We start from the raw sequence: 144,179 nt of genomic DNA, 5'->3' as shown, positions 1-144,179 counted from the left end.
ATAACAGAAACAAAAGATGGATCAATGCACAATTATGAATGAAATCCTTGCAGGAAAAACTGTTCTTGAGAACATTAAATTATGAACAGTTTCAATATCATTCGTGTACATACGGCGTATATAGATGCTATAGTTTAGTAAATCTTGTTTTGGCAACAAACATACCGGGATTCTTTTTTGCATTCCGCATACTGTGCGAAATGGGCGCTACACCATTTCATTCACTCTTTAAGAATTTTAAGACAAATGCAAAATAGTATACACATATTATATGCAAACAAAGATGCACACGTATTGAATACTGATTATATGAAACATGTTCATACCCAATGTTGCAACAAAGTTAAAAGAAACATAAATACAAATTGCAGACGAGTCAACTTAAACGGTCATTTTTGTCTTTGATGTGTAACACTAGTTGGAACAAAATGCTTATCATTGTCCTCTGTAGTCCTGAAATGATGTTCCTTCGTGTCCTTCTAAACCTCGTAACAAGTGATTGCCGAAATGATACAAGAACTCCCTGGTCTCCTGGTAAACAACTTTAACCAGCGTGTTGATTCTGTAAACGGTTCAGGTATGCGCTAATATTTGATTTCTCAGTAACACTTGATGAACTTCTATCAGCTAACGCACGAGCCTTTCGAATATATTTAACAGCGTCACTTATGTTCCCATCTATGTCGTGAAGTTTCCCCATACAGACATACAACTTAAGTTCTCTGTGTTTTGGAAGTGACTTCAATTTACGCACTGCAGCCAAAATATGTCTTGCTTTCTCTACATTTTCAATGTCTATATATTTGTTATCATCACACACTTTCGAAAAGAATTTAATGCCAAGCAACGCCGATGCCATTATCAACAACGTTCCACTTTTCCAAACTATATGTTCTTCTTGTGACGCTTCCTTAACAAGTTGAGAGACATATTCGTAGTCCATTAAAGCCCTTTTCAGATAGTCTTCAGATCTGTCACACAAATAAACCTCAGTATGTGTGATATGAGCGCCAATCATAGCAACATATACCGGAAGACACGGCGAGCAAGAAAAACTGTCTTCTCTTGTGATAGCTGCATGCTTTAATGCTGTTGTGATATTACCTTTCATCGCCCAACTAACGGCCATATTCGAATGATATACAGAATTGAACATGGTCCTGTCTACTCCATGGGGCATGGAGTCATGAAGACGTCTCAAAATATTCATTCGTTCATTAAAGTCGGCGCACAGCTGAGCTAATAGAAAATAAAGAACTACACGCTTATCTAATAAGAACTGGATTCGTCTTGGATTCTCACAGGAACTTAACATCGTATCGAGATTAGAGATCATTTGTTCAAGAAATTTTCGAGTTCCATTTGTTAATCTATTACTTAAAGAATTATTATCTACCCGTAATTTCAAATCTAAATAAAACCTATTCAAATGTTCAGCATGTGGAAGTCGATATCTTGATATTGGTCTCGGTATTTCATTTTGACTATATCGTGTAGGTTCATGACAATATGTAAAAGCTTCGTTAAAATAGCTGGTAGTCGGATGATACACAATAACCTCAGTATGCATGTTTTGAGCTCCCATTCTCGTCATTTGATCTTGCTTAGGCTTTATTTCCAGTTTGGAATTCTCTCTCACTGATAGTAATCTGTTTGTGACATTTTGATATCCAGAATCATGAAAGACTGTTAAAAGTTGTTCGAAAGAAAGAAAATCACTTATTTCCCAAAGGAATCTGTTGAATCGTACAAGTGCTTTTCCTTCTGACATATCCGTCATTGTGTAATGATCCCTGAATAATTTAAGTACCCAGTCGTCGATAAAGTTCAGTTTTCTTAAAGTTATAATTATCTCATTAATATTTATACGTAATCTCAATTCTACTTTCATATCAGCAAAAACCCTTTCTACTGCTCTGACGTCTTTAACGTCCATAATAACATTTGAATAAACAGCTGCCATATTTAAAGTTATGAACACGATGAAAAAGAATCAATATTTACGAATTAATCTTCAAATCATAATAACGGCACTACTACGTCTCAATCTATATTTAACGTAAATTTTTCCGTCGTAGGTCGATTTGAAATGTATATATTCTAGAATTTTCCAAGGTTCCTCTTCTTATATAGGCACTGTAAGTAGTTATTCAATTTAAAATCCTTACTGATAAATCAACTGTCACATGCTGTTTTTCCATTTTATCATAACGCGGTCAATTTTCTTTAGCAGATATCTTTGAGGATCGAGTACTCTATTTACTATCTTTTCATTTAACAGACACATGTGTTGAATATGTTTCAGAAATAATAAATATGCATGTATTACTTGTTTATTTCCTTTTCATATACTCCCATTTACAGGTTTCTTTACAGAAACTCATCATACTGTGTCTGAATTGCCTATTGTTCGTAATGAAACAATGCAAATTACCACCCTCAATCCTACATGACTCATAAGTAGATGTTTATTTGTGTCGCACTTTCAAGAGTGTGATATGTATACACATATGCATCTGATTATCCTAGCTATGACTTTAAGTATTCGGGAAATTACGTATTATCATTTTTGTGCTGTAGAATGGCAAAAATAGAAACTGAAATGCATTTACTATTTTGTAACAGTGTAAAGTTTATACAACCGATGATCCAGGAAATGCAATATGCGAGTTAATGTGACACGTTTTATGATGAACGGCTGTACCGTAAATAGTGTTGAAATATTCAATTAAGTATGAAACGTGTTTGAGACCTATTCAGTTGAAAAGTATTTTGGAATAGACCTAATATTGACTTCAGTCGATTGAATTAAGTTTGATAATAATTAAATCTTTATCAAAGAATGTACATATACAAGCAGAAAGATTAATAATTTTACGAAAACCAAATTGGCATTTCATTTTATTTATATGATTAAAGTATATAATCTTCTTCATTTGTATACTTTATATCAATATTATTCTGTTGCGAGTACTTTGTTAATTACCTCATATATACATTGCTGATCTAATCAAAAGAGATAGCCTAATAGCTTATATTTAATGCAACTTTTCACTTTCAATGTATCATCATAGACTTTATGAATCACCTGAAGCTAAACAATCCAGATCCCATGAATAACACAGTAACACAATCCCATTTTCCCAATAAATAAAACATCAACTCAACTCTGTCTATTACAAGTTGTGATAAGTTTTCGTTACCAATTGAAATACTTTTGAAAATGTTCCTAGACCAAAAATACAAATAAATCTGAATGTGTATATTGTAAGCGCCAATCAAAAAAAAACATACGCTGGAAGGCATTGCAAGCAAAACGATTGTCATTATCAACGTTTTTCATATGGTATACACTTCTTTCCTTTTCTCTCCAATCAAAAGCGGAATGTGGCCATGCCCATCATCATACTGCTGAGCTAGACGGAATTAAAGTGGGCATGTTTTTATTCGGTCAACAACTGCCTCTTACTTTAATAATCAGATGAACTTATAATCATCGTGTTATGAATAAGAAATAATGAGTTATTGCTGAAACAATTATCATTTGGTAAAGCGTACGTATTTGTCTACTCATACTAATACGTACTGCAGCAGACGAAATTTTGACACGCGTGTAGGAATTTCCTCTATTTTGTGTCTGAATTTCCGTCTAAGAGACACGATTTTCAAGCCGAATAAAAAGCTGTCCACACAGCTGTTAAACAACAACATTTCCTTAATATATTCGATATTGTTGACAAATACACATGTTGTTCGATTTAACAACTGTTATGAATTATTCTGAGGGCAAGTTATATTGGCATAAGTAACAAGGTTAATTCTACGGGTCTTGCGAAAATTGTCCTTTCATAAAAAAATCACTATACTGGGTTTATCAATTTTTTGCATTAAATAGATACAACAGTATTGAGAGGCAACACAAAATAAAAATATGCTCCTTAGGTATTAAACAAAGTAAACTTGTTCTTTTTAAATGATCGTAAGGCTTTTATATGGATAATATCTTCCGTTGTTACAGTTTTATTTTCAGTGTCCCTCATCAGACAAATTAATGCCCTGTCTTTGTTTGGCACTCTGAAATGAAAGTTGCAATAAATGTTATTTAGCAAATAATCAAGGCCTTCGAGTTGTTTATCGTCTGATTTACCACGGTTCAGCGTTCAGATGCGTAGGAATTGAACCACGAGGGCGTTAGCCCGAGTGGTTAAATACTGAAGCATCTGAACGATGAACCGTGGTAAATTAGACGATAAATAACAAGAAGGCCTTGATTGTTTTCATTCTGACATGCTCATTGATAAAATTCAATAGATATTATACTGGACTTCGTTTACGCGAGGAGTAATGTATCGAACGTCATGCAGCGATATGACGTCATAATTGACGTCATAATGGTCTCTTACCTGTCCGCGCGTCAACCGTTGTTTATCGATCCGCAGCAATTGCTATATAAACCTAGCGAAATCGCGTATACATGAATCTACGATAAAATATGGTTGTCTGTTACATTTCACCCCCTACGACTGTGACATAAGAGATTCTACTTCTCTTCCATTACATACGAATTATTTCAGGGCCAAATGGTTGAAAACAACATTTCAAAATCATAATTATGATAAAAAGTCATATTGACTTATGTGTAGGACCGTAAAACACGTTTTGATCTCTAAGAGCGAATTCAATTAGCCCAATTATGATTCAGTGGTGACGTCATAAATGTATGACATAAATTATGACGTCATAATGATGTGACGTCATATAAAAGTTAAGCTTGTAACTCGTAATATAGGGTCAACTAACCTTATTTGATTATTCTGTTCATAAATAATTTGCAAGCTGTTAGATAACTAGTTTATAAATACTTCTCAAAATTCTAATAAAAAATGAACAAATATCTATACGTTCCATTGGCTATGCAACACTTCCTAACCATGGGAGTAAATTGTAACTGCATATGATCCGAATGACGCATTACGCTGAACATGTAGTACTGTAAAATGCGAATTATTTGCGTTGTTAGAATCGAAATAATAAATATGTTCCAATAATTTTATCAGTTAATAAAATATGAGCAGTCGTTCGGATGCCGATAATTAAAGCACTCGTGCTACGCACACATGATTTAATTATTACGCATCCAAACTCCTGCCCATATTTTATTAACTGATAAAATATAGGTACAGATTTAAATATTATTTCTTAAATATATAGAGTTTGATTTTCTTCTTTGTTTAACTGGAATCAAATCGAGACATATTAGAATTGTATTTATTATGCCTTCTAACACGGCTTGATTTGATTTCCAGTTAAACAAAGAAGGAAATCAAGCTCTGTATATTCTGCGATAAACAACGGTTGAGGCGCGGACCGAAAAGAGAGCATTATGGCGTCAATTATTCATGGCGTAAAATTGCCGCATGACATCCGATACATAACTCCTCGTAATTCGTGTAAATGAAGTCCAGCATAATATTTATTAAGATATGCCAATAAGCATGTCAGAATGAAAACAATCCAGGCCTTCTTGTGATTTATCGTCTAATTTACAACGCCCTCGTGGTTCAATTCCTACGCATCTGAACTATGAATCGTGGTAAATTAGACGATAAACCACTCGAAAGCCTGAGCCCGAGTGGTTAAATACTGAAGCAACTGAACGATGAACCGTGGTAAACTAGACGAAAAACACACTCGAAAGCCTCGATTATTTGTTAATTGAAGTTTATCCCTAGTACAAAGTCCTTTCCTTTGATTTGTCGTTTGACTGTGATGTACATATTTTGTAACATTCTGAAAATGAAACACAAAGAAAATACATCTATCCTAAAATGAACTGTTCATATGTCGCCTTTTTATCATCTGTGTCTTTTTCATAATTGAAATTGTCTGGGACGATGTTGTCCATGAGAAAGTAAAACAATTTTTCATGTAACCAACCCGTTGGTTAATATATGAATCCTCTTATCTTAACGTAAGAGTAATTTATCCGATCTCAGTAGAAGTTAGAGATACCAAGCTTGGATGATATTATGAAAATAAAAGCGAAACCTGCCCTGAAACAAGACCACATTACTTTTTTAATCTTTTATTTTTGTCTGGCCTCTCAGTAATGTTGTTTCTGTGTAATGATTCCATTTTCATAAGCTCTGTAGAGTGGTTATTTTTTCCAAAAGGAGAGCACTTGCAAAATCCTTGAAATTAAATGCGTAAGTTATGTAGTTACCAATATACCCTTTTGCCCGTAACAAAACTGTAAAACTGAACAAACATGGATATCTGTGAATAAGAAAATGTGAAGATCTAGTTTTCCCTGAAACGTTTGAAATCATCTAACGCAATAAAGCATTAAAACGCACATATTTTTTATTGAAATCATAAACTTCTAGAACTATATTTACTCCAGTTTCGGACAGTAACAAACAATACCATGTATTGAATGAGCTTATAAATATCATTGGTGGAGACCATATAAACATATAAACTTTCCATTAAAATGTGTTCAACCATCAAACAGAAAACAAAATTATAGCAGAAGTACTACTGAGCAGACAAAATTTAACTGGTATCATTGACGTTAATATATATTTGCTTAATGTGTATGATTTAAATCAAGTTAACCCTGTGCGAATTGTTTATCTTTATTTTACATAAAAGGATAATATACTTCCTCATTCCATATTGATTTTAACGTGACTACGGTGGTGAACAAGTTATTGAAATATAAAATGGCTGACGTGCGAGAAGAAAATGATCAGGTTCCTGGACGAGTTAGGGAAGAGTTATGTTTGCCGTGTACACGAAAGGATAAACAGACAGTTGCTTCAGTGTTTTGTTATGATTGTGACAATTTTCAATGTAAACAATGCGCGGACGTTCATAATATGTTTGATGTTATGAAAGATCACAAGATGGCGAAGGCAAGTGAAATCACGACAAAGCCTGTAGCATTCGAAATGAAAGGATTAGACCAGTGTTACACACACGGAAAGCTATTCGAATTTATATGTAAAAATCATAATAAGCTTTGTTGCAGTACATGTGCCATAATTAATCACCGGGCATGTGACAGTGTAGTAGAAATACACAACGTCGCAGATGTTTCCGAAGAAACGAGTATGGAAATACGATCACGTCTCGTTGTTGCGAAAGAGTTATGCGATTCTGCTGTAATGCATTGGACATCGACCGAGATATCGTTACGTGATAGTGTTAAAAATCTACCAGAAAAAATCAACAATATAAGGGCTCGGATGAACAAAAGATTCGATGACCTTTTGCAAGACGTCGTTAAAGATAGCGCTACATTCGAGAAGTTTCAGCTAGAAAAAGGAAGAGAGAATATTTCCAAATGTGACGGCTTAGTGAAACGGTTCCAGGCATCCTTGAAGTTTCTAGATGAAGTTAGTCTTCATGGTACAGCTGTACAAAAATTCATAGCTGAGCATGAAATAAATGAGCAGGTAAAACTCGCACAGAAAGAAGTCGAGCGTGAATGTAGTCAGCTTGAAACTGCTGATATATCATTCAACCTGAATGAAACCTCGACACTAAAATACATCATAGAAGGCAAGGATCGACTTGGAACTCTGAAAACAGAGACCAACAAAGTAACAATAGATCATGTTCGAGGACATAAACCTGTGAAGCTCGAACTTATAAAAACCAAAACCATTACGAAGTCTGAAAATAATGAAGATAATCCTCATTTAAATGGGATTGGTTTCCTTCCTTGCGGACGATTGATCGCGATAGATAACATGAACGATGAATTACTGGTTTTTAACGATTCGTTGGAGAAAAATGGTTCTTTCTTGTTGTCTTACCATCCACTAAGTGTTGTTGCCTTATCTGAAGATACAATAGGTGTTACATCTGTCACAGGTGGGAACCATCAGATAGAATTTCTACATGTCAGTAAATCTAGTGAAATAACTAACATGAAAACGTACAAAGTAAATGGAAGTTACAATTCAGTATGCTTAAAAGACGACGATCACCTTGTTGTTGGAACTTTCAATGACATCAAATTAGCACGTATTCTGTCACTGTCAGGAGAAGAGAAAGACTTTAGTGTAAATTTTCATCCAAAAGCTTATCACCATGACGCAGTAGCATGCACTTATATTAAGGAATGTGATAAAGTGATAATCAGTGACCAGGACGAGAATTTGGTTTACATATATGACGTCGCAACCAACTCAAGAGTTATCGTCAGGGACAGCAGAATTGACAAACCTACAGGTGTTGCTGTCGGTCCAATGAACTGTGTATTTGTCTGCTGTCAAAACACTGATTCTGTCGTACAGATTTCTCCGACGGGTGTGATCCTATCATCCCATACGTTAGATATGAGGCACCCATTTCGGGTTTGTGTTTCGAAAGACAAAACCAAACTTGCTGTATCAAATAGGCGCACAGGGAAGAAAACATTACAGGTTTTTAAGATAAACTAGTTGCTTTTGACGTAATTTACAAACAAAACTAATTTCAGGTGCAGCTAAGACTTTCAAAAAAGAAATACATCCGTAATCCACCTGATTTAATAAAACATGTAATTTGAATATATCAACTGAAAACAAATACCTCTCAAAATGGAAATATATTGAATTAGTTATTTGCATGCACGTACTGATTACAAGCTTTACCTAAGACCTGTAGAAGCTCATATAAAGATGGTACATCGTCGGATATCGACAAAGATGACCTAATGCTAACCTAATGCTAACAGTGCTTCTGTAAGAAATCTACGAAACGGTTTAAAGGAGATTTTTATTTGAATGATTGGTTGTCTGATGCACATCTCGAGCCTTATAATATTTATTTTTGTATCTACTAACATGAATTGGACAATGAATACTTGTAACCTGTTTTTAGATTAATTGTCTTGAAATATAGATATTGATTATGTGTAAGTCTGAATTAGCCATGAATTTTATTTTAAATAAACATAGATAATTTTGTTATGAACACATATCTTACCAATAATTATATTTATCTGAGTAAAAGACTTGTATTTAGTACATGAACTGCTGAAATAGGGATGTAGATATGTTACTGCATATGTTTTCATTTGGTTCATGTACTACTGAAAAGGGATAAAGATATACTATTGCATATAGATATATTTGCATTCAGTACATATAATGTTTTAGAAATATTAACTTAACTGCTGTCACGACGTCTGGAGGAGATATATTGTAAAGTAGAAAAAGAAAAAGTGTAAAGTCTGGTTTCCATTCGGATAGGTAGAGACCTGAATATAAACAACAAGAGGGTTATGATGACCCTGGATCGCTCACCTGAGTAATATGAGCTACATGTTTCAAAGATCAAACTGATGATAAAATATTAAGAAAGTCAGTAGGTCATATTCATGGTCAATGATATTCAGTTTTACGATTGGTGTGCAAAACTGTGTATGTCAAAAAAATTTCAAGGCTGTATCTTAAACAAAAGGGCCATGAAGGCCCTGTATTGCTCACATGACCCATTGACCTAAAGATCATCAAGATAGTTTCATTAAGATATGGTCATAAATGTGGCCTCTAAAGTGTTAACTAACTTTTCCTTTGATTTGACTAAGTTTCATGAAGATACAGTCATAAATGTTGCCTCTAGAGTGTTAACAAGCTTTTCCTTTGATCTGACCCGATGACCTAGATTTTGATCCCACATGACCCAGATTCAAACTTGACCTAAAGATCATCAAGATTAACATTCTGACTAAGTTTCAAGAAGATACAGTCATAAATGTGGCCTCTAGAGTGTTAACAAGCTTTGCTTTTGATCTGACCCAGTGACCTAGTTTTTGACCCCACCTGACCCAGATTTGAACAAGATCTATAGATCATCAAGATTAACATTCTGACCAAGTTTCATTAAGATATGGTCATAAATGTGGCCTCTAGAGTGTAAACTAGCTTTTCCTTTGATTTGACCTGGTGACCTAGTTTTTTATTTGACCTGGTGACCTAGTTTTTGACCCTACATAATCCAGATTCAAAGTGGAATGAGTAATATTCTGACCAAGTTTCATGAAGATACAGTCATAAATGTGGCCTCTACAGTGTTAACAAGTTTTTCCTTTGATTGGACCTGGTGACCTAGCTTTTGACCCCAGATAACTCAATATCAAATTCATCCAAGATTTTATTAAGGGTAACATTCTAACGAAGTTTCATTAAAATTGGGCCAACATTGTGACCTCTAGAGTGTTAACAAACTTTTCCTTTGATTTGACCTGGTGACCTAGTTTTTAACCCCAAATAATCTAATATCAAATTCGTCCAAGATTTTATTAAGGGTAACATTCTGACCAAGTTTCATTAAAATTGGGTCAAAATTGTGACCTTTAGAGTGTTAACAAGCTTTTCCTTTGATTTGACCCGGTGACCTAGTTTTTGACCCAAGATGTTCCAATATCGAACTCATCCAAGATATTATTAAGGGTAACATTCTGACCAAGTTTCGTTAAGACTGAGCCAAACTTGTGACCTCTAGCTTTTCCTTTGATTTGACCTGGTGACCTAGGTTTTGATCCCAGATGACCCAATATCAAACTCGTCCAAGATTTTTATGAGGGTAACATTCTGACCAAGTTTCATTAAGATTAGGCCAAAATTGTGACCTTTAGAGTGTTAACAGTCAAATTGTTGACGACGGACGACAGACGGACGGACGACTGACGACGGACACAGGGCGATCACAAAAGCTCAACTTGAGCACTTCGTGCTCAGGTGAGCTAAAAGTAGGTCAGTAGGTCAAGGTCAGTCAAGTGACATCATATTACTTGGGGTCATCAGGTAATTATTATTAAACAGTCTTGGAAATAGGATCAAATGATTTTTAAGTATTTTTCCTATGTAACTCACATAGTAACTAAGTGGCCCAGGGCGGGGCCTCTTTTAACAATGCATCATACCAAAGATTTTTTAAAAAAAAATTTCCTAGGTAACTTTATACAAAACTTTGGACCCCCAGGGCAGGGCCTCTTTTCACCCCAGGGGTAAAATTTGAACAATTTTGGTTGAGGACCATAAGACAATGCTACAAACCAAATATCAAAGGTCTAAGTGTTATGGTTCCAGACAAGAAGGTTTTTAAACTTTTTTCATATACATGTAAAACTTGGGACACCCGGGGCGGGGCCATATTTGACCCTAGAGGGATAATTTTAACAATCTTGGTAGAGGACCACTAGATAATGCTACATACCAAATATCAAAGCCCTAGGCCGAGTGGTTTTGTACAAGAAGATTTTCAACGTTTTCCCTATATAAGTCAATATAAACCACGTGACCCCCGGGGCGGGGCCATATTTGACCCTAGGGGGATAATTTGAACAATTTTGGTGGAGGACCACTAGATGATGGCAACCAGAGTTCAGAGTTCTGCATTGAATTTAATTCTTTGAAAAATTTTGAAAGGGGGCCACCCAAGGATCATTTCTGTGAAGTTTGATGTAATTCTGCCCAGTGGTTTTAAAGAAGATTTTTTTAGAAAATGTTGATGGACACACGACGCACGACAGACATTGAGCGGTCACAATAGCTCGCCATGGGCCTTTGGCTCAAGTGAGCTAAAAAGGTTAGGCAGATATGTGTCACCATGGTAATATGTTTGTCAAAAATAAAGGTAACACATTTGTTCATAAAGGCAACACCTGATTTCGTTTTCACTAAACGTAACTCTCTTTTGGTCATGAAGGTACCATTTGCAATCTGAGCTGCAATCATCAACAGTACTCACCTCATTCATTTACTTACAGCAACAGCCCCATGTGGTTCAGGGACGATCTGTGTATGAAAAGAATTGGAACCACTGCCTTACCCTTGCATGATCGTAAGAGGCGACTAATAGGGTCTTAACACTTGGTTTTGCTGTAACTCTGTGATTACAGCTGGTATGGAGGCAGTAAACAGTTTTGAGCTGTTAGTGTCGAATTGGCCAGGGTCAAATTTACAAATAAAAGGCAATTTACGGATTGAAGTGGATATTTGAAGTTTAAAATAATGATTGCTAGAATTGAAGTTTCAGCGGCTAGGATTGAGTTTCACTTATTTAAAGAAAATCGGTCGAGTAGCCTTGATCTTGATAGCATGACGTAATGACTTGCAGGCGCGTATACATGCTTCCTCTGAGCTAGCTTAAAGTGGGGTTGTCATTTTAGCAGGGACCTCAGGAAAACTGGAATAGTGAAAAAACGGTACGGATGGCACATATATTTGAGCTTATTTTCTGATTTTACAGTGTTACTGGAGTATGGAACAGTGTAGCAGTTGGGGCTATCATTTGCAGGGAATTTTCTACAGCGATTTGAAAATTGGCAAATTTAGCTTTTTTCGTCATCAGTTTCCGCGACCGGGAGAGTACAAAATTCAGGTCTTGTAAACAGAAAACTAGATATTAGAGATGTATTGCAGATGGTTTGTAACGATAGACATACAGTGATGTTAATGTTGCAATATCTTTATTTCAGGTGTGTGGTTACAGACTTTTGTGTGAGGTTTTAAGGCCGGCCGAGAAGCTCAGAAAACTGTTTACTGCCTCCTATGCAAATTTTGGTTCCATACCTCATGTTTTTATTTCGATGTAAATAAGATATAAAACCAAAATGTGTAGTCCTGTTTGGCACCATATAACCTATACTGTGTTGGTGCGCCGTAAAACCCAAATAAATAAATAAACAGTACAGCATCAATTTTAAAGCAGAGGTAACCTTCCTTTATAGCTTAAATCTATGTGTAATCAGTTAAGAACTAACAGTGACTATGGTGATGTAATATCCTAAAATGATCACTAGAATTCCAGTCAAGATGTTTGTATGGTATGGGTTAAGAAGGTTGGACATCAACATGTGGGACTGCAAGTAGAAAGGCAAGTCCTGGAGATGATAATCTACAATAGTGTCAATTTATCGGAAGTGTTACATTTACGACCAAATTGGTTACCTTTAGTGTTAATGCAACGATGAACTGTAAATGTTTATGTTAGATATAACAAAATGTCTGTTCTGTTCTTCTAATTTTGTTACATTCATGACCAGTTAGCGTTACTTTTTTGACAAAGAACCAAAGACCAGAAAAACTGTTGTGAACAATTCTTTTTTTTTTTTGTATGTAGTATGATACATTACTAAATATAAGATTTACATAAAGAACATATATACATGTATTTACATTAATTTTTCGTTTTTAGTCATTGAGCAGATTCGCCCAAAAAATAAAAAGGAGATAAAATGGAATTCATACTAGCATGCAGAATATCAAATGGTGTAAATATTTTAACTCTGTAAATATGACACCCAAACCGCAACAAAGTTATTAAAAAATCATAATAATTTAATTAGTACCATTTAACCTTCAACATGCAACAGTTCTGCATAAACTCACAAAAGACATCTTCTACTTTGGGTTAGTACCGCCTCGATAGCATTGTAGTAGAGCGCCTGCTTCGAGTGCGGGAGACCGTGGGTTCGATCCCTGGCAGCATCATACCAAAGACGTGAAAAATGGTACTGCTAACTTCCTCCCTTGGTGTTCAGCATTAAGAGGATAGTACTAGGACTGGTCAATCCGGAAGTCATTTTTAGCAGGAAACAGTATTGGTTCAACAGTCTGGGGTTCTTGGGACCATTTCACATTTTTGCAGTAAACGGTATTAGTTCTTCACAAAAGATATTTTATGTTGGGTTACAAATCTGGGGATTGAGTGACCATTTCAATTTTTGGAGGAAACAGTATTGGTTCAACACTTATGCTTCTAGCAGGAAACAGTATTAGTTCAACGCACAAACAAGAGCTCGTAGAACACGAAATGCCCCGATGATGCATTCAGTGATTGCACAAGGGACAGAAATTGTTTGGTAACTGTACACAAATGTTCTATTGTTCTGGATGAATGTGACCTTGACCTTTGACCTATTGACTTCAAAATCAATAGGGGTAATCATTCTGTTGATCATGATCAACATCCTTATCAAGTTTCGTGATCAAAGACCCAAGCGTTCTCTAGTTATCATCCGAAAATGTTAAACTGTTCCAGGTCACTGTGACCTCGACCTTTGACCTACTGATCTCAAAATCTATAGGGGTCATCTGCTGATCATGTTCGCCCTCCCTATCAAGTTTCAGGATTCTAGACCCAAGCGTTCTAAAGTTATCGTCCGGAAACGGTTTAACTTGTCAGTCACTGAGACCTTGACCTTTAACCTACTGACCTCAAAATAAATAGGGTCATCTGCTTGTCATAATTAACATCCCTATCAACTTTCATGATCCTGGCCGAAGCGTTCCTGAGTTATCATCCAGAAACTGTTTAACTGTTTCTGGTCACTGTAACCTTGACCTTTGACATACTGGCCTCAAAATCAATAGGGGTCATCTGCTGGTCATGACCAACCTTCCTATCATCTTTCATGATCCTAGGCTCCAGGCGTTCATTAGTTATCATCCGGAAACAGTTTAACAGTTCAGGGTCACTGTGACCTTGACTTTTGACCTCAAAATCAATAGGGGTCATCTGCTAGTTATGATCAACCTCCCTAGACCCCAGCATTCTTAAATTATAATACTGAAACTGTTTAACTGTTCCTGTTCAACTCACATGATAGCAAAGGGTATAAAGAAAAGTCAAATCAGTATTTCATTGCTAAAAATTTATTACATCTTTTGCTGAGTAGCAAAAGTTAACATATATTATGCTTAACTGATCTTATTTACAGTGATCACATATCAAAACGTCTTTAACAGTCATCTTATTTATTCCCTAAAATCAATGCAACAGACAGTGTTTACTAGTAAATATTATGGATTATTATACCTTATTTTATTGCCATGCAACACATCCATCTTTACTCTGTCAAAGCATAAATATGAATACCTATGTCAATTTACATCCTTGATCAGAGGTACAGGAAGTGTTTTAGCAATTTACAAACTTTTTTTCATGCTCACAAGCTAAGAAGCCAAGTACATTTCTTGCTACAAATGTAGTCGATTGTTTATAAAAGCAAATTTCTCAATTAACAAGGAAAATATCAATATCAGTTTTTTCCCAACTTGTTTACAGTAATAAAGTTTTGAATTAGGGGTAATGAAAGAGATTGTAATGTAGACTGTTGCATTCTGCACATCATCTCATAACTACCTGCCTATATACCAAGTTTCAAGTCAATACCTTAATACTGTTTTTCAGACACGAAATAAGCCGGAGAGATTTGACTTTTGAGCTCAAATTGTGACCATGACCTTAAACAAACTGTCAACCTATAGAGTCAACAGCACCTCATTTTAAAAACCATATTAACTGTCCCACTCAAAACAATGTTATATTTATTCATTGTTATATTTTACTTTAAATATGGTGTTTTTGGTACATTCAGTCACGTTAATAAAGACAAATCTTAATCCAAAATTAATTATTAAAATTAAACATGCAGAAACAACAAAGTAACTTTTTTTAAAATTCATTTCTAATGAAATTAAATGTTCTTGCTTTTTATAATCAGTCAACTAGAATCATTATACATGTGTACAAGAAAACTGCCCATTTAGAAAAAAAGGTATGTCTTTTTTATTTTTTTATTTATATTATTGCATTTAAAATTGTGAATCTTATCTAAAGCCAAACCAAATCAGGTAATCTAACCCCTGGACTGAACAAATGCCTCAATTTATAAGTGCCTTCTTTAAACTTATTACTGGTTATATTCTACCAAAATAACTTAATAAAAAACATATATCCTTAGCTAATGGCAAGTTGAAGAAAAAACATGGTTAAATGCACTTCTGACAACAGGGCCATATACATGTATAAGTGAAATTCAGAAACCTTCCTGGTGCATATACATTAAGATAATATGTTCTCTAACTTTTGACAAATTTTCAAAAATTGCTACAAGTACAAACCCGGATACATCATTTCTTCAATGGTAATGTTTATTCTGACTAGACATACACATATTTTAAAACTAATCCGCCAACACAGAGGCGGGTAACTTCTGGAGAAATATCTTCTTTGTGTACCACTTTAAAATACAGTGAAATCATTTATTTTGCTGAGCAAGGAATTCCGTGGTTTTTTACCAAAATTGCATTTTCTAGGGGACAAGAATTTGTGGATTTCAACATATGAAGATTACAAGAATGGAAATTTACATATTCATTAGGATTAAACAAAAATGAAATTTACAAATATTAGTCCCACACGAATATTATTAATCTCACAGTAGTTATTTCTTATCTCAAATTTAAGTAGATATGCACTATAGATTAGTTCTATTAAAATACAACATACTACTCCTGTTTCAAAACAAAGTAAAAAGTAACAGTATTAAAGTGTTAACACTGGAAACAAAGTAATAAATATTCTTGTCATTTATTGGTTGGGGAACGCCCGAAACGCCTTTTCGCCTCCAGCATTTGATTGCCGGGCCGTAACCGTAGAAAAACTGGGTGCCCCCGGGGGCGTTGAGAGGGGTCCGTCATGCGGACCCGCATAGCCCCACCCGGTTAAGGTTGGTTTTTTAGTGAGCGTGCTCCAAGTCTGCAGAACGTAAATGGCGAGTTGGTTGTCGGGGTCCAGTCCCGCAACAGTAGAAGGAAGAAACTGGGGGGTGCCACAGGGTGGTTGGTCGTTGTAGAGAGGGTGACGCACGACACGCCCGGTGGTGGACATCCTGGTTAAGGTTCTGGTTTTCGGCAAGGTGGAATTGACTTTGGTGTTTGGCGGGAACGCTCGAAAACGCAATTTCGCCTCCAGCAGTTGATTGCATGGCGTAACCGTAGATAGAGAGAAATGGCTGGTGCCACCGGCCTGGGCGTTGTAGAGGGGTCCGAATGAGACCCGGCCATAGCGGCAAATCCCGGTTTTAAGGTTATGGTTTTTTCGTGAGCGGGATCCAAAGTCTGGGAGACGTAAAAGGCGAGTTTCGGTGTCGGGGGGGTCCAGTCCAGACAAAGTTAGAAGAAACTGGTGGTGGGTTGCCAACGGGTCGGTCGTGTAGAGAGGGTTGGAGCCCCGACACGCACCGGGTGAGTGGCCATCCTGGTTAAGGTCTGTTTCCGAGCAAGGGTCCGACTTTGGCTGTTTGGCGTGGACACGCTCGAAAACGCCATTTCGCCTCCAGCAGTTGATGGCATGGCGTAACCGTAGAGAAAGAACTGGGGTGCCACCGGGTGGGGTTGTAGAGGGGGGTCCGTGCATGCGGACCAGGCCCTAGCGGCACCACCCCGAGGTTACGGTCTGTTTTTTCCGTGAGAGTGCTCCAAAGTTGGGCAGAGAACGTAAAAATGGCGAGTTTCGTGTCGGGGTCCAGTCCCGCAAACAGTAGAAGAAACTGGGGGGGTGCCACCGGGTGGTCGTTTGTAAGAGAGGGTGGACGCCACACGCCGGGTGGTGGCTTCCGGTTAAAGGTCTGGTTTTCGAGCAAGGGTGGACTTTGGTGTTTGGCCGGGAAACGACCTCGAAAACGCCATTTCGCCTCAGCAGTTGATTGCCTGGGACATACCGTTAGAAGAAACTGGGGGGTGCACCGGGTGGGCGTTGTTAGAGGGGGTCCGTGGCATTGCGGACCCGGCAGTCATAGACGGGCCACCCGGTTAGGTCTGGTTTTTTCGTGAGAGGCTCCAAAGTCTGGGCAGAACGTTTAAAATGGCGAGTTCGGTGTCGGGGTCAGTCCCGCACAGTAGAAGAAAATGGGTGGTTGCCACCGGGTGGTCGTTGTAAGAGGGTGGGACCGCCCGACATCGCCGGGGGGTGGCCATCTGGTTAAGGTCTGGTTTCCGAGCAAGGGTGACTTTGGTGTTTGGCGGTGGAAACGCCTCGAAAACGCCATTTCCTCCGCAGTTGATTGACTGGCCGCGTAAAACCGTAGAAGAAACTGGGGTTGCCCCCGGGTGGCGTTCTTGTAGAGGGGGTCCGTGGCATGCGGAACCGGCATAGAGGCCACCACGGGTTAAGGTCTGGTTTTTTCGTGAGCGTGCCTCCAAAGTATGGGCAGGCAGAACGTTAAAATGGCGAGTTTCGGGTCGGGTGTCCACAGGTCCCCGAAACAGTAGAAGAAACTGGGGTGCCACGGGTGGTCGTTTCGTGTAGAGAGGGATGGACGCCCGACACGCCGGGTGGTGGCATACTGGTTAAGGTTGGTACGAGCAAGGTTGGACTTTGGTGTGTTGGCGGGAACGCTCGAAAAACCGCAAGTTTCGCCTCCAGCAGTTGATGCCTGCCGTAACCGTGAAGAAACGGGGGTGCCAACGGGTGGGCGTTGTACGAGGGGCGGTCAGTGAATGCGGACACGGCATACGGCCACCAGGTAAGGTCTGGTTTTTTTCGTGGTGAGCGTGCTCCAAAGTCTGGGCAGACGTAATAAAATGGCGAGTTTCGGTGTCGGAGGTCCAGTCCCGCAACAGTAGAAGAAACTGGAGGCTGCCACGGGGTTCGGTCGTTTTGTAGAGAGGTGGCGCCCGAACGCCCGGGTGGTGGCCATCTGGTTAAGGTCTGGTTCCGCGCAAGGGTGGATTTGGTGGTTTGGCCGGGGAACGGGACGCTCGCAAACCCCATTCGACTCAGCAGTTTGATTGCCTGGCCCGTAACCGTAAGAGAAACTGGGGTGCCAACGGGTGGGCGTTGTAGAGGGGCGTCCGTTGCCATGCGACCCGGCATACGGCCACCCCGGTTAAGGTTATGCGTTTTTTTCGTGAGCGTGCTCTACAAAGTCTGGCCGAACGTAAATGAGCGAGTTTCGGGGGTCGGGGGTCCAGCACCGCAACAGTAGAAGAAAAAATGGGAGTGCCACGGGTGCGTAGTTGTAGAGAGGGGGACGCCAGCACGCCCGGGTGGTGGCCATCCGTGGTCACGTCTGGTTCCGAGCAAGTGGACTTTGGTGTTTGGCCGGGAACGCTCGAAACGCCATTTCGCCTCCAGCAGTTCGATTGCCTGGCGTCACCGTAGAAGGGAAACGGGGTGCCCCCGGGTGGGCGTTGTATGTTAGAGGGGTCGTGGCATGCGGACCCGGATCCTAGCGGCCACCCCGGTTAAGGTTGGTTTTTTCGTGAGCGTGCCTCCAAAGTCTGGGCCAGCAGACGTAAAATGGCGGAGTTTCGGTGCGGGGTCCAGTACCGCAAACAGTAGAAGAAACTGGGTGCCCACGGGTGGTCGTTGAGAGAGGGTGGACCGCCCGACACGACCAGGGTGTGGCCATCAATGGTTAGGTCTGGTTTCCGAGCAAGGGACTTTGGTGTTTGGACGGGAAACGCTCGAAAACGCCATTTCGCCTAGCCCGTTGATTGCCTGGCAGAACGTAGAAGAACTGGGTGCCACCGGGTGGCGTTGTAGAGGGGTCCGTGCATGCGGAACCGGCATAGCTGGCCCCCCGGTTAAGGTCTGGTTTTTTCGTGAGCGTGCTCCAAAGTCTGGGCCAGCCAGAACGATAAATGGCGAGGGTTTCGGTGTCGGGGGTCCAGTCCCGGAACAGTAGAAGAAACTGGGGTTTTTGTGCCACCGGGTGGTCGTTGTAGTATGAGAGGGGGTGGACGCCGACACGCCGGGTAGGTGGCCATCTGGTTAAGGTCTGGTTCGAGCAGGGCTGGGACTTTGGTGTTTGGACGGAAGCTCGAAACGCCATTTCGCTCCAGCGTTGATTGCCTATGGCCGTACAGTAGAAGAAACTGGGGTGCCACCGGGTGCGGCGTTGAGAGGGGGTCCGTGCATGCGGACCCGGCATAGCGGCCCAACAACGGTTAAGGTCTGGTTTTTTATCGTTGAGCGTGCTCCAAAGTCTGGGCACAGACCAAGAAGAACGTTAAATCGGCGAAGTTTCGGTGTCGGGGTCCAGTCCCGCAACAGTGAGACGAAACTGGGGTGCCCCGGGTGTCGTGTAGCGATGGGCGTGGACCGCCCGACACGCCCGGAGTGGTGGACCATCCTGGTTAAGGTTGGTTTCCGAGCAAGGCGTGTGTGGACTTGGGTGTTGGCCGGGACTCCGAAAACGCCCATTTCGACTCCAGCAGTTGAATTGCTGGCGGTAACCGTAGAGAAATGGGGTGCCACCGGAGGGGCGTTGTAGAGGGGGTCCGTGCGCATGCGGACCCCGGCATTAGCGGCCACCCCGGTTAAGGTCTGGTTTCTGAGCGGATCCAAGTTGGGCAGAGAACGTAAAAATGGCGAGTTTCGGTGTCGGGTCCAGTCCCGCAACAGCTAGAAGAAAATGGAGGTGCCACGCGGTGGTCGTTGTTTGTAGAGCGGGTGGACGCCCGACACGCCGGGTGGTGGGCCATCCTGGTTAAGTTCGGTTTCCGCGCAAGGGGGAATTTGGTGTTTGGCAGGGGGGGAACGCATCGAAAACGCCATTTCGCCTCCAGCAGTTGATTGCCTGGCCGATACCGTAGAAGAAAACTGGGGTGCACCGGACGTGGGCGTTGTAGAGGGCGTCCGTGCATTGCGGACCCGGATAGCCGGCCAACCCGGTAAGGTATGGTTTGTTCGTGTGAAGCGTGCTCCAAAATCTGGGCAGAACGTAAAATGGCGAGTTTCGGTGTCGGGGTCCAGTCCCGAACAGTTATAGAAGAAAACCTGGGTGCCACCGGGGGTCGTCCGCCCCTGCTAGCACCAGACGCGGGCGGGACGCCCGACACGCCGGGTGGTGGCATCCTGGAAGGTATGGTTTCCGAGCAAGGGATTGGACTTGGTGGTTTGGCCGGGAGAACGCTCGAAAACGCCATTTCGCCTCCGCAGTTGATTGCCTGGCCGTAACCGTAGAAGAAAACTGGGGTTTGCCACCGGGTGGGAGTTGTAGAGGGGGTCCGTGCATGCGGATCCCGGCATAGCGGGGCCACCCCGGTTAAGGTCTGTTTTTTCGTGAGCGTGCTCCAAAAGTCGGGGACAGGAACGTAAAATGGGCGATGGTTTCGGTGTCCGGGGTCCGTCCCGCAACAGTTTAGAGAAACTGGTGGTGCACCGGGTGTCGTTGGTAGAGAGGGTGGACGCCCGACAACGCCCCGGGTGGTGGCCATCTGGTTAAGGTTGGTTTCCGAGCAAGGTGGAAACCTTTTTTGGTGTTGGCCGGAGAACGATAGAAAACGCCCATTCGCCCAAGCAGTTGATTGCCTGGCCTAAACCGTATAGAAGAAACGGGGTGCCACCGGGGGGGCGTCGTTGTAGAGGGGGGCCGTGCATGCGGACCGGCATAGCGGCACCCGGTTAAGGTCTGGTTTTTTTTCGTGAGCGTGCCCCAAAGTTGGGCCAGACGTAAAATGGCGAGTTCGGGTTTGTAGGGGTCCAGTCCCCAACAGTTAGAAGAAAATGGCGGGTGCCCAGGGTGTCGTTGTTAGAGAGGGGTGGACGAGCCATAAGACCACGACAGGGTGGGTTGGCCATCCTGGTAAGGTCTGAGGTTCGGCAGGGTGGCTTTGGTTGTTTGGAGGGGGGAACGCTCGAAAACGCCCATTTCGCCTCAGCAGTTGATTGCCTGGCCGTAACCGTTAGAAGGAAATGGAGGTGCACCGGTGGGCGTTGTAGAAGGGGCGTCCGTGATGCGGACCCGGCATGCGGCCACCCCGGTTAAGGGTCTGTTTTTTCGTGAGCGTGTCCAAGTTGGGCAGAACGTTAAAATGCGAGGTTCGGTGTCGGGGTCCAGTCCCGCAACAGTAGAAGAAACTGGGGTTGCCACCGGGTGAAGGTGGTTCGTTGTAGAGAAGGGTGGGCGCCCCGACCACGCCAGGGTGGTGGCCATCCTGGTTAGGTTGGTTTCCGAGCAAGGGGTGGACTTGGGTTTGGCCGGGAGGGGGGGAACGCTATGCAAAACGCCATTTCGCCTCCAAGCAGGTGATTGCCTGGCCGTAACATTAGAAGAAAAGGGGGGTGCCACCCGGGTGGGCGTTGTTGTAGAGGGGGTCCTGCAGCGGCACCCGGCATAGCGGCCACCAGGTTAGCCGTATGTTTTTTTTAGTGAGCGTGCTCCAAAGTCTTGGGCAGAAGTTAAAAGGGCGAGTTTAGGATGTCGGGGTGTTCCAGTACCCGCACAGTAGAAGAAACTGGGGGCCAACGGGTGGTCGTGTAGAGAGGGTGGACGCACGGACACGCCCGGGTGGTGGCCATCCTGGTTAAGAGTTCTGGTTCAGAGCAAGGGTGACTTTGTGTTGGCCGGGAAGCTAGAAAAACGCCATTTCGCTCAGCAGTTGATTTGCTGGCCGTAACGTAGAAGAAAGGAAAACTGGGGGTTGCCACCGGGTGGGCGTTGTAGAGGGGGTAAGTGCCTTATGCGGACGCATAGCGGCCACCCGGTTAAGTCTGTTTTTCGTGAGAGCGGGCGTGCTCCCAAAGTCTGGGACAGAAACGTAAATGGCGAGTATTCGGTTGTCGGGGTCCAAGTCCGCAACCAGTTTAGAAGAAACTGGGGTGCCACCGGGTGGCGTTGTAGGAGAGGGTGGACGCCCGACACGCCGGGGGTGGTGCGCCATCCTGGTTAAGGTCGGTTTCCGAGCAAGGGTGACTTTGGTGTTTGGGACCGGGAACGCTCGAAAACCCATTCGCTCCAGCCGTTGATTGCCTGCCGTAACCGTTAGAAGAAGAAAGAATGGTGTTGCACCTGGTGGGGAGTTTGTAGAGGGGGGTCCGTGATGCGGACCCGCATAGCCGCCACCCGGTGCAAGGTCTGGTTTTTTTTCGTGGCTGAGCGTGCTCCAAAGTCTGGCAAGAACGTTAAAAGGGCAGGTTCGGTTGTCGGGGTCCGTCCCGCAACAGTGAAGAAACAAACTGAATGGGTTGGTTTGCTTAGTTTTTTTTTTCTGTTCTTTGGCCTGTGCTTTGTCTTTTCCTTTTGCTTTTTGTTGGGTGCTTGTTGCTTTTTTTGTTCTTTGTTTTTGCTTTTTTTTTGTTTTTTTTTTTTGATCTTTGTTTCTGTTTTTTTTGCCTTTTTTGTGTGTTGTTTTTTTTGCATTATTTTTTGCTTTTTTTTTTTTTGGTGTTATTGCTTGCGTTTTTGGGGGGTTGCCCTTTTGTTTTTTTTTTTTTTTTTGCTGTTTTGTTGTTTGGTGTTTTGTTTTTTTGTGTGTTTTTTGTTTTTTTTTTTGTTTTTTTTTTGTCTTTCTTTTTGTTGTGGTTTTTTTTGTTTGGTTGTTTTGTGTTTTTGTGCTTTTTTTTTGCTTGGTTGTTTTTTTTCTTTTTTTTTATTTTTTTTTTGTTTGTCTTTTTTTTGGATTTTTTTTTTTGCTTGTGTTTTTTTGCTTCGTGGTTTTTGTTTTTTTGCTTTTTTTCTTTTGTTGGCTTGTTTTTTTGCTTTATTTTTTTGTGCTTTTGGCTTATGCTATTTTTGTTTTGCTTTGGCGTGCGGTTGTTGTGGGTTTGTGTGCGTGTTTGTTTTTTTGTGTTTGCTTTTGTTTTTTTTTGGTTGTTTTGGTTGTTGGTTTTTGTTGATTTTGTTGCTGTTTTTTTGCTGCTTTGCTTTGTTGTTTTATTATGCTTTTTGTTTTTTTCTTTGCTTTAGTTCTTGGGTGGTATTTTTTGTTCCTTTGTTTTGTTTTTTTTTTCTTTCTTGTCTTGTCTTTTTTTTTGCTTGTTGTGTTTTTGTTTGTTTTTTTGTTTTTTGTTTGTATTTGTTTGTTTTGCTTTTGTTGTTCGTTGTTTTGCGTTGCTTTTTTGTTTTTTTTGTTGCTTTTTGTTTTTTTTTATTGTTTTGACTTTTTTTGTTGTTTTGTTTTTTTTTTGCTTTTTGTTTGTTTTTTTTGCTTTGTTGGTTTTTTTTTTTGTTTTGCGCTGTGTTGTTTTTTGTTGTTTGTGTTGTTTTTGTTTTTTGGTGTGTGTTTTTTTTGTTTTTTTTTTTTTTTTGGTGCTGTTTTTTGCGTTGCTTTTTTTTTTTTGTTGTTGTTTTTTTTTTGTTTTTTTTTGGCTTTTTTTTTTTTGCTTTGTTTTGTGGGGTTGTGTTTTGTTTTTGTTTTTGATTGGTTTGTTTTTGTGTTGCTTTTTTTTTGTTGTTTTTTTTTTTTTTGTTTGCTTTTGCTTTTTGTGTGTTATTTTTTTTTGTTGCTGTTTGTGTTTTGTTGTGTTGCTTTTTTGGTTTTTGCTCTGTTTTTTTTTTTGTTGTTTTGTTTTTTCATTTGTTTTTTTTTTTTGCTGTGTTTTGCTCTGTTTGTTTTTTTTCTTTCTGTGTGTTTGTTTTTTTCTTTTTGTTCTTTTTTTTTTTTGTTTGTTTTTTTTTTGTTTTTTGTTTTTTTGGTGTTTTTGTTTGCCTTTTGTGCCTTTTTTTTTTTTTTTTTTGTGTTTTTGTTTTTTTTTTTGTTTTTGATTTTTTTTTTTTTGGGCTTTTTTTTTGCTTTGGTGGTTTTTTTTTGGCATTGCTGTTTTTTTTTTTTTTTTTTGCCCTGTTTTTTTGTTTGTTTTTTTTTGTGCTTTTTGTGTTTGTTTGTCTTGTGTTTTGCTTGTTGCTTTGCTTTTGCCTTTGTTTTGCTTGTTTTTTTCTTTGCCAACCGGTTTTGTTTTTTTTTCTTTTTTTTTTGGCTTTTGTTTTTGTTTTGTGGCAACGCGGTGTCGTTGTAGAGAGGTGGACGCCCGACACGCCCGGGTGGTGGCCACCATACCTGGTTAAGGTATGGTCAGATGCAAGGGTGGACTTTGGTGTTTGGCAGGGCGGGAACGCTACGAAAACGCCCATTTCGCCTCCAGCAGTTGATGGCCTGGCGTAACCGTTAGATAGAGAACCTGAGGGTGCCACCGGTGGGCGTGATAGAGGGGGGTCGTGCATGCGGAACCGGGACCATAGCGGCCACCCGGTTAAGGGCTGGTTTTTTCGTGAGAGTGCTCCAAAGTCGGGCAGAACGTAAAATGGCGAGTTTTCGGTGTCGGGTGTCCGTCCTCGCAAAAGTTAGAAGAACACTGGAGGTGGTGCCACCGGGTGGTCGTGTTGTAGAGAGGGTGCGACGCCCCGACACGCCGGGTGGTGGCATCATGGTTAAGGTCTGGTTTCCGACAAGGGTGACTTTGGTTTGTTTGGACGGGAACGCTCGAAAAACGCCATTTCGTCTCAGCAGTTGATTGCCTGGCCGTAACCGTAGAAAGAACTGGGGGTGCACCGGTGGCGTTTGTAGAGGGGGTCGATGCATGCGCGACCGGATAGCGGCCACCCCGGTTCAAGGTTCTGGTTTTTTTTGTGAGCGTGCTCCAAAGTCTGGGCAGAAAGTAAATGGCGCGTTTCGGTGTTGTCGGGCGGATCCCAGTCCGCAACAGTTAGGAAGAAAACTTGGGGGTGCTACAGGGTGGTCGTTGTAGACCGAGGGTGGACGCCCGACACGCCCGGGTGGTGGCCATCGGTTAAGGTCTGGTTCCCGAGAAAGGCGTGTGGGACTTTGGTGTTTGGCCGCGGGAAACGCTCGAAAACGCCATTTCGCCTCAGCAGTTGATTGCCTGGCCGTAACCGTAGAAGAACTGGGGTGACCCGGGTGGGCGTTGTAGAGGGGGTCCGTGCATGCGGACCCGGCATAGCGGGCCACCCCGGTTAAGTCTGGTTTTTTCTGTGAGCGTGCTCACAAAAGTTGGGCAGACAGAACGTAAATGGCGGTGTCGGGTCGGGGGGCGTCCAGTCCCGCCAACCGTAGAAGAAAAATGGGGTGCCACCGGGTGGGTGTTGGTAGAGAGGGGGTGGACGCCCGACACGCCCGGGTGGTGGCCCATCTGGTGAAGGTCTGGTTTAGAGCAGGGTGGACTTGGTGTTTGGCAAGGGAAACGCTCGGAAAAAGCCATTCGACCTCCAGCAGTTGATTTTGCCTGGCCCGTAAACATAGAAGAAATTGGGGGGTGCCACGGCGTGGGCTGATTGTGGTTTGTAGCGGGGGTCCGTGCATTGCGGACCCCCGACCATAGCGGCCAACCCCGGTTAAGGTTGGTTTTTTTCCGTGAGCGTGCTCCAATAGTTGGGGCAGAACGTACAATGGCGAGGTTTCGGTGTGTCGGGTTCCAGTCCCGCAAAGTAGAAGAAACTGGGGTGCCACCGGGTGGTCGTTGTAGAGAGGGGGGAGCCGACACGACCGGTTGGTGGCCATCCTGGTTAAGGTTCTGGTTTCCGAGCAAGGTTGGACTTTGGTGTTGGCCAGGGAACGCTCGAAAACGCACATTTGCTCCAGCAGTTGATTGCCATTGCCGCGTAAACGTAGAAGCAACGGGGTGCCACACGGGGTGGGCGTGGTAGAGGGGGTCCGTGTCATGCGGACCCGGCCATAGCGGGCCACCCCGGTAAGGGTATGGTTTTTCGTGAGCGGCTCCAAATTCTGGGCAGAACGTTAAAATGCGAGTTTCGGTTATGTCGGGGTCCAGTCCCGCAACAGTAGAAGAAGCTGGGGTGCCACGGGTTGGTAGTTGTTAGAGATGGGTGGACGCCCGAACACGCCCGGGTGGTTGGCCATCAGGTTAAGGTCTGCTGGTTCCGAGCAAGGGGGCTTTGGTGTTTGGCCGGGGAACGCTCCGAAAACGCCATTCGACTCAGCAGTTGATTGCCTGCCGTAACCGTGAAGAAACTGGGGGTGTGTGCCAGGGTGGGCGGTGTAGAGGGTCGTGGCATGCGGGACCCGCATAGCGGCCACCTCGGTTTGTTAAGGTCTGGTTTTTCGTGAGCGCTGACTCAAAGTATGGGCAGGAACGTTAAAATGGCCGGAGTTTCGCGGTCGGGGTCCCGTCCAGCAACACGTAGAAGAAACTGGGGTGCACAGAGGTGTCGTTGTAGAGACGGGTGGACGACCCAGACACGCCCGGGTGGTGGCCATATGGTTAACCGGTATGGTTTCCCGAGCAAGGGTGGACTTGGTGTGTTGGCCGGGAACGATCGAAAACGCCATTTCGCCTCAGCAGTTGATTGCCTGGCCGTAACCGTAGAAGTAGAAGAAAACTGGGGTTGCCACCGGGTGGGACGTGTTAGTTAGAGGGGGGGCTGTGCATGCGGACCCGGCATAGCGGCCACCCCGGTAGGTCTGGTTTTTGTGAGCGTTGCTCCAAGTATGGGGACAGAAGTAAAAATGGCGAGTTTCGCGCTTTTGTAGGGGTCCATCCCCAACAGTAGAAGAAGATTTAGAAGAAACTGGGGTGCCACCGGGTGGTCGTTGTAGAGCGGGTGGAACGCCCGCACGCCCGGGTGGTGGCCATCTGGTAAGGTTGTTACGAGAAAGGGTGGATTTGGTGTTTGGCAGGGAACGCCTCGGAAACGCTCTTTCGCCTCCAGCAGTTGATTGCCACTGGCGGAACGTAGAAGAAAATGGGGTGGTGCCACCGAGGTGGGCGTTTTGTAGGAGGGGGTTAGTGCATGCGGCAACCGGCATTAGCGGCCACCCCGGTTAAGGTTGGTTTTTTTCGTTGAGCGTGCTCCAAAGTCGGGCAGAAGTTAAATGGCGAGTTTCGGTTGTCGGGGTCAGTCCCGCAACAGTAGGAAGAAACAGAAAAAGAAACTGCTGGGGTGCCACACGGGTGGGTCGTTGTAAGAGGGTGGACGCCCGCCACGCCCGGGTGTGGCCATCCTGGGTAAGGTGGTTTCCGAGCAAGGTGGACTTTGGGTGTTTGGACCGGGAAACGCTCGAAAACGCCACTTCGCTCCAGCAGTGATTCTGGCCGAACCGTAGCACGAACAACTGGGGTTGCAACGGTGGGCTTGTAGGGGGGTCCGTGCATGCGACCGGCCATAGCGGCCCACCCCGGTTAAGGTCTGGTTTTTCGTGAGCGTGCTCAAAGTCTGGAAGAAACGTTTTAAAAATGGCCGAGTGTAGTGTCGGGGTCCAGTCCGCAAAAGTAGAGAACAGAAACTGAGGGTGCCACCGGTGGTCGTTGTAGAGAGGGTTGGAGCCCCGACACGCCCCCGGGTGGGGACATCCTGGTTAATGTCTGGTTTCCGAGAAAGGGTGGATTTGGTGTTTGGCCCGGGCGGGGGGGGAACGCTCGAAAACGCCATTCGCCTCCAGCAGTTGATTGCTGGCCGTAACCGTAGAAGAAGAAGAAGAAAACTGGGGTGCAACGGGTGGGCGTTGTAGAGGGGTCGTGCATTCGGACCGGCCATAGCGGCGGCCAACCCGGTTGTTAAGGGTTCGGGTTTTTTAGTGAGAGTGCTCCAAAGTCTGGGCAGAAGTTTAACATGGCGAGTTTTCGCGGTTGTCGGCGGTCCAGTCCCCAAAAGTAGAGAAAACTGGGGTGGTGCCACCGGGTGGTCGTTGTAGAGAGGGTGGACGACCGCACGCCCGGGGTGGGGCCATCCGGGTTAAGGTATGGTTTCCGAGCAAGGGTGGACTTTGTGATTGGCCGGGAACCGCCCCTCCCCCCTTTTGACTTCCTTCTTTTTTTCTTATTTCTAATGTTTCTCCCGTGTGATACTCGGCGTGTATTTTGACTGAAGACCCATGTTTTCCCTTCCAAGGACCGGTTTTCCGTGTTTATAGAAAGCTGTACCGGTATCTGTGCGTATCTCTCTCTAAATAGCATTCGTCTAGTAACGTTCATATAATAACCCCCCCCCCCACCTCTCCCCCACCACAAACACCACACACAAAATAATGATATAATAAAGGTAAATAGTCGAGGTACATAGCATGATGACAGATGCGCTTTTCATCACCAGAGTATATTTACGTTAGATTTGTGCAGTAATGATTTTCTACTGCGTTTCACATGGTCTCCGTTTTATGGATTTTCTTTCACACTAATTGTGATAAATATTCACACTATTCTGTCCACTTCCTTGAAAAAAGGTAAGATTAAGTGTCGTCGCCAACCCTATAACAGCTTGAACCTACAACCCCCAGGATCGAAACGGCAAAAACTTGACATTGACCCCGTCGTTAAATATTTTTTAATCAATCAGCCAACAAAATTAAATTCTGTGATCCCAGTCGGGACTTATCTTTTAATGCCTGGGCGACGAAAGGACAAAACCAATTGGAACTGCAACAGTGAAATGGGAAAATTGACACATTAGGTTCCGCGCACACGATACTGGTGAAAAAAGACAACTTGTTCCGACAAGATATAACGTACATAACAATGTAAGATCATAAACAGCTTAAATTATATGAACTACAATTTAAACATACTGAGGTCTTTTTCTTTATTAAGGTATTAGACACAATTAATTCTATTAATCAGTACCAAAGACATGATGTTTGGCGTTGTATGATGAATTGACAGAAATGGTTGATGTAGCAACAATTTAAACTGTAACATTTTTTTCAACATGAACGCCTTGTAATGCTGTTGTCTAATGACAGAGCAGTCAATATTGCAAATTTTGTAATTAGGTATCTGGCAACTGACAATTTGTTGCTGAAAGCAATACATGATAGATTTTGATTCTAATATGAAAATTACATTTAACAGTCGAATAATGATTGTGTTATATATATACATTTAACCTTCTAGTTCCTCTGAGGCTTCTTGTAACACTTAAAAGTAATTTTACGCGAAGTGTCTGGCTTCCCGGTAAGCAGGAAATGGGATAGACCTCACTCTACGCACTCTACGTTGTTTTCCGCGTTGTTAGCACACATTACACGTTGCACGGTGACGTGTCCACTCCACTATTTGGCAGGCCTAAGAGAGTGAACTAGTGCTTCCCCATTATTTCCATCTTACACCCGCTGCTTCCCTCCACAACAAAACAACCAAAAATACATTCCCCCACACAACATCGATCGCCACACTCATCCTTCAGCGGACCCAGTTTTAATTCTCCCCACCCTCCTCAGATCCCGTTTCCCCGCTGCGACTGCTCCCATCCCTCCGCGCGACACGTCACGGAATTCTTTCGAGTGTAGCGCCCCTATACTACTGCCGTACCCTTCGGTTCCTCCATTCGTTATGTTAACCATATGTTTATGCTCGTCTCTTTCCCCAACAACTCACACACCGTTAGCTACATCCTGGTCTGCCCTCCACACTTCGGGCCATACCAAGTGAACACCTGGATGATCTCGTTAATTTGACAGCATTTGTTGTTTAACAAGTCACAGTAATAACGAATAAAGGAAAAAGTCATCGCGTGACTGCACCGACCTAATTGCCCTATTTTTACCACACCTAAACGCAGCAAAACTGCAAGTATACTCCCACGTTGCACACCTTCCCAACCAGCCCGTGATCCCACAGCCACTCCCGCGTCCCTAGACCACCCAAACACGAATGCCCCCACCGACATTAACCACCCCCACATGAGACTAACCAAACAACACAAATTGTATAGATGTTACATTCTTACTAAAAGCTTTGTTATTTTTCAGCTTTGTAATTATTGAAATTTCATACATTCGCAATGTTTAACTGCTGTAACTGCTGGCAGTTGTAGCAGTTAACTGCTGTAACTGCTGGCAGTTGTAGCAGTTAACTGCTGTAACTGCTAGCAGTTCTAGCAGTTAACTGCTGTAACTGCCAGCAGTTCTAACAGTTAACTGCTGTAACTGCTGCAACTGCTAACTGCCAACTTCCTGCTGGTGTATACAAGGAGTCCTGACTAGCCTAGCCTTGACTTCAAGTGCATGTACGTTTTATCATTTTTGTGAAGTGTAATGTTTCCTTTCTGTTTCTGTCATTAATCTATTTTCAGCACTTGATCAACCCTTTGTTACTGTGCTAATTTTGCTAAAATAAATACTATCATGAACAGTTACATCACCTCAAATAACACATTTCAGGCGGGTTACTATTTTCTTTTGTTGATCTGATACATATAAAAAGGAACGATCCAGGATTTTGCATTAAGAATGAAACTAAATTATATCTATGCAACAGTGTTACGTTTATACAACCGATGATACAGAGATGTTATGAAGAACATATTAATGTGACGCGTTTTGATAAACTTCTATACCGTAAATAGTGTTGAAATATTCAAACAAGTTTAAAACTGCGTCTTGTATTTTTTTAGTTGAATAGAGTTTTATACAACATGGCAAGGACCTATTACTTACTTCGGTTGACATAAGTTTGACAGTAATAAAATCTTAATTAGGGAATGTATAATGCCTAAAGATTAATAGATTAAAAGAGCATCCAAATTGTTTCATTTAGCGAGAATTCCTATAGTTTATTTTCCTTTCATAGAATCTTTTTTCAAATTCACTTATATGATAGGAAAATTTGTGCTAAAAACAATGAACAAATAAAACAATGGGTCACCAGGCTCGTTTTTGTGACAAATTGTTTTGAACACTGTTGCTGAAACTGCCATCGATTTGTTAACGTTTTCATAATTTTCTGCTTTTTTTATAAATACCAACCATAATATACACTACGACGGCACAATAACGTTTATTCTTTTACAGACTGTATTATATACTTATTTGATATCATAGTCATACTTGTAATACTATATCCCTACAAAAATGGGTACAAATGAAAAATAAAATCTTGTTTCATATTCACTTTTGTGAACTTTTTCAATGACAAATATCTAGAGTGAAGAACATTTTTCTGTAATTGTATTGTGAGCACTAAAATGGCTTAAAATGTATGAGTAACAAGGCTAAATTTTATGCTACGGCCGCTTGAATACAACGTCTGTTCGGACGAAAAATGGTACGAACCTGACTATTGATTACATGTATGTCTGCTAGAAGTGAAAACACGTTTTGAAAAGTCTTTATTGTTTCTATAATTGAATACGAAATAATTTGAAAGGTGATAATGGCTTATCAGTACGTAGACAATTGTCTTACATTAATGAACAACACTGTCTTTGGACTAAAATGCGATGTGAAAACACAACCACAAAAATAACAAGATACCTGTCAGGCATGAAACTTGTCACTATGATATCAAATAAGTATATAATAAAATCTGTAAAAAGAATAAACCTTATTGTACTGTGTTAATGTATATTTTGGTTGATATTTATAAAAATGCAGAAAATGATGAAAATGTTGAAAACTCGCTGACAGTTTCAGCAACAGTGAATGTTTTAAAACAGTTTTTCACAAAAACAAGCTCGGTGACAAATTGTTTTTATTTGTGCATTGTTTTCAGCAAAAATTTTCCTTTCATATATGTGAATTTGAAAAAATTCTATGAAAGGAAAAAACTATAGATATTCCCTTTAATCTTATGAACTTTTCTTGATTTAGAAGTAATTAGTTATTCATTAAATATTTATCATTTGTGAACGACTATACGTCTGCCTACTGTAGCAGACATTGACACGGGAATAGGAGATTCCTTTATTCTATGTATAATTGTTCGTGTTAGAAACATGATTTACACGCCAAATTAAAGGCTATTAAAACAGCAGTAATACAACAACATCTCCATAGTAATTCGATATTGTTGACCATCGAACATGTTTGTTCATTTTTTTTAAAAAAAGTTCTGATGGCAGTTTATATTGGTAACTTCTAACTTACATGGTTAATTTTAAGGATTTTGCGCTTGACACTCCCTCTTATTATGGTAAACAGCTGTGCCAAGCTATATCAAAATCCTTTCATGCATGAAGAAGATATGCTCCGGACAAAGTCATTCTTGAATTTTTCATTCTTGTATCATTTGGCCTCTAAGTGTGACCTTGACTTTAGATTTAGGGTTCTGGCTTTTGCGCATGACACTCCGTCTCATAATGATGAACGACTGTGCCAACTTTCATCAAAATCCTCTATACATGAAGAAGATATGCTCCGGACAAAGTCATTCTTGAATTTGACCTTTGACCTCTAAGTGTGACCTTGACCTTAGACCTAGGGACCTGGTTCTTGCGCATGACACTCCGTCTCATGATGGTGAACAACTGTGCCATGTTTCATCAAAATCCCTCCATGCATCTAGAAGATATGCTCCGGACAAGGTCTGTGGACGCCGACCGCCCGCCCGCCCATCCGCCCGCCAGGGGCGTTCCCATAATACGTCCCGTTTTTCAAACGGGCGTATAAAATGATCATGATCTAGCCATTCCCACTGGTTATATGAATCCCTTACTTAAGGAGGTAGGTTACCTTGTTACAAGGGTAAATTCAGATTAGTTTAACCGCAGCATTTGTTTGTATTTCGTGTAATATGGAGTTTTACCTGCTACAATCTCAATTTCGTTTGTCTCTGTCCCTTCAAATTCAATTTTTATCTAGGTTTGAAGAACATGACCCTCTAAAGATATTTCATATTAAAAGAAGAAGGAAAATACGAATATTTAAAACTTTTCAGTGTATTTTATTTTCATTGATATCCGTAGAAGTCTGCGTAATTGATAATTTCACTAGTATGCACGTTATCTTTCTAATATAAGCTTTAAATGCATATGTCGCGGGGTTCGTGTTTCCATGGTAACGCATTTTCTCTCATTTTTAAACAACTATGTATAACAAAAGGGGTTTTCGACGGCCTAAGTGGCATTCTGTTTATGACCAACATGGAATATTTGGGAAATATTATAAGCAAACTACCATGCACTTTACATGGTACCCTATTTTTCTTAAAGTTTACAGTAACCATGGCAACAGAGATGTTTGAAATAGGTTATATCTTGCTTTTTGTCGTAATTTCTTATAAAAACTATTGAATAAGATTTATTAAGATAAAGAGGTGAAGATGCAAGAACTTTATGTGAACATACGATTTGTGCTTCCAACGTATCTGTTTACAGATTTCATTATTATTTGATTTTCCACTACCGTCCATGGACAGGCTCAATCAAACCGCGCCTGCAACATTTTCGTTTGGTCGTGTTGAGCGACATATGATTTTCCACATTTCTATTTTGATATAATAAATGGGAAAACGAACAATTTTATGTTTTCTTAAAACGAAAACTTTTCAATATGTTCATCTTGTGATTTCGTATCTTCAGACATTACTGTAGAATCTGGTAAATGAGCGCATATTCGAATATAAGCGCTTATCAGAAGTAAGCGCATACGGCCTTACCATTACTCCGTATGGGATAATAAGCGCCTGTCATGCCCTTACTATAATTTTATGGGTGGACGGATAGCTCAGTGGTTTTCACACTGGCCTTCCAATCCTGAGATCTTGTGTTCGATTCCCGGCAGCTACTCGTGAATTTTCAGAACGCTTTTCAGTGTTTCCCACCCAACTAGAGGTGTACTAGTCAGGAACCCAGGCAATCCTTGTGTGTATCAGTGCTATACACTGGGCACGTTAAAGAACCGGGCTGTCTATTCGCAACGAGCTAGGCTAAGTTAGCCGGACAAGCCTGTATCTGATTTCTGATCTCTCTGTCGTGGGGGGCTTTGTCTCACTCTGTCCCTCTGGTCAGATCGCTCTGTGTCTTAACTAGTAGAGGATGAATTAAGCGCCCTATGTGGCTGCATTGAACGATGTAAAGCGCCTTTGAACGTGAAGGGCGCTATATAAATCTGGTATAATATAAATATATAATATATAATTTTGTCTCGAAAGTAGGCGCATATCCGATTACTGGCAAACAAACAACAAATGCAGTAGAAAGACGTAATTAACGGTATTATACCGTGATAATTGTTTATCATAAATACAGGTTACAAGTGTTCTTACCTAATGAATAGCCGATGGGTGTTAAAAGTTTTAACGACTATTGTCTGATAAACGTTAATCGTTTACGATAATCATGCTTTTCGAATAGAAAATTTCAGTAAATGAAAGTAAAGGTTTGAATACCAGAAACGTTGTTTGCCTTGTCATAACAGATTTTGTAAATCTTTGAAAAGAGTATGGATAAGATGCTACAATCTTAGTGTTAAAGAATTATTAAATGGTCCGAGAAATTGAAAACTATTTGCAAGTTATAAAGTTCATTATGCTTTCATTATGTAGAAATACTGTAGGCCTATGCAATAAAAAAAAGTAGTTCACTGCGCATGTCCATGACCATGTTATATTTTCATTTGTTTTCTCAACCAAGGTTAGCACTGTCATTATTCCTAATATATCAAAAATAAGCGCATACAGCTTGTCCATAAGCGCATATCAAAAATAAGCGCATACGGCTTGTCCATTAGCGCATATCAAAAATAAGCGCATCGTTTTTCGCTTAAGGTATTAGATCACTAATAGAGTACCTCCTTTTGTAAGAGTATTCAGTTCCTACCATAAACCTACTTTTACTGAATTTGGGGAGAGGGGGGGGGGAGGGGGGGGGGGGGGGGCGTAGGCTCAAGCCCAACTGGGACCATTTTTTTTCCTTATTTTCCATTTTACTAGTACGTTTTTACATCTTTCAAGACTTTCAAGATTATTGATGTTTTGTACAAAAAAAATGGAAAAAGATGGAAAAAGATGAATCTTATATTAAGCAATTTCTTGGTGTTCAAAAAGAATTTACTACTTAACCTGAAGGGATAGAATTACAAATCTTTAAAAATATTGAGTTACGCACGGTGAAAGTTCTTTAGTTTGCTTTCACTCTTAGATTATATATTGTGGAAGAAATTTAGATAGGTTTTACGTCTTCCCTAAGGTTTTTTTTTTAATTGAGTAAGCAAAATTCAAAACAGAAACACATCATTCGACCTTAATTTTTCGATGTTGAAGTATGAATTCTGTCTCATTAAATCCGTTACTTTTGGCACCATAAAAAAAATGATATTGACATTTCTATATTGTGTTTTAAAATTGTCTACCAATAGTTTGATGTTTCTTCTATTGAAATTAATGGTAAAATGAGTTTTCTGCAAACGTTTTGGATAGTGGCTATTACTTTGAAAATTGTCTCTACTTGAGCTTGAGGAGATACCATAAGTTATTCAAAAAATATTTAAAAACGGCATGGTAAAAATTGTTTAAAATTTGCAAAATAGTGCAAAACACGGTTACCTTTCAGAATATACCAAGCAAAGACCATTTTGTAAACATTACTATTAGTGACCTAATATTTTAAGTATAAGCGCATATCAAAAATGGGCGCATAAAAGTGTCACTAAAATAATTATAAGCGTATACGCTTATTTACCAGATTTTACAGTATCTCAACTGTCATAATCAGCTCAATTGTCACTTCTTCAGTTTAATTTAATAGGTCGAGTTGATGTGAAATTAAGCACACGTTCGTCATCATATAGATGCTGATATGTTTGTTTATCTATAGATTTGAATCCAAATTATACTCAGACGCAAAAAGAAAGTGTGCACTTTTTAATTTGAATATTCTCAGTTTTAAAATTGGTCGAAGCATGTACTATTGATCTTCCATCCAGTTTACGATAAACACTGGATGGAGTCAACCTAACTACCGATAGTGGACTTTTGCACGAATTGCACGTGCTGCCCATAGGAAATACACATGTCTACAAAGACGTGTTTTGTCAGTTTCTGATACCTTTGGGGAAAGAAGAAACTCGTTAGGTTTTATATCGGTGCTGTAATAAAATGCCACGACTTAGTGAATTTCAGCAAATTGAAATATTAACAATGCTTAAACGGTGTGACAACGTTATTAACATCAGCAGAAAGTTTGAGTGCCAATGTAATGTCATTATTCTTTTGCATCAGCAATATCAGCAAACTGGTCGAGTTGCTGTACGCCAAAGATTCAGTAGACCTCGGGTAACAACCGCTTTTCGAAAATAGAATAAAATTCCTCGTGACGTCATTCTGCTGTTTTTAGGCCTAATCGTTGCCCTTTCAGTGCTTGAATAAATAGAAGAGTTGGTCCTACACGGTACTTAAACAAAATAATATTTGAGGAACAGGCAGTTTTTTTATCATCGGGCAAGAAAGAGAATTACAACTTCCGTTTTTTTACCCTTGTTGGCTTTGAATAGCCAAGAATCCACATAAATGTCAAAATTATAAAAATAATCGAAATGCATCAAACTGGCCATAAACTGCACTAAATTTTGTTACCAAACATGACATACTTTTAGACAAAATAATCTACTTCGGGCATCATAATATACTTCAGTTGACGAAAATCCGAGTGCACTCTTTCTTTTGTGATTGGGTATATTTTATCTTGATACATATAACAAGATACCCAATACAAGAACAATATGACCATTTGAAAATATGTTACTGAACTACTAAGTATCAGTAAAAAATGGCTGAATTGATGGGAGAAAACGACCAGGTTCCTGGAAGAGTAAGGGAAGAATTTTGTTTGCCATGTACACGAAAGGATAAAAAGACAGTTGCTACAGCGTTTTGTTATGATTGTGACAATTTTCAGTGTACACAGTGCACGGACGTTCATAATGTTTTTGATGTTATGAAAGGTCACAAGATGGAGAAAGCAAGTGAAATCTCGATAAAGGCAGTTAAATTCGATATGGAAGGATTGGACAAGTGTGTAACACACGGAAATTTGTTCCAGTTTCTTTGTAACGATCACGATAAGCTTTGTTGTGGTGCATGTGCCATAATTGATCACCGGAAGTGTAACAATGTCATGGAAATACAGAAAGTCGCAGTTGTTTCCGAAGAAGCGAGTATGGAAGTACGATCACGACTGTTCTGTGCAAAAGAGTTATGCGATTCCGCTGTAATGCATTGGAACTCGACAGAAATATCGTTACGTGACAGTGTAAAATGTCTACCAGAAAAGATCAACCATATAAGAGCTCAGATGAATAAAAAGTTCGATGACCTTTTGCAAGACGTCGAGGAAGTTAGCGCTACGTTCATGAAGCTTCAGTTGGACAAAGGAAACGAAAGTCGTTCCAACTGTGACTTTTTTACTAAGAGTTTCCAGACATCCTTGAAGTTTCTAGATGAAGTAAGTCTCCATGGTACAGTTATACAAAAATTCGTAGCTGAACACGAAATAAAGGAACAGGTCAAAATCGTACAGGAACTAGTCGAGCAAACATGTAATCAGCTTGAAACTGCTGATATATCATTCAGGTTGAATGAAACCTCGACACTAAAAGGAATAATAGAAGGCATGGAAAGTCTCGGGACGCTAAATACAGAGAAAAGTAAAGTAACAATTGATCATGTCCGAGGGTATAGACCTGTAAAGCTAGAACTTATAACCTTCATAGATCTTAAGAAATCAAAATGTGATGAAGGAGAACCTCTTTTAACCGGAATGGATTTCCTTCCTGATGGGAGACTGATAGCGGTAGATAACTTTAACGCTACATTACTGGTTTTCAATGATTGTTTGGTGAAAACTTGTTCTTACAAATTGTCTTATCATCCACTGAGTATTGTTACTGTGTCTGAAGATACGATGGTTATTACAGCGGCGGCAGATGGGAGCACTAAGATAGAATTTCTACAGGTTAGTAAAACTAATGAAATAGCTTATATGAAAACGGTGAAAGTAAGTGGACAATACAATTCAATATGTTTAAAGGACGACAATCATTTTGTTGTTGGAGCATTTGGTGACGTCAGATTAGCACGTATTCTTTCAGTGTCAGGAGAGAAGAAAGACTTAAGTGTGAAGTTTCATTCCAAAACTTATCATCCTGCGGCAGTATCCTGCACATATATAAATGAACGTGATAAAGTGATAATCAGTGACCGAGACGAGAATATAGTTTACATATATGACGTCACAACCAACAGTAGAGTCGTCGTCAGGGACAGCAGAATCCAGGAACCACAAGGTATAGCGGTTGGTCCAATGAACTGTGTATTTGTCTGCTGTAAATATCCCAGCTCCGTTGTACAGATTTCGCCAACCGGTGTGATCCTGTCATCACATAAGTTAAACATGAAGAATACGTTTCGGGTTTGTGTTTCGAAAGACAAAACTAAACTTGCCGTATCGAATATCTGCGAAGGAAAGAAGAAGCTGCAGGTTCTTAAGATAGACTAGTTGTTTTGATACAATTTACAGACAAAATTTAATTCAGATGCAGCGGAGACTTTCAAAAATTCAAGAAATCTATAACACACCTGATTTACTCCCCAATTTGATTTCAAAATTTAATTATCATTATTCTTTTGTTTGGATTTAACGTCGCACCGACACATGATAGGTCATATGGCGACTTTCCAGCTTTAATGGTGGAGGAAGACCCTAGGTGCCCCTCCGTGCATTATTTCATCACGAGCACCTGGGTAGAACCCCCGACCTTCCGTAAGCCAGCTGGATGGCTTCCTCACATGAAGAATTCAACGCCCCGAGTGAGGCTCGATCCCACATCGATGAGGGGCAAGTGATTTGAAGTCAGCGACCTTAACCACTCGGCCACGGAGGCCCGTATCATTATCCTAAATAAATATCTCTCAAAATGAAAATATAGCAAAGGTATTATTTCCATACACGTGCTTGTATTATTAAATGTTTTACATTACTTGTAGAAACTCATATACGGATGATGTTTTGTCTGATATCAACAGAGAAGACCTTTTACAACAAGGCTTTGCATGAAATAAGCGAAACAGTTAAAGGGGTTTTTGAAATGAATAAATGGTTATTTGATGAACATCTCATGCCTAATATTTATCTTTGTGTCTATTTTTCTTCCTATTTTACTGATATGAAATGGACAATCAGTACTTGTAGTCTGTATTCTGTATATAAAGTACCTTTGAAATTTAGATATTTTGACCTGATAACTATTTGATGTGCATGTTAGCCAAGATTAGCCATAGATATCCGTTAAAGTAAACATAGTAAGATATATTATTGTATATAAATCTGAAAACTGAGAGTTGATTGCTATTGTATATGAAATAACTATAATGATTTCGGAATGAACTTCATTGCTTCTGTTGATGTCTGGAGAAGGAATAACAAAGTCACTTACATGGATCTGGTTTCAAACCAGATGGGTCATTGGCAGAGAAATATATAAAAACAAAATAAAAATGAAGAAATGGGTTTTCGTAGAAAACTAACCAGTCATTTTGATATTTGGTTTTAATTTTCATTTCCGACCTGTTTGCAAAAGTATTTTTTGTTTCTGTCTTTTGCATGTACATGTGTTTTACAACCATATAATGTAACAGCGTGTAATAAAGGTATACCGGTTTATGGTCATATAGGCAGCTATCTGTCATAAGGTTAACATGCTTGTCAACAATAAAGGTAACAATTTAGTTTATAAAGATAAAATACGGCTTCAATGGCGATAAAAGACTACTCGGCTCATTTACGCAATGCAGCAAAATCTTTATTACAGTGTTAATTTTCCTCTATAGCTTAAATCTCTGTGTCATTTACAATTATTATGGTGATGTAATAGTTTGTAATGACTGCTAGAATTCTGGTCCATATGGCCGTGTAGTATGATTTATGAAAGCAGGAAAATCAGGAGATAAGTACTCGAGATGACCATCTGCTTCAAGTGTTACTTTTATGAACAAACTGAGTTACCTTTAGATCTTATAATAAATGGTGTTACATTCATGACTTTGAAGTGTTAACTCTATAATCAAGAATGACCAATAAAAGCAGTAAACAATTCCTTTTTTATGTAGTGTTATATTTTACTTATCATAAAATTAACTTAAAGATCATATATATTGACAGAACGTCTTTCGTTTTTCCTTTAAATTTATTTGTATACGTTAATATGTCTTTACTGATGTTTGTTGAAAATATGTCTCATGCCAGTAAATGTATATTTGCCATTCAGAGTAAGGTAATTCACTATTCCCTGATTTCTCCAACGGTTGACTCTCTCTCTCTCTCTCTCTCTCTCTCTCTCTGTTACAGGTAAAATACCGGAGAGATGATTTTAAATTAAATAATGTAATATCTCTCATAGATCTATTTACATTAAAAGTAACCCGAGAAATTTCACATAAAATGTACATATATATATATATATATATATATATATATATATATATATATATATATATATATATATCTGAACATCTCATAAGCTACATATATTTCTCAATTGTTACAATTATTAAGAGTTTACTAGAGCTACTAGACTAAGTAATGTTAAAAATGGTAAACGTAATCAGTATGTAACAAATATACTACTTAAATCATGATAAGGTGTATGAAATTCTACTTTCATATATGAAAAACAGATACTTCTGCGAAAAAGTGTTGTTTACAAACTCTGTAAGGCTTTAGGAAGCTGTATTTGATAAAATTGTGAATTTGTAAAACATCAGCGTCCAGCAAAATTTACTTTATTGACTGGACAATCACCTCAGTTTGAACTAGTCTATATTTAATATCTAGAGTCTTTCAAAATTTTCTTTCGTTGCAACATTTCTTTTATAAACCCTTTTTATGGGACACTTAAACACACGTCCTTGTTCTCATTTTATTAAAAAATAAACGAAAAGGTACTGAATTATAAAATCAAATTAGACATAAAACACTAAGAAGGATTTTTAAAGAAAACAAACTACTTTCTTCTTCATACACAGTTGGATAAGCGTTTCAGTATGCATACATCAAATATAAAACGTATTTGTAATGTATATATGCATTTAATGTATGTGACCATGTCATCAAGTGCCATCAGCTTTCTTTCTTCTTTCACTTTCTTTTCTAAGAATTACAATATATTAGTCATGCACAATTTAGACTGAAACACAATTATTGCTAGCACGGGAAATTCCAGTGGGATTTCCTGATTCTCAATGTCAAATTCACAATGTGTTCATGAGTTCGGTCCACAATGATTTATATTCTAATAGTATCTAAGTGTAATTAAAGTCATTTATATAATATAATTAGTTATTAACCTCACACCAAATTGATAATAGTATTTGTCCGACAATGTAAATATTTCGAAATACTCGTACATACCGTACTTTGAAATACCTGAAAACATCAGTTTCATGTTTGCATGGTGTTATTGGTCAGTCAGATATTTATAAATATTTTTATTACGTTAAAAGTTTGTGTGTGTTTGCAACGCTTATCATTTTCTTTTAAAGCACATGTATCGCCATGTACAAAAGTTATTTTGGGTATACCGGTATATTGGTATCCGGGTATATGTATTTTATTATCATTATTACAAAACAAAAACAAAAAAAGAACAACGTTATATTCGAAATTTGTACTTTTTAACACTACCATGTATATAAAAACAGCTAGCGTACCCTTCATCTATATGCCTCTTAAAGAACGTTCTTTTGTACGGTTTTGTACTTTTTGGCTGCATTAAAGATAAATTCAGTGCTTTACAAACTTAGTATCCGCATTTAAAGCCACATATATATAATAAATCAACAAAAGCATTTTTCCAGTGGAGCACAAACAATGACGTTTTTTTTTTTTGGCGTGTGGAAGTAAAATCTTTAAACGTGTTCTCTCATGATCCTTTACATTTTCAAAAAGAGTTTTTTAAAGACAGTATGAACAAGGATAGTTAAAGAAAAAAAACTGATTTTTTAATTATATACATAAAAGTTATTTCCAGTCACACTGGTATTTGGGATATTCTGTGTATCCTGGAAATCTACTCTTGCTTTTTATTTTGCTTTGGTTAAGAGGACTCACATACAAGCAGAAGATCCGGGCATATGATTTGTCCTACCTTTATACTGTCCACCACGATTTCCTTCATGAAAACGTCCTGAATGCTGATCAGATAATCTTAAATATTTCAAAACCCTGACTCCTATTATTGTATTTTAGTTTATCAGTATTTTTATTAGTTTCATTTAACGACTTTAATTGCCAAAGCATACATCGTAGTTCAGGTAATTTTTGATATAATTTTATTAAATGCGTAAAAAAGTAACCACAGCCCTCAATGTTTAAGTGATTAAGATGACTTTTGTATGAAAATAAATGCTTTCCTAATGATATTAAACAATCATAACAGAAACAAAAGATGGATCAATGCACAATTATGAATGAAATCCTTGCAGGAAAAACTGTTCTTGAGAACATTAAATTATGAACAGTTTCAATATCATTCGTGTACATACGGCGTATAAAGATGCTATAGTTTAGTAAATCTTGTTTTGGCAACAAACATACCGGGATTCTTTTTTGCATTCCGCATACTGTGCGAAATGGGCGCTACACCATTTCATTCACTCTTTAAGAATTTTAAGACAAATGCAAAATAGTATACACATATTATATGCAAACAAAGATGCACACGTATTGAATACTGATTATATGAAACATGTTCATACCCAATGTTGCAACAAAGTTAAAAGAAACATAAATACAAATTGCAGACGAGTCAACTTAAACGGTCATTTTTGTCTTTGATGTGTAACACTAGTTGGAACAAAATGCTTATCATTGTCCTCTGTAGTCCTGAAATGATGTTCCTTCGTGTCCTTCTAAACCTCGTAACAAGTGATTGCCGAAATGATACAAGAACTCCCTGGTCTCCTGGTAAACAACTTTAACCAGCGTGTTGATTCTGTAAACGGTTCAGGTATGCGCTAATATTTGATTTCTCAGTAACACTTGATGAACTTCTATCAGCTAACGCACGAGCCTTTCGAATATATTTAACAGCGTCACTTATGTTCCCATCTATGTCGTGAAGTTTCCCCATACAGACATACAACTTAAGTTCTCTGTGTTTTGGAAGTGACTTCAATTTACGCACTGCAGCCAAAATATGTCTTGCTTTCTCTACATTTTCAATGTCTATATATTTGATATCATCACACACTTTCGAAAAGAATTTAATGCCAAGCAACGCCGATGCCATTATCAACAACGTTCCCCTTTTCCAAACTATATGTTCTTCTTGTGACGCTTCCTTAACAGTTGAGAGACATATTCGTAGTCCATTAAAGCCCTTTTCAGATAGTCTTCAGATCTGTCACACAAATAAACCTCAGTATGTGTGATATGAGCGCCAATCATAGCAACATATACCGGAAGAACGGCGAGCAAGAAAAACTGTCTTCTCTTGTGATAGCTGCATGCTTTAATGCCGTTGTGATATTACCTTTCATCGCCCAACTAACGGCCATATTCGAATGATATACAGAATTGAACATGGTCCTGTCTACTCCATGGGGCATGGAGTCATGAAGACGTCTCAAAATATTCATTCGTTCATTAAAGTCGGCGCACAGCTGAGCTAATAGAAAATAAAGAACTACACGCTTATCTAATAACAACTGGATTCGTCTTGGATTCTCACAGGAACTTAACATCGTATCGAGATTAGAGATCATTTGTTCAAGAAATTTTCGAGTTCCATTTGTTAATCTATTATTTAAAGAATTATTATCTACCCGTAATTTCAAATCTAAATAAAACCTATTCAAATGTTCAGCATGTGAAAGTCGATATTTTGATATAGGTTTCGGTATTTCATTTTGACTATATCGTGTAGTTTCATGACAATATGTAAAAGCTTCGTTAAAATAGCTGGTAGTTGGATGATACACAATAACCTCAGTATGCATGTTTTGAGCTCCCATTCTCGTCATTTGATCTTGCTTAGGCTTTATTTCCAGTTTGGAATTCTCTCTCACTGATATTAATCTGTTAGTAACATTCTGATATCCAGAATCACAAAAGACTGTTAAAAGTTGTTCGAAAGAAAGAAAATCACTTATTTCCCAAAGGAATCTGTTGAATCGTACGAGTGCTTTTCCTTCTGACATATCCGTCATTGTGAAATGATCCCTGAATAATTTAAGTACCCAGTCGTCGATAAAGTTCAGTTTTCTTAAAGTTATAATTATCTCATTAATATTTATACGGAATCTCAATTCTACCTTCATATCAGCAAAAACCCTTTCTACTGCTCTGACGTCTTTAACGTCCATAATAACATTTGAATAAACAGCTGCCATATTTAAAGTTATGAACACGATGAAAAAGAATCAATATTTACGAATTAATCTACAAATCATAATAACGGCACTACTACGTCTCAATCTATATTTAACGTAAATTTTTCCGTCGTAGGTCGATTTGAAATGTATATATTCTAGAATTTTCCAAGGTTCCTCTTCTTATATAGGCACTGTAAGTAGTTATTCAATTTAAAATCCTTACTGATAAATCAACTGTCACATGCTGTTTTTCCATTTTATCATAACGCGGTCAATTTTCTTTAGCAGATATCTTTGAGGATCGAGTACTCTATTTACTATCTTTTCATTTAACAGACACATGTGTTGAATATGTTTCAGAATAATAAATATGCATGTATTACTTGTTTATTTCCTTTTCATATACTCCCATTTACAGGTTTCTTTACAGAAACTCATCATACTGTGTCTGAATTGCCTATTGTTCATAATGAAACAATGCAAATTACCACCCTCAATCCTACATGACTCATAAGTAGATGTTTATTTGTGTCGCACTTTCAAGAGTGTGATGTGTATACACATATGCTTCTGATTATCCTAGCTATGACTTTAAGTATTCGGGAAATTACGTATTATCATTTTTGTGCTGTAGAATGGCAAAAATAGAAACTGAAATGCATCTACTATTTTGTAATAGTGTAAAGTTTATACAACCGATGATCCAGGAAATGCAATATGCGAGTTAATGTGACACGTTTTATGATGAACGGCTGTACCGTAAATAGTGTTGAAATATTCAATTAAGTATGAAACGTGTTTGAGACCTATTCAGTTGAAAAGTATTTTGGAATAGACCTAATATTGACTTCAGTCGATTGAATTAAGTTTGATAATAATTAAATCTTTATCAAAGAATGTACAGATACAAGCAGAAAGATTAATAATTTACGAAACCAAATTGGCATTTCATTTATTTATTGATTAAAGTATATAATCTTCTTCATTTGTATACTTTATATCAATATTATCTGTTGCGAGTACTTTGTTAATTACCTCATATATACATTGCTGATCTAATCAAAAGAGATAGCCTAATAGCTTATATTTAATGCAACTTTTCACTTTCAATGTATCATCATAGACTTTATGAATCACCTGAAGCTAAACCATCCAGATCCCATTAATAACGCAGTAACACAATCCCATTTTCCCAATAAATAAAACATCAACTCAACTCTGCCTATTACAAGTTGTGATAAGTTTTCGTTACCAATTGAAATACTTTTGAAAATGTTCCTAGACCAAAAATACACATAAATCTGAATTTGTATATTGTAAGCGCCAATCAAAGAAACATACGCTGGAAGGTATTGCAAGCAAAACGATTGTCATTATCAACGTTTTTCATATGATATACACTTCTTTCCTTTTCTCTCCAAATCAAAAGCGGAATGTGGCCATGCCCATCATCATACTGCTGAGTTAGACGGAATTAAAGTGGGCATGATTTTATTCTGTCAACAACTGCCTCTTACTTTAATAATCAGATGAACTTATATTCATCGTGTCATGAATTAGAATAAGTATCATTTGGTATAGTGTATTTGTCTACTCATACTAATACGTACTGCATCAGACGAAATTTTGACACGGGTATAGGAATTTCCTCTATTTTGTGTCTGAATTTCCGTCTAAGAGACACGATTTTCAAGCCGAATAAAAAGCTGTCCACACAGCTGTTAAACAACAACATTTCCTTAATATATTCGATATTGTTGACAAATACACATGTTGTTCGATTTAACAACTGTTATGAATTATTCTGAGGGCAAGTTATATTGGCATAAGTGACAGGGTTAATTCTACGGGTCTTGCGAAAATTGTCCTTTCATAAAAAAATCACTATACTGGGTTTATCAATTTTTTGCATTAAATAGATACAACAGTATTGAGAGGCAACACAAAATAAAAATATGCTCCTTAGGTATTAAACAAAGTAAACTTGTTCTTTTTAAATGATCGTAAGGCTTTTATATGGATAATATCTTCCGTTGTTACAGTTTATTTTCAGTGTCCCTCATCAGACAAATTAATGCCCTGTCTTTGTTTGGCACTCTGAAATGAAAGTTGCAATAAATGTTATTTAGCAAATAATCAAGGCCTTCGAGTTGTTTATCGTCTGATTTACCACGGTTCAGCGTTCAGATGCGTAGGAATTGAACCACGAGGGCGTTAGCCCGAGTGGTTAAATACTGAAGCATCTGAACGATGAACCGTGGTAAATTAGACGATAAATAACAAGAAGGCCTTGATTGTTTTCATTCTGACATGCTCATTGATATATTTCAACAGATATTATACTGGACTTCGTTTACGCGAGGAGTAATGTATCGAACGTCATGCGGCGATATGACGTCATAATTGACGTCATAATGCTCTCTTACCTGTCCGCGCGTCAACCGTTGTTTATCGCAGATTCTAACACGATCCGCAGCAATTGCTATATAAACCTAGCGAAATCGCGTATACATGAATCTACGATAAAATATGGTTGTCTGTTACATTTCACCCCCTACGACTGTGACATAAGAGATTCTACTTCTCTTCCATTATATACGAATTATTTCAGGGCCAAATGGTTGAAAACAACATTTCAAAATCATAATTATGATAAAAAGTCATATTGACTTATGTGTAGGACCGTAAAACACGTTTTGATCTCTAAGAGCGAATTCAATTAGCCCAATTATGATTCAGTGGTGACGTCATAAATGTATGACATAAATTATGACGTCATAATTGATGTGACGTCATATAAAAGTTAAGTTTGTAACTCGTAATATAGGGTCAACAAACCTTATTTGATTATTCGGTTCATAAATAATTTTCAAGCTGTTAGATAACTAGTTTATAAATACTTCTCAAAATTCTAATAAAAAATGAACAAATATCTATACGTTCCATTGGCTATGCAACACTTCCTAACCATGGGAGTAAATTGTAACTGCATATGATCCGAATGACGCATTACGCTGAACATGTAGTACTGTAAAATGCGAATTATTTGCGTTGTTAGAATCGAAATAATAAATATGTTCTAATAATTTTATCAGTTAATAAAATATGAGCAGTCGTTCGGATGCGGATAATTAAAGCACTCGTGCTACGCACTCGTGATTTGATTATTACGCATCCAAACTCCTGCCCATATTTTATTAACTGATAAAATATAGGTACAGATTTATTATTTCTTAAATATATAGAGTTTGATTTTCTTCTTTGTTTAACTGGAATCAAATCGAGACATGTTAGAATTGTATTTATTATGCCTTCTAACATGGCTTGATTTGATTTCCAGTTAAACAAAGAAGGAAATCAAGCTCTGTATATTCTGCGATAAACAACGGTTGAGGCGCGGACCGAAAAGAGAACATTATGGCGTCAATTATTCATGGCGTAAAATTGCCGCATGACATCCGATACAATACTCCTCGTAATTCGTGTAAATGAAGTCCAGCATAATATTTATTAAGATATGCCAATAAGCATGTCAAAATGAAAACAATCCAGGCCTTCTTGTGATTTATCGTCTAATTTACAACGCCCTCGTGGTTCAATTCCTACGCATCTGAACTATGAATCGTGGTAAATTAGACGATAAACCACTCGAAAGCCTGAACCCGAGTGGTTAAATACTGAAGCAACTGAACGATGAACCGTGGTAAACTAGACGAAAAACCACTCGAAAGCCTCGATTATTTGTTAATTGAAGTTTATCCCTAGTACAAAGTCCTTTCCTTTGATTTGTCGTTTGACTGTGATGTACATATTTTGTAACATTCTGAAAATGAAACACAAAGAAAATACATCTATCCTAAAATGAACTGTTCATATGTCGCCTTTTTATCATCTGTGTCTTTTTCGTAATTGAAATTGTCTGGGACGATGTTGTCCATGAGAAAGTAAAACAATTTTTCATGTAACCAACCCGTTGGTTAATATATGAATCCTCTTATCTTAACGTAAGAGTAATTTATCCGATCTCAGTAGAAGTTAGAGATACCAAGCTTAGATGATATTATGAAAATAAAAGCCAAACCTGCCCTGAAACAAGACCACATTACTTTTTTAATCTTTTATTTTTGTCTGGCCTCTCAGTAATGTTGTTTCTGTGTAATGATTCCATTTTCATAAGCTCTGTAGAGTGGTTATTTTTCCAAAAGGAGAGCACTTGCAAAATCCTTGAAATTAAATGCGTAAGTTATGTAGTTACCAATATACCCTTTTGCCCGTAACAAAACTGTAAAACTGAACAAACATGGATATCTGTGAATAAAAAAATGTGAAGATCTAGTTTTCCCTGAAACGTTTGAAATCATCTAACGCAATAAAGCATTAAAACGCACATATTTTTTATTGAAATCATAAACTTCTAGAACTATATTTACTCCAGTTTCGGACAGTAACAAACAATACCATGTATTGAATGAGCTTATAAATATCATTGGTGGAGACTATATAAACATATAAACTTTCCATTAAAATGTGTTCAACCATCAAACAGAAAATAAGATTATTGCAGAAGTACTACTGAGCAGACAAAGTTTAACTGGTATCATTGACGTTAATATGTATTGCTTAATGTGTATGATTTAAATCAAGTTAACCCTGTGCGAATTGTTTATCTTTACATAAAAAGATAATATACTTCCTCATTCCATATTGATTTTAACGTGACAACGGTGGTAAACAAGTTATTCAAATATAAAATGGCTGACGTGCGAGAAGAAAATGACCAGGTTAGGGAAGAGTTCTGTTTACAATGTACACGAAAGGATAAAAAGACAGTTGCTTCAGTGTTTTGTTATGATTGTGACAATTTTCAATGTACACAGTGCGCGGACGTTCATAACTTTTTTGATGTTATGAAAGGTCACAAGATGGCAAAGGCAAGTGAAATCACGACAAAACCAGTTAAATTCGATATGGAAGGACTGGACCGGTGTGAAACACACGTGAAATTATTCGAGTTTCTATGTAATGATCATGATAAGCTTTGTTGCAGTACTTGTGCCATAATTAATCACCGGACATGTGACAGTGTAGTGGAAATACAAAACATCGCAGTTGTTTCCGAAGAAACGGGTATGGAAATACGATCACGTCTGCTTGGTGCAAAAGAATTATGTAAATCCGTTGTAATGCATTGGAATTTGTTCAAGATATCGTTACGTGACACTGTAAAAGCTCTGCCAGAAAAGATCAACAATATAAGAGCTCAGATGAATAAAAAGTTCGATGATCTTTTGCATGACGTAGAGAAAGATAGCGCTACATTCTTGAAGCTTTAATTTGCCAAAGGAAACGAGGGTCTTTCCAAATGTGACCGTTTGGCTAAGCAGCTTCAGACATCCTTGAAGTTTCTAAATAAAGTAAGTCTTCATGGAACGGCTGTGCAAAGATTCATAGCTGAGCATGAAATAAATGAGGAGGTAAAATCACACAGAAAGAAGTCGAGCATGAATTTGATCAGCTTGAAACTGTTGATATGTCTTTCGAGCTGAATGAAACCTCGACAATAAAAGGAATAATAGAAGGCACGGACAGACTCGGGACCCTGAAAATAGAGACCAACAAAGTATATAGACCTGTAGATCTCAAACTTATCAACTCCATTGGTCTTAAGAAGTCTGGAGATGACCAAGGGGTGCCTCTTCTATCAGGAATGGATTTCCTTCCTGATGGACGACTTGTAGTAATAGATAACAAGAACTGTGAAATACTAGTTTTCAATGATTGTTTGGTGAAAACTGGTTCTTATGAATTGTCTAACCATCCACTGTGTGTTGTTGCTGTATCTGGAGATACGATAACTATAACATCTGTCGAAGGTGATGGAGGTACAATAGACTTTCTGAAGGTCAGTAAATCTAGTGAAATAACTTACATCAAAACGTGCCAAGTATGCGGAAAATACAATTCAATATGTGTCAAGGACGTCGATAATTTTGTTGTTGGAGCATACGATGACGTCAGATTAGCACGTATTCTGTCACTGTCGGGAGAGGAGAAAGACTTTACGGTACAATTTCATTCAAAACCTTATCAGCCTGCTGCAGTATCATGTACGTATATAACTGAATGTGATAAAGTGATAATCAGTGACCAAGACGAGAATGTAGTTTATATATATGACGTCACAACCAACACTAGAGTCGTTGTCAAGGATAGCAGAATCCAAGGCCCAAGAGGTGTTGCTGTCGGTCCAATGAACTGTGTATTCGTCTGCAGTAGAAATACTCACTCCATTGTACAGCTTTCTCCAACTGGTGTCATCCTATCATCACATAAATTAAGCACCAGGTATCCGTTTCGTGTTTGTGTTTCGAAAGACAAAACCAAACTTGCCGTTTCAAATAAATGCAAAGGAAATAATAAAATACAGATATTCGAGATAAAATAGTTGCTTTTGATATAATTTACAGATAAGCTAAGTTCAGGACCAACGAAAATTTTCTATAATTCAATATTCCAATTAGAATATTTCTCTCAATTTCGTGATATTATGACAGAACTTTAAAATTTCAAGAAATCTATAATGCGGATTTGTTCCAAAAAATTATTTGAATGTCTTTATTGAAAACAAATATCTTTCAAAATGAAAATACATTGAGAGTATAAATAGCTAGACGTACCCGTATGAGTATTAAAAAGGATTACATGAATCTAGTAGAAACTCATATAAAGATGATGTATGTTATATCAACAGAGAGGATCTTATAGTTACAATGGTTTTTATGTAACCAAGGAAGCAGTATAAAAGGGCCTTTGATGTGAATCATTGGCCATCTGGTGTACATCTCTGTATATTTTGTACCTGTTTTTCTATGTTACTGTTATTAAGTGGATAATCAATATACTAGTACTTGTAGCCTTTATGCTAATTAAAGTAGTTATGAAGTTTAGATATTCTATTAGTCTTGATTAGCCAAAAATATTACATAATGTATATACAGATGAACGTATATCTTACCCGGTATTATATTCATCTAAGTATAAGATAAAAGTAATGGGTTCAGTGTTGTTATGTTTTCTGCCCTTTGGGTTCATGGAGTCCATTCAATAAATGTGTAACAGAGTTCTGCCTAAGCCGTTGCTATTGGACGTGAGGGCTGTTGCACATCTCATTACCTCTCATGAACAGACTCAATCAAACTAAGTCTGCTATTATTCTGCTTGGTTGCATTTTATGCTTCAAGAGGATCTTTTTATAGATTTTATTTACTTACATATTTTGTAGTCGGTACATGTAGTCCTGGAAAGTAGGTATAGATATGCTTTTGCATTCGATACATAAACTACTGATGAAAAAGGGGTATATTTTTATGATGTTGCATATAAATATATTTGCATATAAATATATTTGCATATAAATAAGTTAAGATTCGGTATATGTACTACTGAAAAAGGGGATGAAGATATGCTACTGCATATAAGTATGTTGGCATTCTGTACATGTACTGCTGAAAAAAGGATGTAGATATATTATTGCATATAAACGTGATCTTCATTGCTGCTACGATGACTGAATAAGGTATAACAAAGTCACATACACGGGACTGGTTTCCATCCAGATGTGTCACTGGTAGAGAAATACATTAACACAGAAAAATTTGAAATTATTGAGCAGTCATAGAGAACTCAAAAGTCATTTCAATACTTCGTAATAAGTTTCATTTACGACATTTTTGCAAAAGTATTATTTGCTATAACCTTTTTACATGTTATGTACACGTGTGTTACAACGATAACGTATCATCGTGTCATAAAGAAGGTAACGTTTTATTATCATAAAAATTAACTCTGTAAAATGATACCGCACCTGCAACAAAGTCAAAACGCATATTTATTTTTTAATCTTACTTACTTGATACCACTACCAATTTTGACGTTTTGCCATTTTAAATCTGGTACTTGTCGAGGAACCCTATGTATACAAGGACATTTCGGGAATGAAAATAGTTTTCGGATGTGAAGGAAACGATTCGGGGTCAGTAACCTTAGCCACTTTCTTTCAATGTATCAGAAACCCCAGGACTGCAAAATTGTGCTATAGTTACAATGTACACGTAAAATATACATCTGGTGTGCAACCGATGAAATGTATTTTGAAATATCGCCTTTCTTTACCTATCTATGCATAATCATGAAGGTGCTGAATGAGTTAAGACACTGTTAAATCTAGACAAACCCCTAGACAGCTGATTCTATCTTTTTATCATTACGACATGATTACTTATCGCACGGGCGCTAATTAATGTCCGCGCATTAATTTGTCCAAGCATTTTCATGTACATTTTCATTATATGACATTTTCTTCGAACTTTGCAAATAAATACTCTTGAGAGTTTGCACTAGTTACACTGCTTGCTAATATTTTAAGGTTCGTATGATATTCCTGTTTATTGTTCATATTATTATTTTAAATATATGATCATGCAAAATAAAATATTTAAGCTTGTAGTTTTTTTTTTTCTCATCTGATCAAGTTGTTATCGATTTCCGTATCACCTTCGGGCATGTCCGTTGTTGCAGTCGTTCGTTTACGGAAAGGTATGAACGTTTGTATTAAGACACAATGCATGTAGGACAAAGGGGATTCAATGATAAAAATGTGTGACAATCTCGTTTTATATCAGCAATTATAACTAGTATACAGAATATAAAACACGCAGATTATTATAATTAGATACAAGAAGAAAACACAGTTACGTAGGTAATATTATACCTTATATAATGTACGTAAAAAGCTATATCACAGTTGAAAGTGTCATTGAAAAAATACAAGTATCATCACGGCACACTATCTTAAAGTCATACTTGGTACATGTTTTAAAGTTTTTAGCCAACAGATTTTTTCGATTGTGTCCTTTAGACCTGTAAGGCACCACCTGTCATGACTGATTCTTTTTTCACATTTCTGTGTGCATCGACCAGCCAGACAGCATCGATAGGTTTTAGTGTACTCAATTTTAAGTTTACGTCAAGATTTTCAATCCCGTTTCCTTCTGCGAGGGCATGTTCAATTTCATCAATTTCATCACTGATTTTCAATCTCGTTTCCTTCTGCGAGGGCATGTTCAATTTCATCACTGTACCAGCGCTTGAAACTTTGTTTGATATTTCGCTTGAATAAATAATTTCAAACAAATCGTACTTTCTTTCGCCCGCTAGCAGTGAAAAAAGTTGATTTCATAATCAGTATGACGTATAATTACAGCAGAAACACATTACATAAAAATTGCCGACGGTTAAGTTTATTTCCGAAAATCTTTGTGAATCTCCGTAAATCTCCGAGGGCTTCATCTCGAACAGCGCTAAAATTAGAAATTAGCGGTCTCGCGAGAACGCTAATTCACGTCCACGCATTAATTCGATATTTCACCAAAAATTGCGTTTGCGCTAAATTTTTGCCGCGCTAATAAATGTAAGTCTACAGTAACAAGTAATATAGAAAAGTTTTCAAACGTCTTGCTCATGCAAACAATTTTAATACCTATCACTAAATGCGATCACCGCACATCACCCCCCATCCCCCGCCCCCACCCAAGACGCCGCTCTGATACAGGGAAAGTAAAATGCATGATAATCACTTTGACCTTCAAGTGTGGCCTTGACCTATAGGACTTAGTGGTCTGGCTTGTAAACTCTAGAAGTCCTCTTTATGAGGAAAACAGTTCATGCTATTTTCATAAAAATCTTTCAAGCAGTTTAGACAATACGGAGCAGACACAAAGTTTAGCAATTACCTTTTACCACCTTAAACAAGACATGAACTACATTGGGTTAAATCTGGTGTCGAAGCTCTATTTCACTTTTAGCAGGATATAGTACTGGTTCAACTTAAACAAGATATCTACATGGGGGTTATAAATCTCATGAGGTGGGTGGGGGTACACAGGATGTCAGATGATATACAGAAAAGACAAACAGTATTTCATTGCTAAAACTTTATTACATCTTTTGCCGTGTAGCTAAAGATAACATATATCATGCTTAACTTATCTTATTTATATTATTTACAGTGATCACATATCAAAACGTCTTTAAAGGGAAAGGCAACGTTGTTTTGAAGTTAATTTCATCAACTGGGAATTTTTTAAATCATTTACAGAAGTGAAAGAATTTTCAAAATCGGAGTAAAAATGAAAGTTATGAGCATTTAAATATTTAGTCAAATTGGCGGCCATTTTGTTTCCATGGCAAAGAAAAACAAAGTGGCGGATTTATTATAATTTTAGATACACATTTAAACTGTGTTTACTTACATTTTGTATATTTTTTTTAAATTCTCTCTACTTTTTCCAACTATAATGAAAGAAATTATAATGTTATACACCTTACACTCAAGAAATATATGAAAATTAATCTATTTAAAAGGTTATTTGCTTAATAAAGAATTCAGCAGTGTGTAAATGGCGTCATAAACACTAAAATGGCTGACTCAATGATCAAGCATTTTCTTATATTTCAAACTGCATATCTTTTTCAATAGTGGTCCGATTTAAAAATTCTTTTAGCGTTATGAACGGCTTGAGGATGGCTTTCATGTAAAATTAACTTATTGTCAGGCTTCCCTTACACTCAAACTTATTTACTCCCTCCTTAAATCCATTCAACAGACACAATGCGTACCAATAAATATTACAGATTACTAAACCATATTTTATAGCAAACGCAACACTCCAATATTTACTCTGTCAAAACGTCGATGTAGAATTTATCAACATCAATTTATGTCCTTGATCAAAGATACCGGGACTGATACTAAAACCTGAACGAGTATTATATGAAAACCAGAGTTTGTAGCTGAGACTTCCTATTTACTGAAAATATGGCCCACTGCATCGGTTCTGACCAAATAGTCATGAATAGGTTCAAGAATAACTAACAAATAAACAAAAAAGGTTGCCTATGTCAAACCGAAAGTATGCTTTCCGACTGCTTACGAACCCGTCGAGCATCTTCGGACTTTTTCGGAAGAATCCTTCGAAACGAGGCTATAATTTATAAATAGATGCAAAATATATCATATGCCCAAACGGTAACGTGATTTTTACAAACTTAGCACATGGAATTCAACAATTTTATAACTCACAAAAACTTCATGAAAATCATTCTTATAATACAGGTAATATACAGCTATACTACAAGTTTTCATAAGGACAATTCAGGCCCTTCCCGAATAAAAGTGTTTTTACAACTTCGTCTGTAAACTTTTTCATTTAATCTCTTTTCAGTATAATTTTAAGAATATAAGTGAGTAACTGTCTTACACTGCAGAAACAAAGTATGATTGAAATTTACCTAAATACACTTATTTATGTACACATGGCTACATTAATTTAATAAGATTTTAGACATTAAACACATTGTCTTGGCCTAATATATGTCACTGTCAATTTTAAATTTAAATTTTGTACATCTCATATTTTTCGTGCAAGTCGTGCATAATTACCATCATGGAAATACAGTTATTTTGTTGCGCGTCTTAAATGGATATTCGTTTGAAACAATTTTAAAATCACGTGATCCCGAGGAATTTCCGACCGATTACGGAAAAGCGATAAACACGAAAGTAGGACAAAATGACCCCCTATGTCAGTCTAAGAAAATACAGAAACAATCATTTGTTTCTCTGTACATGTGTTGATTTCAAGGGAATATTGCATGGCTATCGTAATGTTTAGTACTATATTTCAAAATGTGTAGTCTTTTTTAAAGATTTATGTCTATTCATTTGTCTTTATTTTGCACCTTTAAGTAAATATGTTCACGAACTTTCGACACATTTTCAAACATTACTATAGTGGACGCAACTTGACTCCGATGGTTGACCTTTGCATTATAATACATAATACGGCACAACCTATTATTGAAAAGGAGTGTACGTAAAACACGGGCTGCACGAGAAAAAAGAAATATAAATTTGTGTAAATAAAAATTAGTGTATTGGAAAGTTTTAACTGATCAAATGTAAGTATATATACTTTGATACTGCAATGTATACAAACTCATTCCATATAAATATACACGGCTATCCCTAAGCACCCTTGATTTCTACAATGAAATAATTGATATGAATAATCAGCCTAAGGTCAACCATCGCGGTCAAGTTGCGACTACTATACAAGCAATCTGACTAAAGTACATATCCTATAACGCTACGCATAGGATCTGAGAACGACCTATTCATTGCCTCGTTCTGACGACCCTTTCGCTAACCAATCAGAGCCTAACTTACAACATCTTGCAAATCTACCTGTAGCCTTGACTTTTGATATTTACAATTCTTATATCATAATGTATCAGATAGCCGGTTAGCTCAGTCGGTAGGCCACTTGCTTTGTAAGCGAGGGGTCCCGGGTTCGAGCCCTGGAATGATTGCACATTTTTCTTACTCTCTGACATTCGAACAAGTCGTCTGATTGGATAAAATAAAAATAGCAATACTGGAAATCCAAAATATACAGAAGACGAATGTGAATGGGTCGTTTTCAGATCTTCGTTTAGAAGATCAAGTACTTAAGTCAGATTGACTATACAAGTAGAATCTATACAAACTCGGATATATGTAATAGTTATTGTTCGAGGAATAGGTCTGCATTGTGTTTATAGACCTGTGAGGGATTTGTGAACCGAGCGAGCGTAGCGAGCGAGGTTTTCAAATCTCCTCACAGGTCTATAAACACAATGCAGACCTATTCCGAGAATGATAACTGACTTACCTACATGCTTCTTTGTTTTACATAGTCCAGATTGGTTCCGGATTTGAAGAAAAATTTTGTAATATGTATGTATGATAAAAAGATAGTTAGAAGAAAGAACAAGACAATATGTGTCACAATTTTTGATACTATTGATATAACATAATGCGCAACATGCTACGAACCTGTAAATATATTTGTCAGCAATTAGAACATGACATTTTATATTGCATGAAAAATCCGTGCACATTTGGGAAATAGTCTCTCTCTCTCTCTCTCTCTCTCTCTCTCTCTCTCTCTCTCTCTCTGAGATTATCAATGTGTGTCTAGTCAATCAGTCAGAATTTGACACGAATGGTATTTTATGATTTTTTTTTCATAATTATTTTTAAAAAAGTTTATTTAGCTCTTTAATTTGACACTTAAATATACATTGCCGTATAAAAAAGAATTGACATAGATTTATCATTACAGTATCACAAGAAATGCGTATCATAATATACCCTGATTTGGCACACGCTAAGAAGACACAGCGAAATTTGCTAAAAACTGCGCGGACAGCATCGAGAAGATATAAAAAGCTTCAGTTTTCTAGACAATGAAAGTAATGAGTACAACTAATTAAGAGTATTAATTAAGAAATTTGTAGTTAGAGGCCTTCGTTTTGATTGACATGGCAACGATTTGAATAAACATTATATAGTTTAATGTCGTTTTGTTTTCCACACCTGATTCACGTGTAGAAGTTGTCATATACTCGTGGATGTCGATACAAGTATAGAATCAATCATACCTTGTACATCGCAAAATATCTAATTATATTTAAAGGCATAAAAATGTGAACTGTTAGTTCTATTTGAATTAACAACATTCAGCAAATTTAGAACATTTTTCAGAAAACAAGAAATGTACTTTAACCAGTTTCCCACCAATTACAATTACTTAAAAACTGCCTTTAAATATGTTTAAACTGTCAGTCTTATTTCAGACACGCTCGGAATGTATCACGATAACTTAACTGGGTTAATTTCAAAAATACAACTTCGTTAGTTATGTTCCACGTTAATTGTACAGAAAGTCGTCACAATTTTCATTAGCACACTATTAATTAACTTGGAGGAAATTTGTGTAGTTTGTAGTGTTCGCAATTATATCACTGTCAATATTTTTTAATGTAAAATAAAATGTCCTGCTTCATGAAGAATTCTCCACTCTGACAGAAGAGTATGCCCGTATTAACTTTCTGACAACTTAGAATTGAATGATAAAATTTTACAGTACAGTCATGTTTAGATCAATGTTCAAGATATGTAAAACTGGTCGAAATTGTTTCACATAAAACGTACTTTTTTGAAACAGTTGATACTATATTCACGGAGTCAATCACGCGTTCACCTAAAATGTCATTCACGGTCTTCTCATGATTCTACTGCATTGTTTCGGTCGCTTACGCATAAATTTAAATTTAATCTCTGGCAAATGCGTAGGTGTGTCGACAATTTAGCTCAGTGGTTAAAGCACTGGACTAGCATCCGAGCGACTCGGGTTCCATTCCCACTACAGGCACTTGAGATTTTTTGTGTAGACAGTAGAAATAGGACAGGTCTGGAAATTCTTATAGACCTCATACGCGGTCTATAAGGTGTTTATAGACCTCATCGGAACAAAGAAGCCGGTAGGTATTATTTCTTTAATGGTAATATTTACTCTGACTAGACATACACATATTCTAAAATTAAGCCGTCAACCGTGAGGGCACGAACTTCTAGAGAAATACCTACTGTGTGTACTCACTTTAAAATACAGTGAAAACATTTGTTTTCGTGGGAATAGAACTTTGTGGGGTTCTGCCAAAACGGCTTTTACAGGATAAATATTTGTGGATTTCAACATATGACAGTTACATGAACGGGCAATTTACTAACTATTCAGGATTAGATTTCGTGGAATGAGACCACCACAAAATCCACAAAAATAGTCCACAACGAATATGACTTATTTCACAATAGTTATTACTCAAATATTCAGAAGATATATACTACTGATAAGTGCTAATAAAACACAAAATAGCACAAATGTTTTAAAACAAAGAATAAAATAATAGTATTACAGTGTTCATACAGGAAACAAAGTTAGAACTATTCTAATAAGGTTTTAAACTTGAAGAAATATTTATAGTTATAAAAACAATTACTTTTAACTACATAAAATTTTCTTAAAATATCCAACCATTTCAGTTGTTTTGACTGGTGTTCAGTGAAGCAAAATCATGCTCCTCGATTAAACTTTCAGTTTGGAGACCAGTCTAAGAATGAGACCTCGCCATTGGTTGGTTTTAAAAAGTGTGCCCGGAAACGATCAATGAGTAGCAAGAGGTTCTAGAGTGGTCTTCTAACATAATTTGCTCCAAAGAAGGTTTATTTGTAATATCCTCTATAGTTTCAAACTGTTTATCATCTTACAAAACCCTATGAAAATAAAAAGTGAAAACCCACAGTTCGTCCAACATGGCATGAGTTAAAATGTTGCAAGCTCGGTTTGATTGAGCCTGTTCATGGATGGCAGTGGGAATGCAAGCTACCGTCCACGCCCTGTAGCCTCGGTTTGAGCAGAAATCAACATTTATACATGTTATAAATACCAGAATATGATATAGAGACATCCGCAGATGTATTCATATGGCGTTGCACATGAAACCTTCAATGATGCACCGAGTGCAATTCCATTAAAAGCGGCGTATGGTCCCTAAACTAGAAAACAATGGGCAGAACTAAGTTAAAATAAACTGGAATTTAGAGGGGTGACAGTGGTTATGGAGCCTGCATATCACAGAAACTGCCAAAAGACAAAATTAAAAAGCAGGCATCATATCCAAGGGGGTAATTAAACAATACCCAAAGCTTTTCAAGCGGGAGTATTGGAACCACCCGATCCGAAATGTTCAAGCTGAAAAATTAAACAGTACACTAACACAACATAAATGTTATGCTGAACGATCGAAAGAGGTCAAAATATAACAGCCCTGGTTGAAGGTACGGGGAGACATTTTACGGCCACCGACCGGCAAAAACAACGCTACTGTGATAATAAAATAAAAATCTGGAAACCCACAGGCTGCCAAACACGACAAAAATGAAAATGTTGCAGGTCTGGTTTCAGTGTGGGGAATCACGTGACTTAAAAAGGCAGCTTACACGGAAAAATGGAAGATAATTTCTCCGATTCGTCAGGAAAGTCAAGGCATTTCTATAATTGATAAATTTTGTTTAAGATGTTCTAATATATCCTACCGAATGCCCCTTACCTTCCGATTTCCTGCAGTACCTATACTCTGTTCCATTCACCTATATTTTCCGAGAACACTCGGGAAGTTTGAGTACAGTTTTTGGGATGACGGTATCCACGGACCGACACAGTTTTGTCCAAAAACGATACTTATTACTGAAGTAAATGTCAGTAAAATCACATGAAAAGCCAAATATCAAGGCCATAGTAAACAAGTAACGAACTGGCAGAAAACAAAGCTGCCTAAAACAGAATGTCGAAATCTACGAAATGGCGCTGAACACGTATACAGTCTTCAAGAGCGCTGTACAAATACAAGGTCAATGATTCAATATCATACTATAGAAATACTTATGTTGCCACGAGACTTCTGCATTTAAACGTGTTTATACATATTTTTGTGTCAAAGGATAAAATCGCATATTTTGAAAAACAGAATCTACCAAAGTTCATGCATGTACGGCACTATATTAAAGCAGACATATGCTCTATATTTGTCCGCATAATTTAATTCTGAATGTTCATGAAAGAACATGCAAATGAAAATAAAAATATTTTTTAGAACGTCTTTATAGGTTGACTACATTTTACCCAATTTTATTACATAAATGCAGTATTTAGAGAATTATCAACGGTAACATTTGATGACGCTACGAAATTAAATAACATTTTGTTATATGACGTCTCGAAGATACTGACGTAGCTTCCTACTTCCACTTTAGACACGTGCCTAAACGTTTTCTTCAAATATGAAAACAGTCGAAAATGCCAAAAATGCAATAAAAGGTTGTAGGGGATGATGGGTGTTACATATATTTCCTAGTTTCTGTAACGTTTTATGAAAATCATGTTTTCAGAATGTTTGATGATGAACAGCGAACATTCAATGCAAAATGACTTTCCGGGTACAAGTGACGCAAAAGACGATGTAAATGTGCTATTTGCTTTGGCGCATTGGCAGAAGGAAGAAGACCTCCATATTAGAGCTATCAGTGACAGATTCGAAGAATTTTTCCATCTGGCACAAAAGACGTTATAAACAATCCTGTCACCACGATGCGTCGGTCCTAGAGGGAAATTATGCGACTATCAAGACGGGAAAAAATATTCGATCAACAAGAAAATATCTGATTCAACAAAGAATTCAGTACAAAGAAATAGACACATACTAGGGAAAATAATAAAGGTTACTGCAGTGTGTACGGCGCATAATAATTTGTGCAGAATGGTGATATTTTAAGATAGCACTTGGGCAATGCACAGTATAATTTAAAAAAAAAACACATCTCAAATAAGAGAAAAATTGTAAGCGGGCCGTATAAATGCTCCTTTCATTGCCACCATTGTTGACGAAGCAACTGACAAATCAACCAAGAAACAACTCTCACTATGCATTAGGATTAAGTCTATTGATGATATCTTGGATTTCTTGCAAGAAGCTGATCTAGGTATTTTAAAGTTAAGAGCGCAGTGCTATGATGGGGCATTTAACATAAGAATACCGTGGTGTGCAAACGCTTATAAAAGAACGATCCCCACATGCAAATGATGTACCTTGCAAAGCTTATTGTTTGAATTAGCCTTTGCACACATCTCTAAAATCCCAGATGGCAACTGTACAGTTCGATTACTCAGCTTAACGATCGGTAGCTTTTACCTAAGAACTGGCAAGGGACACCGTTCCAAGGGAGGAAATGGAGCAACGCACTAGAATGCGAACCCTTTCTGAATCTCTGTGGTCAAGTCGAGCCTTCTGCATATTTAAGAGCACGTTTACAGTGATAAAATAGAAAAAGTGGAAACTCCACAGGTCGCCCAACACGACAAAAACAAACATGTTCCAGGCTTGGTTTGATTGAGCCTGTTCATGGACGGTAGTTGAAATGCATTCTACCGACCACGACCTCTAGCACAGGGTTGAGCAGAACTCAACATTTACTCATGCTACAAGTACAAAAATAATTTAGAGACATGCGCATACGGTGGTGTGCATGGAAATCCGTGCTCAGGAAACACTGCAAAAGATGAAGATGAGAAGGCAGGCCAATGTCTTGCTGCATTTCTTAAATTTGACTTTATCATTTCAGTGGTGTTGAGTATCATCGTAGCGCTGACGAGCATTTTGCTGAAGGAAAATATTGACTTACTAAATGCCGTTACAGAGACAAAGATACAAGTACTCTCGAATGAGCGGAATGACTCTGCAGTGTGACTTGCCCGATACAAAAAGGCAATGCGTATGATTAGAGACTTCGGCATTAAACATCTAGACCAGTGCGTGTTGGAAGGCAAATGCATAGAGACAACCATGATGCAGAATCTGTCTTGGATTACTGGCAGTTAACGGTATACAAAGTTTGTGTCGACCATTTTGTCTAGAAATGGCAATTCGCATTCTACAAATTGAAGCTCGTTTTGCCGCCGAAAATCTATTGAAAACCAGTCAGAAGTGCCAGTGCCTTTTCACACCGCATATGGACCAGCTCTTCACGGCACATTTCAGATATTTGAAAATGAGGTTCCAAAGTAGAAACTAAACTGGAATATTGCCAATCAGAAACCACAGACTTTAGACCACTCTAATACCTCCCAGCAAGGTCTTGTATTCTTGTGTAAACACTATTCTGTCTGTACTTCTGACCATGCCTCCAACATCTGCATTTTGAGAACGCTCATTCAGTGCAATGAAACGCATTCAAAAACTACCTTCATTCAACAATGGCGAGTGACAGAATGTTTTACTAGCTCTGATACACATTTGCAAGGATGTTTGCATTAATGTAGACCACGTCATCAATGTTTTCGCTTCACGGAATTGCAGAATTTTTCTGACCCAAAGCCTGATATTTACGAATTTATAAATGTAGCAGAAATGAAATTTACCTTTTCCCCTCTTTATCAGACATAGTTACCGAATATTGTTGAATGCGAATAACATATTGTAGCGTTTGTTAGAAACGCTTAATAAATATTTATAACTACTCGAAACTGAACCCCATGGTGAAATTTGAATAGCTAAAAGTCAAGATAATTGTTGGAACGATTTTGTGCATGGTGTAGTATTTTTAAGTGTGGGAAATCAAACTCTTGTTTTTCAAACGTGTGGCCCAAGATGTAATTTCAAATATAACAGAGTTGTGGAAATGGTCGCTGAGTTAAAAGGGACAAAAACCCAGGTCAGTTCTGCCTATTTTGCATTGTTATTTCTTAGTGTCTCTAAGTCGTTCTACGGGAAACTGTGAGTGAAATAGGTCAGTACCGGCATCTGGCACAATTTCAAATACTGGAAAAAAGTCAAAATAAATGTATAAAAGTATATTGACAATAATAATATGTTGCTGAAGAGGTGCTCAGATGTGCCCAGAATGTAGCACAGGGCGTATGAATGCCAAACAATTTTCCGGGGGAGCATGTCACTGAAATCCTAGATAATGTGCCAACACATCTATTTCGGGAAAGGAACTCCCCTGCAAGAGAAAATAAAGCTAACAAATCAGTTTCATTATTCACAACTCGAATGCAAAGTAAATTCACTTTATATAATAAATAGTGTTGTGTATTCAAATGTTTTCCAGTAAACTCTTTTACACAGCTAGCTATGGCCGAGTCAGTAAATCAGAGTTTCTTGCCAATATTCTCTGTTGTGTCTAAACAATACAATAATATTTTGTGCTATAATCTACCCACAGACTTAGCCTGCATCTTTGTGATATCCAAAGAAACATTATCTAGCATCGGTACGTTAAACAACGGTTACGTATTAAAGATGAGACGCCACATTATTATTTATAACGAAGAACAATCATATAGTGTGCGTAAATACAGAAATCTCGCGGCAACTGTAGTATTTCTATGATATAAAATAGAATAGTTGTTCATGCACGTGCACAGCGCCTTTGAAGACTGTTTAGGTGTTCAGCGTCATTTCGTAGATTTCAAAATTCTCTTTTTGGCAGCTTTGCTTTTTGCCAGTTCGTTACATGTTTATGATGGACTGGGTACTTGGTTAACGTTATATGTTATTGTACTGTCATTTACTTCAGTTATTAGTATACTTGGACACAATTGTGTCAGTCCGTGGATACCGTCATCCCAAGAACTGCGAATGTAATCAAACTTCCCGAGTGTTCTCGGCAAATATAGGTGAATGGAACAAAGTATGGGTACCGGAGGAAATCGGAAGGTACGGCGCATATGATAGGATATATTAGAACATCTAAAACAAAGGTTTATCAATAGAAATACCTGGATATTCCTGACGAATCGGAGAAATTATCGGCCATTTTTCCGTGTAAGCTACCTTTTTAAGTCACGTGTTTCCACACACTGTGCATTACATGTCAGACCGTAACAATAAAAAAGAACGTAACGTCATCGTTGATACAAAATGACAAAGTTCTGATTTTTTAAAGACAAACATGCTCTAGAAATATATCTGCTAAAATGTTTACAATGTAACAGCAGCAACAAGTGTAGTGTTATGTGAGCAATCTTGCCCATTATCGACCTTGACCGAGATCTTGTGGCCGTAAACATTCTATGTAAGTTTCAAGTTCAAGAAATTAAGTCTAGTAGTATGTACTAACATCGACATGTCGCCCTCAGGATGCAAGAACCTTATAGGCAGAAGTACCATTTTTTTTGCTTCCAAGGGATACTTTTTACAAATTTTATTATTTTTGTTATGTCGTATTTTCGTAATAAATGGGAAAAAACAACATTTTTTTAATGTTTTCATAAAACTAAAAACTGTTCTTTATGTTCTTCTTGCGTTTTCTTTTATTCAGACATTACCTCAACTGTTTTAATCAGCTCAACTGTCACTTCTGCAGTTTATTTTAAAAGGCTGAGTTGATGTTAAATTTAGCACACGTTCGTCATCATGTAGATATTGATATGTCTCTTTATCTGTAGAATTTGAACCCAAAGTATTTTATCTTGATACATAAGAAAGATACCTAATACATGAACTATATTTAAAAAATCACGTGAACGGCTATAAATCGGTTAGTGAATTACAGAATATCAGTCTAAAATGGCTGAAATGCTGGAAGAAAATGTCCAGGTTCCTGGACGAGTTAGAGAAGAGCTCTGTTTACCATGTACACGAAAGGATAAAATGACAGTTGCTACAGTGTTTTGTTATGACTGTGACAATTTTCAATGTAAACAGTGCGCGGACGTTCATAAAGTTTTTGATATTATGAAAGATCACAAGATGGCGAAGGCAAGTGAAATTACGACAAAACCAGTTAAATTCGATATGAAAGGATTGACCCAGTGTGAAACACACGGAAAATTATTCGAGTTTCTATGTAAAGATCACGATATGTTTTGTTGCAGTACATGTGCCATAATTAATCATCGGGCATGTGACAGTGTAGTGGAAATACACAACGTCGCAGGTGTTTCCGAAGAAACCAGTATGGAAATACGATCACGTCTGGTTGGTGCAAAAGAGTTATGCGATTCCGCTGTAATGCATTGGAATTCGTCCGAGATATCGTTACGTGACAGTGTAAAAAATCTGCCAGAAAAGATCAACAATATAAGAGCTCAGATGAATAAAAGGTTCGATGACCTGTTGCAAGACGTCGAGAAAGATAGCGCTACATTCATGAAGCTTCAGTTGGATAAAGGAAAAGAGAAAATTTCCAAATGTGACGGCCTGGCTAAACGGTTCCAGACATCCTTGAAGTTTCTAGATGAAGTAAGTCTCCATGGTACAATTGTACAAAAATTCATAGCTGAGCATGAAATACAACAGCAGGTCAAACTCGCACAGAAAGAAGTTGAGCATGAATGTGATCAGCTTGAAACTGCTGACATATCGTTCAAGTTGAATGAAATTTTGACAATTAAAGAAATTCTAGAAGGCAAGGATAGACTCGGAACTCTGAAAACAGAGACAAATAAAGTAACAGTTGATGAAGTCCGAGGACATAGACCTGTACATCTCGAATTTATCAACTCCATTGACCTTAAGCTGTCTGAAGATGATGAAAGTGAGTCTATGTTATATAGTGTAGATTTTCTTCCTGATGAACGAATAGTCGGGATAGTTATCAAGGACCGAACATTACTGATTTTCAACGAATTTCTGGATGAAATGGCTCGTTATAAATTATCATACCAGCCACTGGGTGTTGTTGCTGTATCTGAAGATACGATAGCTATTACAGGTGGGAACAAAACAATAGAATTTCTACATGTCAGTAAGTCTAATGAAATAACAAACATGAAAACGTATAAAGTATGTGGAAAATTCAATTCAGTTTGTTTAAAGGACGTCGATAATTTTGTTGTTGGAGCTTTCGATGACATCAAATTAGCACGTATTCTGTCACTGTCGGGAGAAGTGAAAGACTTCGGTGTGACATTTCATTCCAAATTATATCGTCATGACGCAGTATCATGCACATATATAAATGAACTTGATAAAGTGATTATCAGCGACCGAGACGAGAATTTAGTCTATATATATGATGTTACAACAAACACTAGAGTCATCGTCAGGGACAGCAGAATCCAGGGTCCAAGGGGTGTTGCTGTCGGTCCAATGAACTGTGTATTCGTCTGTTGTAAAAACACCGATTCCATTGTACAGGTTTCTCCTACGGGTGTGATCCTATCATCACATAAGTTAGAAGTGAAGTTTCCATTTCATGTTTGTGTTTCGGAAGACAAAACCAAACTTGCAGTTTCAAATAGATGCAAAGGGAAAAGTAGACTGCAAGTTTTGAAGATAAACTAGTTGCTTTTGACATAACTTACAGATAAAACAAAATTAAAATACAGCGAAGCCTTTCTAAAATTTAATGAAATCTATAATAGACCTGATCTAATCCCCAAAATTTGATTCAAAACAAACATGTCTCAAAATGAAAATATATTACAGGTTCTTTGCATACACCTACTAGCATGATATAAATTATTGATTTACCCGAGCCTTGTAGGAACTAATATAAAGATGATGTCTGGTGTCAAAATATCACACAAACAAGACTGTCTATACACAGGAGGCATCTGGATGGTGGTATGCTACCTGTATGAAATTAGCCAAACAGGTTGAAAGGGTTTTAGATATGAGTAAATGGTTATTTGATGAACATCTCATGTCATGCTTACTTTTGTGTCTGTTTTCTGTCACTGATATGAAATGGACATTCAGTACCTCTAGCCTTTATTCTGTATAAAGTAGTTTTGACATTTAGATTATTGACCTGATAACTAATTGCTGTATGTGTTATTCTATATTAGCCATAAATATTTGTAAAAGTAAACATATATAATTTTTATGTGAAGGCATATCTTACATATATATTCATCTGAGTATTAGATAAAAACAGCCATGACGTTACTTACATATGTTTGTATTAGGTACATGTACTACTGAAAAGGTGTGTTGATATGCTATTGCATATAAATATGTTGCATTCGGTACATGTAATGCTGAATGGGGATAAAGATATGCTATTTTATCATTTAAATATATTTGCATTCGGTACATGTAATGTTTGAGAAAAATACTTAGTTGTTGTCACAACGTCGGGAGAAGACGTAGCAAAGTCATTTTACACGGGTTGGTTTCTATTCAGATAAAAAAAAGTCGGGAACTGAATATAAATAAAAAGGTTAAAACGAGTAAAATAAATGGGCAATATGATTCTGGTGAATGAAGCATATTGTAACACGGTAACAGTTTGTGGTCATATAGGCAAATATGTGTCATAATGGTAACATGTTCATCAAAAATGAAGGTAACACTTTAGTTCATAAAGGTAACACCCTGTTTTTCATTGGCACAAAGGTACCATTTTCAACCCGACCTGAAATCATCACCAGTACTCGCCTCATTCGTTTACTCAGTACAATGACAAAATTATCATTGTGGTAACCTTCCTTTATAACTTAAAACCATATGTAATCAGTGCAGTGCACCAGGAACTGTCAATGACTATGGTGATGTAATATCCTAAAATGATCATAGGAATTCCAGTCATGATGTCAGTATGGTATGGGTTAAGAAGGCAGGACATCAACATGTGGGACTGCAAGTAGAGGCAAGTACTGGAGATGATAATCTACAGTAGTGTCAACTTATCTTAAGTGTTACTTTTGTGACCATATTGTTTTACCTATAGCGCTATGAAAAATGTTGTTACCTTCATGGCCAATAAGTGCTATTACCTTTATGACTAAGAATGACCATACCTTTTGTTAACCGTTCTTTTTTGTATGTAGTATGATATTTTACTAAACATAAAATTTACATAAAGAACATATATATTCACATTGCGTCTTTCGTTTTTGCTTTCAAATCATCGAGCAGAATGCATGGATCCGTACTCCGCCCCTTAGTTACTGTTGCTGCTTCCCACAAGCTTCTTTCAAAATGGCGGATTAATGTACATTAGCAATTGACTCGCTAGAAAGTATTTCAGATGATTTCTATGTGAAAAACTTCTCAAATTATGAACAAAAATGCATCAAAATAGCTGTCAAAGAGGCTTAATTGTTTTACTAAATGTTATGTACATGACATTAAGGTTGACTCAGAAGAAACCACTTCAAAAGTTAGCGCCAAATGCTGGCGTTCTCAAAGAAAGAACACTTTCCGTTTTTCGCTAGATATTGCTGGAAGGAAAATTGTTATGCAGATGCATGGTATAATCATAATCATAGTTATTTTTTAAGCAACATTTGAAAAGAAACTACGTCTTAGATTGTTATATAAATTTATTTGATCAAAATATTATGTCCACTTCTGTCGTAGAGACTGTACTTCCACGCTAGGCTAATACGATAAAATATCAAACACCATGTTCAGTCACACATGGTGTTATTGATTTTTTACATCTAGATAACATTTTCAACAGATAAAGAAATTTATTAATTGGTTCAATAGCTCTTTATTAACGTTGCGAGGAGAGATCGCCCTGACGTCACGCATTAACACCTGTTTATCTGGTGGTTGGCAAAACAAATGTTTTTTACACTGTTTGTGTATGGGATCGGAATTTTTAATTTTTAATAACTCTTTCGCTAATTTATGGATTTTAAAAATTCAAAAAGTTTTGAAATGCTTACGATTTTCATATTTTCTCATTTAAATATCTTTTTGAAATGAATGACCATTTTAAATGACATATGATTTTAATAGCGGCGTAGCGATGTTCCAAACTTTTAGAAAAGACACTGTAAGTTAAGCGTTCATAATAAAGCCATTTTATTTCGAAATGATAATTAAAAGTAATCAATAAATTGCTTGTTTTACATCCTTTCCATTGATCAAAAAATTATTGATATCATTTGTGTTTTAAGAAAGTTTAAGCCGTTAGAAAAACATCACTGTTTACAAAAAAACATGGACGCTCGGCGTCTGCCCACCCGAACTTTGTCTTATCAGTTCTAAAAATAGAAAATACAAGGGATTTGTATACAAACACGATCTCTCCTATACTCTACTGTTCTCATTTTACAAGTATGTTTTGCGCTCGCGCTGCTGTTGCAACTGATTGCGGATCTGTCGATCACCGCTGTGATATCAATCAAGTTAATTGTTCCCATTATATTATAATATATATTTGTAAAATACCACGCAGTTGTCTTAAAAATAAACGTATGTCAATGCTTGGTGTATATTTCAGTACTAATTTTTGCATACAAACTTACAAATTTTGAACATTTGGTAGTCTTATTAATTTTGTTTCAGTGCGGCCGGACATTTCTCGCATATCATAGGGCTGATTAAATCTCCTCCACAATTAAGTTGAACAAATTCCAGACCAGCAAAATTGTACAAATCTATCACAGCAATGGCACAAACCAAGAGGGACAAGGATCTTGCCGAAACCTATTAACCATGTTGTTGTGTCTAGACCGCTAGAAATAAGGAAACGAAAACCTGTGATCTGTCAACTTGACAGTTCATATAATTAATTATATCTTTATTTTGCAAAAAGAAAAAAGAAAAGAAAACCATGAAAAAAGAGAAAACAGATAAAATGAATCCATTTGCATTTATTATATCATAGTATTAATGGTAGTTATAAATAGTTTACGATAGTCGTAAGGTAAAATAAAAATTTCAAACAAAATAATCAGCGACATTCTAAACCGCATGGACATGTGTGTATATTTATTGTTTTCTTTGAGTTGCATTTAAAAGCAAGCAACTGACAGGAAAATCAGTTTAAACTTATCAATTGTCAGACTTCCTAGAATAAAGCAGGATGGTGTCGAAACAGGGGAAACTGTTGTCATACTTGCTGTTTACAAATATAAAAGAAATATTACATGTATAATAAATATTGAGAAAGTATTAAAATCCACTCCCGAATATTTATCTGTATGCTCTCGATTTAATGTCTGATTAATAAAAGCTTACGTTTCATCTTTCACAAAAAAAAAACGTCTTGAAATAAAGTTAATATGCTGTGCACTGTCCAGATCTTATTTATATTTTTGAATAATAATGTTGGTATTTTTTGTAAAAGTATTAGGAATAAAGCATTTTTATATAGTATAGTTTACATACAGTCAAATGCGAAAATATAGATCATACTTTCAACGGCGAGAATATATTGCTGAAGAAGGTTAGCTGATCCTTTTGTATGAAATAAGATATAAATGGCTTATAATTATATCTAATGTCTTGAACTGAATAATTCCGCGATCGGCCTAAATTAAAATAAATTGAGCCAATTCATATTAAAATTCCGAGTAAAGAGAGACAGACGATTCATGATGTATTACGTATGCTATCATATTATACCATGCACATTTGTGACACAACGGCAGTTTTAACACAAAGTTGATTACAATTACATTTGAGCAGATTATTATTGATCCGTTCAACGTTCAACGCTTATATTTTTCTAAATCTGCCTTGGTTTACGGAAAAAATAAATCTTCCCCCTTCTAGCCTTTCCGGCTACCGCTCGTCGGCGTTACATATTCCCAACTCACACCTCAACATCATTTCCTTCGAAAAAAAAAATGTATCAAACTTATAACAATTAATCAGTAACGGTTTCTAAGTGAAAGCTTGTTGGAAGCAATGGCTGGTTAGCAACAAGGAAAGTGCACTGAATAATCCACGTTATCTTATTGGTCAATATCATAGATAACAATTAGTTTGATTGACAGCCCGGATCCATCCATTGCACCCGTTCCTTCCCCAAGAATAGTGATAAAGTGGAATTGATAACTGGATACTAGTTAGTAGAATTTGGAATATCAAATGTTGTAAATATTTTAACTCTGTAAATATGACACCCAAACCGCAACAAAGTTATCAACAAAAACATAATTATAAAACTTACTTGGTACCATTTCACCTTCAACAGGTAACAGTTCTGCAACAACTCACAAAAGACAACTACAAATCTTGAGGTCGAGGGTATATTTCACTTTTAGCAAGAAACAATATTGGTTCAACACACAAAAGACATATTTTACACTTGGTAATATGTCTGGGGGTCGAGGGACCATTTCACTTTTATCAGGAATCTGTATTGGTACAAGACACAAAGAGTCCATGGTTCTGGTATTAGTTCCAAGACAAATCTGGGGATCAAGGGACCATTTCACTTTCAGCAGGAAACAGTATTGGTTCTTCACAAAAAAAAACATTTTTTACATTGGGTTACAAATCTGGAGATCGGGATCAAGGGACCATTTCACTTTTAGCAGGAAACAGTATTGGTTCGTCACACAAAAGACATCTTTTACGTTGGGTTACAAATCTAGGGATCGAGATCATTGGACCATTTTACTTTTAGCAGGAAACAGTATTGGTTCGACGCAAAAAATACATCTTTTACGTTGGGTTACAAATCTGAGGATCAAGGGACTATTTCACTTATAGCAGGAAACAGTATTGGTTTAACACACAAAAGACATCTTTTACGCTGGACTACAAATCTGGGGATCAAGGGACCATTTCACTTTTAGCAGGAAACAGTATTGGTTCAATATCTTTTACGTTGGATTACAAATCTGGGGAACGAGGACCATTTCCCTTTTAGCAGGAAAAATATTGGTTCAACACACAAACAACATCTTTTACATTGGATTACAAATCTGGGGAACAAGGACCATTTCACATTTAGCAGGAAAAAGTATTGGTTCAACACACAAACAACACCTTTTACATTGGATTACAAATCTGGGGAACAAGGACCATTTAACTTTTAGCAGGAAAAAGTATTGGTTCAACACACAAACGACATATTTTACCTTTGGTTACAGATTTGGGGAAAGAGGACCATTTCACTTTTAGCAGGAAAAAGTATTGGCAGGCTTTAAGTGACCTTTGAGAAAAGTAGGAGCCTCTGATATAAAAACGTAGGAGAAAAATAGAAATCTGATGATAAATAGCAGGAACTTATGAGAACAAACTCTGGGACGGATCAAGAAATATTTGATTGGCGGGGGGGCGGGGGGGGGGGGCGGGTAGGTATGGGAGGGGGCCTCTGTCCGTGTTTGGGGGGGGGGGGGGCGGGGGGATGAGTGGAGTCTCCCCCTTAAAGATTTTGACAAAAGTATGAAATGTTGGCCTCAGGTGCATTTGTCGGGACTAAATTTTGAGGTACTGGAGGGATACTCCACTCATTTGAGAGGTGTCGGGGAGGGGGGATCTGTCCCCCTAGAAAATTTTGAAAAAACAGGTATGAAACGATGGGCTCTGGTGATTTTTTTTGTGTGTAACTTTTGAGGTCTGGGAAGGGGTATCACAGTCATTTTAGGGGGTTCAGGGGCCACTCCCCCTGGAAAATTTTGAAATACAGGTGCAAAATGGTGGGCTCCGGTGTATTTTTTGGGTCTAAATTGTGAGGTACTGGGAGGGTTATTTTTCATTTTAGTGAGGTCAAGGGGCTGTCTCCCTGGAAAATGTTGAAAAACAGGTATGAAACGATGATCTCTAGTGCTGTTTTTGGTCTAAATTTTGAGGTAAGGGACGAGGTATCCTTTGCCAAAATAGTTGGGTGACGAGTATAGGTCACTTCTCAGCCTATAAAATGGTGAGCTCTGGTGCATTTTTTGGTCTAAATTGTGAGGTACTGGGAGGGGTACTTTTCTCATGGGTGGGGGCGGGGGGGTGGTCAGGGTGTTCTTCCCCTTGAAATGGAGGTATGTCTGAATTTTGAGAAAATATTAATCCTTTGCCAAAATAGTTGGGTGATGAGGATAGGTCACTTCTCAGCCAACATGAGCACGGGCACCCTCGGCCCAGCCCTGGATCTGGGCCTGAAACTTACCCCACAAATCTTGTACATTTACACAGCAGGCCAAATGAACTTAAATCACAATTTAATATATATTATAAGGTTTGTCTATTTTCATGACTCTTTGAGGTCCCCATTGTACAAAGCTGCCTGCAACCTCTTATGCTCCAAGATCAAGGTCAGTATTCAACTCATATAAAGAACTTTCAGCAGGTTTCTGCATGTAAAAGAGGTCATCAGCAGCATGTCAAATGTCTCTAGAGCCTCACCAGTACACCATCAGTCCTTCTATTATGTAACAAAGTTCATTATACGAATAGACTTACATCTGTTAACATATTTTTTCTTCTCCAGATAAAAAAAGTAGGAATAGTAAGAGTTTTTCAAAAACAAATAGGAAAAAAGTTGGAACAGACCTAAAAAGTAGGAAAAGTAGGAAAAAGTAGGATAACTTGAAAGCCAGTATTGGTTAAACACAAAAGACATCTTTTACATTGTGTAATAATCTGGGAATCAATGCACCATCTATCTTTTAACGGGGAAAATAGAACTAGTTCAACTCACATTAAAGGAAAGGGCATACAGAAAAGTCAAATCATTATTTCATTGCTAAAAATTTATTACATCTTTTGCCGGGTAGCAAAAGTTAACATATATTATGCTTAACTTATCTTATTTACAGTAATCACATATCAAAATGTCTTTAACAATTATTTTTATTGCCTTAAATCCATGCAACAGACACACTGTGTACTAGTAAATATTATGGGTTATTATACCTTATTTTTGTTGCCAATGCAACACTTCCATCTTTACTCTGTCATAGCATGGATGTAAATATCTATGTCAATATATGACCTTGGTCAGAGTTACCGGGAGTGTTTTACAATTTACAATCTTTTTATAAGCAGTGAAGCTCAGAAACCTAGTATAGTATATTTCTTGATAACTAGCTTTTTACTGAAGCAAATTCCTCAATTAAATGGTTAAACGTGCATAAGAAAACTCTTCCAATAAGTTCTTATTAATAGAACAAACAATACATTAGTTTTTCCTGGGACGTCATTGACATTGTCAACATCTTGAAAATCACTGTCAACCTTGAGAGTCAACAGCACCTCGTTTTAACAAGCGCATTTACTGTCCCATGCAAAACAATGCTATATTTATATATCATTACATTTTACTTTAAATACATTGTTTTTTGGTATACTCAGTCATATAAATGAATTTTAAGACAGAAAACCTTCAATAATCAAAACTTTAATTATTGAAATAAATGTATAAACAACAAGGTAGCAACATTTATGTTATGTTCAATTCTAATGAAATTAATATGTTGTCGCATTTTTTATTCATCAACTAGAAACGTTACACAATAGTCATGCATAAGAAAACTGCCCATTAGAAAAAAATGCATGCCACTTTTATTGCAATAGAATTGTGAAATTGATCTACAGCAAAACCAAATTTGGCCATCTAACCCCTAGACTGAACATATGCCTCAATTTATAAGCGCACACCATCTTTGTTTAAACTTATTACTGGTTATAGTCTATAAAAATAATTAACAAGAGATCACAGAGTGATCTTGGCGCCCACCAATGTGCCATTTTTGAGTGTTCCAAATTTCAAGACTTACTGACTAGCTCAAGGTCAAATTTCATTTCCGTACACAACACGAAAGCTGTAGCTTGAAAAATGTGAAAGTAGGTCACTAGATCAATTTCAAGGACAAAGTTCTTTGTACACAAAACTATGCATGTGCATCAAGTTTGAAGGCTGTAGTTTGAGAAATTTGAAAGTAGGTCACTAGGTCAATCTTAAGGTCAAAGTTTATTTCGGTACACAAAACTATGCAAGTGGTCCAAATTTGAAGGCTGTAGCTTGAAAACTGTGGAAGTAGGTCACTAGGTCAATGTCAAGGTCAAAGTTTGTTTCGGTACACAATCCTATGCATGTGGTCTAAATTTGAAGCCTGTAGCTACAGAAATGTGAAAGTAGGTCACTAGGTCAATCTTAAGGTCAAAGTTCATTTCGGTACACAAAACTATGCAAGTGGTCCAAATTTGAAGGCTGTAGCTCAAGAAATGTGAAAGTAGGTCACTAGGTCAAAATCAAGGTCAAATTTTATTTCGGAACACAGAACTATGCATGTGGTCCAAATTTGAAGCCTGTACCTTCAAAAATGTGAAAGTAGGTCACTAGGTCAATGTAAAGGTCAAAGTTTGTTTCGGTACACAAAACTATGCAGGTGATCCAAATTTGAAGGCTGTAGCTTGAGAAATGTGAAAGTAGGTCACTAGGTCAAAATCATGGTCAAATTTCATTTCGGAACACGAAACTATGCATGTGGTCCAAATTTGAAGCCTGTACCTTCAAAAATGTGAAAGTAGGTCACTAGGTCAATGTCAAGGTCAAAGTTCTTTTCAGTGCACAAAACTATGCATGTGGTCCAAATTTGAAGGCTGTAGCTACAGAAATGTGAAAGTAGGTCACTAGGTCAAAATCAAGGTCAACTCATGTCAAGGTTCATCTTGCCACTCAAAACCATACAAATTTGTATGTTGTAGGTTATTGACAAGAAGATTTTAAAAGCTTTTCCCTATATAAGTCTATATGAACCATGTGACCCCCAGGGCGGGGCCATATTTGACCCTAGGGGGATAATTTGAACAAACGTGGTAGAGAACCACTAGATGATGCTACAATACAAATGCCAAAGCCCTGGGCTTTGTGGTTTGGACAAGAAGATTTTCAAAGTTTTTTCCCTATATAAGTCTATGTAAACCATGTGACCCCCGGGGCGGGGCCATATTTGACCCTAGGGGGATAATTTTAACAATCTTAGTAGAAGACCACTAGATGATGTCACATACAAAATATCAAAGCCCTAGGCCCTGTGGTTTTGAACAAGACGTTTTTCGAAGTTTTTCCCTATATAAGTCTATATAAACCAAGTGACCCCCAGGGCGGGGCCATATTAGACCCCAGGGAAATAATTTGAAACATCTTGGTAGAGGACCACTAGATGATGCTTCATACCAAATATCAAAGCTCTAGGCTCTGTGGTTTTGGACAAGAAGATTTTCAAAGTTTTTCCCTATATAAATCTATGTAAATTATAGAAATAAACAAAGGGCCATAACTCACTAAAAAATTGTTGAACCAGTCTGATTTTCAGGGGGACACAACTAGGGTACCAATACATCATTTTGATAAAGTTTGGTAAAAATCCCCCTGGTAGTTTCTGAGGAGATGCGATAACGAGAAATTGTTAACGGACGGAAGGACGGACGGACTGACGGACGGACGGACGGACGGAAGGACGACGGACCACGGACGCAGAGTGATTTGAATAGCCCACCATCTGATGATGGTGGGCTAAAAATCTATATCCTTGGCTTTCAAATACCCGATTTCAAAAAACTGAATACTTTTCGGAGAATTCAGGCAATGAAGCTGATTTTAGGTGCCTTAACTAATGGCAAAAAAGATAAAACAAATGTTTAAATGCACTTCTGTCATCAATGACCTATACAAGTGATATTCAGAAATCTTTCCAGTATCCAGTTTGCTACAAGTACAAACCTGGATATACTATTTCTTCATTGGTAATGTTTATTCTGACTAGACATACACATATTTTAAAATTAATCTGTCAACAGAGAGGCCAGCCATCAAAAAAGAGGCCAGTAACTTCTGGAGAAATACCCAATGTGTGTACTTACACTGAAATACAGTGAAAACATTTATTTTTGTGGGCATTAAGTTTCGTGGTTTTAGCAATAACAATTATTTTGTGGGGATATGAATGGTTTTCAAAGTATGACAGTTATATGAGTGCGAAATTTATTTAGTCATGATTAAATTTCAGACGGAGACAGCCACGAAATCCCCAAAAATTAGAACCCCACGAGTATCAATAAGTTCACAGTAGTTATTTCTTAACTCAAATTTCCGATGGCTATATACTGTAAATAGTGTTAATAAAACACAAAATAGAATATATGTTTTAAAACAAAATAACAGTATTATAGTGTTAACATAGGTAAGAAAGAAAGAAAGAAATATTGATATCATTTATTGGTTTGTAAACTTGAAGGAATATTTATAGTATTTAAAACAATTACTTTTAACTATAATTTAAAGTTTTGATTTACTTAAAAATTGATTTACTTAAAATTTCCAAGTATTTCAGTTGTTAGAATAGTGGTCAAAGAAGCAAAATCATTTTCCTGGATAAAAGTTTCAGTTTGGAGACCAGTCTAAGAATGAGACCTTGCCATTGGTTGATTTTAAATTTGTGCACAGAAATAACCAGTGAGAAGCTAGAAGTTTTAGACTGGTTTTCAAACTCATTTCATAGCCTTAAGAATGGAGAATATTCCAGAATACTATAAACAATAGATATGTCACAGAAATATAAATTTAATGGCAGATGCTATGGTAGCTTACCATTTTCACACTAAATGAAAGTATTATCCTCTTGAGAGAAGTCATTTTGTTTACAAATTAGTGTTTCAGCATATTTTATAAAAACCTATCATATTGTCTATTCTTACAATTTTCAACAAAATTAATATAATATTTATCACATTATTTACTCCAAGGTAGGTTTATTTCTAATATTCTTTGTAGTTTCAGATTGTACATCGCTACCGAATTCTTAAAATTACAGAATCCAAATGATCTGTTTTCATTGTTTTCTTTCAGAAATGAGTAAAATAAGCACATATTAGAAGTTTGGAGTAGATTTTCTCAAAATGTTGAAAATGGCAGATACAGCATCATCCCATCAGGCGACATTAAACTGAAAGCTTTGATAAAGTGGTACCCTTCATGCCATTCCTTTCCTCCAAAGCACTACATTTAAACGAACAATAAAAGGCATCTGCGTTTCGTTTGAAAATTCTTATCCATTTTGACCAGAGCATATTCTAAAATGATACAATGATAAACTAAGTAAACTGAGATAGAAAATGCAACTGTAATGTATCTGTATCTATGCTTCAGCTTCCTGTGGCTGAAGAACTTCTGTTTCTGGGTAATTTAGGGACAGAATCCACTTCTCCTAAAACATCAGTTATAAATCTCGTAACAAAATATATGTCTCTTTACGGATTTCCTGAATCGTATTTTAACATAAATAGTAAAATAATAAAATACAAGGCCATAATAAATTAATTGCTAGATTATCATCTCCTCCCATCCCCCAAGTTTTCGAGCCTCCTTGTCCTCTTTTATCTTTTTCCTCAAACAAAAATTAGCCTTGGAATATTTTTTAAGGTAATGTAATAACAATCCGAAATTAATGAGCCGCGCCATGAGAAAATCCAACAGCCTGCGCATCCGCGCAGTCTGGTCAGGCTCCATGCTGTTCGCTAACAGTTTCTCTAATTGCTATAGGCTTTGAAAGCGAACAGCATGGATCCTGACCAGACTGCGCGGATGCGCAGGCTGGTCTGGATCCTTGCTGGTCGCATACCCACTATGTTGGTTTTCTCATGGCACGGCTCATTTCTTTGTTTGATTACGTTTTCTCTCTTCTGAGTGCTTTTGGCATTCTTTGGCTGTTGCAGGAACTATTACTCCTATTAACTATATTTAAAACCCAAGAATGCTAAAATAACTGATATTAAGTATATGAAATCTTACCGCAGTTTGTCATTACGGGTACATTACCTTAATAAACAATCTTAAAGAATGATAATATTTCTCTTTCAATAATTGCTGTTGCTGTTTTGTTACCGAAATTAAATTGACAAACATATTAAACACTATTATATTAAACACTATTGCGCACCATACATATTTCTTCATTAATTTCATGTCCTCGTTTTCTGCCTTTTTTTACACAGAATGTGATCAATTATCAGAGAGAAAAGAAAAATCTTTCATCCCCACCCACCCATTTTTTTGAAGAAAAAAATTAGATGATAATCTAGCAAAGTACCGATAATGACCTAACGACATTGGATATACAGAATTAACTATCAGGTGTGATTCTCCTCCATTTCTTTGTCTTTATTTACTAAATTCATTGACTGCTGATTCTTCATAAACTTTTTGATGAGGTTTTCCAGAGATTTTCGAGCTTTTGTTTCATCTTCCAAATCTTTCTTCATCTTCTTCTGATCCTAAACAAATAGTCAGACAGCTCAATTAAAGCAACATTTTGATTTCTGGTAAAGATGAACAATTAGATACAGTAAAAATCATATATATTTGTGGAGAACTACTTTTTGTGGATTTCGTGGTTCAGAAAATGCATGAAATTACATCCAAACAAACAAACTTTAAAATCCATGAATTTGTATCTGAATGAAACAGCCATTCTGGCTTCATTACCGCAAAATTATAATTATGATTTCACAGAATTTATCGTCAAAATTCACAACGTTTCCCTTACTAACCAAGGAGACCTTTAGACTTATGTATTATTGATGTTTGGTTCTTGTGATAGTACGAAGAAATTTTCAAAGAAATCCTGTTAAAAACTTAGTAAATCAAACAGTTACTAATAACCACGATGCATTTTCAAATCTTCCACTGATATAAAATACCAGTAATACTATAGATTGGATAACTTTTGTGTAGGTTTTTTAGCCATTTCATTTTTGCAGCCTCATTCATGGTAAATTTGCAAAACATGATTTTTTTTTGTTTAAAGACCTAATGCAGATAATTATTCATGAATATTTGAATATTCATGAGTGGCATTATTCGTGAATATAAAATCACCCCAAACATTATCCAATCTACAGCAGCTGGTGACTCATCTACTTCAAATTTTATCACAAAATAAAAGGCAATCAATGAATCATTACATAGAACTTAACTATGCAATGTGGAATGGCATGAAGTGACTTGCATAATAGGTGACAATAACCCTTACCCTGCTATATTTCTATAATGGACTGGTCCATCTTTCAATTTGGACAGTACCACTTATTATTCAAAGGGGTTTTCACTGAAAATTTACTGACTGAATAGCGAACAGTGCAGACCATGATCAGACTGCACGGATGTGCAGGCTGATCTTGGTCTGCACTGGTCGCAAAGGCAGAATCACTGGCCGCCAGCAGGCTAAGGGATAAACCTTGTATAACAAAGACGAAAAATAAACTGTATCGGTGTGCATGTTTTCAAAATCAACTGTTTTACCACTTAAAGCCACTTGTTCATACTCTTCAGGCAATTGTTTTCTCTCTTAATTTTCTCTCTTAATATCAAAAATAATATTGTTACTTACCATTTCTAGTGCTTTAACTTGGTCCCTTAAAGAATACACAGTATCAACCAGTGATCTGAAATTATCAAAAAAAGAGACACTGTACATATGAAATTTTACAATGTCTTTTAGTGACAAAACATGTATTTTAGTGCCAAAACATGTATTTCAGTCACAAAACATGTATTTCAGTCAAAACTCTTTTCAAGTAAGTTGCCACTCTTGTCCTAAGTAGGCTTCAAGAAACAGGCATTGTGAAATTGGAACTTGTATTCTGAACAATATTTGTTTATTTGTTTTAGGATTAATGCAGATTTTTTGAAAGTATTTCAGTTATGTAACAGCAGGCAGTTAACCTAAATACAGTTCCTGGATTCTGTTCCAGTTTTAAACTATTCTCTTACAAGTCACTGGCAACTTCTCCACACATGAATCAGAGGTGGAGGCAGAAATGACCTGTCTTCTTTTAAATTGTCACAGAGTTAACAAGCCCCAACAAGGGATCAAACTCAGTTTTCCTTCTAGTTGCCATGGCAACCAGAATTTTACATCAGTGATCTAAGACCTCCCAGTGAATATTCCTGCAAACTTTGGGTGTAAACTTGCTGTGTGGTTTCGTAGATATTCTTAAAGAAATTGTAGACGACACACAGATGGATGCACTGATGACAGACATTCAATAATCCTGAAAGCTCAGCATTAGAATTTCATTTTCAGGGCAGCTAAAACAAGCAAATTAAAGAGGATGATAGAATATGAATTTACTTCATCATTATGCTATTTTGGTCTGATTTTCTAAAGTTTTTCTGCTGTCAATTCTTTTACTGATGAGGAATGAGAACATTTTCATGCACCAGAATTCGAACGTTCTACTATATAAAGCTACAACAGATAACAGAAATAAAAAGTGAACTAAAGACAGAAATGAATCTGTTTCTAATTAAGACATTCAAAACATGAACTCAAAGATCATGCTTCACAGTTACTGTAAATGAAAACATTTTATGCCCTTAACATACACAAACAGCATTTTCTGTTGGCCCGCCTAAGCCCCAAACCACTCAATTATTTCCTTCAGTTTTGCTTAGGTAGTACTTATTTTACGTGGGCAGTTTCTGTATTCTTAGATGTTACAGAAATTCTAAACCATATTGATGCTAAGCTACATTTCGTATGAAGGACAAGAAAACGCAGTCACATGGAAACTGCCGAATGTCACTATGGGTTTATTAAAGCATTTCTTTTCTCAAAAAAAATATTCATGATTTAATTTAATTATTCCAGAAATAGTCCTCAAACCTGGATCCTTCAGCCCATGTCTTTCCTTAATAACCCCAAACATCATATTAAGATTTATCCCCTCCTAGTAAGTATAACCCATGCAATACATGTATTACCATACCAGGGTTGTCTACAGATTTTCTTTAATTAGGTCAAACCATATTAGTAGATCCCTTTATGAGGTAAAGGTCAAAAGGTCAAAATAAAATTTGACATTTTGTAAAAAAAAAGGTTCACCCTTTTCTTTTATTAGACTACCTAAAACCTATTTTTCAGTATTCTAGATACAGCAGAACCTACTTTAGCTTCCACCTGTAGTATGCAGCTACTTGCCTTAAGAAGCCAGTCAGCTAGCTTCCCATACTGACTTTTTTTAAATCTTAACTTGTCGGAATCAGCCACCTGACTTAAGCAGCCAGATTGGGTTGCTCCCTTGTCTGGCTGCTCAACATGGGTTTGTGTATTTCCTTTAAAGGCATTTTTACTTACAAAGGATTGCATATGAAAAGATACAGTCAAAATGGTGTGGGATTTGGGCCAGGCATTTACAAAGGCCATCCCAGATTCTCCTTAACAAGTGTCATTCCCAACTAAAAAGAGTACAGGCTTACAATTCAAACAAAACATGAAAAATCCATGCAACATGAGAATGTTTACAACATCGAGGTTTCATTCGCACTCACCCAGTCCAGGGTTTGGACTGTTTATTGTCAGCCTGTGGGTTCTGTAACCTTTCATCTATTTTCTTTAACGGTATTTTTCTGTGATATATGGTATCAAACATTATTTCTTTAGAAGACTTACGTTATAAATAATCCAAAATGGCCTTAAACCAGTAATTTTGTTCCTTCACAGAGCATGCATTTCCATACAGACTGATGATATAATATAACAGTTCAAAACAAGAGGTTAGAATCTGGATATACTTTTTAAAAACAAAGTTTCTCGATTACAAGTCTACAGATTCAATGATCTGAAAATTATTTAGTACACATTTAGTAAATCATTTCTGACTGAAGTAGTGGACCCATAATGGAACAAGGGTGCAGAATGTCACAATATACACCCGTCACAGCAAATTTGTTTACACTAGCACCTGTATTTGCAAATGGAATTTTAATTTTCTAGTTGTTTACAATGTTGTTTTTTTTAGAAATTATTGTAATTCTTTTATTTTTCTAAGTCCACAAAAAAAATCCTTACCAGGTAGAGATACCTTAAAATACACCCAAAATTTGAAAGTAATATCAATGTTGTACCACAGAAAAGTGGTCTTGGTTTTTCCCTACGGTCAATTATAAAAAAGTTACAATGTAAGTTATTTATAGTAACAACTAAGGGAAGTTAATCTTTAAAGAGAAAAAAAAAAAAAAAAAAAAAAAAAAAAATTACAAGTCCACACAAAAATCCTTACCAGGTAGAGATAGCTCAAAATACACCTCAGAATTGGATGTAACATGCATGTTGTACTACAGAAAAGTGGTCTCGATTTTTCCCTACGACTTGTAATGAAAAAGTTACAATATAAGCTATTTATAGTAACAGCAAAGGGAAGTAATTCAAAAGAAGGGACCAGTGCATGACACTCCGTCTCATGATGGTGTACAATTGTGCCAAGTTACATCAAAATCCCTCCATGCATGAAGAAGAAATGCTCCAGACAAAGTCATTCTTGTATCTGACCTTTGACCTTTAAGTGTGACCTTGACCTTAGACCGAGGGACCTGGTTCTTGCGCATGACACTCCGTCTCATGCTTGTGAACATTTGTGCCAAGTTGTATCAAAATCCCTCAATGCATGAAGAAGAAATGCTCCGGACAAAGTTTTCATTCTTGTATCCTTTGACCTCTAAGTGTGACCTTGACCTTACCCTAGGGACCTGGTTCTTGCGCATGACACTCCGTCTCATGCTTGTGAACAATTTTGCCAAGCTACATCAAAGTCCTTTCATGCATGAAGAAGATATGCTCCGGACAAAGTTTTCATTCTTGTATCCTTTGACCTCTAAGTGTGACCTTGACCTTAGACCTAGGAACCTGGTTCTTGCGCATGACACTCCCTCTCATTATGGTGAACAACTGTGCCAAGCTACATCAAAATCATTCCATGCATGAAGAAGATATGCTCCGGACAAAGTCATTCTTGAATTTTTCATTCTTGTATCCTTTGACCTCTAAGTGTGACCTTGACCTTAGACCTAGGGACCTGGTTTTTGCGCATGACACTCCGTCTCATGATGATGAACAATTGTGCCAACTTCCATCAAAATCCCTCCATACATGAAGAAGATATGCTCCGGACAAAGTCATTCTTGAATTTGACCTTTGACCTCTAAGTGTGACCTTGACCTTAGACCTAGGGACCTGGTTCTTGCGCATGACACTCCGTCTCATGATGGTGAACAACTGTGCCAAGTTTCATCAAAATCCCTCCCTGCATGTAGAAGATATGCTCCGGACAAGGTCTGTGGACGCCGCCCGCCCGCCCGCCCATCCGCCCGCCAGGGGCGTTCCCATAATACGTCCCGTTTTTCAAACGGGCGTATAATTAGCCAATATCTGTGTGAAATCATATTCTCATATTCCGTTTCAGCATCCACTGGACATACAGTAACAGGAAAAAAAGCTGTTTGATAACAACCGAGGAATGCTGAAACAGTGTATGAAAAATACATAATCGAACAGAAAATGCCACTTTTCATTATGGGTCCAGTACATTAATAAAGGTGTAAATGACCATCTGGTTAAAAGAGTCCAGAAGTTAGTGCACTGGCTACAAATGCCAAAGATCATGGGTTTAAACACCACCAGAGGCTGGACTCGGTAACTATAAATCAAGGTCCATTTATGTAGCGTACTTTCTTGCATACCAAGAGGATTTCCAGTACTTTCACCTGTCGCCTGAAAACTCCATTTTACACCCCATGGTGTATGACGACCTCTTGCACTGTAAATGACACACTTTCCTCCAAAACCAAAAACGACACATTTTCCTCCAAAACCGAAAATGCCACACTCTCCTCCACAACTGAAAATGGCACACTTTCCTATACAACCTAAAATGACGCACTTTCACCCAAAACCTAAAATGACACACTTTCATAAAAAGCCTAAATTGACGCACTTTCATCTAAAACCTAAAATGACGCACTTTCATCTAAAACCTAAAGTGACGCACTTTCATCCAAAACCTAAAATGACGCACTTTCATCAAAAACCTAGAATGACATATTTTCATCCAAAACCTGAAATGGTGCACTTTCCTCCACAACCTAAAATGACGCACTTTCCTCTACAACCTAAAATGACGCACTTTCCTCCACAACCTAAAATGACGCACTTTCAGTTTCATCCAAAACCTAAAATTATGCACTTTCATCCAAAACCTAAAATGACGCACTTTTATCAAAAACCTAGACTGACGCACTTTCATCCTAATCCTAACTTTCCTCTACAACCTAAAATGATGCACTTTCCTCTGAAACCTAAAATGATGCACTTTCCCCTAAAACCTAAACTGACGCACTTTCATCCAAAAACTAAAATAACGCACTTTCATCCAAAACCTAGACAGATGCACTTTCCTCTAAAACCTGAAATGACACACTATCCTTCAAAACCGAAAATGAAGCACTTTCATCCAACACCCTAAATGACGCACTTTCATCTAAAACCTAAAATGATGCATATTTATCCAAAACCTAAAATGAAGCACTTTCATCAAAAACCTAGACTGACGCATTTTTATCCAAAACCTGAAATGATGCACTTTCCTCCCCAACCTAAAATGACGCACTTTCCTCTCCAACGTAAAATGACCCACTTTCATCTAAACCTAAAATGACGCACTTTCATCCAAAACCTAAAATGAAGCACTTTCATCAAAAACCTAGACTGACACATTTTCATCCAAAACCTAACTTTCCTCTACAACCGGTCCTCTTCCAAATTTATTTATATAGGAACTTGGGCCCTATTAGGGACCACTATAGCTAAAAGTAGATATGCCTTTCTTCGCATTAACCACTAAAATGTAATGGATTTTTATCAAACTCGATGTGTAACAATATCGTAAGGTCTCCTGCTATTTTGTTACAAATGGGGATAGGGACCAATTTAGCTAAAAATATAAACTCGTTTAATGACCTCTTCTCATGAACCGCTTCATGAATCTTCATCAAACTACTGCTGTAATTATTCGTCTAAGGATAAACGAAACAAAATTGCAACCCTACGAAACCTTTGCGAAAAATTAAAAGAGAACCATTTAAATTGTTAAAGTGCGGTGTTTAGTTTTGCAAAATGTTAGATGAAAGATGAATGTTAGATGAAAAATTCATAAACTTCTTTCCTTATTACAATTCGCCGACCATCATTTTTAAAGATATTTCTTGTTTAACATAAAGGTCCTTTACAATTTTGTCTTTACTAGTAAAGATCATCCCATGACCTAAGGAAGTAAACAGTAGAGATAAACAGCACTTGTATACTGGGAAATTCATACTGCAACCTATCTACAGAGGAATTTCCAGGGGGCTGGGGGGTGGAAAGATGTTGAAGTGGTGAAGTCAGCAACCTTAAGCTATCGGCCACGGAGGCCCTCACCTGGACAGCTAATTATACGCCGTCTTAGAGGAACTGTCCTAAACGTTCCGGAAAGGTAGATGCTCAGATTTTTCTCCATAAATGTCTCAATGTGTTAGAATTCTTCATAGGACTGACCGATCTAAGTTTTTAAATGCAAAAAAAAATGTATACTAAATATACTTGGTCCACCACGAGACTGATGGAGTATCTTGAAGAATTCTGCGTCTTGTCTTATAAATATTATCAGTCACTTGAAAACATGCGCACACACGTACGCTGCACTTGTTCCAAATTTCTCCTCCAACACACCATTTTATTCTACCCCTACCCTTTCCTCGGCACCCTCCCCCACCCCCCACCATTTTCCGTATTTTGCATCAAATTGTACCTGTTGGAATTTTGAAGCAACCCGTCTATAATATTTAAAATTCAATTATGTGTACAGCTTGCTCTTGTTGTGGGCCTGCTTTACAATTGCGTGGCTCTATAGCTGAATTTGGGGTGCTCAGTGCTTCCGGGAAATCTACCCTTACCTTTTATCTTTTGCATAAGTAATAACATATAGGCCTTCATTCTCAACAACTCTTGTCTTTTTTTTTTCAGTACGTACGTTTCTTGTGGTTGAAAATGACGTGCATACTGCCACCAAATTCAGGAACAAAACTGAAAACGTTTCACATATACAGGGTAAACAAATATAACAATGTTTTAATTCATCGTATAGTCCAATTGTATACAATACATCTAAAATTAATCGTCAAATGCAATAAAAAGTCGTAAAATTCAATATGATCCTAACGTTGTTCTTGCTGTAGCTGTAGCTGTTGTCAATCCCAACGTTTAAATCTGTTCTGAAATGTCAAGTTCCACTGTTGCTGTGCGTGTCTTTCGGTTTCATCTTTTTCAGTCTATCTATCACCCAGTCAACCTGCAGCAGACGGACAAATACTTAAACTACTGTAAATACTAGGAAAAGACGGACAAACACTTAAACTACTGTAAATACTATTACACAATGTAGGATTGTAGGATTCAGACCATAATCTCGAAAATAACTGTGAAAAGTGGGCTTACAGCCGTTTCAGGTTTTGAAATAAGTGTTTGAGCTTTTTTCTTTGGACCATAAACCTAGATTTAAAACTAAAGGTAATTTAATTCATTCGACTCCCAGAGTTTGGGACTATGTCTACCGTATCTATATCAAATAATAAACCACTTATCGCAGTGACTTTCTGATGTATACTTACCTTTGCAAACCAAAGTGCACGTTCCATGAAAATACCCTTTGCGATAAACCCCATCTGACTGGTCGAAGAAATCACGTGAAGATGTAAATGTGATATCATATGAAACGGTGGCCAGTGAAACCCCATCCTGCAAAGCATATTGATATAATATTGCAAGTAGCTCCACCTCGATAGGCTATTAGTGGTAGAGCGACCGTTCCGAGTGTGGGAGGTCGTGGGTTCGATTCCCTGCCGCAACATACAAATTAAAAACTTGAAAAATTGTACCGGTAGTTCCCTTGCTTGGTGCTCAGCATTTAGAGAAACTAGCTTCTTTTCCCTCATACCCTCGTGGCGATGGACTCCATCATAAGAAATGTCGAGAGTGATTAATACAAGTTGTAGACCTTGCTTCACAATCGACCTAAAATAAGTCAGTATTAAAAAGATAAAAGCAAAGTACTTGTAAGGAGCAGTCTTACCAACATTTTGATTTCAGCTTTATTTCTGCATGAAAAGGGTTTTCCTTTGAACATTTACTCGTACATACTTTGTGCCAAATCTGATGTTAAAAAAACACTAACTGCACTAATTGCAGTGTTTGTATAACGATTTAAACATATAACATCTTAAAAATAGAAAAAAAGGTTATTGAGTTAACTGTAACTAAACTGCGTCAAAAGCCGGGCATCACGACACTATTCCCTAACGTACAGACGATGAAAGCTGCAAAAAGAAGTTACCTTAAGTCAATAATGTCCCCTCCTTGTTTCTGTACAACGTCTTTTCCAACCTCCACCATTCTCTCTACTGTGAAAATATAAAAGACAGTGGTTACCGGACCCTAGCCTCACACAATTTTAAAATCTACGTGATGATAACAATAATTAAGACACCTAATTCCTACTTCTTTTCACATCATAGTAAATTTTTCAGCGCATATGTATGAAAAGAAATAGAAGTTTTAGCATAAATATAATTATCTTCCAAGTTCGTTTCTTATTAGACGTTGCTTTCGTAATTCCTGGCGGAATAAGATTGAACTATAAAAGTCGGAGCATATCAGAGGCCCATGTGTTCGAACAGACACTCTTTTAAAAGCCAGTCATCGCCACCATGTGCGTTTCACGCGCATTTGCCGGGTATGTAAAATACTTGTGATGTTAATCCAATAACTACCGGCAGTGGACGATTCAGGTTTGGTCCTATGTAAGCGAAATTTTGGCAAATGTGTTGGTGGTTAGTGAAAGAGACAACAAAACTAAAAAATAAACATACACCGACCACGTCTAGCGTATTTAACACCAAATGAAAATTGGTGATAATAATATCTAATTTTTCTTGATAATACTAGTATGAGATTTTCGGGTAATGTGATATTGACTAACCTGGTTGTCGTTACTTGTTTTCAATGATGATAATGACAACACACCTTTCCGGTATCTTTCTGAAACCTACCTAATCCTAAGTTTTCGAACTTGAGTTGCTTGGCGTCTGAGATATGTTCCGTTGTTACTACAAGGTAGTGATGTGATGTGGCAGGCCGGATGTCTCTGAATACGACCAGTGTATCATCCTACAGACAGAAACTGTTCTTTTGTTATTCATTAACGTCGCATAATCTTTTCATGCTGCGGACTGAAAGCTATTTAACTCTATATTTAGTTAACCTAAAATGTCGTATCAGTACTAACCTGTTCACCGTATTTTTTTAAGTAACTGACCTGTTCACCGTAAGCAACTGGCAAGTACTGACCTTTTCTCTGTAAGTAACTGACAGTTTCCAAACAATAGTCGCAAATGAATGACAATATTATTCACTAAATCGTCATTACCTAACACCGAGGTTTTGTTTTCTGCACATTAATTAGCTTCAAATCTATATATATATATACTATTTAAGGTCTATTGTAGACATTAAATTGTTAGTTTTTTTTTTTTAAAGAAATATCATTTTGATGGTGCAAGGCAACTACTAACTGTGTCCACTAAGTGAACAAAAACTGACTTTCAATATTAGCCTAGGCGTAAAAAATTGTTTGTTTCCGGTATCCCGACCTACCCTAAATTTTTGGGCCGACCCTATGTTTTTATGGCCTTGGAGAGTATTTTTTCAACTTTTAACCAAAAAGTTGCAAAACTGCACTTTTATGCTTTAAACATGTCCAGTGATGTTAGAAATCAACTTACTATGCTCTGAAGGCATTATCCTCTTATTTACATTCATTTTTGACACAAAAATAATTTCTAAAAAGTCTCCCTTAATAAAAAATCCCCCCCACCACAAAAAAAAAAAAAATTCCGAACTACCTACCATAATTTTTTGAGCATGTTACCGGAAACAAAGATTTGTTTTTAGGCCTTAGTACAACGTCTCTGAAGCTGGCCGACAGTATGCAAATGCATGATAAACAGCTAATGTTGATTTGTTATATGTATATGGATCTATAAACAGATAACCTGGTGGACTTTGACCTGGTAAGCTTTTTATTTATCTACAAGTTTATGGAAGTTGAGGGGGAAAATATAGTGGCTTGAGACCTTACTACATAAGAAAATCACAGTAAAATTAAACAAACTTTAACACCGTTAAAGAACAATAGTGAATGACAATCACCCTGTGCAGTATTTCCGTCTTTTCATCATTTCCTCCAGCTATTTTGCAGAATATACATCCGTCCACCTCTGTCATTTTTTCATTTATTTCCTCTCCCCATTTTAATCAAAACAAATTTCACACATTTTAATTTTTACGATAACACCGCTATGATTCATTCATACTTCCGGTTCCAGACAAAAATAAATTTTCTGCAATTTTGCGAGGTGTTAGGGTCTAGTTTAAGCATATAGTGAAAGCACAACCACAGGTAAGTGAAGGCTTTTTGCCTTGCTCATAAAAGACTAGGTAAAAACATGATTGTCTTGTTATAAGGACAAGATCACAACCGTTTACAATTAGTTTCCAGGAAATGAAATCACTTTCCTTAGATCAAAACTGGTATACTTGTTTGTATTGGGACACTGTTACACTGGCACCAGACCAGAAAGAAAATGCCTCTGTACATGTTATACTCTACCTCTCAAGGTATTCTATAAGAACCATGTTCATGAACGGGAAAATATACTATCCCATTTCAATCGCGCATTTCATACCTAAAACACACAGTTCGGTAAATATGTACTGTGGATATTGAACAAGTGGTAATTTATCCTCCATTGTTTACCGGTCACATTTCTTCAATACTTCTGATCTTAGAGAAGCAATGCTAGTTTACAGGATTTTCAACGTTACACAAAAAAAACTTGCTTAAACTTCCCTGGTGATGTTCGGTCTAGATTACAAAACTGTTCTGATTGGCTGATGTGAAAATGTGTGTCAGTCGTCATTTAACTACATGTGTACGCTAAGATGTGTATATTCAGCATAAATGTGCTAAATTAATTAAATAAACAGAGCAGATGTCTGTTATTTTTCTTAAAAGTATTTTATTATGTTACACTTGTGAAAGTATTTTATTACTTAATACGTTAACTTGTGTTGAAAATGCCATTGCTTATAGTAATTTGTTCATGAATAAAGTATTTTTCTTAAAAGTATTTTATTATGTTACACTCGTGAAAGTATTTTATTACTTAATACGTTAACTTGTGTTGAAAATGCCATTGCTTGTAGATGTCGCTGTGTAAAAACGTTGTGAACTTGAACACATTGTATTCATTGTTGTGTGCTGTGAATGTGCAAAGACAAATAATGACAAACAGAAGTTTCAAAGACGATGGAAAAGATAGAGGGTATATGTTACACTGTAGATGATGAGAGAAATTCAGTCTTTTAACATGTTTGATTTTATAATGACATTAATGTGAATGTGATTTATCATAAAAATAAGATTTTTACAAAGTTTTAAATGCAGGATTCTCACTAGCAATTTTAAGTTGCATGTCTCACAAAGCTGAACAAGTTGCAGTCCTAACTAAACTGACAGATAGACTTTTAAAAGCCTTTCGGTGGTGAGGAATTTCGGATTTTATCCACTTGCCCACGGACAAGATTGACTGAATTTTCTACTTGTCCGAAGCATAATTAACTTGTCCAAATAAAATGTGAAAACCAGGCATCAGTTTTATAAGAACTGCTTTATTTAACCAACGTTTTGTGATACAATACATTAACTACAACATCTGAATGTGTTACAGGAAACAATAAAGTCAGTAATTCCTCAATTTACCAATGTACAAAGCAGAAGTATCCACATTCAGCTGGAACATTCTGCAAATTTATGTGATATTACAGCGTGTGCGAGCTATCATCCTTTTGCAGGCAACCAAAGTCAAAAAACCAGCTATCTTTAAAACACGCGTGTACGTTTGCAACCATATTCTTTGTCTCTGCGCTTTTGATTTGCCCACTTTCCGGTTCTATAGACTGTTCAGGCGGCTTTGAACCACCCGATCTAACAACAATTTTTGTTCATTTCGTACCAAAAACTACTTGAAAAACTGCATATGATATTTACTCTAGCACCGTTTTGTTGCCTGGATACAACCAATGGAAGCTGAGTTTTCCGGTAGCAGGTGCTTTTAGTGAGGGGCCCACGATCGGGAAACACATTCTATGCTGTGCAGATGTTTACGTACTTTAAGCACGGTTTTATGCAAATTTGGATAGAAATAAAACGTTTTCAGATTATTAATGATAAAAATTTGGCTTTTTATTATTTTAAGGCTCCAAAATGCACTTGCCCGCGGACAAACGCACTGGAAATATCTGCTTGTCCGCCAGCAAAACTCCCTAGTCGGGCAAGTCAGGCATAGGAATTCCACACCTCTGCCTTTCGTGAAAACTATGGCCTCTGTTAGTACATGATAAAACAATCCGTGTTACTTTACAATCAGAGAAATATGCCGACAATCACATAATTGAGTAGGCCACGGTTATGCTGACCCTCGTGGGGTGTAGTATGTGGAGGTCACTTAGCAGAGATAAGGATCGTTTTCTAACAATTAAATCACTGTTCTTGTCAAGAACTTCTTGATTGAATTCAAACAAATTAGCTTGATGAATTTGCTATTTGTAGGGATACTAAATAATACCAATCATGATGGCCAGGGTACAGGGGCCCAAAGGTCTATTCATTTGGGCATTTCCTTTAAATGGCAGGAAGGTATTATTAGTAATTTTCAGTGTATTTGCCATTGTTTTGGGAATGGGCTGGGCCCTTACAGTTAGGAAAAATGAATGTAAAACATATAAATTGAGAATTGTTAAAAAATGATATATTTTTAGCTCGACTATACTAAGTATGGAGAGCTCTCCTACTCGACCTGGCGTTGGCGTCCTTCCGCGTCGACACTTCGGGTAAAGTTTTGATGCACTTTTCTCTTTATATTTGCTATTACTTGATGGATTTTCTTCAAACTTAAAATAGTTGTACCTTATCATCACCCACATCTTATGGTCATAACTCTTGCACCAACATTTCTTAAATTATCCCCCCTTTTTACTTCAAATTTCATGTTAAAGTTTTGGTGCACTTTTCACTTTATCCCAGTTATTACTTGATAGATTTGATTCAAACTTAGTATAGTTGTTCCACATCATCACCCAGACACCCACATCATATGACACAAGGCCCATAACTCTGGCACCAATTTTTCATGAATTATGCCCCCTTTTTACTTAGAATTTAATGTTCATTTTTATTAGCTCACCTGTCACGAAGTGACAAGGTGAGCTTTTGTGATCGCGCAGCGTCCGTCGTGTGTCCGTGCGTAAACTTTTCCTTGTGACATCTCTAGAGGTCACAGTTTTCATGGGATCTTTATGAAAATGGGTCGGAATGTTCATTTTGGTAAATTCTAGGTCAAGTTCAAAACTGGGTCACGTGCGGCCAAAAAGTAGGTCAGTAGGTCTAAAAATAGAGAAACCTTGTGACCACTCCAGAGGCCATAATTTTCAATGGATCTTCATGAAAATTGGTCAGAATGTTCACCTTGATGATTTCTAGGTCAAATTCGAAACTGGGTCATGTGCGGCCAATAACTAGGTCAGTAGGTCTAAAAATAGAAAAACCTTGTGACCTCTCTAGAGGCCATATATTTCACAAGATCTTCATGAAAATTGGTCAGAACGTTCATCTTGATGATATCTAGGTCAAGTTCGAAATTGGGTCACGTGCCTTCAAAAACTAGGTCAGTAGATCTAAAAATAGAAAAACCTTGTGACCTCTCTAGAGGCCACATGTTTCATGAGATCTTCATGAAAATTGGTCAGAATGTTCACCTTGATGATATCTAGGTCAAGTTTGAAAGTGGGTCACGTGCCGTCAAAAACTAGGTTAGTAGGTCAAATAATAGAAAAACCTTGTGACCTCTCTAGAGGCCATTATTTTTCATGGGATCTGTATGAAAGTTGGTCTGAATGTTCATCTTGATGATATCTAGGTCAAGTTCGAAAGTGGGTCACGTGCCATCAAAAACTAGGTCAGTAGGTCAAATAATAGAAAAACCTTGTGACCTCTCTGAAGGCCATATTTTTCATGGGATCTGTATGAAAGTTGGTCTGAATATTCATCTTGATGATATCTAGGTCAAGTTCGAAACAGGGTCATGTGCGGTCAAAAACTAGGTCAGTAGTCAGTAGGTCTAAAAATAGAAAAACCTTGTGACCTCTCTAGAGGCCATACTTGTGAATGGATCTCCATAAAAATTGGTCAGAATGTTCATCTTGATGATATCTAGGTCAAGTTTGAAAGTGGGTCACGTGTCATCAAAAAGTAGGTCAGTAGGTCAAATAATGAAAAAACGTTGTGACCTCTCTACAGGCCATATTTTTCATGGGATCTGTATGAAAGTTGGTCTGAATGTTAATCTTGATGATATATAGGTCAAGTTTGAAACTGGGTCAACTGCGATCAAAAACTAGATCAGTAGGTCTTGAAATAGAAAAACCTTGTGACCTCTCTAGAGGCCATACCCTTGAATGGATCTTCATGAAAATTGGTCAGAGTGTTCACCTTGATGATATCTAGGTCAAGTTTGAAACTGGGTCACGTGCCTTAAAAAACTAGGTCAGTAGGTCAAATAATAAAAAAAACCTTGTGACCTCTCTAGAGGCCATACTTTTCATGGGATCTGTATGAAAGTTGGTCTGAATGTTCATCTTGATGATATCTAGGTCAAGTTTGAAACTGGGTCAACTGCAATCAAAAACTAGGTCAGTAGGTCTAAAATTATTAAAATCTTTTGACCTCTCTAGAGGCCATATTTTTCAATGGATCTTCATGAAAATTGATCTGAATGTTCACCTTGATGATATCTAGGTCATTTTCAAACTGGGTCACATGCGGTCAAAAACTAGGCCAGTAGGTATAAAAATAGAAAAACCTTGTGACCTCTCTAGAGGCCATCTTTTTCATGTGATCTTCATGAAAATTAGTGAGAATGTTCACCTTGATGATATCTAGGTAAAATTCAAAACAGGGTCACGTACCTTTGAAAACTAGGTCAATAGGTCAAATAATAGAAAAACCTTGTGACCTCTCTAGAGACCATATTTTTCAATGGATCTTCATGAAAATTGGTCAGAGTTTTTATCTTGATAATATCTAGGTCAAGTTCAAAACTGGGTCACATGAGCTCAAAAACTAGGTCACTATGTCAAATTATAGAAAAAATGACGTCATACTCAAAACTGGTTCATGTGGGAAGAGGTGAGCGATTCAGGACCATCATGGTCCTCTTGTTTATTTTCTTTATATCTCTGTCATTTCACAAAGGATTTGATTCAAACTTGAAATAATTGAACATATTCACTACCTACATAATTTGACACAAGAGGCATAACTGTGACACTAGTATTTTATGAGTTATTCCCCTTGTAAGTAAAATTTCAGGTACTTCCACTTTATGCCGATTATTACTTGATGGATTTGCGTCAAACTTAAAATACATGTTGTTGTTCCTCATCATCACCCACATCATATGGCACAACGGTCATAGCTCTGGCACCAATATTTCATGAATACGCCCCTCCCCCTTTATACATGTACTTAAAATTTCAGGTTACAGTTTTGGTGCACTTTCACTTCATCTCAGTTATTACTAAATGGATTTGATTCAAACTTAAAATAATAACTGTTGTTCCACCTTACCAACCACATCATTTGACACAAGGTTCATAACTCTTGCACCAATTTTTCATGAATTATGCACCCTTTTTACTTAAAGAGTTTTATATTAATTTTGATGCATTTTCACTACATCTCAGTTATAAAGAAATGAATTTGATTCAAACTTGAAGAAGTTGTTCCACATCATAACACACATCATATGACACAAGGTGCATAACTCTGACACCAATATTTTATGAATTATACCCCCTTTTTGCTTAGAATTATACTTATAATAGTGTTTTGATACACTTTATCTTTACCTCTCTTATTACTTCATATTTTGGACCTAGACTCAAGGTATTGTGCAATATCTTCATCCACCATTGGAGGCATTAAACTCTTCAGTGACAGCTCCAGCTTCCTCAGATGTGCCCAGTTTCACTATCCAGCATCAAAATAGTCAAGCGCGTTGTCTCCTGTGACAACTCTTGTTACTAAATGTTACATTTAAGGTTTAGCACTACATCACCAAATTACAGAAATAGTTGAAAACCCAACAGCATCATTACCAACAATCAGTCCTGTAGGTCTGGATACTTACCGCAAGATATTCTCAAAAAGTTTTTCCCCCTTTAAGGTGAAAATAAATGAATGCTGAAAACCACATTAAATATAGTTATGTGAAATTTCAGCACTGGGACATTATTGCAAATGCATCAAAATTAAAATATGTAACAGTTCTTTGAAAATGGTGAGTTAAATTTTAAAAGGGGTTAAATTGAACTGTCCAAAAATGTGACCGTTTTATTCAGTCCTTTTCTGGAGTTCAGTGCATACATCAATAAATTGAAATGTCATTTTGTAGAGTAATGTAATATGTATAATTATGTTTTATATACTGTTCAGTTTTCATGATAAACAACTCTTTCTTTCTATGATTTGATGTTGTTTGAATTTTTTCTTTCAAAATATGGACCTATTTTTAGAAATGGTCATAAATGCAATAATTAAGTTAGCATACTATCTTGTGTTTCAAATGTTTAAGGTCTTGGTTGAAAAGTTTAACTTTGGGAATTTTATCTTTGAAATTTGGGGGAAAAAAAAAACCCATACTATTTGCCATTGAGTTTGGGGCCGAATTTGAGTCTGAAAAACACCCAAAAAGACACAGATTTTCCTTCATATGACATGATATTTTCTGTTGATGGAATTTTATCCAAATCCTCAGTTGGTTGCGATTTCCTTCATATGACATATATTTTCTGTTGGTGGAATTTTATCCAAATCCTCAGTTGGTTACGATTTAGATCTTTTATTCATAAAGATGATTAAGAGTAAAATTTGTAAGGTCATTTCCTACAAACAAGTTTTCTTCAGATGTTTTGCATAAGTACAATCATTCTACAATGTCATGTACATGGTCAGAAAAGCACTACTATTCAATAATGCACATGGACTTGCTCTGAGTCATAAAGGGAGGTAAGAAAAAACTTCCTGCTGTGTAAATCAGTATTCAAATGTTTGAAAAATTATTAAATATGTGATAGAGAAAACAGTTACCGAAAATAGGATTGAACAAGAAATTAATATATTTCATGTTCATAATGAAACATGCGGCAGTCACGTTATAAACAAAGGCCTTATGAGTCTTTAAATTCTTTTGTAAAAACCTAGCATATAAATAGTGTGCAACCTACTTTCTTGACCAATCAGAATTAAGTTATTTTTCAAAAAAAGTGGCTTCTTATCCTTGAAGACTAATGTGACTGTAGCAGTAATTTTCGAAGAACAGCTCTACATGCTGAAGAGTGTCGACACGACTGACTCAGCAATTCTGATTGTTCAAATTTAGATTTCTCACTATGTAAGATAGAGTCCATGAAGAGAATTCTTGGAGAAAGAGAAACCTCAGTCAGTCACTCCCTATCGGTTTCTTTTTCATGAAGAATTCACTTCATAAACTCGTCTATAGGAGGGATCCTGTTTGTACACAAATCTGTTGTATTTTCAGTTTATGGAACTGGTAAGACAGCAATCAGGTGGGCAGGCGCGGAACATCCATATTTTTTGTAAACAGTGATGTTTTTCTAATGGTCTAAACTTTCTTAAAACGCAAATGAAATAAATAATTTTTTGATCAATGGAAAATTTATAAAACAAGCAATTTATTGATTACTATTAATTATTATTTCGAAGTAAAATGGATTAATTATGAATGCTTAACTTAGTGTTTTTCTAAAAGTTTTGAACATCATTATGACACGTACTATTAAATAAATATGTCATTTAAAACAGTTAATCATTTAGAAATGATATTTGAATACGAAAATATGAAAATTGTAAGTGTTTCAAAACATTTTGAATTTTGAAAATCAATAAAATTAATGAGCAAAAAAGTATTAAATTAAGAATGAAATATTCTGATCCAATACACAATTAAAAAATGTAAAAACATTTGTTTTGCCCACCACCAGATAAACAGATGATAATGTGTGACCTCAGGGCGATCTCTCCTATAACATAGTATTTTTGGTGCTATTTCCCAGACTTAACCCTTTTCTAGCAGAATACAGAATTAATACTAGGACAAAAGTAAGGGTTAATTAATCCTGTAAAGGAAGGTTTCACTGTCAAGAGTACATGTGTATCGATTATTTTCCCCCCAAATTGTTTCAGACTCAAACCTGAGTGATTTTCCAGTAATTATACCCTCCAGCTGGTGCATGTATTAGCCATTACCTCAGAAAATATACTCGGCTGCTGATTCCATAGATTATGAGTTTTCTCTCTTATCAGAGGCTCTGATAAGCTGCCAGCCAGTTCCAATATAAACCTGTTACTGGGTGGAATATGTATACCTCTTCAAAATCATTTATCTGGTGTTTTTTTGAGAGAAAAATGAAGTTTAATAGAGTTTAATGGTTTTGAAAAAGGTTGTTTTTTTTCTTGGAAATACTGTGTAGGAGTTATGTTGATTGGAAGGAGAGCATTTTTAGAAGTGAGATAAAAAGTGTTTGTTTCTGTAGACTGGTGATTGAAATCAAAGAAAATTGTGGAACCAGTCATAGACTTGTGTTACTATTTTTAGACACAGACTCAGTGGCAGATTTTTTATTTTCGTTACAAGTTGTTGACCCCAGGGTAATAGAAACCCAATTTGGATTTTCTTTGACAACAGGAAAATACATATATTTTTGTTTATGCATAAATATATGAACTACATAAAGTGCTTTAATGTTAAGTAGCAGGAAACGCATTAAGTGGAGATCATTTATATGGAATTCCAGCAATTATCATTGAGAAAAGTAATGTTTTCACATTCAGTGTTACTTTTATGCAAAAGAAGTTCATTTGGATGTATAAATGCAACTGCTTCATAATATATCAGTGTTAAAATTGCTTTGGAATTTATTTTTTTTATTCTGTGATATGTTTGGTTGCTTTGGATTTTTTTTTTAGATTCGTGTTAAGTTAATTGCTTTGGAAGTAATTAGAAAGCAAATCAGTTTCAGCACATACAAACTTTTTTAAGTGTGAGTTTCTTAAAATAAGCTCATTCAGGATTCAGTTTCTATGGAAATGGTTCGGAAAATTATTGGGAGTTATTGAAACAGCTGTTTTCTAGCTCAGCACCTCTTTGTTATGTAATTTGCAGACTCTGAAAATTGGAAGATCTATTTTTTGCAGGGGAAGATGCATTTTGTGAATTAGACGTCTTTGAAATACATCACAGTATCTGTTTTTAATTTGAATACATAGGAGTGATTTAAGTTTTGTGTTCAGAAGAGGCATATATAAAGATAAATATATATGCTGTTATTTTAGTGCAAGCTTAAATCCAAAAAGTTCCTTTTGTGATACACACCTCTTGTCTTTGAAGATTTAGATGTTGATATGTGTTAAGGTGTCAAAATGGAAAATTACAGAAAACAAAACCTTAAGAACCACCCAAGTACTGAATTTTCTGATGAATTTGTTGATATTGTGAATGAAATCAATGATTTCATTTCTGTGTTAGAAGTACGTCAGAAAGAACTTGCGGCTAGCACACCAAAGTCCGAGCCCCAGGGGTCGCTGCGCGGGTCACGACAGGGCAGCATTGAGAGACTGTCGGCACTGGAGTGTTATAAAACTGATTCTGGGGCAGAGTTTTTAAGCGAGTCTAGTCTTGGAGATTCTAGGACAAATTCTAAATCTGATTTTAGAAGTGATTCTCAAAGTAATTCTAGAGCCAGTTCTCTGTCTGATTTAGGTATGTATGCATGATTTTCGCTTGCTTAAAGATTAACTTGCATGTTAAAAAGATTTTTACATAACTTGCTCTTACCCATAGCACAATGTAAGTATATACTTCATGGTTTATGATTTAAGTTCATAAGCATGTTTTATTTGGATAGCAGTCATGTTCATAATATTTTTGGTCTATGCTGTTGGGATAGAATTTACTTGAACCAGCATGTCTAATATCTACATGCACTGGCCTTGTATTACATTTTGTTTGAATTCCACAACACTTGTGGACTTTGGTTACTTAGTGACTCTTCCCGTCTTGGTTACTTAGTGACTCTTCCCGTCTTGGATGAGGGATTTTGGTAGGGAACTAATAATAGCCAGTTCGTTAAAAGAAAACCTTGTAGTTGTTACTGTTAGGAGTGTAACTATGGTATTCACTGGTGTTCTGTTTCGACTGGTGTTTGTTGATAGTGGTACACACAAAAACTTGAATTGTTCTATAATAAAGGTTCAATACAGGTTCTAACAGTACTTTAGATGTTTATAAAAAATGATTTGAATATTAAATAATGTGAAGTTGTTCTCACCTACATTGTACAGTTGGAAAAAAAAATCTGCTGAGTTTGCATAATTTCTGTGCAACATTATCAACACTGAGTGATCTTCAGTTTTTGCAATTCGGTCTACAAACTTTAAAGTGAAGACTGTAAATTTTTCTTTAAGTTGTGATAAATTTATGGAAATTTGATTTTTAGCTCATCTGATTTTTTGAAAAAAAATTATGAGTTATTGTCATCACTTGAGCGGTTGTCGGCGTCGGCGTTGCCTGGTTAAGTTTTATGTTTAGGTCAGCTTTTCTCCTAAACTATCAAAGCTATTGCTTTGAAACTTGGAATACTTGTTCACCATCATAAGCTGACCCTGTATAGCAAGAAACATAACTCCATCTTGCTTTTTGCAAGATTTATTGCCCCTTTTGGACTTAGAAAATCATCTTTCTTGGTTAAGTTTTATGTTTAGGTCAGCTTTTATCCTAAACTATCAAAGCTATTGCTTTAAAACTTGCAACACTTGTTCACCATCAGAAGTTGACCCTGTACAGCAAGAAACATAACTCCGTCCTGCTTTTTGCAAGATTTATGGCCCCTTTTGGACTTAGAAAATATCAGATTTCTTGGTTAAGTGTTATGTTTAGGTCAACTTTTTCTCTTAAACTATCAAAGCTATTGCTTTGAAACTTGCAACACTTGTTCACCATCATAAGCTGACCCTGTAAAGCAAGCAACATAACTCCATCCTGCTTTTTGCAATAATTATTGCCCCTTTTGGACTTAGAAAATCATGGGTAGGACAATATTTCTATTACACAAAAAAAATCAGATGAGCGTCAGCACCCGCAAGGCGGTGCTCTTGTTAAAAAAATTGCGGTAAGTACTATGGTAAGATTTATGGCCCCTTTTGGACTTAGAAAATATCAGATTTCTTGGTTGAGTATTATGTTTAAGTCAACTTTTCTCATAAACTATCAAAGCTATTGCTTTAAAACTTGCAACAGTTTTTCACCATCATAAGTGGACACTGTACATCAAGAAACATAACTCTATCCTGCTTTTTGCAAGAATGATGGCCCTTTTTAGACTTAGAAAATCATGGGTAGGACAATATTTCAATTACACTAAAAAAATCAGATGAGCGTCAGCACCCGCAAGGCGGTGCTCTTGTTAAAAAAATTGCGGTAAGTACTATGGTAAGGATCAAAATATCACTATAAATCATACGGATGAAAGGCTGTGATACTAATTCCTAGCAGATACAGAATACTTTGAGGAAAGGAGATAATGTCATGCATACATCAACGTGTCAACGTACTGTTCTAAGCTCTCCTGAGCACAACCAGGTGCTCAATGTGCTCAGCTATTGTGATTATCCATTGTGCATTCATTGCTACAATGGTACTGTACTGTTTATCTGAATGTTAGCCTTGATGTAATCTAGATCAATTAAGATACCAGCTAGGTCATTTGGGAATGAAAAGAAGGTCACCTGATCAAATGGTAGGAAAAACATTTTGTTTGTACTACAGCGACCATTCTAAATTCTATTTTATTTAAATGAAACATTATAGTTCAAAGGGGTTTTCATGAAAAATTAACTGACTGAATAGCAAACACATAATCTCTGTATTCTTATTATTTTTTAACAGCTATCCCTGACAAAGCGCCTGCTAGTTATAATCGATAACGATTGTTAAGCAGTATAACATAGACATAGACAGTGCAGATCACGATCAGACTGCATGGATGCGCAGGTTGATCTTGATCAACACTGGTCGCATAGGCAGAAACTTTTGCCATTATCAAGCTAAGGGTTAAATGAAACCTAGACAGGATGTTAGTATTTTGTGGTAACCTGTCAGGTGAGCAGTGTAAGGCCTTCATGGCTGTCTTGTTTCCAATAATGGTACTTTACCCTTATATTCTTATGCTGGCTGAATTGTCAAATGTTTATGAGTTTGTATATAACTGTGAAGAAAATTTGTAATGAATTTTTTAGGATGAAATTGTACATGTTTTTATTAAATGGCATATGTTTGAGATGCTGGCAAGATTAAAGATTAGCTCAATAAGACACATGTTTGTGAGGAATTAACTCTTATCTCTGATTCCATTAAGATTTTTCTGACTGATTAGCTCCAAAACATCTGAGGAAATAACAAATCAGTGGTATCAGGTAGCAGAAATAACATTGCCCAAACCACTGAGATACACACTGACATGTACATGTATGTAGATATTGAAATAGGCTATTTTGTAGAATTTTAGGGAAATGTCATTCAATTGACTGATATAATCATTATTTGTGGATTTCCATTTATCAAGAGAAACTGGATTAAAATTTTTCTTGTTTGGTACAATTAAACTTTGTGGATTGACACAACCACAAAATCCATGAAAATAGTCTTCCACAAACACAAAATCCACAAAAAATAGTCTTCCACAAACACAAAATCTGCAAAAATTAGTCTACCACAAACACAAAATCCACAAAAAATAGTCTTCCACAAACACAAAATCTACAAAAATAGTCTTCCACAAACACAAAATCCACAAAAATTAGTCTTCCACAATCACAAAATCCACAAAAATTAGTCTTGCACAAACACAAAATCCACAAATTAGTCTTCCACAAACACAAAATCTACAAAAAATAGTCTTCCACAAACACAAAATCCACAAAAATAGTCTTCCACAAACACAAAATCCACAAGAATTAGTCTTCCACAAACACAAAATCTACAAAAATAGTCTTCCACAAACACAAAATCCACAAAAATTAGTCTACCACAATCACAAAAGTTGGTCTTTCACAACCACAAAATCCACAAAAATTAGTCTTCCACATAATTATATCCACGAACTATCTGCAAAACCACCAAAATGTATGCCCATAAAATTACGTGACTTGTCAAGGATTTTTTTTTCTCAAAATTTATACTGCATGCAACTGTATTAGATACAGTTGTTTCTCAGATTTTGCCCAATATGACTGTTTCATTGTTCAACATTGTTGGAGCCTATCAAATTCAAGAAGTTAGCAAAAAGAGAGTTTTAAAGGGGAATAATGAGTCCATTAATGTCAAGGCCATCACTTAAAGGGAATTCCGATAGTTTTTTATGCGCATCTTTTTGCGCAGCCGACACTTTCTATGGAAAACTGAACTGAAGTCAACATTTGTTAAAACATGTTACAGACAGTCTTAAATATGAGGAATCTTGAATGAAATAACATTTTTGATAAGTTTTATCAGTCATCAAATGTTGATACTGGTTTATGTTGTATTGACAAGTATCATGCCTGACAGGTATCTTGCTATTTTTGTGGTTGTGTTTTCACATCGCATTTTAGTACAAAGACAGTGTTGTTCATATAATGTAAGATAATTGACTTAGTACTGATAAGACATTATCACCTTTCAGATTATTTAGTATTCAATTATAGAAAGAATTAAGAATTTTTGAAACTTTTTTAACATCTAGCAGACATACATGTAATCAATTTGGCCAGGTTCGCGCCATTTTCCGTACGAACAGGTGTTGTATTCTAGCGGTCTTAACATAAAAATTAGCCTGGTGACCCATACATTTTTAGCCATTTTTATGTTCACAATACAATTATCTATACACAAGAAAAACAGGAAAAAATTCAATGAAAGAGTTTTTTCAAAATTTAAAAATATATTCTTCACTATGGGTATTTTTCACTGAAAAAAGTTCACAAAAGTAAATATGAAACAATTTTTTTTTCATTTGTACCCATTATTGTAAGGATAGAGTATTACAAATATGACTATGATATCAAATAAGTATATAATAAAATCTGTAAAATGAAAAAAAACCTTATTGTGCTGTCTTGATGTATATTTTGGTTGGTATTTATACAAAAGCAGAAAATTATGAAAATGTTGAAAAATCGCTAGCAGTTTCAGCAACAGTGGGTGTGTTCAAAACAATTTTTCACAAAAACAAGCCTGGTGACCTATTGTTTTTATTTGTTCATTGTTTTCAGCACAAATTTTCCTATCATATATGTGAATTTAAAACAATTCTATGAAAGGAAAAAAACTATAGGAATTCTCTTTAAAGGTCCAATACTAAGGAAAGTGAACATTTTAATTTCTTTTAAAAAGCACAGAAACTATTTCATTTTATTGGAAAATGAAAGTTGGTATGTAGAAATTCGAAATAAATCGCAGTATATGTACAATTATTTTTCTATGAAGTATGAAGAAAGTTAAAAAGACCTGGGGGGTCATTCTGTCTTTTCATTTAAATTTCAACATAATACACATATATTTCTTTGAGTTCCAAAGACCTTCTGTAAATTTTGACCTGCCAATCTTCATTATTTAGTGTCTTGCAGAAGTCTATGCACTGGCTATGAAAAAAATTGCTAACTCACTTTCCCTTAGTAATGGACCTTTAATTTAATATAAGTTTCATTAATTAAATATAACACTAACAATTCTAGTTTCTGATATAGAAGTATCTAATATAGACTTGCCTTTAAACATCTCCTATCAAAGAAAACTGATCTACCTACCTAACCTTACCTAAAATTTATGAGACATTACCTTAAGCAATTTTAAGTAATTATTATATTAAACAAAAACTGCTCCAATATCACTCCTAAAGAAGTATAAATGTACAGCCTGTCTACAAATATATAGATTGTAGAAGTTCACCTGAGGCCTGTAGTGGGAGGGGAGAATTATGAGCTATTGGATGGTAGATTAGTATCTACAAAGATGTACCTTAGATAAGTGATAGGTAATTATCTTCAAAGGTGAGTTAAATGGTCTGGATAATCTATTCAAGATTCTGGTCAGTTCAGTATAACATCACCACCCATGTATATCTATGTGGTTACAGTTGGTTTTTAGACCCTTTGTTGTGTTCTTATTGCACTTAAATCAGTTTCGCTCAGACCTGTGGATGAATTAATGTAGACTGACCATATTTAACAGATAGAAAATTTGGTCACCGTAATATGTTTAGCTCAGAGAAGTGAACTTGCTGATATGCAGTATTGATTTGATTGTTTTATACATTGCATGCCACCCCACACTCCTCCCCTCCACCCCACATAATAAAAGGTCATTAAAAATTGGTACATACTGATTTTGCCTTCTAAAAAAAAAAAAAAAAGTCAGATAAGATAGATGAATAAATGAATAAACAGCATTTTTGTGAGGATTTTTGGCAGGAACATTCAAAATGTAAAATAATGATGTAAGATTCTTATATTATGTGGTAATGATACACTAGCATTTACCGGTAATAGAAAATTAATTGTCAGTAAAAAATTTATTACATTGTATATTATATTAGTTGTGAATGATTCATCATTGCTTATTAAGAGAATAGATTCGAAAGAAGAAAAAAATGTTGGTTTTATCATTTAAGATATATATAACATCTGGGATACTTAAATAACATAATTTGGTTATGAAATCTCCCAGCCATTTCTGTGATCAAACATTTCGGACAATAAAATGTTATCAAAAGTATAAAATATTTTATAGTCATACAAGTGTTAAATATCTTATTTGAAACCCTAGATTTGTTGTATACAATAGTAATATTTGACATTTTTGATAGTGATATTTTTGTCCATTTTCACCATCTATATAATTATTATAGTGACTGTATATATACATATATAAGTATAATTGTGTTTTGCCTGTTGGATATAACCTATATCCTTATAATATTTTCTATGGAAGTTTAAGAAATTCTGTTTAAATCTGTATGATGAAGGCCCTTAAACATGTTAAAGGATTTGTGGACAGGCTTTCAGTGAATTTAGGCAATGGTAAATTTTTTGTTAACTCTTTCGACAGTTTTTATTTTTTTATGGAAATGGAAATTTTTTTTTCGAATTATAGACAAGTTAGAAAATACCAAATTCAATCATCTAACAGTTTTTTTCACATCAATGTGCCAAGAACTGAAAAAACCAAAATACTTTTTCTTTTAATTATTGCATGATAATGGAGAATTCAAAGACAAAAGTCTTTTGATCATTGTAAGGTATAGCTTCCATTTATGCATTTTTCTAAATTTTTCAGAGGCAAAAAGCAATGTTTTGTAACAATATTTGTTAAAATTATGCTGTGTTTATTTTCAGGAAAAGCATTTGATGAGCCGCCTAGTGCTGTAGAGAATCATTATGAGCCGATAGCTAATATCTTCCCGGCCAGAGTTACCGCCACTGCAACAGCGACCGCCTCAGTTATAGGCCCTTCTTCCACTCCTCCACAGTGTGCCACACCGCCCATCGCAAAGCCAGATCTTCCCCCTAAACCACCAGGTCTCCTCAGTATGGGGGAGCCCGGACAGGCCCCGCGGAGGGTGAAAGCCCTCCATAACTTCAAGGGCACTAATAATGATGAGGTAAGAATACTAAGACTTTATAAAGTTATCTTTTCCCTAAAACTGTTAAGAAATGATAGGAGTCAGTACTTAACACAGTGGTTTTCATGTTAGACTACAGTGCTAGCATTCCAGCTTTGAACAGTTTGTTGTTGCTACTGATGTCATAGCTCGAGTTTTATCTTGGGCAATAACTTGAATTAGTACTGTTTCCAGCAGTATCAGCCTAGACTGGATGCTTGGGGACATAACTATTGCATAGAGTTGCCATGGACTTGACATGAAATAAGTTGTTCCATCCATTCTAGATGGGGACTTGCGTCATCTACCCACATGAAATAAGAAAACTTTGCCATAAAATTTTATGCTTATTCAATTAAGGTGGTTAATTATGTCTCCCACCACACAGTGGTGTGGGAGACATATTGATTTACTCCAGTCTGTCTGTCTGTCTGTCACAAAGCTTGTCCGCTCTCTAAGTCGAACATTTCTCATCCGATCTTCACCAGACTTGAACAAAATGTGTTTGACCATAAGACCTCGGCCAAGTTCGATAACTAACTAGATCTGCCCAGGCACTTTTGAATTATGGCCCTAGAATTACTGATTGGGTCCACTCATCAAATCAGTCAAGAGAAACTAGACATTTTTCAATGGGGTCCACTCATCAAAGCCATCGAGAGAAACTAGAGATTTTTCAATGGGGCAGTTGTGGGAGACATGCTCTTTTCTCAAAAGCATCTCTAGTTCAAGGTAATTAGCAGGTAATGTCATAAACAACAATTGCCATACTGACTACATACTATTCTCTGTTATGTGATTTTGGCATGGCATTCTCCATTTGTTATAAAAGCAATTTTCTGTGACCAAAGGATCCTGAAATAGCATACGAAACTGCGTAATTGCATGGAAATTGCCAAATGTCATTGCGGGTTCATTTCCTTAATTTTTCAAATAAAATTCCAGATTTTAGGATGGAAAGAATGGTTACCACATTCATGTTTGATATACACATATTCTGTTATCATTTCAAAACTGTATAAAGTGAAGAATTTCTGTTTATTTTCATTCAGACAAGAACATAACTTACCCTGTATACCTCTGGCAACTGTTCAAGAATTCACACAGCTTTCTGCAGAAATCTAGTACCAAACCATTCATTCACTGCTGCTTCACCTCATATCATTCTGATTTCATTGAATTTTTTTTTTGAAAAGTTGAAAATTCCCTCTTTGTCTTTGAGTGTTTTTAAGTTATTCAGATTTCTATCTGATTTTTTGTTTGTTTATATTTAACCACTTGTTGAGATTATGAAGTCAAAAACATCATAAATATTATAAAACTTTACATTAACATTGTGATGTTTCAGTGAGGATTTTTTGTTTCTAGTTTATCAGATAGTTTACATCTACCAGCCACCTTGCAGACATATAAAACATAGAAACTATCAGGTTATATACTGCTTCTTGCTTCAAGATAAAGGTTGTTTAATGTTCGTAATAATCATAAAACATCACTGTATCACTAGGGTATAACCTGAGGTAGGCCAAAGCAAGGTTTATAGTATACCTATAAATAGCAACAAAAATCGATTAGGATGGAATCCTGTAACCTAGGCAGATACCCGAAAGGGTGTACAGTAACTAGTTATTGGACCACCAGTGATGAGTGATGTCATTTTTGGTGTCATTTCCCCCTGTCTCATCTCGATATGGTATCCATTATCATTGAAAGTTTATATGATCAGTTGATTCGAACAGTGGAGTTCTCATGTCTATGTTCAGGTATATGATTTTTAAAAAAATGGCAGCGCCCGCCAGCTTAGCTCAATAGGGAGAGCGCAGATCTACTGATTAGGGGATCGTGAGTTTGATCCCCGAACAAGAGCTGTGTTCTTGACAATTTGATAAAAGACATTGTGTCTAAAATAATTTGTCTTCCACCTCTGATTCATGTGGGGAAGTTGGCAGTTACATTTGTACTGGCACAGAATCCAGGAACACTGGTATTAGGTTACTACCCACCGTTACATAACTGAAATACTGTTGAAAAATGGCGTTAAACCCAGAACAAACAAACAAAAATAAAATGGCAGGTACGTTCTTTAGTGGTTCTAAGCAATCTTAAGCCTATATCGGCAGTCTGGTCAACCCTTGTGCATAGTATAGGTTTAATCATGCCAGTAACCATTTCAGGTCCGTCATTGCCAATTACTGAGCAAATAATATTGCCATGTTTAAATTGAGGTGGTTCTATGATTATTAATCCTGTCTGCCTGCTTAGCTCACTAGGAAGAGAGCAGATAAATGGATTATGGTGTTAGGAGTTCAATCCCTGGACAAGAAGTATGTTTGCTGCGACAACTGATAAAAAACATTGTGTTTGATATCATTCGTTCATCACCTCAGTTTCTTGAGTAAGTAGGCAGTTATTTGCAGAGAACGATTATTAGTACTGGAACAGAAGCGAAGAAAGCTGGTTAGATTAACTACCCTTCCCATTTCTGTTATATTTCTGAAGTTCGGTCGAAAAATAGGGTTATACCCAAAACAAACAGATTATTAATCCAGGGCAGTTTGTGTGATGACCGTAAGAGTATTTTTTTCACGATGATTTGCTGGCAGACAATAATAGTGCGTATCTCCTCATGTTGAGAAGTTGTAATATTGCAGAAAAGATTCACCATCATTTGAGCCGCGCCGTGGGAAAACCAACATAGTGGCTTTGCGACCAGCATGGATCCAGACCAGCCTGCGCATCCGCATTGTCTGGTCAGGATCCATGCTGTTCGCCAACGGTTTCTCTAGTTGCTATAGGCTTTGAAATCAAACAGCATGGATCCTGACCAGACTGCGCAGATGCGCAGGCTGGTCTGGATCCATGCTGGTCGCAAAACCACTATGTTGGTTTCCTCATGGCACGGCTCATTTGTAAGAAATTTAGAATCATTGTTTGATTAATTGATTACCATTACAAAACTAATAACAGTACCGGTATTGAAGTTTGCAGTTAACTAAAACAGTAGATCAAGAACTGTTCTGAAAATGAGCTGTTACCATGAATTAACCTTTAGCCTGCTAAATTTTTAAAATGGACTAGCTGGTTCTTCATTCAATCGGGAAGTACCATTTTATTATTTGAAGGGGTGTTCACTGAAAATTTATTGACTGAATAGTGAACAGTGCAGACCATGATCAGCCTGCATATAGACTGATCTTGGTCTGCGCTGGTCGCAAAGGCAGAGTCCCCTGACACCAGCAAGGCTAAAGGTTAAAAGCTATATTTGTGTAAGCATAATTTTTACCACCATTCAAATTTTAATGTTGGCGTAATTTCAGTTTCAAAAAAGCCATTACAGTTACAAGCGGAAGAAAATTGTTGAAATATGAATTATTTCTGTTCATTCATTACATATCTGCACCTGTTTGTGGAATAGATCACCTGTGCCCTCCAAAATGTTTGCAACAGTTCCAAGAAATACAGAAAATATGTTGATGAACTGGATAAATTCTTAACACCACATAATTACCATGGCAAAAGATGTATGTCAGTGGCAAAAAAATGTTTATAAGCTAGAATATTTCAGTAGGCATATATTTACATTGTTGTACCCATTTTTCAGTAAGAAAAAAATGATTACTTATATTGCAAATTTCTAGGGTGTGAAACTGACCTTTAATGTAAAGAGTATTTTCAAAACCTTTGTGCGAAACTGACTTTAATTTGAAGAGTATTTTCAAAACTTTGTGTGAAACTGACTTTAATTTGAAGAGTACATGTATTTTCAAAACTTTGTGTGAAACTGACTTTAATTTGAAGAGTATTTTCAAAACCTTGTGTGAAACTGACTTAAAATTTAATTTGAAGACTATTTTCAAAACCTTGTGCGAAACTGACTTTAATTTGAAGAGTATTTTCAAAACCTTCTCCGAAACTGACTTTAATTTGAAGAGTATTTTCAAAACCTTGTGCGAAACTGACTTTAATATGAAGAGTATTTTCAAAACCTTGTGTGAAACTGACTTTAATTTGAAGAGTATTTTCAAAACTTTGTGTGAAACTGACTTAAATTTGAAGAGTACTTTCAAAACTTTGCATATAGCTTAATGGAGATATTTGAATGAACAGGAGTTTAGTCTCTTGTATTTATTGGGGCCTCCATGGACATAATGTTAAAGAAACAAAGAAAATGTCTTCTTCATTTTGTATCTAAGCTTTTTTTGGTGTATTTTCAGGGTTTGAAAAGGAAAGGGCTTGTAAAATTTTGGGTCAGAGCTCTTTACATCATTCTGTGTGTAAGTTCTGTAAAAAAAAGGAATGTTGAACTTTCAATGTTAAATATTGAAGGTTGTCCATCACCATGGGACCCCTACCCTTTTTCTGGCTGAAGAGGGAATTTGTTGAAAAATTCTTTGAAATCAGGTTGACTTTGTTATGGTATTGCTATAATGTCCAATGTTAAGGCCGCCATGTTTTCTGAGTTCTTACCTTATTTTTGGTATGATGAAAGATTTGAAAAAGATCAGCAAGAAATGCCAAATATAGCTCAGAAAATACAAACTGATCACTTCCTAAAGAACAACCAGTGACTGTCATTATGATTTTATGGCTAATTGGCAAATTAAGTGCCAGATAATTGACATATGTAGGAAGCATGTCTGTCTATACCAGACTTCTCCTAGGCTTGTTGTAAGCCAGGCACACAAACCATTCATCAAAAATTAACTTACATCATCACAGTGAGTGCATTTCTCTGCAGGAAATGCGTCTGTTTCTTGCTCATCCTGTCTAGAAAGTGTAGGGTTTGGGAAGACTCTGGTTAAAGGTGAAGAATACCTGTAAGTTTAAGTCACACGAACTCGGCTGGAATATGGTGAACTCAGGTAGATCATGGTGTCAGGAGAGTTAAACATTCCTGAAGAAATGAGAAGTTTCTCTGAATAAGATGCCCTTTTGATACTTGTAATTTACTTAAATATAATAATAATTTTGGCTCTTTCACTCGAATTTAAATAAAGCAACATTATATCAATGCCAAGCCGACATTTGATATCATTATGCAGTCCTTGTACTCAACTAGATCATTAATATGAATATAGATCTGGCTGATCAGGGAGCTAAGAAATTGAAGGATCCTTATTTTTGTAGTAAATGTAGCTCATTATGAGCAATGGTTTTCCATATTAAGGGGGAATGCCAAAATCACATATGGAGAAATTGGTTATAGAAACTACTGATAGTTGTTACGCTACCCAAATTAGAATTTCGAAAAAAAAAAATGTTAGTGCTGATAAATGTGGGATTTTGTCAACTGTTACTGCTCTTAGTGGGGAAGGGTTTACCTGTGTATCTTGGTGGGGAAGGGTTTACTTGTGTATGGAAAGAAAAATGTATTTTTTGTTTGTTTTGCAGCTTTGTTACTCAAAGGGCGACATTATAACTGTTACCCAGGCTATAGATGGTGGATGGTGGGAAGGAACATTGCACGGGAAAACTGGCTGGTTCCCGAGTAACTATGTACGAGAATTCAAACAAGGTAAAAGTTTGATATTTGCGTTTCCAAATACAGTCGAAACTCGGTATCTCAAACTCGCTTACCTGGAAATTCCGCTTAAGTAAGAAGAAACTTTCAAGTCCCGTCAAATGTCCTTCTTTATATATGTAATTCAACTTCGGTTACATCAAAATTTGACTTACCGAGACTCCGGATGTGTCGAAAGGGATTTTCAGTTTAAACAGTTGGGATCATTAATAAGGATTAATTAGAGGTAATCGCGATGAGACTGTATAAACATTAACTTCTTGGGGGAAAGCATCATTCATTCAAAATGTCAAATCGAAATGCTGTCAATCCTCCGGAAGAGAAACATGGTACAAAAAGGAGACTTGACTCAAAAACATTTGAGGTTAGTATCATTTTATTCTTCGAAAAACTGAAAACTTTGATAAACACAAACTGTACGGAATCGTGTACGCGTAATGTGCCGACAGCTTATAGACGGCATCAAGGAAACAGTTTTTATAATAATCTTTTCGTAATGTGTACTCATTTCATCCATATACGTCCCTCCTCATAACTCGAATTTCGGTTATCTCGAAATAAAAAGCACGGTCCCTTGAAATTTGAGATACCGAGTTTCGACTGTACTTCAGTATGAGAAATTTTTGTTTGGAAGTAAATTGTTGCAGTTCAAGTGATGTATGTTTTGAGTTATATGTCCTTCAGTGTTTATTACATAGATCAGTCAGTTTCTTGGTTTTAAATTGGTACTGACCCTCAAAGAGAAGGGCTACTGAGACAAAGAAGTGTTGCAGAACCCATATTTTTTAAGCTACCAACTGGCGGATAAAAAAATGTCTGCTAATATATAAACTACTGTGAAATCATTAATATTCGTGGGGGACTAATTTTCGTGGATTTCGTGGTTGAGTTAATCCACGAAATTTAATCCCAACGAACAAGTAAAATTCCCATTCATTTTATGTTCAAAAGTTTATATCCACGAATTCATGTCCCCACGAAATTGCTGTTTAGACCAAAACCACGAAATTTCATGCCCACGAAATTTAATGATTTTACAGTAGTATATAAAGCTTTTCAACTGGATAGACCTTATTCAGTGATTCACTGCCCAAAAACACTGAACTACCGGTAACCTAGTCCCCTCCCCCTCAGCACTTACACACTTCTTCCAGTATGGCAACTACCATTTTACTTCAGTACAAGTTCATTCTCTGCTTCAGTTTTAAAAGTAAAGATTGTCTTATATTGGTACTTTGTTGAAAAAAAAATGCCCTAGAAACAAACCTTGTGCCATAGACATGAAACAAACCTAATGTTATAGCTCGTAAACCTAGTTCCATTAAACTGCTATAGCTATTAAACAAACTTGGTGACATAGCTAGAAAATAAACCTAGAAACATGTCTAGTAAACAAATCTAGTGCAACATCTAATGAATAAACTTAGTGTCATAGCTAGTAAACAAACTTTAAGACTTTAGTGCCATAGCTAGTAAACAAACCAAATACCATAGCTAATAAACAAACCTTATGCAATTGCTGGTTAATAAACTTAGTGCTACAACTTGTAAACAAACCTAGTGCCATCGGTAGTAAGCAAACCTAGTGCCATAGGTAGTAAATAAACCTAGTGCCGTAGCTAGTAGCCAAACCTAGACAAAGTGCCATTTCATATGTAGGAAATAAACCTATAATCTGGCTACCGACTAGATAATCTTTTTTTTTATGCCCCCGAAGGGAGGCATATAGTTTTTGAACCGTCTGTCTGTCGGTCTGTCAGTCTGTCGGTCTGTCAGTCTGTCGGTCTGTCCGCAATTTTCGTGTCTGGTCCATATCTTTGTCATCGATGGATGGATTTTCAAATAATTTGGCATGAATGTGTACCACAGTAAGACGACATGTCGCGCGCAAGACCCAGGTCCGTAGCTGAAAGGTCAAGGTCACACTTAGACATTAAAGGATAGTGCATTGATGGGCGTGTCCGGTCCATATCTTTGTCATCGATGGATGGATTTTCAAATAACTTGGCATAAATGTGTACCACAGTAAGATGACGTGTCGCGCGCAAGACCCAGGTCTGTAGCTCATAGGTCAAGGTCACACTTAGATGTTAAAGGATAGTGCATTGATGGGCGTGTCCGGTCCATATCTTTGTCATCGATGGATGGATTTTCAAATAAATTGGCATGAATGTGTACCACAGTAAGACGACGTGTCGCGCGTAAGACCCAGGTCTGTAGCTCAAAGGTCAAGGTCACACTTAGACGTTAAAGGATAGTGCATTGATGGGCGTGTCCGGTCCATATCTTTGTCATCGATGGATGGATTTTCAAATAACTTGGCATAAATGTGTACCACAGTAAGACGACGTGTCATGCGCAAGACCCAGGTCCGTAGCTCATAGGTCAAGGTCACACTTAGACGTTAAAGGATAGTGCATTGATGGGCGTGTCCGGTCCATATCTTTGTCATCGATGGATGGATTTTCAAATAAATTGGCATGAATGTGTACCACAGTAAGATGACGTGTCACGCGCAAGACCCATGTCCGTAGCTCAAAGGTCAAGGTCACACTTAGGCGTTAAAGGTCATTTTTCATGATAGTGCATTGATGGGCGTGTCCGGTCCATATCTTTGTCATTCATGCATGGATTTTAAAATAACTATGCATGAATGTGTGACACAGTAAGATGATGTGTCGCGCGCAAGACCCAGCTCCGTAGGTCAAAGGTCCTAAACTCTAACATCGGCCATAACTATTCATTCAAAGTGCCATCGGGGGCATGTGTCATCCTATGGAGACAGCTCTTGTTTTTAGAAAAAATAATTCTGTAAAAAATTCTGACTTCATCAGTCCTGGCTCTGAGTATGTTTTGAGAAGACAAGGGACATAATTATACAAAATTTGAACAGCCTCAGTAGTTATCTCCTTTGAATAAAACATAAGTTCTGAACACAGACTAATAAACCTGGCCATAGCTAGTAAACAAAATCGAAAAAGTTACTGAATCATCTTGATGTTTCACAACAGCTACTTAAAAAACTGATACATTGTTGCAAAACATTGTGTATTTTCTTTTCTGTCAAGACAGCTGTGATATACTGCACAACATTATGCATAATGTTCATGCCCACTTGAGCCTTGGAGAGTAGAAAACAGCTGCTGATTTTATATTATTTTCATTTTCTCTGACTAATGAATTTTCAGACTGATTCACCATTCATTTTCTTCTCTTGTTTCTGATTGCGGGAGTGGATTTTCATAAAATTACATCATAGAAGACTCTACAGATATGGCCATTGAAGTAAGTTCAAAGCCATGCATGGTCAAAGTTAATAAGTCAAAATCTGCATTATAGGAATAGACTCTTGATGCCAGTTGAAATAACCTGAGGCCTTTGTGCTCTTAACTTCCAAGGGGCCTCTGGCCGAATGGTTAAGGTCACCGACTTATAATCACCTCTTACCGCTGTGGGTTTGAAACATTCCTCTGGTTGTAGAAGTCTTTCATCATGCTGAGGCCATTCATCTGGCTTGCTGAAGGCTGGTGGTTCTTATCAGAATGTTTTTAATCTTTAGACTGCTTAGTAGTAAGTGTTTCTGCCTTTGCGACCAGTGCAGGCTGATCATGTCTGCACTGTTCGCTATTCAGTCAGTAAATTTTCAGTGAACTTCCCTTCAAAATATAAATGGTACTGCCCAAATTGAATGATGGACCAGTCCATTTTAGAAATTTAGCAGGGTGAGGGTTAAAGTCCTGTAATGACCTGGCAATTTCGATGTGACTAAATATTCTTGTTAAGCTGTTCAGCATTCTCTAGATATAAATGTAGCTCAGCCCGCACATGGCTTTCCGTTACTTATTGCAAATAATCATGATAATGGGTGTGTCACCTTAATCCCGGCAATGATAGCAAACCAGCTTTACAGAATGCAAACATACAAATATAGCCGATTTGAGATGATTCATTGATGTCAAATACAGTGCTGTGTTTCATGATTTTATGGTTGTATCTAGAGTTCTTTAAGAAGAGACTCTTGATTATATGATTGTAGATGCGGTTTATTAGATACCTATTGCTAGCACATGTGGCTCAGGTATTTCAAAGGATTTTAATTTGAAACAGAGCATAGTGCTGTATTTATGCTTAATTTAAAACATTTAATCCTGTACTAGAGTACAATACACTACCGGAAAGCCCCTATTATGTTCACCAAAGATTTTAAGCTCTTTAAAATGTGTAAGTATCAGACCCCCCCCACCCCACCTCCCTTGCCACTACAAAAAGGGGAAATGTGAAACAGTAAAACGTAAATATCAGGAGGTTGCAAGGAGGTTGAGAAGCATGCACAAGTTTTCCATGGTTTCAAGCAGGGTACCAAACTAACTTGCTCAAGTGAGCACAGGTACTCAAGCAATCGCTGTAAAATGAAATAAATATAAGTATAACCCTTACCCTGCCAAAGTTCTATAATGAACTTGTCCATCTTTAAATTCAGACAGTACTGTTATCTTTTAAAAAGGGATGCTAACCAAAAAGGTACTGACTGAATAGCAAATAGTGCAGATCATGATCAGACTGCATGGATGTGTAGGCTGATCATGATCTACACTGGTCGCAAAGGCAGAATCAATCGTGTCCAGCATGTTCTTCATATCTGATAGTATGTTTTAATGATGCACACTTCAGTTCCTATTGATGTGCCCATGAACCTTTGTTTTGATTCAGTTGTAGTGATCCCACTGTGATTTAAGGTAGTGGACTAGCAGTGGCCATTGTTGGTTTCTGTGCGATTTAAATACCCTGTTGAGTGTGATCCTTTCAGTTTCATGTTTGGTGTATTGTAGTACCGGTATTCTACTGACAGTGTAGCTCATGCCTTCGGCTTGCTCAAGCCATTCATAGTAGAGGGTGCCAAACTTGCATGCAGAGAACATGTAATATCTGATTGACATTTTTCCACGAACTTGATTTGGGTAATTCCATCTTATGGGGAAATTATCGTTTAGCATGAGATACATGTGTAGAATCGCATTAGCTAATTAAAGTTGAAATCAGTTATGAATAAAATTGGTAAGCTTTTAGAAGACACAGCAGCGTTTACTGAATGCGTAAATGTAACACACACTTAATAGAGGTTTAATGGTCTGTATCGAGCCAAGGAAACTGTATGTTTAATGTCTTATACGTATTTTTCAGAGTTGACTGGAAGCTTAAAGGGTGGGCCGGGAGCCATTGTAACCGTGAACAAAACACAGGAAGTGCCAAAACACTTCAGGGAGAGTATGCAATATTATCATAATGTGGTAAGTGCACGTTCTTCTTCCAAATTTTCTTCCAAGTTCTTAGAACTAAATTCTTAGTAAACACAGTGCCTGAATATTTGACTGTGCTTACCTTCTAAAAACATTTTTTACATGGTATTTTGAATTTTACCTAAAGCATTTAATAAAAAAAATAGAATTTACTGTGAAACCATTAATATTTGTGTGGGATTAATTTTCATGGACTTTGTGGTTTGCGTCAATCTTTGAAATTATTAAAAAAAAAAACAAACAAACAAAATATCTTGAACTAAAAATCTCACAAAAATGCCCATATTGTGGTCCCAAAACTTTTACTGATTGTAAGCCCTCTGCTCAGGAAACTGAATAACTTCCTGACTGAAAACCAAACAAAGTTACGGCAGTCTGACTTTTTTGGGAGTCTTGCCTTTTGTTTTACTTTAAAACATTATATTTGTTATTTGGTGAAGTAACTCAAGTCTCAGAATCTTAAATGTATCCAGTGGCCAGGTAATTATATTTAAACTATTTAAGATTATGTAGCTTGGCACTTATTAACAGAACTATGACAATTTTCAGGTTTTACAGAATGTAATAGAAACAGAAAGAGCTCATGTTGCCGAGATGACGTCTGTCCTTCAAAACTACATACGTCCTATAATCAGCTCGGAAATGTAAGTCTTTTTGAACAATGTCTATATTATAATCAGCTCAGACTTAAATTCTCCTGTGGAAATACGTATGTTCCATGATCAGTTCAGAAGTGTAAGTGATTTTAAATTACATGCGTCCTATTATCTGCTCGGAAATGGAAGTCCTTCAAAAGTACATACATTCCGTTATCAACTTGGAAATTTAAGTCTTTTTAAACTACATACGTCTCTTAAACAGCGTTGGAAGTGTTCAAAGTTTTATATGAATTCCAGTAGGTCACACTACTCAGCTAGTCTTGCTTATTAAATAAGTCACAATGACTTATGAGGTATGTGCATTTTAATGGACTTTTCTGTCGAAAAGCACATTTTTTCAAGCAGTGTTGTAATTATCAGCAATAATGAATGATATCATGTTAAAGATTTATAAACAGAACAGGTTCAGCAGTGTAAGAGTAAACATTGTAAATATAACATTGTCATCACTGTTTGGATAATTTTCATTTTAATATGTAATGCATTGTATTTTGTTTAAAATATGGGTGGAAACATTCAGCCTCTATACACTTTAAACACGCACATATATGTTATGTCCAAATTAAAACTATAAAAGTGGGATTATAACTTTTATTTTTTTGTAACATGCATTGTGATTGGTTGTAAGTTGAAATTTTTGACAGTGTAATTCCAAGTCCCCTATCGCCATTTAGGTACATGTAATTTGGGACCATTAAAAGCCTGATTTATTGTCATGACCACACCTTTTTATATGTCACCAGTACTGAATTTTCAAAGAAGCAGACTGGACAGTGGTTCAAATAAGGTTGAAGCTTCCATCGTAAACATGCTAAATTTAATTGGCACAAACTTAATTTCAAAATCGTAGCATATATAACCATATGTTCACTATGAAATGTGTTTATTTCTTGCAGCATGAGTTCGTCAGAGTTCTCCGACCTGACAGGCAATCTAGAAGATATAATTACATTCCAGCAAAACTTTCTTGTCTCATTAGAGGAGTGTTCCAAGTAAGTTGTTATTCCGTTGTCCTTCATCCCTCATACTTGACAGATTCACACCTTCTGTATAACAAGGAATTTGACAGATACCTCTTGTAGCAGACAGCAAATTTAGAAATGCATGTTTATTACACCTGAAGATCTGGAAGTTAATTTGATAAGATTTTGTAGTTTAATGTATAAAGGTTATTATTGTTGTAACTTGACCTGTGATGTATTTGGCTTGTGTGGATCTTGTAGGCCTGAATCCCTTGTGCTTGTACCAAGGTTGATCCAGTCTGGCAAAATGCACGCAAGTCAGTGGCATTGTTAGATTAAGATACTGCTTTAATGTCCCTTTTAGTATATACTTCTGCCTATTTCTAGCGCTATGTCAGCCAAATTTGACTATGATTTTGGACTAGTAAGACTAAAAACTTGTTTTTCATGGTTAACTTTTTGACACATGAAACATTTATGTATTTGATGTCACCACTATAGCAACTAGTCCCACCATTAAATGTTTTTTTGTATCCAACACAAGTTGGATAAAAGGTTTTATATTCATTAGTGAAGTTGTATTTCAGAAATTCTTAGGAATATAATGAAATTATAAGTTGCTTCTTATTTTTGTTGTTGAATTTAAAGATTAAATGGTAAAATATCTAAAACGTAATAACATAGTGCTTTGGGTTTATGAGTTTTGAATCTTTCCTGTCAACTTAATACCGCCCACTTAGTTCATTAGGGAGAGTGCAGATCTACAGATTGCGGGGTTACGAGTTAGAATTTTGGCGAGGCGCATGTTCTCCATGACTTTTTGATAAAAGACATTGTGTCTGAAATAATTCGTCCTCCTACTCTGATTCATGTGGGGAAGTTGGCAGTTACTTGCAGGGAATAGGTTTATGCATGTAGAAAAATCCAGGAACACTTGTTAGGTTAACTGCCCGCCTTTACGTAACTGAAATAGTGTTGATAAACGGTATTAAACACAAAACATACAAACAAAACAAGACATGCCTGCCGAAGAATTTGTTTACCTGACACAGAATTCAAGTGTAATTATTTGAACATATATACCCGACAGCTTATCACAGCATGTTCTTGTTAAGAATGTAGGGATTTGAAGATGATCACAGAATCCGCCATACCAACATACAAAATTATTCTTGGCTAACTTTTTTCAATGACAAGAAATCGATTTTATATTTGTGTTATTGACATGATTTTTGTTTGCATAAAAGACATTGCATTAAGTCAGTATGCCAGCCATAAAACCCAACTTTGTGTTTTCAGACATCCAGCCCATCAACGGAGAGTGGGTGGGGTATTTATGAGGCATGCTCCATCATTGAAGGAATTATACACCCGGTACTGTGCTAATCATCCAAGGGCAGTTGCAATACTACAGAAGAACAGGTGAGATTCTGTTCAAAAATGATCATTTTCAGTTAATGTTTTGCATTTTGAAAATTTAAAAAAGTTTGTATTACCTCCCTTGGAGTTTGTTAGAATTACCTGTAATACAAATGGTATTGGCTTATAATTAATGAACAATCAGAGAAAATTTTCTACTTACAGTTATGAGGGTTCAAAACTTTTTGCTATATGACAGTGTAGAATTCTGTTGTGTGAGGAAGCCATCTAGGTGGGTGGTTCTACCCAGATAACTTCCCGTGCACACAGATGGGCACATGGGGTCTTGCTTTACCATAAAAAAGTGGAAATTCACAATATGATCTATAACTCTCAGTGAAGTTAAATCCAACAAAATAAGAAATAAAAACAACCTTGTTACGCAAAGGTAGATCAAACATTAAAGTTATTCCATTCTTACAAATATGTCCCCTGAGAAAGCTTTTTTTGCCATTGATCAGAATTAAAAAATGTTAAAGTAATATGAATGTTTTTAGTTTGCATGAACCGAAAGCTAGAGCTAGAAATAAAGTTCCTTCTCATGAACCAATTGAAAGGTCTTGAAGTTCATCAAACTTGGTCTGCAGCATTAGTTTAAGGTTTTCTTTTCTCTCTTTTTTTTGTTGAGTCGGGGACACATAGCCCTCTTCTGGGTCCACTAAAGCTGATAATAGAAAATAGCTTTAAACAATTTTTCATGAAGTGTCAGATGGATCTTCATCAAATTTGGTCTGAGGCATTCATATGAAGTTCTCTGTTCATCTTCTTCAAATGGATGCACTTGACATGTTTTATGCTTTTTAGTTCGTCTGATTTTTAAAAAAAGTCTACGAGATATTGTCATCACTTGATCGTCAGCGTTTGTTAATTTTTAGCTCGACTATTCAAAGAATAGTCTAGCTATTCTACTCACCCTGGCGTCGGCGTCGGCGTCACACCTTGGTTAAGTTTTTGCATGCAAGTACATACAGCTATCAATTAAAGGCATATAGCTTTGAAACTTATTTTTTCTTTTTCTAGGTCAATTACCAACCTCTCTGGGTCAAGTCCCATAACTCTGACATGTATTTTGAGCAAATTATGCCCCCTTTTGGACTTTGGATTTTGGTTAAAGTTTTACATGCAAGTTTCTATCTCCAAAACTAATGCAGATATTGATTTGAAACTTCACATGTGTCTTCGGGGTTATAAAACTAGTTGATAGCAGCAAGTCCCATAACTCTGACTTTCATTTTGGCCAAATTATGCCCCCTTTTGGACTTAGAAAATTCTGGTTAAAGTTTTGCGTGCAAGTACATACAGCTATTTCTAAAAGGCATATAGATTTGAAACTTATTTTTTCTTTCTCTAGATCAGTTACCAACCTCACTGGGTCAAGACCCATAACTCTGACATGTATTTTGAGCAAATTATGCCCCCTTTTGGACTTAGAAAATTTTGGTTAAAGTTTTACATGCAAGTTACTATCTCCAAAACTAATGCAGATATTGATTTGAAACTTCACATGTGTCTTCGGGGTTATAAATCTAGTTGATAGCAGCAAGTCCCATAACTCTGACCTTCATTTTGGCCAAATTATGCCCCCTTTTGGACTTAGAAAATTCTGGTTAAAGTTTTGCGTGCAAGTACATACAGCTATTTCTAAAAGGCATATAGATTTGAAACTTATTTTTTCTTTTTCTAGATCAATTACCAACCTCACTGGATCAAGTCCCATAACTCTGGCATGTATTTTGGGCAAATTATGCCCCCTTTTGGACTTTGAAAATTCTGGTTCAAGTTTTACATGCAAGTTTGTATCTCCAAAACTAATACAGATACTGAATTGAAACTTCACATGTGCCTTCGGGGTTATAAAACTAGTTGACAGCAGCAAGTCCCATAACTGATATGCATTTTGGTCAAATTATTCCCCTTTTTGAACTTAAAACTCTTTTGATATTTAACCTTTTTGGGTAATATTTTCCTGCTTCTGGGACAATATTTCGAATAGTCGAGCTTGGCTGTCTTACGGACAGCTCTTGTTTTGTTTAGGTCCACCTTTTCTCAAAAACCGTAAGAGCTACAGCTTTGAAACTTTGCACACTTGTTTATCGTCATTAGGTGACTGTGTAGGTTAAGAACCATAACTCTGATATGCATTTTGTCAAAATTATGACCGTGTTTTGTACTTTGAAAATTTGGGTATCTTGGTTAATTTTTTTGTTCAGGTCCACCTTTTCTCAAAATCTATTAGAGCTACAGCTATGAAACTTTGCACATTTGTTTATCATCATTCGATTACTATGTAGGCCAAGAACCATAAATCAACCTGCATTTTTGCATTTTGTTAGAATTACGGCACTTAGAAATTCTGAACTGTATCTCATTTCTTACGTACTGTCCAGCACTTGCAGACGAGTGATGGCACCTGTATGCGGTGCCCTTGTTATACATACCACGGTTGTTACCATTCCTGATTCAGTGTGTCATACATATATTTAAGGTTGAAAAGTCAGTTTCAGGCAAGGGACCGAAGGCTGCTATGACCTTCTTGTTTCATTTTCTTTGAAATGTAAAAAAAAAAGTTTATGCCTTTTGTATTTTATTTTTGCAGAGATGAATTGAGTAAATTAATGGAAAAATTAGGAGCCCAGTCACCCGGGGCTATGACTTTGACCACCATGTTGTCCAAACCATTCACCAGATTAGACAAGTACCCGAGTCTACTGAAAGAATTGGAAAGACATATAGAGGTAAAATATTCATTTGTTGAATTTTAGGTCGGCTTTGGAAGACATTGATTTAGTTTAAGATGTAAGTAATAGAACTTCTAAAAGGGGAAATTGTTGTGACTTAAATTTCTTTGCAAAGTTCCCCGAATTGAAAGTAGTAAAATAGAGACTGACAGTTTAAGTTTGTATTTGATAGCCAAAATACCACTTTAGTAATGTTTTGTTAATGTCCAATTTTGGAGTTGAAGTTCAGCTGTCTCAGAGTAAAAGGATTGGCACTTTGGTATTTGAGACATTGAATAGAGACTAATTAAACAGCCACATTTATTTACTAGAGTCAAACCTGTATTAACATTTCGCCTGTTGGCGGCAAGTGGTTATGCATTTGCTATCAATGCGGACCAAGATCAGCCTGCACATCTCATAAAGCATGGTAGACTGAAAATGTGTTGAGGATAAGAGACCAGTTAGGTGTCCAGTGTGTGAGCAGTTTTACCTGATATGCTTAAGATACCTATAATTTTCCCTGCGACTGCTTGTTTCATTCTTAAGCTATTAAGGTTTTGCATATGTTGCGTACAATGTATTCCACAAAGATTTTTAGCCACTCAATCGCCTGTCGTCATAATAGTGCAAAATGAAGTGTTTGCGAATGTTTCTAGGGTTACAGTAGTATTTCTGAACTTTCTTCCATTTGCAGGAAAGTCACGTTGATAGAGGTGATACACAGAGGGCAATAGCTGTATATAGAGATATTGCAGTAAGTAAATCAATGGAATATATAAAATCTTCTATGAGCTTTGTTGCCTTTTGTTAAGTGTTGTTATTCAAAGAAAATATATCTCTTTTTTTCTCATTCATCAACTACAAGATAATATTTTTAATGTTTCTGGGCTCAAGATTGGAAAGAACAAAATAATCCCTATGTCATTACTGCAGGAGATTATAGAGCAGACAATGGTTACCATAAGTTACATTTATTGAACCGAAATTGAAGGTTTCCACCTGCTAAACTCCATAGGAGACTGCCTAATCACAGATCCCAGAGTCATGAGTTTGATCCCAAGGCGAGACCTATGGTCTATGTTAAAATTTTTAAAAAGACTTTTGTCTTCAAAACTCATGATTCTTGTGGAGAAGTTAGCAGTTACTCGAGGAGAACAGGTTTGTACTGGTACTGAATCCAGGAAAACTGATTTAGGTGAACTAATACAAACAAAAAAACATACATTATTGTTTAATATTTGTCTTTCTTTTCAAAATCACTGTATGGAGAGGAACACTTCGGTTGACTGCTTGCTAGTATATAACTGAAACACTCTTAAGAAATGGCCCAAAATACAATACAAATGAAAACACAAACATTATTGTTTAATACTAATTTGTCTTTCTTTTCAGAATCACTGTATGGAGATTAGAAAGTTAAAGGAAATGGAATATGAAATAATATCCAGTACGATCAAAGGCTGGGAAGGGGAGGTAAGTAGAATCTAAGGTCCTAGCTATTACTGGTAATAGATTTATAGAAAAGATACTATTCTAAATAAGTATCAGTACTGTCTCCATATTATTTGCAAGATTGCAACAGACAGGATATGTATAGGGAAGGAAAATACACATTTATTTCTAAGCCTAACCTGCTTTAATCTCTGAATTTATGTATACATGAATGTAAGCCATAGGGTTGCTCGAGGATTACATGCTCACTTTTCCTTGAATACGGAAGGTATGAGACTTTTACTTTACCTGGAATGAGAGTTTGTTTGATTCAAAAGCAGTTTTAGTTTTAGCTAACTGTAGATTTACATGGATAGGAAAGTTAGAAATGGTAATGTACAGATTGTCAGGTCATTAGTTCTGCAAGAGTCTATGCTTTATACCTACAGGAAACACTGGAGGTTGGAACAATATCATACCGCCACATCTTCAAGCTAAGCTCGACTGTATGTTAGAGGAAACATTTGGTGCCACTGACAAAACATTTCAGTGACTGCCATACCGCAAGAAAACCAAAGGTCTGAACCGACTATCAGCGACTTCACAGTTTATTTTTTCAACCACTTAGAGTTAATTTAGAAGTATTTCAATCTTATGTAGAGTGAATTGAAACTTCTTTTGTGCTTTATAAAGGTGAAAGCAAAATATTAAATGGATGTAAATTTAATTATTGAAGACGTTTAAAATAAAATTGAGTAAGATTTTATAGTATTCCGTACAGGTTTATTTCCTGCCAGAGTAGTAGAAGTTGGGGATTTAAAGTAAATATGTTTAAGACGTTTTAAAATAGTGGTAAATGTTTCCACACAAGAGAAGTACAATTCTGAGTTATATGTGTAAGGTTACCTTGGACGGCGTAAATGTGTGTTTCGTTCGACAATCGACATGGCACCAGTTTGTCTAGTAATATACAATAAAGCTGCCGCCTTGATATAAAGACAGTTTCTTATATGTAATCAAGTTATACGATATACTTGATAATGCCGACACCTGTACAACTCATTGGATGGCTTTGATCCTTCAACAACAGAAGACAAAACAGTATATACAATGTTGATACTCCTTACATAACCGAAAAAAGGCCCTGGAAATCAATGACTGAACGAACGTACGGTACAGGTATTCTTTACCGTCTTCAATTAAATTGAAAGGTTAATTAAAATTAAAACAGTTTGCCTACCTTAATACATACAACAAGACTAAGATCATTGAGGTTATTTGATTTATTAAGTATCAAGGGCTACAGCTTGCTGTAACACCAAGCAACATTTAATATCTGATGTAATGATGTATATAAAAAACAACACCGGTTTAAAATATAAAAGTAGAAATGTTGTACCCAAAACTGCAACTGCTAAAATAAAACAAGAGGGCCATGATGGCCCTATATCGCTCACCTGTTATCACTGCACTTGAGGACAAGAAGGTCCTCAGAAAAAATATCTAAGTCGAAAGGACAGGAACAACAAAGGGAAGAAATTTAACCAAAAAGAAAAAAAAAATCTTACAAGGTATAGATATGTCATATACACCTAAAAATTGGAGGTACCATCCATGTTGTACAACAGAAAAGTGGTCTCGGTTTTTCCCTACGGCCAATAATAAAAAAGTTACTAAAAATAAGCTATTTATAGTAACGTAAAAGGGAAGTTATTAAAAAAAAAATATTGTAAGTGAACAAAAGAAGGATCTGCCAAATAAATCTGTTGACATAAATGAAATTTCAGATCAGTATCTTCATTAGTTATGGAGATATACCCATTTTAATTTGAAATAAAGGGAGGTAATTTGACATAAATTCAGTCCATAGTTATCTACCCTGATTGTCTCAGTCCAACTAATAAAAATAATGAAATTTCAAATAAGTCCTATAAGTACTTACTGATATAAATCCATTTTGATTACAATCAGGGGAGGTAATCAGATATAAAATAACTCTTGAACCTACGATTGGATCTGATTTGTCATTGAATCCAAGATTTATTGTTGTTGAAGATATTTTGGAAGTTTGTATCAAATTAAAACCATAAATGAAGTCTCTATATGGCTGCAAAAGCCAAAATAGCCAATTTTGGACCTTTAAGGGACCATAACTCTGGAACCCATGATGGAATCTCCCCAGTTCAAGAAAGGAAGCAAGATCTTGTGGTGATACAAGTTGTGTGCAAGTTTGGTTAAAATCAAATCATAAACGAAGCTGCTATTGTGCAGACAAGGTCAAAATAGGTAATTTTGGCCCTTTCAGGGGCCATAACTCTGGAACCCATTATGGGATCTGGCCGGTTCAAGAAAGGAACTGAGATCTTATGGTGACACAAGTTTTGTGCAAGTCTGATTAAATTCAAATCATAAATGAAGCTGCTATTGTGCAGACAAGGTCAAAATAGCTAATTCTGGCCGTATCAGGGACCATAACTCTGGAACCCATAAAGGAATCTCGCCAGTTCAAAAAAGGAACCAAGATCTTATGGTGATACAAGTTGTGTGCAAGTTTGGTTAAAATAAAATCATAAATGAAGTTGCTAAAGTGCAGACAAGGTCAAAATAGCTAATTCTGGCCCTTTCAGGGGCCATAACTCTGGAACCCATAATGGAATCTGGCCAGTTTAAAAAAGGAACCAAGATCTTATGGTGATACAAGTTGTGTGCAAGTTTGGTTCAAATCAAATCATAAATAAAGCTGCTACTGTGCAGACAAGGTCAAAATAGCTAATTTTGGCCCTTTCAGGGGCCATAACTCTGGAGCCCATAATGGGATCTGGCCAGTTCAAGAAAGGAACCGCGATCTTATGGTGATACAAGTTGTGTGCAAGTTTGGTTAAAATAAAATCATAAACGAAACCACTATCGTGCAGACACGAAATTGTTGACGGACGCACGCACAGACGACGGACGAAGGGTGATCACAAAAGCTCACCTTGTCACTATGTGACAGGTGAGCTAAAAAATATGATCGAACAAGATACCCAAATTGGCACAAGCCGCTCATCTGAGGAAGACCTAAACCTTTAGACTTTGCGTCTAATCATCAACTTTGGTGAGCATCCATTAACGCTTAGCCTTACGTTTTGAGGAAAAAAATCAAACAGCACTAAATCATAGAAAATTGACAGCATGTAAAACATGTACATTACTTTACAAAACAAGTGTCAATGTACTGATCGATATAAACATTGAATTCCGGAAAAGGACTGCCTAAATGGGCTCCACTTCCGGACAGTTAAACGCTTTTAAAAACTCAGCATTTTCAAAGAACTGTTACATATGTTCGTTTTGATGCATTTGCAATAACGTACAAGTGTTGAAACTTCACATAACTAGGTGGAATACAGTTTTCAACAATTGTTTACTTTTTCTTTACAAATGATATTCATTTTCAAAGGGTGAATATTTTGAGTATCCGTCGTACGGGACAGTACGGCAGAACATGTAATGGTCAGGTAAAAATTGGTAAAGATGTTGTTCGTTTATCAAATATTTCTGTGTTTTGATGATATACTCCTAAACCTTAGGCAGTTTATTACAAGTTATGTTACTGCTTTTTCATTTTCTGCTGTTCCATCGCCTAAATGGGACCAAGTCAGCTCTCCTCCCCATATCTAAAAAAAATGGAGATAATTTTATAAATGGTGCTGCAGACCAAGTCTGAAGAAGACCCAACAAGCGGTCCACAAAGAGAAGTTGTTTAAGGTATTTCTATTTGTATGCCTTTATTTAAACTTGAGAGGGACCCTCATAAGAATCACACCGGTGAAGGTGCATCAAGTGATTCACGACAGAAGGTTGTTTACAGATTCTTCTTTTTTTGTTCGGCTGTCTCCATTTAAATAACAAGTGCTGTCCGTAAGACAGCGCGCTCCACTATTCGGGGATTTGTCAGTAAAATGAATGTATGTCTGAATAAGAGATCTCTACTTTAGAAGGAAGATACACCAAGTGGCAAAATTCCATCAAATGCACAAATTAGAGTTATTAGGATCGTTACTACAAATGCAGATGATGATGGTTAAGATATATTTTGAGTTTCGAGTCATTATCTTATATAGTACCAAAGTTATGTCCAGAAAATGAAGTTTGTTAAAAAAATTAAGTGTAAAAGGGGCATAATTTGGTCAAAAATACAAATCAGAGTTATGGGGAGTGTTACCACAAATGCAGATAATGGAGATAAAGATACATTTTAAGTTTCAAGTCGTTATCTTATATTGCATTAAAGTAATATCCAGAGAGCAAAGATGGCAAAAAAAGTATAAGTACTAAAGGGGCATAATTCTGTCAAAAATACAATTAGAGTTATGGGGTATGTAACCACACATGCAGATGATGATTATAAATAAATGTTTTTAATTTCAAGTCATTATCTTTTAAAGTACCAGAGATATGTCTATTAATAAAGCTTTCGAAAAAAATTAACACGAAAATAATTCCAAGTATAACTCCTTGGTGACCTTGACCTTGGGTATAATGGGCCCAGCCCCTGCATATACTATGTTTGTGTGCTGGACAATGTTTATGAGGACTTACAGTAAGGTATAAGCAAAAGTAACAAAGTTATGACAGAAAAACAAAGGTTGTCGAAAAACTTTAACCTCAAAAATAACCTAAGTAAAAGACCTTGGTGACCTTGACCTTCGATAAAATGGGCCCAGTCCCTGTACATACTTTGTTCGCATACTGGACAATGTTTATGTGAAGGTACAGTAATATATAAGCAATAGTAACAAAGATATGACAGAAAAACAAAGGTTGCCGGAAAACTTCCTTAAAATTAACCTAAGTATAACAACTTGGTGACCTTGACCTTGGATATAATGGGCTCAGCCCCTACATGTTCTTTGTTTGTATACTAGACAATGTTTATGTGAAGTTACAGTGAGATATAAGCAATATTAACAAAGATATGACAGAAAAACAAAGGTTGCCGAAAAACTTTAACCTTAAAATATCCCCAAGTATAACAACTTGGTGACCTTGACCTTGGGTATATTGTTTGTATACTGGACAATGTTTATGTGAAGTTACAGTAAGATATAAGCAATATTAACAAAGATATGACAGAAAAACAATGGTTGCCGAAAAACTTTAACCTTAAAAATAACCTAAGTACAACACCTTGGTGACCTTGACCTTGGGTATAATGGGCTCAACCCCTACACATACATTGTTTGTATACTGGACAATGTTTATGTGGAGTTACAGTAAGATATAAGCAATAGTAACAAAGATATGACAGAAAAACAAAGGTTGCCGAAAAACTTTAACCAAGACGGATCACGCCAACGCCGACGCCGGGGCGAGTAGTATAGCCCCCCTATTCTCCGAATAGTGGAGCTAAAAATGAGATGCAACCTTTTAAAGAGACTACAGACCAAATTTGTTTGAGATCCTTCAAGCGGTTCATGGGAAGTCGTTTAACTGTATTTTTATTTTTAGCTCTGAAGACCCCACAAAAGGTACAAAGCTGAACCATTTAGACACATTTGAGACATAACCTTACCAGGATGCTACTGATAAGTTTGATGTAATGTTGACAAGCAGGCTCTAAGAAGAATATGTTTAAGTAAAGACGAAAGACGCCGCACCATCCACATATAATATCTCGTTCTATACAAAGTTCATGTGAGCTAAAAAAAATACTTCACAGAAGTACACAGGAGTTAATTTCAAAATGGCTCATTCTTCTGCGGAAAGTAAGAATGATGGCTGTATTGTTTGAAAAGGAAGAATCTTATTCCACGATCTAAACTTTTAAGTTTTTGCACATCACCACCTTCTAGGTCAAAGTCAAACACGGTCTCGTTCTCTTCTAGTCTTTGTACACTTGACGTTTTTGGTATTACGGCAATATTCCTTTCAAGAAGAAACCGAAGTAAAATCTGGGCAGGTGTGCGCTCATATTTATCTGCAATATCTAAAACTGTTTTGTCTTCTAGCAGCTTACACTTGCTATCTTCCTCAGATGCGTGCCACATAGGTTTACCTGGAGCCCCAAGGGGTGCATAAGCTGTGCAAGATATTTGATTCTCGTCACAGAAAGATTTCAACTGATTCTGTTGGTAATAAGCGTGGCATTCAAACTGTAAATTCTGCGGTCGGATTCTAGCATTGGCCAAGATCATTTTTGTTAGTTTCTCAGTGAAATTTGATAGTCCAATCGATTTGACTTTTCCCGCGTGAACTGCATCTTCCATTGCGCGCCATGTTGCTTTTAAATCATATGGGTAGCAATCGAAAGTGCCATCTTCCCGCATTGGTTTTGTATCCCCATCCCCGCGATTCTTTAATCCCCAAGGCGAATGTATTAGTAAAAGATCAACATATTTAGATTTTAAATCCTCGAGCGATTCTTCCAATGAAAGCTTCACATCAACCGGATGTTGATAAATCCTGTTGACTTTCGTGGTCACAAAGAGCTGTTTTCTACTTATATTTCCTCGTCTCTCTATGGCATGTATTGCAACTCCTATGTCTTTCTCGTTTTCATAAGAGTGCGCTGTATCAACATGGCGATATCTGAAAGAGACACACAAGTGAAACAAGAAGTTAGTTTTCGGTCGATCTGAGCTACTAGCTGTGTCTTTTGTAAATAAATTCGATTTAGGAATACGTACTAAAAGTAAACCATGCATCTGAATATTTTGACGGTCAATAGTCAAAGCTATTTACACCTGGTTCTTTGAACCATTCAGTAAGAGGTTTATTACATGACATCACAGATACGTTTTCACAGAATTTATTTCTTTGAGATGTCGCTTTAGGCCAGCAAACCTGTGTTTAAATATAGACCCGTCTACAGCACAAACTATGGACTGGCGATTTATAATCACATAATAGTACTCATTATAACAGATCATTATAGGACAACATACCACCTAAAACTAGTTTTGCCTTATCTCAGATTAAACACTCCTGTGCCACTTATTTGGCGACCGAGCGCTTTACTTAATAGGGAGAACGCAGATCTATACATCACGAGGTCGTGGTGTGGCATATTCCCTCTAAGACGATTTGATAAAAGACGTTGTGACTGAGGTCATTTCGTCCTTCAGCGAAATTGACAGTCACTAACGGAGAACATGGTAGTACTGTTACATGTCATAGGTTGCCGATACATATTGTCTATTATTTCGTTATCCCTCTTAACTCTTACCCTGCTTAATTTCTAAAATGGACTGGTCCATCATTCAATTTGGGTAGTACCACTTATTATTCGAACGGGTGTTCACTGAAAATTTAATGACTGAATAGCAAACAGTGCAGACAATGATCAGATTGCACGGATGTGGTGCAGGCTGATCTTGGTCTGCATTTGTCGCAAAGGCTGAAACACCTGCCGCCAGCAGACTAAAGGTTAAATACCATCTAGCAAACACCTGGTTCGTAAATGTAGTGTAGCAGTATCAAAAAGTAGTTTTTACTATAGTTTAGTTGTCTTTGCTTCCCCTTGATCATAAACGGACACGTAATGTTAACCCTTTTACTCTGACAGTTAAATCACATGACCTAAACCTACCATTCACAGCAAACCAACATTCGCACTCGCCATTTTGCAAAACATTAGTGTAAACGCCTTATTTTAGTCTTGACAAATATTCCTTATTTCTGTAGGTATCTGCAGTTTATATATTGATCGGTTTGAAACAATACATATCACAACAAAGTCGAGGTTGTCCTGTCCAACCCCCAACCAAACTGCTACCTGGCAACCGACGACAGAATCTAGACACACTGGTTAGGTTAACCACCAGTTACATACGATTGAAATACTGTTGAAAAACAACAAGTAAAACAAAGCTAAGAAAAGTTCCATGTCATAAAGTATACTCGTATATACTTGTAGCGGATGTAATGTAGAACTAAAGAAACTGGAATTGCCTTTGTGTATATATATAATAAGCTACAGCAGTTTAAAACATGATACTTCCATTCGACTTTTTCCAGTTAAGGAATAAACGAAGTCGAAAAAATCAGCTATTGAAGTACTTTCACATTTCTTACCCCAATTGAAGAGCTCTTTCCACTATTTCTCGACAAAGTTCACCTTGCAGCAGGTATGTTCCTACCCCTATCCGAGGCATTTTGGCGCCATTATTTAGAAGAATGGGCCGTAAAAGTGATGTATGCTGTATCATGACGTTCTACTACTTCTAGCAAAACTGTAAGAGTAATTTGGAAATCAATGTTGTTACTGCAATGTAGGTCATAATTCGGATAATGCTTTAACATTGTAGCCAACAGTACAGATCTGAATTTTTAAATGTAGGTTAACCTTAGTCCAAAATATTAGACGTGTACATGCTCATTTTACCTTCAACATTCATTATTTTATTATTTTACATTTCATTTTCAATCTGCATTGTATAACCGATAGACGTCAAAATGTTAAAATATGTCATGTCAGGTCTTATTATTGATAGGACTAGGTTAACCTTGACTTGTCCGTTATATAAACTACGTGTCTAACAAAACAACAGCATCATAGGCCTACTGTATATGTGTTTAACAATCAATATTATAATTGTATATCAAGTAAACTTACTGAGATATTAAGGCCATCGATAGGTCTAGATCTGTAACATTTTTCGCATTTCATTTTCTTACAAATGCTGAAGCGGAGTAAAGGGGAGTAACTTTACTAATAAAGTTAGTGCTACAAATGGAGAACATCATTTAAAGCGAGATAAGGCAAAAATCTATTATCGATATGTCTAATACAATACAGATGTTCTTTAAAGCAGATGCAAATATTGAATTGTATAGTGGTATATTCCTGCCACGAGATAGCTAAGTACGTCAACATAAATCGCCTATTGGATGTACGCCCGTATTGAATGTACGCACGTATTGAATGTACTATATATTTACTACTGACATGACTAAAGGTTAGGGTTAGGTTTAAGGGGACGCATATTGCTACATTCACAGTTCATACAGAAATGAGGAAGGGGTGCATATTCAAGAAATTGATGGTGGGAAGATTAAAAAAAACACGTATTCCTAAACTGATATAATACTGATGGACACCTGTAATATTCAGTACTTTGTGGATAAGGATGTGGTACTATGAATTTAATAGGCAAACTGACGTCTTTGTGAAAGTACATTCAACACAAAATATTAAGCTTTTATATAAGGAAAAACAGGTTTTTTTACAATACCAGTGATACAAATAATGTTGAAGGGATGCGATTTTCTTTCTAACGCACCAGGTTTGCTAAAACATGTAAACAATTTAACGCCACGTCATTTCAACTCGGGATGGACGCCATTTTTCTCATTAATAAAAAGTGTAAACAAAAAAATCAGAGTGGGATTAGCATTGCAAGTGCATATCATAACATTCTACACAATGAATACATTAGAACAGATATGTAAGATGCTACACATGTCTGGTGGGTTAAATGCATAACGTCGATCACTTGAAATTGATCTTGAAAAAGTGGTTAATTTTAGTTAACTTACATTGTTTTAATTTTCCACGGCTTTGCGATTCACTGCAAAAAGTATATGCCGACGAACGTAACTTAATAAAAACGGGAGACAATTAGGGGTCAGCACGTGTATGATTAAAAAAACATGTCATGATTAGAATTCTTATCAAATAACGAATCTATTCATATTCGTCTTTATATCAGAAAATTATTTATTTCTATGGACATTTATCAAAACAATATTACACATGACTACTTTGCGCATCAAACTGGTTTCCGTTTCAGTTGTGAGCACTTCCGTTATACTTTTTGACAACAATAACAAAACACAAAATGAATCAATAAGTCACTTTAAACCGAATGCTACTAATGTTGTATATCATTAACTGATACTGTTTGTTACGAAATGATAATGTTTTACAGTGTTGAACTCATATCATTTCAACTAATTGCATTTCTTTCTGACTTTTAGTAATGCAGCAGTTCGTTCACTGTGAAGGTATGAAATATTGAATTCAAGGACTATAAAGACATTATTAACTGTATATTCGCAGTTTGATATTACATCGCTGTGTATTGTAAGTTTTTGATAGTTGAATGTACTTGCACATATACCATTGATGACCTCTCAACAAATTTATACTTATTGTGGGATTTTAAGACAATACATTTCAAATTTGTTAATGTGATTTGTATTTAATGCATTGTTATTCTGATACCAGTTTTATATGACCATTTCTGCTTATTGTATCATGATTTGTAACGATAAATGTTTACTTTGGGAATATACTCATTTGAATTGGACCTTACCTCATACTTTTCATGCACATTTAAAAACTATATTTTTAGTTATATTAAAGACAAGACTAATTTTCATTTTTTTCTTTAATTTAAGATTGTAGATTTGAAACATGTTGAAAAGTAAAGAACATTTCGCCTTATTGTTGACTTTGAATGTAACAATAAGTGTATGTATTAACAATAACTTTTCTTGTTTCGTTCTTTCTCATTTTTATTTATAGCTGAGCAATCCTTTGTGTACTTATAATTTTGAACACGGTCTCCATTTCATGTACCAAACCTTTGTACTTTTTTGCAGGTAAATTTTATCATACCCCACCCACTTTTTTCTAATTTCAAAGTATGCGTCCCCTTAACATAGGTCTAATAGTGTACATTCAATGCGTACGTACACTCAATGCGGGAGATTTAATGCCGACTGAGCTAGGTAGCTTGATTCTATCATGATTTTTTTGTTTGTTTTGGGTTTAACGCCGTTTTCCAACAGTATTTCAGTCATGTAACGACGGGCAGTTACCTAACCATGGCAGTGTTCCTGGATTCTGTACCAGTACATACCTGTTCTCCGCAAGTAACTGCCAACTTCCCCTCTTGAATCAGAGGTGGAAGACTAATGATTTCAGACACGATGTCTTTTATCAACTAGTCACGGAGAACATATCGCCGTCCCGAGGATCGAACTCACGACCCTGCGATCAACTCACGACCCTGCGATCCGTAGACCAAAGCTCTACCTACTGAGCTAAGCGGGCGGGCTTCTATCATGATAATATTGTATTTTTTTAGGAAATGCGCGCATTTTTTTCTATAATGCTTGGAACTGACACAAGATACATGGTAGCTACCACGATAATATTATACGCTTTCCAGCAGAGTTGTGCATTTTTCTGAAAATTTTTTTTATCGCAATGAATTAGATTTCCGGGTATTTTTATGTTTGAAATACCGAGATCAATTTTGAAAATATCGTGATAGCTCTCTAGCCAATAAATGGAGACTATGGGCACTAGCTACCGCAATAGTATCGAGACAAATGTAAATTATCTCGGAAACGGTCGACTGTCGAGATAAATGTAAATTATCGCGGAAACGGTCGACTGTCGAGATAAATATTTTCTTAAACCTTCGCTTTATCAACATAATTTTTTATGTATCGCGACAGTTGCCACCACGGCCGTTTGTAACTATTTACCGACATTTGATAAAAAGAAAAGAAAAAAAAAAGGAACAGTACTTAACATGCTGTCAGACATGTATATAGAACCTAATTGCAATCATAAACACATTAGCAATACTGCGAATTAGCACATACTCACAGGTATGGCACATGTAATTCCAATATGGCGCACATATATGTCAATTAAGCCCAGATATGTAGTACATATGAGCCGCGCCATGCGAAAACCAACACAGTGGCTTTGCGACTAGCATGGATCCAGATCAGCCTGCGCATCCGCGCAGTCTGGTCAGGATCCATGCTGTTCGCTTTCAAAACCTATTGCAATTAGAGAAACCGTTAGCGAACAGCATGGATCCTGACCAGATGCGCAGTCTGGTCTGGATCAATGCTGGTGTCAAAACCACTATGTTGGTTTTCCCATGGCGCGGCTCATATGAATCAGGAAGACAACAACACGTACTTCATGCATCAAAACGAGTGTCAGAAGACAAAAAGCTGTCAGAACAAAAGGTACAGGTACATCCGTCCCAGAATAAAGAGTGTAGAATCTAACAGACTGATAAACTGTCAAGTTTAAATCGCCCCTTTTGGATGTGGGCATACGTACGTATTGTGTGTACTATATACCGACTTAAGGTTAGGGTTAGGTACGTTTTTAAGTATCGCTGCCACCATGGCTGTTTGTAACAATTTACCAACATTTTAATAAATAAAACAACAACACTTAACATGCAGTCAAACATAATTATACATGTTTACAGATACTTGTAAAGATATTCATGTACAGATCTAGTCATACGTGACGAAAAATATGTTTTGCTATAAGTTGAGGGAGTTGTTTTTAGTTATTTTTTGATTATTTGATATTTACGTTACAGATCTGTTAAGCTGAAATTCAGCATTTCTTTTTATACTGTCTGTATGACTGATGCAAAATGTTTAGTAGATATTCTTAAATTTTGTTATCGGTTCCTTTGGGTATATTTTTCAATGACTATAAAAATCTTAGGGTCAATATTTTATTCCAGAAATATTTAATTGCCATATGAAATTACACTGTTTTTAAAACGGACATGAACAGAAGTTTATTCAGATATATTCCACTGGGCTATAAGCCCACGGTGGCACACATATACATAATATAAACGAACAGTGGTGATATACAATATATATGGGGAAAGTAAGACAAACATAATTTTTCACAAATATATAAAAACGTTACAAAACAGAAAGTTGTATACCAAAAAACAAATCTATGACATCATATAGAGAAATGCATAAAACACTGGCCGTATTATGTTTGATATCCCAAATTGATCAGTTAGATCTATCAATTTAATGAATTCCATATACATAATTATTTACAACTCAAATATAATTATAATTATTTACCACATTTCATGAACATATCTAAATTTTATTACTACCATAATCTTACCGAAACGAAAAGTAAGATTGATGGACAAAATGTAATAGCAAATATAATTCAGTTGATTTCAATGATTTTCAACCAATGGATATCAACCTTACCGGAAAACGAATTGTAAGATTGATCACGGTCTCTGGTGTTAAATATAATTCACATTCTACAACTAGAAAACATTATATCAAGCTTTGTATAAGAGACCTGATAATAAAGTAAATTTATAAAGAAATGGGAAATCCTTCATTAAATATATCCATCTAGATAATTAAATGTTATTTGTACCATAAACTATTTCATTTCTTAAAGCAAAAGCATAGTATGTATATTTTCCAAGATTTCTAATCTGACTTACGCTTTTGCATTCAAATAACTGCACCAATTTAATCATACTAGGATGTCTCCAATACTTTTTATGTATGTACTTCTTTCTAATATCTCTATACAATGAACATTCAAGAATAAAATGAAACTCGTCTTCTAAAACATTACATGATGAACATTTTCTATCATTTATAGGAGTACTTATTGGCCTTGTCCATCTACCAGATTCGATTTTTAATCTATGTGAAGAAACTCTCAATCTTGACAAGGCTTTTGAATATTTATCAATATTAATTACATTTAAATAGTCTTGTAACTCAAATATACATATCGTTCTATAAAAAAGTGCCCTCGATGAATCTTCTAATCGACTATGCCAATTTTGAATAAAATTATCTTTAAGTCTTTGTTTTAGAACAAATAGAAAAACATTTACATCACCAACATTTTGTTGCAACCATACGTCATAGAAACCTAGTGAACATAGTAACACTTTAACAGAAGAACACCAATTCACTTTATTGGGCGCAATTTCAAAATCACCTTTCAACAATTGATAAACTTTATAAACATATTTTCTATCATTACTATGTAACAACTTTATCCAATACTTTAATATATTATACGATTGCAATGTTTGATAGGTCATTCTTCCTAAATCTCCATATATAAAATCATTTTGCGTTGTTTTCTTTACTCCTAATAACTTTTTGCAAAACTGTAAATGTATTCTTTCAATACTTTGACAATCACCAAAACCAATAACTTCACTACAATAATTTAAAATTGGTGACACTAATTTGTCAAATAGATCTAATTTGTACTTAGCAGTTATATAAGTAAACTTATACAGGTATTTGTTTAATTGAAAAATTGCTTTCTGTGCCTGGTCCGCTAAAGTGGTTTTAGCAGCATTAAATGCCCCTCCAGTAGAAAATACTATTCCAAGGTATGTAAATTTATTGACGATTTCTATCTCACTATTATTATAATAAAAAGAAAGGTTTGCGGGTACCCTACCGCCTCTTTTAAAAATCATAATCTTTGTTTTTGATGTATTTACTTTAAGTTTCCATGTATTACAATAATTATTTAATAAATTTAAACTGTCTTGTAATTCATTAGCAGAATTCGCAAAAATTACAATATCGTCTGCATAAAGTAACAAAAATATCTTAAACATTTGTACATCTATTCCATCTAAGCCGCTACTTATGAACGTATCCTCAAGGTCATTAACATACATAGAAAATAGAAAGGGAGATAAGCACTCCCCTTGACGAACACCAAGTGTACATGTAAATTCTTCACTAACTTTGTTCAAGTATTTCACCCTTGATTTAACAGAACTGTATATAGATTGTATGATGTCTAAAATTTTACCACGTAAACCTAGTTTGACAAGCTTATACCACAAATTATCCCTAACTACGTAATCGAAAGCTTTACTAAAATCGACGAACAAACAGTAGAGTTGTTTCCCCTGGTTTAACATATGTGATATCAAACCATGCAACACAAAAATATTATCAACAGTACTCATATTAGCTCTAAATCCAGCTTGCGCTTCAATATATACATTATACAATTCAGCCCAATTTCGCAATCTATTATTAATTATACGTGTAAATAATTTACCGACACAGCTTAACAAAGTTATCCCTCTATAGTTATCTACATTATTAATGCTTCCTTTTTTGTGTAATGGAATAACATATCCTTCTGACCACCGTTCAGGAAAATACCCGATATCAAAGGCTTTGTTAAATAAATTGTAAAATACATCAACTAAAACATGTTTTCCAGCGATCAAAAATTCATTAAGTATCAAATCTGGTCCACCTGAGCGGTTATTGTTGAGCTGCTTTATAGCTGACAAGATTTCCTCTTTGGATATACATATATTCAATTCTTCAAACATGATTTTAAACTCATTATTTCTGTATTTGTCGTTAAAATATAAAATATCTTCATCAGGCGAAAAATATCTATCTAATGGATTATTAACTGCTTTAAAGTAATTTTCAAAAGTTGATAATGTAATATTAGAACGTTTTATACCTGCAGACTCCTTCAGTAGGTTCCAGTACATACGAGCATTTTTAATTCTACATTGTAACAATTTATCTGTTTTTTCTTTATCATAAGCATATCTACATTTGCGTAACAAAATTTTATACTCAGACCTGGCTTTTACCATATTTACTCTATTTTCATTACAAGGATTATTACGGTACTTATTCAAAAAACGTAAAAATTCATAGCGTTTTTCATAACATGTATCATCAAACCAGGGCTGGTTACTATTGCTACACTCAAATGAAACATTTGTATTATCATTTACGTTATTAATTTTTTTAAACAATGGTGCTGCAACACCGTCAACAATAGACTCAAATTTTTGTAGACAAATGTTCATATTCTCACAGAACAGATATCCATATGCAGATAAGTAATCTAACTAATACTATTAAAATGTCTGCTGGCCGAAAATAGAATAGTTTTAAACTTTATAAGGTGTATTGTACTTTATGCAATAGTTTTTACAGTATTTAAATCAAATATCAAGATTGCTCGATATTTACGTTACCCCCGAGTGTTCAAGGCAGACAGGGTAGTGTTCCTCATAATCACCTTAACATAAATATCTATGTTTAAAGTTTTTGCATAATACATTTTAAGTTAAACTTTAATTTGCATTTTAAGAGACAAATTTGGAAAAATCAGTAGTTCAATAAAAAATGATAATGTCATATTTTGTCTTTACTCTATTTTTGTACCATTCTCCCTAACAGCGCAAAACTCACAAAATGTGTTTTTACCAAAATTTTTGAGCTTCATTAGCAATTTTCAAATTGTACGAACTAAAATATGAAAAATGCGGCCGTGGAAAATAACATTTGCACTCATGTTCTTTTCACGACCACTGAACTGCAATACGAATTTTAAGTAATGGCACATTTTCCATTCCCCACCCAGAAAACCACAAAAAGTTAGTTGATGACACAACTGTACTATTAGATGGAAGTGAAGCATCTCTCAGAAACACAATGCTAACATTAAACTCCTATGCCAAAATTTCTGGATTATAAAACAAAAGCTGTTTGGATAGGATAGTCATTTAAGGTTATGTACTGATCTGGGTCTACATTGGGAACAAGAACAATTTAAATTACTGGGTGTAACCTTTACACTAAATCTGAATAATATTGTTATTGCAAACTACTATTCAAAAATAGAGGAAATTAAAAACTTATTAACACAATGGTCTAAAAGAATGATCACATCAATAGGCAAGAATATAGTTATTAAGACGTTAGCTATGTCAAAATTGAATCACCTAATATTAAGTTTACCAAACCCAAACATAGAAATAACTAAATCAATACAAAACCTATTTTATAAGTTTCTGTGGAATTCTGGACCTGATAAGATAAAGAGAACAGTCATAACACAATCTTATGATTATGGTGGGATTAGAGTGATGAACTTTGAAACCTTTATGACATCTCTTAAAATTACATGGCTTAGAAGGTACCTTACCTATAATACTAAATACTTTAACTTTATCACACAGATATATCCATTTCTTAATACATTTCACAGTTTTGGTGCTGACTTTCTAAAAAACAAACTACATAATGTGAAAAATCCTTTTTGGAAAGATGTTTTCCAGGGATATATAAAACTCAGCATGCAATATCCAAAATCATGGAAAGATTTCTGTGTTTTACCAGTTTGGCATAAAAGTATGTTTAAAATAGGAGGAGCAAGTTACTATTTTTCGAGATCTTTAAAAAGGGAGTAAAATTGGTGAATGACTTCCTGGACAGAAATGGAAATCTGTTATCGTTTAACAGTTTTGTAAATATATATAATATTCAAACTAACTTTCTTCAGTACCAAAGTATAATTGAATCTATTAGGGAATTTTTAGATAAATTAAGATTTCCTCATTACGCTGTCAAAGAGCAAAATCCTTTGCTACCTTTACCAATAAAAATCATTCAGAGTGCAAATAAAGGTTGTAGGTGTATTTATGACTTCTTGTCAATCTTTCTTAAGTTACCAGATTCAAGTAGAAAATGGAGAGACAAATTAAATTTAAATGCTAATTTCAACTGGAACTTTATATACAATTGTCCATTTGCAATAACAAAGGACCCAAAACTTCAGTGGTTTCAGTTCAAAATAAACCACAGAATTATTGGCACAAACTATTTATTAGAAAAAATGATGAAAAGAAATGATAATCTCTGTACTCTACGTCACAATCACTCAGAAAACATAGAGCATTTATTTGCAGACTGCCAAAATTCACAAACATTTTGGGAAGAAGTTAAAAGATGGATAAAAAGAAAATGTCCTAATGCAGATATTGACTGGTCAATATCAGATATTTTATCAGGTAATTCAAATTTCAGTGCAGCTACTCTATTATTAATCTTGATTGGAAAATACACAATTTAAGGAGGCAGTTCCTACCTTACAGATGTTTATTAATAGTTTAAGAATATATTTGAAAACTGAGAAGTATGTCACTAAAAAAAAAAAAAAATATGAATAGCTTTGATAGAAAATGGTATAGTTTTAGGACTCTAATTGTAGATGGTGAAGTGTAACACGTGGGTCTGGGGCTTCATGTTGTCTTTTTTGTTTTCTTTGTTCTGTATTTATTTCTCAGTAAAAAATTTAACTTAGGTCTGAATTACATGCTATCTATGGAGCATATTATTAGCTTTTCATACATGAATATTTTTACTGACTCTTTTTCCATTCTGACCCTGTACTTTTTAAACTACATTTTTCCCCTTTTTTCCATATAACTTGTTGAAAAAGTTACTTTAGAGAAGATATGCAACTCTGCAATCGCCACACAAAAGTATCTGTTAGAGTTTCCTCCCCTAGATCAATACCTTGTTAATGATAAAACTAAGTTGTTAATTAAGCCGCTAACTTATTGTGTGTAATTGGATTTCTGGAACCTACTGGTCAACTTGTCCTCGTCATTTTCGTACTCGTTTCCTTTTCTTTCGAGCAAGGATACCAAATTATAATACAACTATTAACGATATTAATGTAGACCCAAACATTGCAAGTTAAGTTTATTCACTGATTAGTTACTCAAACAGCGTTTGAAAAACTATCTGATTATGTGCACGGTCTTTTCACTGTTAATATATTACTAGTCTTTCTTTTTAGAATAGTCTCCATCCGGAACGCAACATGTATCACTTGATTATTTTCATACACATGTACATTTATGCACTTCTAAACAATTCTGGTTTTTGTAGGTAGATTTATTTCTCCAACTACGCTTGATATTATATATGTAACTATCTCTTCTGGCACACAAAATCAATTTTGTGATGAATGTACGATACTTTTGATGTGGAAAAGGAAATAAATTATAAAAAAAATGTTATATTTGACATTGAATAAGCACTTTTATTTTTACTCATTTGTTCTATTCTGATTGGGTCATTTTA

At 36.5% G+C, this 144,179-nt stretch overlaps 8 protein-coding genes across 9 annotated transcripts; 5 read left to right on the top strand and 3 right to left on the bottom strand.

The window, feature by feature from the left end:
- The first annotated feature begins 6,725 nt into the window (after positions 1-6,725).
- LOC123556096 (uncharacterized) lies at positions 6,726-8,453 on the top strand. Its single transcript, XM_045346693.2, has one exon. It carries the CDS (start codon positions 6,726-6,728, stop codon positions 8,451-8,453), a length of 1,728 nt encoding a protein of 575 aa, XP_045202628.2.
- Positions 8,454-36,967: 28,514 nt separating this feature from the next.
- On the top strand, positions 36,968-38,695 carry LOC128558748 (uncharacterized). Its single transcript, XM_053548932.1, has one exon. The coding sequence runs from the start codon at positions 36,968-36,970 to the stop codon at positions 38,693-38,695; it is 1,728 nt and encodes a 575-aa protein (XP_053404907.1).
- A 10,624-nt stretch (positions 38,696-49,319) lies between these two features.
- LOC128558747 (uncharacterized) lies at positions 49,320-49,901 on the top strand. The gene has a single exon (XM_053548931.1). The coding sequence runs from the start codon at positions 49,320-49,322 to the stop codon at positions 49,899-49,901; it is 582 nt and encodes a 193-aa protein (XP_053404906.1).
- Positions 49,902-65,637: 15,736 nt separating this feature from the next.
- On the top strand, positions 65,638-67,356 carry LOC128558746 (transcription intermediary factor 1-alpha-like). Its single transcript, XM_053548930.1, has one exon. The coding sequence runs from the start codon at positions 65,638-65,640 to the stop codon at positions 67,354-67,356; it is 1,719 nt and encodes a 572-aa protein (XP_053404905.1).
- An 11,837-nt stretch (positions 67,357-79,193) lies between these two features.
- On the bottom strand, positions 79,194-83,315 carry LOC128558406 (rho guanine nucleotide exchange factor 6-like). The gene is made up of 3 exons (XM_053547422.1): positions 83,033-83,315; positions 81,090-81,144; positions 79,194-79,974 (listed from the first exon to the last, which is right to left on the bottom strand). The coding sequence occupies exons 1-3, from the start codon at positions 83,131-83,133 to the stop codon at positions 79,831-79,833; spliced, it is 300 nt and encodes a 99-aa protein (XP_053403397.1). The 5' UTR covers positions 83,134-83,315; the 3' UTR covers positions 79,194-79,830.
- A 4,304-nt stretch (positions 83,316-87,619) lies between these two features.
- On the bottom strand, positions 87,620-90,935 carry LOC123555078 (adenosine 5'-monophosphoramidase HINT3-like). 2 transcript variants are annotated; one of them, XM_053547421.1, is made up of 5 exons: positions 90,780-90,935; positions 89,621-89,738; positions 88,906-88,972; positions 88,451-88,586; positions 87,620-87,864 (listed from the first exon to the last, which is right to left on the bottom strand). In XM_053547421.1, the coding sequence occupies exons 1-5, from the start codon at positions 90,852-90,854 to the stop codon at positions 87,796-87,798; spliced, it is 465 nt and encodes a 154-aa protein (XP_053403396.1). In that variant the 5' UTR covers positions 90,855-90,935; the 3' UTR covers positions 87,620-87,795. The 2 variants fall into 2 exon arrangements, with proteins under 2 accessions (XP_053403396.1, XP_045201579.2); XM_045345644.2 differs by lacking the exon at positions 88,451-88,586 and adding an exon at positions 88,184-88,310.
- An 8,178-nt stretch (positions 90,936-99,113) lies between these two features.
- Positions 99,114-126,024, top strand: LOC123555077 (rho guanine nucleotide exchange factor 7-like). The gene is made up of 11 exons (XM_053548929.1): positions 99,114-100,528; positions 107,197-107,462; positions 112,854-112,977; positions 118,165-118,271; positions 118,830-118,924; positions 119,836-119,931; positions 121,201-121,323; positions 123,917-124,055; positions 124,735-124,794; positions 125,433-125,513; positions 125,890-126,024. The coding sequence occupies exons 1-11, from the start codon at positions 100,189-100,191 to the stop codon at positions 126,022-126,024; spliced, it is 1,566 nt and encodes a 521-aa protein (XP_053404904.1). The 5' UTR covers positions 99,114-100,188.
- A 712-nt stretch (positions 126,025-126,736) lies between these two features.
- LOC123555080 (aldo-keto reductase family 1 member B1-like) lies at positions 126,737-134,149 on the bottom strand. Its single transcript, XM_045345646.2, has 3 exons — positions 134,071-134,149; positions 133,530-133,687; positions 126,737-132,044 (listed from the first exon to the last, which is right to left on the bottom strand). The coding sequence occupies exons 2-3, from the start codon at positions 133,661-133,663 to the stop codon at positions 131,195-131,197; spliced, it is 984 nt and encodes a 327-aa protein (XP_045201581.2). The 5' UTR covers positions 133,664-133,687; positions 134,071-134,149; the 3' UTR covers positions 126,737-131,194.
- Between the last annotated feature and the right edge of the window lie 10,030 nt (positions 134,150-144,179).

This window comes from Mercenaria mercenaria, chromosome 7 (assembly GCF_021730395.1).
Source record: "Mercenaria mercenaria strain notata chromosome 7, MADL_Memer_1, whole genome shotgun sequence".
Lineage (NCBI taxonomy): Eukaryota > Metazoa > Mollusca > Bivalvia > Venerida > Veneridae > Mercenaria > Mercenaria mercenaria.
Note: the sequence above shows the minus strand (reverse complement) of the source record. Positions and strands in the feature narration are given on the sequence as shown.

Coding starts and splice junctions, on each gene's coding strand:
- LOC128558748 (XM_053548932.1), top strand. CDS start 36,968: ATGGCTGAATTGATGGGAGAAAACGACCAGGTTCCTGGAAGAGTAAGG.
- LOC123555078 (XM_053547421.1), bottom strand. CDS start 90,854: ATGACAGAGGTGGACGGATGTATATTCTGCAAAATAGCTGGAGGAAAT. Junction 88,973..89,620: donor GTTCGAAAACTTAGGATTAG/GTAGGTTTCAGA, acceptor ATATTTTCACAG/TAGAGAGAATGGTGGAGGTT. Junction 87,865..88,450: donor ACCAAGCAAGGGAACTACCG/GTACAATTTTTC, acceptor CGTCTGCTGCAG/GTTGACTGGGTGATAGATAG.
- LOC123556096 (XM_045346693.2), top strand. CDS start 6,726: ATGGCTGACGTGCGAGAAGAAAATGATCAGGTTCCTGGACGAGTTAGG.
- LOC123555077 (XM_053548929.1), top strand. CDS start 100,189: ATGGAAAATTACAGAAAACAAAACCTTAAGAACCACCCAAGTACTGAA. Junction 107,463..112,853: donor AGGGCACTAATAATGATGAG/GTAAGAATACTA, acceptor TTTGTTTTGCAG/CTTTGTTACTCAAAGGGCGA. Junction 112,978..118,164: donor TGTACGAGAATTCAAACAAG/GTAAAAGTTTGA, acceptor CGTATTTTTCAG/AGTTGACTGGAAGCTTAAAG.
- LOC128558746 (XM_053548930.1), top strand. CDS start 65,638: ATGGCTGAAATGCTGGAAGAAAATGTCCAGGTTCCTGGACGAGTTAGA.
- LOC128558747 (XM_053548931.1), top strand. CDS start 49,320: ATGGCTGACGTGCGAGAAGAAAATGACCAGGTTAGGGAAGAGTTCTGT.
- LOC128558406 (XM_053547422.1), bottom strand. CDS start 83,133: ATGTTTGATACCATATATCACAGAAAAATACCGTTAAAGAAAATAGAT. Junction 81,145..83,032: donor CAGTCCAAACCCTGGACTGG/GTGAGTGCGAAT, acceptor TGATAATTTCAG/ATCACTGGTTGATACTGTGT. Junction 79,975..81,089: donor AAGTTAAAGCACTAGAAATG/GTAAGTAACAAT, acceptor CTATTTGTTTAG/GATCAGAAGAAGATGAAGAA.
- LOC123555080 (XM_045345646.2), bottom strand. CDS start 133,663: ATGATACAGCATACATCACTTTTACGGCCCATTCTTCTAAATAATGGC. Junction 132,045..133,529: donor GAAAGAGCTCTTCAATTGGG/GTAAGAAATGTG, acceptor TGTCTCTTTCAG/ATATCGCCATGTTGATACAG.